General features: G+C 61.2%; 1 protein-coding gene across 3 annotated transcripts; it reads left to right on the top strand.

The window, feature by feature from the left end:
• Positions 1-2,637: 2,637 nt before the first annotated feature.
• Positions 2,638-85,270, top strand: FGFR2 (fibroblast growth factor receptor 2). Of its 3 annotated transcripts, none has more exons than XM_054728652.1 (18): positions 2,638-3,078; positions 7,314-7,573; positions 26,250-26,516; positions 27,847-27,921; positions 39,685-39,854; positions 49,490-49,613; positions 57,676-57,866; positions 59,039-59,186; positions 62,942-63,144; positions 69,590-69,741; positions 73,258-73,379; positions 74,552-74,662; positions 75,346-75,536; positions 76,944-77,066; positions 77,917-77,987; positions 78,795-78,932; positions 80,386-80,491; positions 83,779-85,270. In XM_054728652.1, exons 2-18 carry the CDS (start codon positions 7,411-7,413, stop codon positions 83,941-83,943), a joined length of 2,520 nt encoding a protein of 839 aa, XP_054584627.1. In that variant the 5' UTR covers positions 2,638-3,078; positions 7,314-7,410; the 3' UTR covers positions 83,944-85,270. The 3 variants fall into 3 exon arrangements, with proteins under 3 accessions (XP_054584627.1, XP_054584628.1, XP_054584629.1); XM_054728653.1 differs by having other exon boundaries at positions 62,942-63,138; XM_054728654.1 differs by lacking the exon at positions 59,039-59,186 and adding an exon at positions 60,618-60,762 and having other exon boundaries at positions 62,942-63,138.
• Positions 85,271-138,744: the final 53,474 nt, after the last annotated feature.

The following is a 138,744-nucleotide window of genomic DNA, read 5'->3' on the forward strand; positions in this document are numbered from 1 at the left end:
TCCCAGTGGGGGGTGGAGGGCTCCTGAATGCGGCCTTGTCTGGCGGCCTTTCGCTGGAACCTGGGGCCCGGCTCAGTTCAAACTGTCACCTTCAGTGCTGGCTGCCTTTTCTGCCCTCGGCCCCGAGCCTCGCAGATCGGCGCTATTTACCTATTCACCCGGCGGCGGCGGCTCATTAATAGGCTTATTAGCAACACCATTCACCCGGGGCCATTGACACAAGGGTCCCAGCCGCGGGAGGAGGGAAAAGAAAAAACTGTAAAGAGATTATGTTCTCATTCAGAAGCCGGCCGGTGGGAGTGCTCGGAGGTCCTTGCGGCCGAAACGTGAAGACAGAATTGGTTTTGTGTTGTTGTGTGTTTTTCTCTCTCTTCAAATTCCAGACATGCTTCTCCTCTCCTCAGCGCGGAGGCGCTTTCTGCCGTGGGGCTCGCGCCCTGCGCCGCGGACACCGGGCCGTCCCCGCAGAGAATAAGCCCTGCCCACGGCGCCCGGGCCTTCCAGCGGACGGCCTTGTGTGTCACGTCCAGGGCAAGGCCGCCTGCCATTCAGGGAGGCCGGGCGCAGGGACGGGGCTTCCCGCCGCAGTAATTTATGTGGGAACGTGTTCGCGGCGTTCCCAACGGCTGATGGATGTGCTGTCGCGGGACCGAGCGGGATCTGTCCGGTTGCCCGCTGGCGGGGAGTAGGAAGACGCAAGGCCCGGCCTCCGTCCCCAGCGGGCAGACACGCACAGCTCTCTCTGTGACCTTGAGCCTGAGAACGTGGGAAGTCCGGGCGGCCAGGAGGGAGTGGATGGCGGAGGGGCCGTTCAGGGAAAGGTCTGGGACTGGCTCGGCCCCAAACCCATCGCTCCCCCGAGCAGGCAGGCCCATCGTTTTGCTCGAGAACCAGGCTGTCACCGGCAGCGGTGCTGTCAGATTTCCGAAATAGAATGTCCTGCGTATTTGCGTAAAGCTCGTCAGGGGGTCTGATGCTCCGGGCTTTGCGTCTTTTGCACACGCAGTTGTCTGTGGTGTCTTGTGAAGAAGAGAGAGAGGTTCCGGGCCATGAGGCACCTTGTACGCGTTGTGGACGGTGGGATGTTGGGGACCCGCGTCGCCTGCGTTTCTGAATGCGGGAAAGGCCCGTTTTCCGGTCCGGTTGGGTCTCACTGCCCTCCCCCCCCCCCCTTTAGGCCTCAAAAGCATCCGAAGCACTTCTGGGTCTCATGAGCTTTTTGGAGGAAAAACCGTGAGAGGATTTGTAGCTGCACTTCAGCCTGGAACGTTAGCACGGCCACACGGGCGCCGGTGAGCGAGGAGGGAGAGAAGAGGAAGTAGATGAAGAAATCAATGACTGCGCTGGCCCCAGGCACGGAAAGGCTGATGGTTTGCTCCCCAGTAGGGGGCGTGCAGGAGGCAGCCCATCCATGTGTCAGTACCACATCAATGATTCTCTCCCTCTCCTTTCCTCTCTCTCTCAGAATCAATTAAAACTCTTGGGAAAAAAAAAATTACCCCATAGACACAGGCAGGTGAAAACGATCAATGGGACAATGTAATCAGTTACAGCTTGGCCGTCCGTGGAAGAACCTGATTTTGCAGTTGCAGAATCTAAGACAGAGAGGGAAATCGACTTGCTGAAGGCCCTACAGCTGTGTGTAGCGGAACTGAGTCTTTACTATCTTTTTTTAAAAAAAATATATATATATTTTATTGATTTTTTTTACAGAGAGGAAGGGAGAGGGATAGAGAGTTAGAACACATCGATCAGCTGCCTCCTGCACACCTCCCACTGGGGATGTGCCCGCAACCAAGGTCCATGCCCTTGACCAGAATCGAACCTGGGACCTTTCAGTCTGCAGGCCGACTATCCACTGAGCCACACCGGTTAGGGTGAGTCTTCACTATCTCTTGAATTTCTGTGGTTAATTCAGACACATAGGACTAACCAACACCTGGTGGTTGCAGTTTTTGACCTTTTCTAAGGGAGTCAGACTCAAAGTCAGGCTCTGCCAGGAACCAGCTGTGTGCCCCCCCCCCCCATTCCTTCCCTCTCTCCTCCTCACTTTCCTCATCAGAAACGGGGACCATGATCCACGCGGGGAGGGGGGGGCGGGTCAGAAAGAATAGCTCCTCAGCGCGCCCTCCCCACGCAGGGCCTCTATGAATACTCGCTGCTTCTTCCGTTGCTATTGTTTGGGGACAGGACATGCCACGCCCTGCAAACACGTCCAGGGGGCTTCCCCCTCCCCACGTTTCACGCGCGTTCAATGCCGCCCACAGCGCGTCCCAGCGTTTCGGTCTCTCGGGGGGGGGGGGGGGCGCGCTGTCACTTGTTTCCTGACCTGAACGGAGACCGCGTAAGGCCACCGCCCGGGACGGAGGGGACCGGCCTGGCCCGCGGAGGATGCCGCGGCGTCCCGGGGTCCCCACCGCGGCCCGGCCCCTCGCCTTCCCCGCCGGGCGCCCCGCTCCGGCCGCTCGGAGGCTCGGGAGCCGCGCGGAGTCCGGGCGGCGGGGCGCGCGGCGCTGATTGGCGGAGCGGGCGCCCCGTCCAGGAAACGGCTCGGGTTTCAGGGGGCGTGACCCACGGGGAGGGGCGGCGCGGGCGGCGGCGGCGGGGAGCGGGGAGCGCCGCGCAGAGCCGAGCGGGCGGGCGGCGGCGGCGGCGGGTGCGGAGCGACGAGCGGCGAGCGCGGCGGCCACGAAGCTGGGGCGCCGCGAGGTCTGCGCGCGGCGTAGCTGGCCCGGCGCTGCGACTGCTCCCCGGGCCGGCGGGGCCCGGGCGCGCCGAGGCCGCCGCTCCCCTGCGCGTTCCGAGCCTCCGCGAGTTGCGAGCAAAGTTTGGGGGAGGACGCGCCGAGCCCGAGCCCTTTCTTCCTCCCGCGCCCCGCACCGGAGCGCAGCCCGCGGCGGCATGCCCGCGCCCCCCCGCCGCCTGGGGCGCGCGTAAAGCTCGGAACCTGGGCGCCCGCGCGGACCCCGGGACCACCCGTTCCTCGTTGGCGTTTCCCCGGAGCCCGTCGCCGCCTCCATCCCGACCCACGCCGCGCGCGGGGACCGAACCGATCGCCGCGGAGCGTTGCCATTCAAGGTAATCGCCGCGTCGGGCGCCGCGGGAGCCTCGCCAGCGGGGAGACGGGCGCCGTGGGAGCCCGGGCGGAGCCGGAGGCGCGGGGGGCCGGCGCCGAGGCTGCTCCCCGTGCCTCCCGCTGGCTGCCCAGGGGATGGGGAGCGGGGTGCGTGCGGACCGCTGGGGTCTGGGGAGCGCGGCCGCCACCCCCCCGGCCAGATGCTGGCATCGGTGCCCGCCCCCGCGGGCGCGACCCTCCGACCCCAGAGCCGGCGGGTGAGGCAGGGGGCACAGCCCCGCAGGTCTGCGCTCAGAAGGGCATCTTCGGGGTCCCTCGTTCCAAGGCCCGGGGGACGCTGCCCGGTCCCCTCCAGGCCCCGGCGGGGGGCCCTTCCCCGGGAACCCCCCGGGAAGGAACCGCTGGAGCGGGGCGGGCGACGTCGCCGTAGGGTTGGCGATGCGCGCGGGGGGGGGGGGGGGTGACCCCTCCGGGGACGGGCTGCTCCGGTTCTGCGACTTCGGTGCCGGCGCCCCTCGCCCGCCGCGCGCCCGGGGCCAGGGGGCGACCTGCACCGACGCTTGGGTCGCAGCCGCTGCGCGCGGCGGTGTCGAAGGCGCAGGCGAGTCCCCACTTGCGCGCTCCGTCTTCCCGCGGCCGGGCGGCCCCGCGAGGCGCCGGCACCCACCTCCCAGCGCGGGGTCCGACCCGGGGGCCACGAGGCTCCCGCCCGCTCCCCGCGCCGCCCGCTCCCCGCGCCCCCCTCCCCGCGCCTTCCTCTCGCCCGGATCCCATCCCACCTGCCCTGAGAGGCGGACCTGCCGTCCCCCTCGGGCGCCCAGTCAGTGTTGGGGGAAAGGCTACCAGCATTTAAACCCCATTGTGCCCCGGGTCCCAGATCCCTGCAAATCTCCCTCGGGCCGGACTCATTTTCATCTGAAAAGCCCGTTTAGTGTGAATAGAGCGGCAATCAGGCGCCCCTCTCGCTTTCCCTGGAATGCCAATTAAAATGCAGATTTCTGTGCGTCCCCGCGCGGGAGCCGGGGCGAAACAGGATCTTCCAGGCCAACCGGCAAGAAATGCTGCCTCCAAACCGGGTGTCGGGGCTGCGGGTCCCCGTCCGCTCACAGGCGTCAGGGAGCGGGTGGTGGGCCCGGCCAGCCTGTGTTTTGTGTTTTTTGAGGTTTCGGGGTTTTCTGAGCAATCATCCCGCTGCCCCATCCCATGTGACTCCTTGATAGCGACCTCCCCTACTCAGCGCTGGGCGAGGGGCAGTGCGAGGGAGGCTGGGCCTGGAGACAGACCTGCCCCGGGGGGCCGGGCACCCCTCCCCCAGGGTACCCCTCCCTCTGGGCACCCCTCCCCCAGGGCACGCTCACTTTCCTGATACGAAATCCCAGAAGAACAAAGCGCCCTGGGGCTCAGCGCGAGGGCGGCCGGGTTGGGTTGCGTTGCCTTCTTGGGGTTCAGGGGGGTTGGGGAATGTTCTGGTTCTTGGCGGGACCCGGTAGAGACCCATAGGGACCACCCCCAGCCAGGCGCTCCCCTGGCCCTGGGCCTGCCTTGGGGGGCAGGCTTGTGCCAGGCGGGAGAGGACCAGAGAGCGGGTGGTCCCCAGGAGCCATCCATCACGGTGACACTCCTGCCCCCGAGAAGGGGGTCCCCTTTCAAGGGGAGATAAACACGCGCTTTCACTGCGGCCTCCGGCTCCAGGAGGGTTATGGTCCTGAAGGCAGGAAGCCCGGATTGTGGCTGCCCGTGGCCTGCTGGGCCTGTGTTCCAACACCGGGCGGGACCTAAGGATCCTGCCTCGGAGGTCCCCCGACCCCTGCGCCCCCTCCGTCCCCCCATCCCTGCGTCCCCTCCCGTGAGGAGCGGGGCAGACCTGCCACCTCGCCCTCCGCCTCCGCGGGCTGCGCTCAGATGCGGGGACGAGGGCTGGGTGGGGGCTGCCACAGCGGGGACCTGGAAATAGGGCCAGAAGTTGTGTTTCTGGTTCAGTCTCGGGTGAACGAGTGGCCGGAGACGGAGCCGTGGTCACTGTCCACCTTCCCCCGCTCAGAGCGAGGAAGCCCCTCTGGGCCGGGCAGCAGGTGAGGCCCCGGGAAGCCGCCGGGCTGAAATCTGCCGGATTGGAGGCTCCTGGGGAAGTTGTCGGGCAGAGCATTCCCATGCGTTCTCCTGAGCGGATCAGTGAGGATGTTTGTGTATCTTACCGCCCACATGTGTGTAGACACAGATACGGCATTATCTTGTGAGGCGATTAGCTAACGTTAAGAGGAAAGAAAAGGTTGAGGGAAAATCCTGCAAGCTATCTTGCAAACACATACACACTCACACATGCACACACACTCACACATGTACACTCATACACACTCACGCATACACACTCTCACATGCACACACACTCACACACATGCACACACACTCACACACTCTCACACTCTCACATGCACACACACTCACATGCACACACACACTCACATGCACACACACACACACACACTCACATGCACACACGCACACACACTCACACACATGCACACACTCTCACATGCACACACTCACTCACACACACACACACACATGCACACACACTCTCACATGCACACACACTCACATGCACACACAGACACACACACACTCACACACACGCACACACACTCTCACATGCACACACACACACTCTCACATGCACACACACACACACACACACACTCTCTGGGAGTCACACACTGCAGGTCTGTGTCTGGAGCAGGTCTTTTCCTCCCGGGAGTGGGAGCCCCTCTTCCTTCCTCGCCCGTTTGAACCTCCAGTCGCGGCCACAAGGAGCCGTTTCTCTGCGGAAGCGTTGGGGAGGCCCGGCCGCGTGGAAATCCTGTCAGAATGTGAACCATCGCGTGGGCATGCGGAAAGCATGGGCTTCAGGGATTTTTATATTAAACCTTTAGGCCCTCCCCACCCCCCGTCTTGTAAAACGAGGTTCATTCATAGCGTTCACAGAGCCTGATTGTTGTAACCAGATTCGCTGAAGTCTGTGCATGCGGCTCTGCTGGCGGGTCCTGGGCCCGTGTGCAGTTCTGCGGAGGCGTTACGCTCTGAACACTCCCTTCGCCTCTGGATCAGACGGGTGAACCGAATGGGACGCTGCGTGCCCCCGGCACAAACTCTGCTCGGAATGGCAGCAGCAGTTAGCCTCCTGCACGCCCTGGGCCCCCTCACGACGATGGCGCCCGTTTACTTAGCGTCCTCATCAGTAACCCCCGGGCTGTGCATCCGGGGGCGCAGGCCCGGTTTCACCCGCCGGGAGTGAAGGCATTGCTGGGCCTGGCTGCCGCCGCCCGGAGACGGGGTTCCGGCCGAGTCGCGTTTTAGATCCGCGGCTTTGAGTGCATGGCATTGCGGTTCCTGCTCCGTGAGCGGCCGCTGGGTGACAGGCTGCGGTCCGCTTGTGCGTTTGAAAATGAATCCTGACGAGTGCAAACGGGCGGGAGTTTTTGGGAGTTTCCCCGGATTCTTTCTGTGTCGAGCGCCCCACTCGGCGCCAGCTCCGAAGAAGTAAGTCCCTGCGGCCACCTCCAGGGTCCAGCTTTCTTTTTCCCCCTTAAATATTTTTATTGATTTCAGAGAGGAAGGGAGAGGGAGAGAGAGACAGAAACATCAACGATGGGAGAGAATCCTGGACCGGCTGCCTCCTGCACCCCCTCCCCCGCACTGGGGATGGAGCCCGCAACCAGGGCCTGTGCCCTGACTGGAAATCAAACCGTGACCTCCTGGTTCCTAGGTCAGCGCTCAGCCTGAGCCGCGCCGGCCGGGCAGGATTCAGCTTTCTCACGCCCGCCCGGCCTGGGAGAGCTTAGGGGGCCGGCTATGCCGACCTGCGTGTCCACCGGCTTTCCCAGTTGCCCTTGAAGCCGAGGTCACGTGGCTCCTGCCTCCTTTCCCGGGCGGGGAGGTGATGCTGGACAGGAGAGGGGACACACGGCCTCACAGAGGCGGCGCCCGGGTCTGTGTGTCCTGGGGCCGCCCGCCCCGTGGCTCCGTCCCCTCCAAGTATGCGTTTCCCAAGGCCAGCCCCCCAGGGGCTGTGCACCTGCCTCGGGGAGGCGCCTGGGACCCCGGGGCGTGGAGGGAAGGCGTGTGCAGATGCTGGAAAAACACCGCGGACAGCGGAGAGGCCGACGCGCGTGGGAGCGGAGCCCCCGGGCTCCTGGAGGGGCGCAGGGAGGACGCACTGACCCGCCCCTCTCTCCTCCAGTGGCTGCAGCCCCCGCGGCGGGACCCTCGGCGGCCGTGTCTCCTGAGCCGCAGGCCGAGCGCCCCCGCCAGCCCATGCGCGCAGGGCAGGTGAGCAGATGGGACTGCCGTCCGCGTGGGGATGCGGAAGAGGACGGGGCATCGGCACCGCAGCCCTGGTCCGCTGGGGCCGCCTCGGCTGCCTGCTGGCCGTCACCATGGCGGCCCTGGCGCTGGCCCGGCCCTCCAGTTTAGTCCAGGACACCACGCTGGAGCCGGAAGGTGAGTGTTTTCAGCCCGGGCGCCCGGGCGGTGGGGGGTTTGCCCGGGGAAGTGGCCCTCGGGCCGCGTGGGGTCGTCTGTGGCCAACGCCCTGCTGTGCCTGCGTCTGGGTTCGGAGCTCCTGTGACCTTGGTGTCCAGGGTCACGAGAGGTTAACCAAGAGGCTGGAGAGGAATCTCAGGGCGAGGGAGCGGGTCTCCTCTCCCCGGGTCAGGGGTTAGGAGAGAAGGCGCAGAGGTGCGGGGTTCTGGTTTGGGGGGGGGGAGGGGGTGTTTCTCTGTGCTGGGTGGGGGCGGCTGGCGCTCACCCGCCCCCAGCGCCCGGGGGAGCCGGCCGCGGCCTGCGAGGCCTGCCCCACCCAGAGCTCCCGGCAGCGGCCTGCTCACCGAGGAGACTCGCTCACAACGAGTGGAACCGCCGTTGGTGGACGCTGCCAACATCGGAAACGCTGACGCTTTATTTTCATTGTCTGAGAGCAGAAGCGGCTTCTGAAGCGCAGCCCGCAGAGGCTGGCCATGTTAGGTGTTTTCAAGCCGCCGTCATTCACAGTGCTGACGCCGCCCGTCACGGCGCGTCCCGCTGTAGGTGGATTTGAGAGCAGAGGTACCTGGCGCCCCGCCCCGGGGAGACCCCTCCAGGGCCCGCGATGGCTGCGGCGGCGGCGTCTGCCGAAAGGCCGGTGTGAGCACAGGTGGAGGCGGGGTTGCTCAGCCCGGCAGGTTGGACCCTCTTTGGCGACGGCGGCCACGCCTCTGCTCGGTGCAGCGTGGAAATCTGTCATCGGCCGGGAATATCGGCCGCCGAGCCGTTTTTCGGGTGGAAATCCGAGAACAGAGCGGCAGATCCCAGCTCTCAACGCCGCCCAATGAACCTGCTCGCGGAGAGCCCACCTGCTGCCGGCTCAGTCCGGGGGCCGCGGGCCTGGGTGGCCGGGGTCAGCCCAGGGCTCGGGGAAAGCCCTCTGAGCGCGAGGCTGGACCAGGACAGGACAGGACAGCCGCCAGGACAGGGCGGGGAGGTGGGAGTGCTGAGCGAGGCCCTCCCCGCCCCCCCAGGACCCCTGCATGAGTTGTGAAGAGAGAGGGCAGATCCCTTTCTAACATGGAGGCCACCGGTGACCCCGTGAGAACACGCCCTTTCCTAACGGGGAGGCGAGGAGGCCCCGCAGTGAACACGTGTGGGGCCTGTGGCCTCCAGTCTCGGGGAAGTGAATCTGGTAAGAGTTGGAGTCCCGCCCTGGCTGGTCTGGCTCAGAGGATAGAGCGTCGGCCTGCGGACTGAGGGTCCCAGGTTCAATTCCGGTCAAGGGCACACGCCGGGTTATAGGCTCGATCCCCGGTAGGGGGCCTGCAGGAGGCAGCCGATCAATGTTTCTCTCTCATCATGGATGTTTCTCTCTCTCGCTCTCTCTCTCTCTCCCTTCCTCTGAAATCAATAAAAATATATTAAAAAAAAAAAAAGAGAGTTGGCGTCCCAGTTTGTAGCTACGACACCCATGGGACTGCCTCCTTGTGACACCAGCATGAATGCAATTGGCAATGGCGACGCTTTAAAAAAAAATTGATTTTAGAGCCCGGCCGGGGTGGCTCAGGGGTTGAGCATCAACCTATGAACCAGGAGGTCAGGGTTCGACTCCCAGTCAGGGCACCTGCCTGGGTTACGGGCTCGATCCCCAGTGTGGGGCGTGCAGGAGGCAGCTGATCAGTGATTCTCTCTCGTCACTGATGTTTCTCTCTCCCTCTCCCTTCCCCTCTGAAATCAGTAAAAACAAATAAATAAAAATTGACTTGGGAGAGAGAGAGAGGAAAACACCCATTTGTGGTTCCATTGACTCAGGCACTCACTGCTTGCTTCCTGGATGTGCCCAGACGGGGGGTTGAACCCGGAACCTTGCTGTGTTGGGACGATGCTCTAACCAGACGCGCTGTCCAGCCAGGGCCGCGCGGATGTGTTTTGAAAGGGCTTGAGAGGCTGCTGGCTTCTGAACGCCAGGCCTGCACTTCTTTAATTTTGCTAATAATTAAAATGGATGTTTCCCTAATTGCCGGTGTTCCCCGGAGTGCGCGGCTCAGCGCACACGGAGGCCGCGGAGCTGGGGCTTCCGACCGCGCGCGCCCGGCGGCGGCCCAGGTTAGGGGGAACTGTCCTTTTTCATTTAGACTCTCAGGGCAGCGTTACGGGGAGTTTATTCCAACATAAAATGTAAAATGGCCCTGGAGGGCTCCTTGTATCGCATTTAATTATTGGAGAAAGTTTAGAGTGTGTGTGTGCTCGCCGGGAGGAAGGGGGGGCGGAGAGGGGAGGCGCTGGGCAGGGCCGAGGCCCCTGTGGGTCCTGGTGTAACAGTTTGCATCCAACACCGTGTTGTTGGAAGCCGCCTTCCCCACCTGGAACCTGACGGGGGTTGGGGGAGCAGGGGGGAAGGTCCAAGAATGCCCTAAAACTGGGGTCATGGGTCGCCAGTGTCCTTCTGTGCGTTTTTCGGGGCTCACAGTGTCTGTGAGGTTTGTGTCCAGGGTTACGAGGGGTTAAAAGAAAGGAAAGCTTTAGTGGGAGGTGTAAACCCGGCCAGGAAGCGGAGTTGGAACCCCTGGGTCTCAGGTTCCCTGTCTGTGTCTGAGGGTTCGATCAGATGACCTTGGGGGCCGTTCACGAAGGTCGGAGGAGGTCAGTATCCGCAGAGGCCTTCGGCTGACCTGCTTCGGAAGGTGCTAGAGCCCTGGCCGGTGTGCTCAGCGGTTAGAGCGTCGGCCCGAGCACCACGGGGTTGTGGGTTCGATTCCCGGTCAAGGGCACGTGCTTGGGTTGCAGGTTCAATCCCCAGCCCTGGTTGGTGTGCTTGTAGGAGGCAGCCATTCTCCCTCTCTCTCTCTCTCTCTCCACACCCCCCTTTTCTTTGTCCCTCCTCCCCTCCCTCCCGTCCCCTCTAAAAACATCGATGGGGGAAAAAGGTGGTTGGGGCATAAAGAGCAGTTAGCACAGGGCCTGGCATCTAACCCCCGCCTGCCCCCCCCATCATCGCTCCCAGTGGCCAGCAGGCCCCCCCTCCTGTGGCCAGGGCTGGCTACAGTGTATCGGACCTTGGGGAAGACAGTTGCTGTGGGGCGAGGCCCCCCGAGTCTGCAGGCAGCTGTGTTTGCTTTCCGTGGTGTCTGAGCTCGGCTTGCCCGTTAGCGCAATGATGGCAGCCGATCGGAGCCCGAGACGGGGCCTCCCGTGGCAGGAGTTCTGCTTTGGGGTCGGGGGTTATTCCGAAGGAAATCTGACGATAGATGAGAAGAGGGTTTTTGACAACTGAGAGCCCGGCTGCCTAAGGCAGCTCCCGTTCAGGCCGTGCCATGCCGAGCCCGTGTGTGTGTGTGTGTGTGTGTGTGTCCATCACTGCCCGGCCGGCCGGCCCCCCTTGGTGCTGGGGCTGTGGCTACAGGAACGTCACCCTCGACCTTCTATTGCACAAGGAAGCCCTTATCTCGGAAGGCGTGCGGTTTGACCATTTGGAAGCTCGGTTTCGATAACGCTGTTGGCCTCGGCCAGAGCAAGGGGTGTCCAGGGACGCGTGTGACGAAGTTCCCGGCAGGAGCCCGAGCCCGAACCGGAGAGGGGCCTCTCCTACCCTTCTCGGCTCCCTCCGGCCGCCTCCGTGTCATCGCGGCCTCTGTCGGCGTCTCCTGGACCCTTTCCGACCCGGCCACAGTAGGGCTGGGCCTCCGCCGCTGACGTAAGACGCAGTCGCCCGGCGGGTCGAATGGCTGATATTCCGGATTAAAAATGCATCTTGTCCATCGGTCCTGCGCTGTGGGGACGGCTGGAGGGGATGCACGCAGCCATGGAGGATGGTCCTCCCTGCCAGGGGCTGCTCCGTGGATGAATATTCTAATTATCTGAAGGACAGTCAGGCCTGGTGACCCCGGGGGAGGAGGCAGCTCTTACTTTCAAGTTCCTCCTGCCGTTGCCACCTCCTCCGGGTTAATTAAGTCACTGTTGACATTAATGCCATGGTTGTTTACACCAGCCCAGTGGGAGCTGAAATAAAAGGGCTTTTCCAGCCCCAAACCTTTAATTACTTTCCCACCCTCCACAAAGTGTGATTCTGGAAAGCAGGGACCCAGGAGGAGAGTCGTGTGTGTGTGTGTGTGTGTGTGTGTGTGTGTGTGTGTATTGTGTGTGTTTGTGTGTGTGTGTGTGTGTATTGTATGTGTGTGTGTGTGTGTGTGTGTATGTGTGTGTGTGTGTGTGTGTGTTTAACCAGTGTTTTGGGCAACCGTCTAAGAGTTGATGCTGTTCTGGACCCACGGGAGCTGGTCCCCAGTTCAGCCGCAGAGAGGTGGAGTGAGGGATCCACACCAACACCCGCCCCCGCCCCCGCCCCGCCCCCCCCAGACTCTTCCAGAACGGTTGGCGTCCTTCGACTATCAAAAATGCCGTAACGTCAGCCATACGCATTTAATTGGAAGTTAAAAGAGAAGGGGAAAAGAAAGAACGTATCCGCATACCAGGAGGGACTGATTTAAAATAATCTTCTGTTTTGCATTATCTGCATCTCGGCTCCCCCGTCCGAGTGTTAATATTTAAGAGTTGACTGTAACCTGATCGCTAGCTTGGGAACAAGGACTTATTCTTGGTCAATTAAGCCGAATGCAGGCTGGTGCAGTTAAGTACACAATGTGGCACACATTCTTTATTAGTGTAGAAAGTATTTCACAATTCGCAGACAAAGAGCTGTGTTTAACGTGACTTCTGGAGCAAAACGCTGGCAGGCCCGGCGAAACCGGTATTTGTGCGCGCTCCGTCCCGGCTCCCTCTGACCCAGATCCGGCGGGGTGTGCGTTTTGCCCGCTTATTTTTAACCAGCTCGAGCGCCGAGTCCCTGCCCGCCCCCCTGCCCCCACGAGGCCACCACGGAGGGCGTCCGGGTATTCCCGACCGGCTGAGGGTGAGAATTCGCATCGCCAGAGCGGTCCCATCCGAGGTGTTTCCGGCATTGGGCCTGATGGGCAATGACACGGTTGTGAAATAGCTGAGGTGGTGTTTAAACAGGAGCCGTTTTGTTTAATGTTCACATTCCCCGTAAAACCCATCCAGCGGCCCCCCCCCCCCCGTTGGCAGCCGGTCTGGGTGCCCGCACACCCAGGGTCATGGCCAAAGGGCTGCCCGACTCCCCCTTTCCTCGGAGCGTGGCTTCATGGCACATTTCCGCTCCCGCTGCAGCCTTTGAAGAGAAATGTGGGAACCTGGTTTTGGGGTGCCAGTGTGTTTGTCTAAGTGGAAACACAGCTGGGGTGCTGGGTGGATTCTTAGCAAGGTCACTTGTCTTGGGAGGCAACTCAGAAATTATTATTATTTTATATTGATTGGGGGGGGGGGAGAGAGAGAGAGAGAGAGAGGAAGGGAGAAGCATCAGTGATGAGAGAGAATCATTGATCGGCTGCCTCCTGAGCGCCCCACACTGGGGATCGAGCCCGCAACCTGGGCCTGTGCCCTGACCGGGAGTCGAACCCTGACCTCCTGGTTCCTAGGTCGCCGCTCGACCACGGAGCCACGCCGCCGGCCGGGCCAGAGATTATTTTTTGAAAGGTTTTAGGCCCCTCCCCGTGCCTCGGAGCCGGAGTGTGTGTGGCTGTGCGCGCATGTCCGGTCTGTGCCATGACCGTGTTCTCCTGCAGGGGTGGCCTTAGCCTTAGGGTTAGCATTTTAAAATCCCTTTACCGGGTCCAGGTGAGATGTACCGGTGCCAGCCTTCCTGCCATCGAAGGGCTCCCCGTGGCTCACCAGGCCCCCCGGCCCCCTCCTCCCCTGTGTTGCGCCTTCACGCCGTTCCTTGCCGGGTGGGCTGCACAGCCGCCCGCTGCGTAGAGGGCCGGTCTCTGACCCTCCCACCCAGGGACAGACCGACCCTCCGGACTCCGCCGGGACCTGAACAGGCCGTGCACACCGCCTGTCCGTTCCGGGGAGATGTCGGCTTCTGGCCGCTTCCTCCCGCTTACGCCGGGGCGGCCCTGGCCTCGATGGGTTGGGGGGTCTCGGAGGCCAACGCGCTGGGCGAGCTGCTGGCACGTCTCAGAGTCCGGCATGCCGTGGGGCTGCCTCCTGCTGAGCCACGGAGGCCCCCCTTCCCAGGTGGATCCTTTAGTCCCCGCACCCCTCTCTGACCCATTGCTGCCCCTGCTCAGGGCGCGATAGAAACCCCAAGTCTCAGCCGCTCAGGGGGCGGTGCTAGCAGGGTTCCACGGGCCTCCGTAGCTGTGACGTCCGCGTTCACCCTCCGCACGTCACGGGAAGGAGCCTTCCTCCTGGGCAGACCCCGCCCCCTGCCTGTCGGGAGCCGGCAGCCGCCTGGGGTCTGGGGAGCGCGCACCACCATGGGTTTCACAAGTCGCGTTCTGTCCACCTCGGAAGGCCACCGTGACCACGCCCCATTCCGCACCGTGACCACGCCCCATTCCACACCCTGACCACGCCCCATTCCGCACCGTGGCCACGCCCCATTCCGCACCGTGACCACGCCCCATTCCGCACCGTGACCACGCCCCATTCCGCACCGTGACCACGCCCCATTCCACACCGTGACCACGCCCCATTCAGCACTGTGACCACGCCCCATTCAGCACTGTGACCACGCCCCGTTCCGCACCGTGACCACGCCCCATTCCGCACCGTGGCCACGCCCCATCCCGCACCGTGACCACGCCCCATTCCACACCGTGGCCACGCCCCATTCCGCACCGTGACCACGCCCCATTCAGCACTGTGACCACGCCCCATTCCGCACCGTGGTCACGGAGTCCCGGAGCCAAGCTGGGCCCACGCGCTCCTTTAACCCTCGTCCAGCTGACGGCTGTCAGTCCCAAGTCCGTCTGAGCAGGAGGCAGGAACACGGGGGATCTCAGGTCTTGGTGAGCGTGGGTCACGGGGTCAAAGACAGCGTCAGGGAAAACCCCATGGGCTCGGGAAGGAGAGCGGTGGGTGTACTTACTGGTGAGGTTGATGCAGCATTCGCCTAGGCCAGTGGTCGGCAAACTCGTTCGTCAACAGAGCCGAATATCAACAGGACAACGATTGAAATTTCTTTGGAGAGCCACATTTTTTATTTATTTATTTATTTTAAAAATATATTTTATTGATTTTTTACAGAGAGGAAGGGAGAGGGATAGAGAGTTAGAAACATTGATGAGGGAGAAACATCGATCAGCTGCCTCCTGCACACCCCCTACTGGGGATGTGCCTGCAACCAAGGTACATGCCCCTGACCGGAATCGAACCTGGGACCCTTGAGTCTGCAGGCCGATGCTCTATCCACTGAGCCAAACCGGTTAGGGGAGAGCCAAATTTTTTAAACTTAAACTTCTTCTAATGCCACTTCTTCAAAATAGACTCGCCCAGGCCGTGGTATTTTGTGGAAGAGCCACACTCAAGGGGCCAAAGAGCCGCATGTGGCTCGCGAGCTGCAGTTTGCCGACCACGGGCCTAGAAGGAGAGACCGGAATATATAGGGTGCCCCAGAAAATGCACACTCACACTTGAACAATAATGATAAAGGCAGTGCTTATGAAAATACATTTCAGAATTGAGCTACCAGCTGTTAAAGTGCGCATTAAATGGTACAAATGTTTCAAACTCAGATTTACTCAACTCTTCCAAAGACCAAAATCCCTTCTAAAATTAAATTCCACACCTGAAATTCATTTATTTATTTATTTATTTTAATATATTTTATTGATTTTTTACAGAGAGGAAGGGAGAGGGAGAGAGAAACATCGATGAGAGAGAAGCATCGATCAGCTGCCTCCTGCACACCCCCTCCTGGGGATGTGCCCGCAACCAAGGTCCATGCCCTTGACCGGAATCGAACCCGGGACCCTTCAGTCCACAGGCTGACGCTCTATCCACTGAGCCACACCGGTTAGGTCCACATCTGACATTTAAGAAAACCCACAATAATGGATGCAGTCACTTTGAATGGCAGGCGTGCGGTGTGATTTCCTGGAACGTGAACTGGAGGAAGGAACTTGCCCTTGGAGCCGGGCAAGTGGGGCTCGAGTCTCCGCTACCTGCTGGTGGCCTGACCTTGGGCGAGTTAGATAACCTCTCTGAGCCTCCCTTTCTTCATCGAAAATGGGGCGGACGCTATCTCTCTCTCTTTCTCTCTCTCTCTCTCTCTCTCTCTCTCTCTCAGAATATGAAGATTAAATGCAAATGGGATGTGAAGCCCGCCTGAGGTAGGGCTCAGTAAGTAATAATTTCTGCTTAAATGATAATTCCGCTTAAATGATAGTTTCCGCTCTACCCCACCCCACTTCCTCGGCACAGAAAACAGATGCCGGATTGAAAACCAGCCTTTCGGGCGTTTACCTGCCGTGCCCGCTGGTGAATCCGAATTTGCATGAATTACTCTGGAAGGAGCTCTAGGCCCTGGGTGTGCCCCACCCTCTGTCACCTCCGGCGTTTGCAAGTCTGGACGCGGCGTGCGGTCCAGCGGGGCCAGGGTTGACCCCCGTTGAGGAAAGTCGGTGCAGCCCCACAGGAATAGTGGGGTACACACTTCTTGAGGAGCAGTGCGTGTTGGCAAGGAAAGTTTATTTAAAAAATGTTTTTATTGACTTCAGAGAGGAAGGGAGAGAGAGAGAGAGAAACGTCAATGATGAGAGAGAATCATGGACCGGCTGCCTCCTGCACGCCCCCACACTGGGGATCGAGCCTGCAACCCAGGCCTGTGCCCTGACCGGGAATCAAAATGTGACCTCCTGGTTCCTAGGCTGATGCGCAACCCCTGAGCCACCCTGGCCGGCCCCCAGTCCCATTTTACAGATGAGGTAACTGAGACTCCTGGAGATGAAATGATTCCTTCAGGACCCCACGTCAGGGAGTGTGTGGCCCGGCCTTTGGCTGAAGGTACTGGGGCAACAGACATCCCCCCAGGGACTCCTTTCCCTGCCTGAGCAGGAGGGTCTCTGGGGCCCTCTCCTCTCCGGCATCGGTCCTCTCCCCACGTATCCACCCTGCTCCCCCAAAGCTACTTGAAGAAAAGTCACAGGCAATAGGAACATAGGAACGACCCGATAATCACCGCTTTGCTTTGTGATGCTTCTAGAATGGCCTCCAGCGGCAAGAGGCTGCGAGGTAGGAGGCCAGTCCTCTGTGCCTGGAGGTGGGGGGAGGCTGCTGAGGCCCAGGTGGTGACCCAGGCGTTGGGGACCGGAGGGGGCTGGTCTGGTGACCAGCTTCCTGGTCCCAGTGCTTCTGGGTCCTACTGAGGGTCAGTTTTCTTCCTTTCATCCTCTTTTTTTGTAATCGTTATCCAAGGACACTTTTCCCATATTTTTTTTTTTTTGAGAGAGATAGAGATAGAGGTAGAGATAGAGGTAGAGATAGAGATAGAGATAGAGATAGAGAAAAACACTGATGTGAGAGAAACACATCGATTGGCTGCATCCCGCACCAGCCTGACCGGGTTTGGGGATCGAGCCTGCAACCAAGGTACGAGCCCTTGACCCGAATCAAACCCGGGACCCTTCAGTCCGAGGACGGATGCTCTGACCACGGAGCCACGCGGGCCGGGGCTGAGCCTTAGTTTTCTGGTTGTCCTTTGGACAGCACGCTGCGCTTCCCCTCGGCGCTTCTGATCGGAGGTGGGTCGCGGCCACCTGCCCGGGGACTCGCCGCCGGTCGCCAAGGAGATGAGGAACGTGGGCCTGGCCTTCCTCGCGGCGGGGCCGAGGCCAGAAAACACGAAAAGGGGAAAACATTCCAAGAACGAAAGGGCAGAAGGAGCAGCACCCACGCCTCCTCTGGCGCCGGGAAGGGGGTCCCCAGGGGAGGAGGCCCCGTTTCTAAAGCGAACCCAGTTCCCGGTGGAGGCGTCCCGGGAAGGTCCGCTCTGGGCGCTCCCAGGAGGCTCACCTTCCGGGAGGCGGCCCACCCCGCCCTCAGCGCCCGCCCTGCAAGGTGTGGCAGGGGAGGGTGGCCACGGGCGGGCCGCGTGGGCCGTAGCCTCTCCCTGACCTCCTCCTGCCTGCAGTTTCTTTTCTTTTTTTAAAATACATTTTATTGATTTTTTACAGAGAGGAAGGGAGAGGGATAGAGAGCTAGAAACATCGATGAGAGAGAAACATCGATCAGCTGCCTCCCGCACACCCCCCACCGGGGATGTGCCCGCAACCAAGGTGCACGCCCTTGACCGGAATCGAACCTGGGACCCTTTCAGTCCGCAGGCCGACGCTCTGTCCACTGAGCCACACCGGTCAGGGCTCACCTGCAGTTTCTTTTTAAAAAATTACATTTGTATCGGTTTCAGAGAGGAAGGGAGAGGGAGGGAGAGAGAGGTAGAAACATCAGTGATGAGAGATTCATGGATCGGCTGCCTCCTGCACGCCCCACATGGGATCGAGCCCGAAACCTGGGAAATGAACCCTGACCTCCTGGTTCCTAGGTCGACGCTCAAGCACGGAGCCACACCACTGAGCCACACCGGCTGCGGTTTCTTGCCAGGCCGGGGAGGAGGCCGGAGGTGGCCAGGGAGCCAGTGGCCCTGGGCGGTGACTTAGCTCCCGGCTCGGAGGGAGGCCTCCCATGGAGAGGGGTGCAGTCTTGGTGTCAGAAGGGCCCGACCCCGGGGGGCCCACGCTGGGAGCCCGCACAGCCCTGCCAGGCCTGGATCCGAGGTCCCCACGGGTGGGGCGGGGCTTGCTGGGAGCTGGAAGCTGGGAAGTTTGTTTGTTTCTGAAGCTTTTACCTCTATGCAAATCCGCGGCTGCGGCGGGAGAAAGGTTAACTCTGGTGGCCCCTATCTTAATTTGGAATTTCCTGAATTAATGCGGTTTCGGTCCTGGGCTGAGGATTCCCCTGGGGGCAGTTTTTCTTTTCTCTGCGAATCTCCGGGAGGAGAGCCGTCCCCGTGGCCTCCCGCCCGGGACCGGCCCCTCCGCCCGCCCGATGAGGGAGGGACCCCTCTCCGAGAGGCGAGAGGTCACTCCAGCCGCCGGCTGCAGACCCTCCGGCCACGGCTGCCGGCTCAGCCAGGCCCGAAGGCGCAGGGGCCGAGCTGGGGGCCAAACCCATTCACATGAGCCGCACCATCTGCTTCTCAGCCCCCAGCTGCTGTCCCTGCGTTTGCAAGCGGCTGGGACGCTGCGGGGGGGGGGGGGGCGGGGGGGGGGGGCCACTTCTGTGGGCCCGGAGCAGGGCTGGGACGGGGTCCTGCTGGGAGGGAGAGGCCGAGCCCTTTAAGTAAACTTGCTGAACAATGCGGCCCGGAGTGCGAGCTCCCTCCCTGACCCCCGGCCCCGCCCCCTCTGCCTTTCCCGTGGCTTCATCCCTGGAGCGACTTTGAAAAGCCTCGTTTGTTCCGAAAGTTCTGACTGAGGAGCGAGGGCCTGTCCCAGGGGCGCGGGGGAGAGTCCGACGGGATTGGGATGTGGGTCGGACCTTGAAGGGGTTTACAGGGCAGATGTATCCGCCGAGCCTGACGTCCGAGTGGGGGGCGGGGGGCCGGTCCCGGCAGCTGCCTCCAGGAGCCGCAGGTGATGGGGGTGTGGGAAGGCGAGTGGCCCTGAAACAGGCCTCGGGGATGGGGTCCGACTGCTGGCTTGGGGCTCCCTCTCCGGAGAGCAGGCCGCGCACCCCACTGGCCGTGACCCAGGTCCCGGGCGTGTGAGCCGTGTGAGGCCCCCTCCCCTTTGGGGTTTGGGGCTCAGGGTTACTCCCAGCATGCTGTGGGGCTGTGATAAGTCACCCCGGTCCTGCTGGGATCCTGTTGTCAAGGGAACCCTGTGGGGTGATGGTGAACAGGCGGTGGTGCCCCATCCAGCCGCCGGCCTCGTCCTGCTGGAGCGACGAGCAGGTGTGCGAGGTGTCGGCCGTGACGACGCTCACAGGCTCTCTCTGAAAGATGAAGCAGAGGCCGGAGACCGTGGGAAACCGGGACACGGCTTTATTGGAGGGAAGACCCCCGCCGGCTCCCGTCCAGAGGGAAGAAGAGGGTGAACACACCTTTTGAGGGGAGGGGAGGAGGGGACGGGGCTTAGGGCACTCGGCACCTGCTGATTGGTGGTTCCGTGTAAGGTACATGATGAGGGACCTGGCGACTTAGGAATCGGGGTTTAGGGTATTTGGCAGGTGCTGATTGGTGGTTCAATGTACAGTCCCTATAAGGTGCCCGGTTAGGTGCTCAGGAATGTCCGGCTGCAGGTGGAGTTTACGTCATTCTCCGTCCATCCGTTGGGGGAAGGGAGGGTCTATCACTTCGGTAGCTGACCTTTCGGACGGGACAGGTTTGTCTACGGGAAAGAAAGCCCTGTTCTCCAGTCAGAGGAATGCAGGTTGAGGTTCCCGGGAGGTTGGAAAAAACCGCCTGCCAATCAGGCATTCGTCTAGAAGCCAGGAGGGGGCCAGCCTGCCTGCCCCGCGGGAGGCGGGGACCCCGGCTGAGGCGAGGGGTGCTTTCTCTCAGGGGCGCCCCCCCTGGAGGGTGTCCAGAGGCCCTCCCGGGCAGCCTGTGGTTTGTCCTTGAGGTGACCTTGGCCGGCAGGAGGCCACCCTGCAGCCGGTGCTGTAAACCAGGACTCTGAGGTTCAGGATGTGCAGGGGGCTGCCAGGCGGATACGGCCCATCACAGACGCCTGTCTGGGTCCTGGAGCCGACCTCCCAGGGCGGCGGGGGTGGGGTGGGGGCAGCACCTGGGAAACTGCGTGAATGCAGACCCGGGCCCACCCACCCCTCCCGACGCAGAAACTGCCCCAGCTGTGTTTCCCCAGACTGCCCGGTGGCCGTCCTGCAGAATGAGGCCCAGCGCCGCCCGGCCCCTCAGAGCTCTCCGCGGAGCCGGTGGGTGTGAGGGAGGAAGGCGGTCTGGCGGCGTGGGTTCTGGGTGGGGAGAGGCCGGGCCACGGAGGTGGGAGCAGGCGGCGGTCTGAACGGGCACCGGGGTTTTCAGAGGACGTGGTGTTGGCGCCGGGCTCTGAGGCTGAGGAGGAGCCCGCCAGGCCGGGCGTCGGCACAGGAGGCGCCAGCCGAGGGCGCGGGCCGGTGAGGACAGGGAGCCCGGGCGGGAGCGGGAGGGTGGGCCGGGTCGGGTCCTAGTGCGGGGATGCTCCTGGTTCTGCCCTGTCAGGGTGTGGCGGGTCTGTCCCCTTTTCTTCTTCTTCTTCAATATTTTTACTGATTTCAGAGAGGAAGGGAGAGGGAGAGAGGGATAGAGACATCAGTGACGAGAGAGGATTTTGATCGGCTGCCTCCTGCACGCCCCACACTGGGAATCAAGCCCGCAACCCGGGCATGTACCCTGACCGGGAATCGAACCCGTGACCTCCTGGTTCATAGGTTGATGTCCAACCACTGAGCCACACCGGCCCGTCTGGCTTTCTTTTTTTTAAGCGGAGGTTAGATTTGCTTTTCAGATCACTCGGGTGGTCCATGGTGGACCGTGGGTGGTGGTGAGGGGCGGGCAGAGGGCCGTGGGTGGTGGTGAGGGGCGGGCAGAGGGCATTTGCAGAGCCGGTGGGGTGTGGCTGCCTTGAGGCTGCTTGAGGTGGAATCAGTGGGGGAGGGGCTGTGGGGCGGGTGGGATGCCAGGCAGGGGGGGGGGCGTGGGGAGGGGCTCCAGCAGACGCATGTTGATTCTAAGCTGACGCCAGCCAGAGGCAGCGGAGGGGGAGGGGGAGGGGGAGGGGGAGGCTCGCAGACAGCCAGGGGACGCGTCCCCGCCGGCAGGTAGAAATGGGAGCCTGCAAGCAGAGACTTGAGTGGCCTGGCCGGGAGGAGGGGAGCTGCAGAGGTGGGGGATCGGAATGTCCCGGAAGGAGTTCTGAGCAGCCACAGGGACGCTGCCTGGGCCAGGTGAGGAGGCCCCAGAGGGCAGAGGGCCTCCGTGAGCCAGTCCGCTCCTCGCGGCGTGCACGCTGACCCAGGCAGCCGTTGGTGACTGCTGTACGCGCCCTGACCCGGATCGAACCCGCAACCTCGGCAGGTGGGGCCAGCGCTCCAACCCCCTGGCTCCCGGCAGTGCCCCGACGCCTGTCTGTCCCGTCCCTGCCGGCCACGCTGCTTGGTGGAGACTTCCATGTTCTATGTGTGCGAAGCACGGGTGTCTCCCTCCCACACTAAGAACAGGCGTGTTCTCCGTCAAAGCCGCATGGGCTGCCAGGGTTTTGTTCTTCTGCATGTCTGTTCTTGTCACGGCAACGCTGTGGGCGTCTGAGCGGGAACACAGCTCCGTCGGTGCGTCTGTGGCGCCCTGAGCCAGGGCGCGCCCGGCAGTCACTTCTGACGATTGTGGGGACATCCGTGGCTTTATCTCCTTTTTAAAAAAACATTTTTATTGACGTCAGAGAGGAAGGGAGAGGGAGAGAGAGAGAAACATCAGTGATGAGAGAGCATCATGGATCGACTGCCTCCTGCACGCCCCCTCCTGGGGATCGAACCCGCAACCCGGGAATCGAGCCGTGACCTCCTGGTTCATGGGTCGATTGCTCAATCACCGAGCCCAGCAGCCGGCCCTTCGTCGCTTTCTGTGGGTGACGTTTTGATGCCAACCGGATGGAAGCTGAGCCAGTGGAAAGTGGGGTCCTCTCCGGAAGCCCCGATGCTGTGGAACCCGACAGGCCTCTGTCTGTCCGTCTGTCCAGACCTCCTCCGTTCCCGCCTGTGAAGAATGCATTTGGGGTTCCCTGTACTTGGGGTTCTGTGTTCCATGCCGATGGGCAGGAAATCGGGCGCCGGCGGGTAGAACGCCCTCCCCAGGCAGGGTGTGGCCCTGCAGGCCAGGCGGGCGGGCCAGGTGAGCGGGACAGCCGGGACCGGCTCACACTCACCTGCCCTGGGTCCCTGCCCGTGACATTGCGACGACGTTTCCATCTTCACTCCCCCGTGTTCTGTCCGTGCGGCAGCCCCACGCAGTGACGGTGACTTCCTCGGCCCAGGAGGCGGGAGGTCAGGGCGGGCAGCACCCACGGCCGTCCTTCCGCTCACAGGTCCCGTGGGAGCCTGAGGAGGGCTGTCCCGGAGCCCAGGCCCCTGACAGGACGGGCCTCTGCCTTTAAACACACCCCCGCCCGCCCCCGTGTCTGTCTCCGGATCTCTCTCTTCCCCTCTCCGCAGGGATGTGTTGAGGACTTGAACATCCCGGATTTTCTGAGAAGGAGGGACCTCAGGGGGATGCGTTCTAGGGTGACCCCACTTTATTATTATTATTTTATTTTAACCCTCACCCGAGGATATTTATCCATTGATTTTTAGAGAGTGGAAGAGAGAGAGATACCGATGTGAGAGACATAGCGACGGGTTGCCTCCTGCATGCACCCTGACCAGGGCCTGGGCTGGGGAGGAGCCTGCAACCAAGGTACGTGCCCTTGACCGGCATCGAACCCGGGACCCTTCCGTCTGCAGGCCGACGCTCTGTCCACTGAGCCACATCGGCCGGGGTTCCCGGTTCTCAGCTGCGATGGAGCCTGACGTTGAAAAGACCGGCTCCGTTTGTGGAGGGCGACCCACTGAGGTGTCCCGCTGGCCCAACTGCCGTCTTCGTCCCTCACGGCTCAAGTCTGTCGTCCGCGCCCCACGAAGCGATCGGACCGGGCGGGGCGCGAGCTTCCCATCTGCTCTCTGTTTGCCTTCGGGCGCCATTCAGACACCACACGGCAGACGTGTGTAGGCAAACATCATAAAGGGGGAGCGGCCACGCGGCGTCACCTGGAGCGGCTCCCTGCTCAGCCCTCGTCCGAGGTGACATCGGGGGGTGCTGGAGGTGACATCGAGGGGTGCTGGAGGTGACATGGGGGTGCTGGAGGTGACATCGGGGGGTGGAATCAGTGGGGGAGGGGCTTGGCGGAACGGTGTGATGGAGCCCCTAAGCCACAGATTCTCTGGACCTCAGCAGAGTTCCTCCCACAGCGAGAATCTGTTTCCTGAGAGGTGGACGCATACAGCTCATAGCTGGTGACATCAGCGTGATGTCACACCCAGGCTGAGGTCATGGCCTCTCCCACCTGCTCTGCCTCAGGCTCCTCCTCCCCCCAGTGGGAGCTGTTCAGACCCCCATGAGCCTCCCAGGAAGGGTGCCTGAGGAGTGTTTGGGGGGGGGGGGCAGCTCAGGGCAGGCGGTACACGGTCTACGCAGGGGACGCCCCACTCGTTTTCTGACCAGCTGTCGGGGCGCCTTCTCATCCTGCTGTTTTATCTTATTTATTTTTTTAATATATTTTTATTGATTTTGGAGAGGGAAGGAGAGATGGAAACATCCCTGAGGGGGAGACGCAGGAGGGACGCGTCCCCTTCACTTCCTGCTGGGGCCAGCCTCTTGCGGGGCGGGGGGGGGGCTGTGGAGGACTGTGGGGGGCTGTGGGGGGGCCTTGAAGGACGAGTGGGGTTAGCCCAGGGGAACAAGGCCCAGGAGCTGGAGCCGGCCTATGCGGAGGGAGGTGGCAGGGAGGGACCAGCTTCCAGCGTGGCATGTCGGCAGGCTGTTGGCAGCGGCTGGGGGTCATGTTATGGCTTCGGGTCGGGTGGCTGTGGGTCGGGGTCCGGCTGTGGGTCGGGGTCCGGCTGCGGGTCGGGTGGCTGTGGGTCGGGGTCCGGCTGTGGGTCGGGGTCCGGCTGTGGGTCGGGGTCCGGCTTCGGGTCGGGGTCCGGCTGTGGGTCGGGGTCCAGCTGCGGGTTGGGTGGTTGTGGGTCGGGGTCCGGCTGTGGGTCGGGGTCCGGCTGCGGGTCGGGTGGCTGTGGGTCGGGGTCCGGCTGTGGGTCGGGGTCCGGCTGTGGGTCGGGGTCCGGCGGTGGGTCGGGGTCTGGCTGTGGGTCGGGGTCCGGCTTCGGGTCGGGGTCCGGCTGTGGGTCGGGGTCTGGCTTCGGGTCGGGGTCCGGCTTCGGGTCGGGGTCTGGCTGTGGGTCGGGGTCCGGCTTCGGGTCGGGGTCCGGCTGTGGGTCGGGGTCTGGCTTCGGGTCGGGGTCCGGCTTCGGGTCGGGGTCCGGCTGTGGGTCGGGGTCCGGCTGTGGGTCGGGGTCCGGCGGTGGGTCGGGGTCCGGCTGCGGGTTGGGTGGCTGTGGGTCGGGGTCCGGCTTCGGGTCGGGGTCCGGTGGTGGGTCGGGGTACGGCTGCGGGTCGGGGTCCGGTGGTGGGTCGGGGTACGGCTGTGGGTCGGGGTCCGGCTGCGGGTTGGGTGGTTGTGGGTCGGGGTCCGGCTGTGGGTCGGGGTCCGGCTGTGGGTCGGGGTCCGGCGGTGGGTCGGGGTCCGGCTGTGGGTCGGGGTCCGGCTGTGGGTCGGGGTCCGGCTTCGGGTCGGGGTCCGGCTTCGGGTCGGGGTCTGGCTGTGGGTCGGGGTCCGGCTTCGGGTCGGGGTCCGGCTTCGGGTCGGGGTCCGGCTTCGGGTCGGGGTCCGGCTGTGGGTCGGGGTCCGGCTGTGGGTCGGGGTCCGGCTGTGGGTCGGGGTCCGGCTGTGGGTCGGGGTCCGGCTGTGGGTCGGGGTCTGGCTGTGGGTCGGGGTCCGGCTTCGGTGAAGCACCAGGGAGACGGCCTCTCGCTGTCCGGGGCGTTTTACTTTGAGGTTCTGGCCTTCAGGGCCAGGCTTTTACGTGTGAGGAGGGACGCTCGCCCCGCTCCCCGAGCACAGAGTCCCTCCTCGGTCCCGCCGGTTCCCGGGACCCGCGAGCTCGTGGAAGCCAGGCGGCGGCCTCACGACGGACCCGTTCGTGTCCGGGGTCTGAGGTGTGTGGAGAAGCTGGGCTCCGTGACAACGAGACGTCTAGCACAGTGAACAGGCGTGTGCGGGCGTGTGTGTGTGCGTGTGGACACAGCCATGCAGTCACGTTGAGTGAAAATGTTGGTTAAACACACGTTCTCACGTAAGAAGTGCCACCGGAGTGGAATCTCCAGACTGCATTGCAGGCAGCTGTGGGTGGCATGTCCTTGTCCAGTGTCCTTGTCCAGGGTCCGTCCGCCTGGGTCTGGGGTTCGGGGTCGAGCCTGCGGTGCTGGTCGCTGTGGGGGCAGCTTCTGCAGGTGCTCCCTCGGGTTCCTGCTTCAGACCCTCAGCTCTGCCCGAGGCCCTGTGCTGGCTCCTGGGGGTGCTGGCTCCTGGGGGTCCTGGCTCCTGGGGCTGCTGGCTCCTGGGGGTGCTGGTTCCCTGGGGGTCCTGGCTCCTGGGGGTCCTGGCTCCTGGGGGTGCTGGCTCCCTGGGGGTGCTGGCTCCTGGGGGTCCTGGCTCCTGGGGGTCCTGGCTCCTGGGGGTGCTGGTTCCCTGGGGGTGCTGGTTCCCTGGGGGTGCTGGCTCCTGGGGGTCCTGGCTCCTGGGGCTGCTGGCTCCTGGGGGTCCTGGCTCCTGGGGGTGCTGGTTCCCTGGGGGTGCTGGCTCCTGGGGGTCCTGGCTCCTGGGGCTGCTGGCTCCTGGGGGTCCTGGCTCCCAGGGGTGCTGGCTCCCTGGGGGTGCTGGCTCCCTGGGGGTCCTGGCTCCTGGGGGTGCTGGCTCCTGGGGGTGCTGGCTCCCGGGGGTGCTGGCTCCTGGGGGTGCTGGTTCTCTGGGGGTGCTGGCTCCCTGTGGTGGCGGGGAGAGGCCCGCCCGCTGGGGCCCTTTGCAAACTTGAGACCTGCTCTCTGGGAATGCGGGGCCTCCACTGACCTTGTCGGACGTTCTCTCCTCTTCCTCTCCGCTGTCTCTCCGCCTCCTCTCCGCCTCCTCTCTCCCGCCCTCTGCAGAGCCGCCAACCAAATACCAAATCTCGCAGCCCGACGTGTATGTGGCCGCGCCCGGGGAGTCGCTAGAGTTGCGCTGCCGGCTGAGAGATGCCGCCCGGATCAGTTGGACTAAGGATGGGGTGCAGTTGGGGCCCAACAATAGGACAGTGCTTATCGGGGAGTATCTGCAGATAAAGGGCGCCACGCCCAGGGACTCTGGCCTCTATGCCTGCACGGCTGCGAGGACGGTGGACAGTGAGACTGGCTACTTCGTGGTGAATGTCACAGGTGAGTGGGCCGCGGGCCCCCTGTCTCTTCTTCGCAGCGTTTTCTGGGTGAAATTTAAAAAGCTTATGTATTTCTATTGATTTCAGAGAGGAAGGGAGAGGGAGAGGGAGAGAGAGAAACATCAACGATGAGAGAGAGTCACGGACCGGCTGCCTCCTGCACGGCCCACACTGGGGATCGAGCCGCAACCCGGGCCCGTGCCCCGACGGGGAATGAACCCCGACCTCCGGGTTCCTAGGTCGATGCTCAGCACGGAGCCAGGCGGCCCGGGGCTCTGGGGAACGTTTTACTGGGCAAGTGGCTCCATGGTGGGACCTGCTGGTGGATCCGGGCCCAGCGCTTCAGTGGGGCTGTTTGCCTGCTTTTGAAATTCTTTCTGGGGAGCAGGGAGGCTGGTCATTAAAAATGACGGGGTTCTCACCCTGTCCGGTGGGCTCAGTGGTTAGGGCGTGGGCCTGTGGACTGAAGGGTCCCGGGTTCGATCCTGTGCCCTGGTCAGGGCGCGTGCGGGAGGCGACCCATCGATGTGTCTCTCTCCCATCGATGTTTCTCTCTCTCTGTCTCTCCCCCTCCTTCTCGTCTCTAAAAACCAATGGGAAATTCCCTCAGGTGAGGATTAACAACAACAGAAGGACTGCATCTCACCCGCACCAGTGACGCTTTTCTTGCGAGACGGCACACTTTTACACAAGGAAGCTACCTCCCCCTCCCGCCCCCCCTCTATCCCCTCTCCCCCCTCTCCCCCCCCCCCCCCCATCGTTGGCATTTGGAACAGGATTGAAACTTGGATGCTGACGTTTTCGGATTCATTTTATCCAACTTGGAGCGCCTCTCCTGGATTTTTCTTTCCTGCGGCGAGGGGGCGGGCACTGCCAGGCCTCCTGCTCCGTGGCCGCTGAGTTTAAAGTTTTGTTTACAGAATGTTAGGAAACGGGCGGAGGCCACAGGGGGGCTGCGAGCTTCTAGGGCCGAATGCCTTCCCGGAGGGGGACCCTGAGCGCCCACAGGTCTTGCCGGGAAGCGTCTGTGGGTTGAGTGAATCTGTGGATTTGCTGGGGACTCGGGTACCATCTGAGGCCTAAGAATCCAGGGTCCCAGGCCCAGTCTTCCCCCAGGGGCAGGAGTGCGGCAGCAGGAGACACGGGATCGTGAGCCAGACCGCGTGTCCCCGGGAGAGAAACGTCGAGCCACCGGGACCGTCTTAGCCGGACGCGTCTCGGCGTCCCGGCCGGTCCCGGGGCGGGGTCGGCGTCCCGGCCCCTGAGGACCGCGTGGCGGGCGGCGCCTCTGGCTCGGCACAGACCAACCCGGTGTGTTCTCTCGCGCACAGATGCCATCGCCTCCGGGGACGACGAGGACGACGCGGACGGCTCCGAGGACTTTGTCAGTGAGAACAGCAACAAGAGTAAGTAACGCCGCCCCGGAGGTCCCGTGAGGAGCGCCTGGGGGCGCCGGCTCTCCCCGCTTCCTGCCGCTGCTTCGCGATGCCGCGCCCCCGCCCCCCTCTCCGCTGTGTCCGCTTTCCTGGCTTCCGACGCTGAGAATAAACCTGTGTCTGTGCACCCTCCTCCACTGTCCGCCTCTTCTTTCCGGGCCCCTGAGCCGCTCTCTGCGGGAGCTCGGGTGCCTTCTCTCCGTCTCCTCTGTCCCTGGGGCGTCTCACTGTTCGGAGACGGCGCAGCTCCACGCCGCGGCCGGGGTTCCCTGTCACGGTGGGTGGCGCTCGGCTCGCCCCGCGGGTCTCCACGCTGGGGAACGCGCCTTCTCCCCCTCCCCTGGGGCCTCGTGGCCACGTTGGGTGGTCATACAGGGGAGGGGGGTGTGTGGCATCTTGTGGGTAGAGGCCAAGGACGCTGTGCAAACATCCTGCCAGGTGGAGGGTGGCCCCATCACAAAGGATGGTCTGGGCCCGGCCGGGCGCGGCTCAGGGGCTGAGCATCAAGCCACGAACCAGGTCTCAGTTTGATTCCCGGTCAGGGCACAGGCCCGGGTTGCAGGCTCATCCCCAGTCGGGGGGGGGGGGGGGGTGCAGGAGGCGGCCGATCCATGGTTCTCTCTCATCACTGATGTTCCTCTCTCTCTCCCCCTCTCCCTTCCTCGCTGACATCAATAAAAGAAAGGAAAAGGAAAGGGAATGATCTGAGGCACCTTAATGGCCTTTACGCCGCATGCTGTGCCGCGTGAGGGCGGTGAGCCTTACGCTGCAGAGGGAGAGGGCCCGTGTACCGTTTGGCTATTGAAGGCAGTGGCTCCCGAGCACCGACCCGCGAGAGGCCTGTGCCGGGGGGAGCGTGGCCGCTCGGAGCGTGGCCAGCCTGGGTTCAGACCCAGGGGTCCTCATACTTTTTAAACGGGGGGCCAGTTCACTGTCCCTCAGGCCGTGGGAGGGCCGGACTACAGTTTAAAAAAAAACTATGAACAAATTCCTGTGCACACTGCACAGATCTTATTTTGAAGTAAAAAAAAACAAAACGGCAGAAACACCCGCATGTGGCCCGCGGGCCGTGGTTTGAGGACGCCGGTTCAGATCCTGGGCCACCTCTTCGGAGGCGGGCGTCCGGGGCAGGTCCTTCGATTCTGGGCCTCGGTGCCTTCAGCCGTAACGTGGGGGTGACCACGACCCCCGGTGGGTTTCCCGGAGGGTTGGACGCGTCCGTGTTGGGCGATGCTCAGAAGAGGGCTTGCGCGTGTTCGCTGAGGAAGTTAACATCCAGAGCGAGTTGTGATTCCTGGAGCTCGGCCGGGAGGCTCCGTCCACGCCGGCAGCCGTGCTGTGGATGTATCGGCTGCGTGTCCTCCGAACGATCCCAGTGCGTGGAATGAACCTAAGCCCGGCCTGGATAGCAAAGACGACGAGCGATTCCGACCGGCCCGGGGCTGTTCAGAGGAGGCGAGGAGGGGCTCCTGCCGGGCACCCCAGGGGCGTGGGCTTCTCCCCGCGTCTCAGCAGCGTGGCGGAGAGGGGGATGTTTTGGTTTTGACAGACTTTCCTTCCTGGCACGAGCGAGCCTAGAACTCGTTGGGAATGAGCATCCTCGGGCCCCGCCCAGACCTGCTGGAGAGAAACTCGGGGGGCGGGGGAGGTTCGGGTGCCCTCAGGAGTGAGAACCACTGGCTCAGGTCTCCCCAGACAGGGGCTCGCGGTGGGGGTGCTGCTTATAAAACAGTGGGTGTTGGGTGCGTGAGCGCTTTCCTCCGCGATCCGCACCGGCTGCTGGCGAGGTTTCGTGGTTCATAGTAAAGCCTGCGTCTCCGTGAACGTCGCTCGCTTCTCGTCAGCGCTCCGGCTCCGCAGGGGAGGCGGCCGAAGACGCGGCGGCCGCCGTGAGGTCAGTCCGGGCGGGTTCCGTGCCGGCTGCCGGCTCCGTCGGCGCCCCCCACGACCCGATGGGGCGGGGAGGAGAGCTTTTCCCGTTTCGTTGAGTGGAAATGCTCCGAGCAGGGAGCTGCGAGTCAGCTGTGGGCCCGCTGCCCGTCCGATCCGGGCTCCTCAGCCAGTGCCCGGGGTGGTGGGGGCGGGTGAGCAGGCTGGCCCTGGGGTTCACGGCTCTGAAGCAGTGCCCGCCTGGGGGTGTCATGGCTGCTGGTTGGGGGACACCTGATTCTGCCAGCTGGGTTGTGGTGGCGTTGCCCTGGCGATCAGTACCAGGCCTGCTCGTAGGATCAGTGAGCTAATCCAAGCCCTGGGAAATAGTAACATGTAACAGCAAGGCGGAGGTTACGTAACAAGTAGGCTGGGCGAGCGGAATCTCGTCTCCTGGTTCAGAAGGACTGCCGGCCACAGATCTCTGGGTTTTCTTCTTCTTTTTTTTAAAAAAATATATTTTATTGATTTTTTACACAGAGGAAGGGAGAAGGATAGAAAGTTAGAAACATCGATGAGAGAGAAACATCGATCAGCTGCCTCCTGCACACCCCCTACTGGGGATGTGCCCGCAACCAAGGTACATGCCCTTGACCGGAATCGAACCTGGGACCCTTCAGTCCGCAGGCCGACGCTCTATCCACTGAGCCACACCTGTCAGGGCAGACCTCCGGGTTTTGATCCTGAACGCTAGCCCCGCTGCCCAGTGCCCAGCCCCCGCCCAGTGCCCAGTGCTCAGTGCCCAGCTCCTGCCCAGTGCCCAGCCCCCGCCCAGTGCCCAGTGCCCAGTGCTCAGTGCCCAGCCCCCGCCCAGTGCCCAGCCCCTGCCCAGTGCCCAGTGCCCAGCCCCCGCCCAGTGCCCAGCCCCCGCCCAGTGCCCAGCGCCCGCCCAGTGCCCAGCCCCCGCCCAGTGCCCAGCCCCTGCCCAGTGCCCAGCCCCCGCCCAGTGCCCAGTGCCCAGCCCCCGCCCAGTGCCCAGTGCCCAGCCCCTGCCCAGTGCCCAGTGCCCAGCCCCCGCCCAGTGCCCAGTGCCCAGCCCCCGCCCAGTGCCCAGTGCCCAGCCCCTGCCCAGTGCCCAGTGCCCAGTGCTCAGTGCCCAGCCCCCGCCCAGTGCCCAGCCCCTGCCCAGTGCCCAGCCCCTGCCCAGTGCCCAGCCCCCGCCCAGTGCCCAGTGCCCAGTGCCCAGTGTCTGCAAAGTGCTTAGTGCCCAGCCCCCGCCCAGTGCCCAGCCCCCGTCCAGTGCCCAGTGCCCAGTGCCCAGCCCCCGCCCAGTGCCCAGCCCCTGCCCAGTGCCCAGCCCCCGCCCAGTGCCCAGCCTCCGCCCAGTGCCCAGTGCTCAGTGCCCAGTGCTCAGTGCCCAGCGCCCGCCCAGTGCCCAGTGCTCAGTGCCCAGTGCTCAGTGCCCAGTGCTCAGTGCCCAGCCTCCGCCCAGTGCCCAGTGCTCAGTGCCCAGTGCTCAGTGCCCAGCCCCTGCCCAGTGCCCAGTGCCCAGTGCCCAGTGCCCAGTGCTCAGTGCCCAGCCCCTGCCCAGTGCCCAGTGCCCAGTGCCCAGTGCCCAGTGCTCAGTGCCCAGCCCCCGCCCAGTGTCCAGTGCCCAGTGCTCAGTGCCCAGCCCCTGCCCAGTGCCCAGTGCCCAGTGCCCAGTGCCCAGTGCCCAGTGCCCAGTGCCCAGTGCTCAGTGCCCAGCTCCTGCCCAGTGCCCAGCCCCCGCCCAGTGTCCAGTGCTCAGTGCCCAGTGCTCAGTGCTCAGTGCCCAGCCCCCGCCCAGTGCCCAGTGCTCAGTGCCCAGCCCCCGCCCAGTGCCCAGTGCTCAGTGCCCAGCCTCCGCCCAGTGCCCAGTGCTCAGTGCCCAGTGCTCAGTGCCCAGCCCCCGCCCAGTGCCCAGTGCTCAGTGCCCAGCCCCCACCCAGTGCCCAGTGCCCGCCCAGTGCCCAGCCCCCACCCAGTGCCCAGTCCCCGCCCAGTGCCCAGTGCCCAGTGCCCAGCCCCCACCCAGTGCCCAGTGCCCAGTGCCCAGTGCCCAGTCCCCGCCCAGTGTCCAGTGCCCAGTGCCCAGTGCCCAGTCCCCGCCCAGTGCCCAGTGCCCAGCCCCCGCCCAGTGCCCAGTGCCCAGTGCCCCGTGCCGTTAGAATAGACGGGCCGGGAGTGGCGTGCTCCCTCTGGAGAACGCCGGCCCTCGCTGAATGAATCGCCACGCCTTCGCCTGGCCACCGGGGTTCTTTGTAATTAGCTCTCGAATGACACCAGCTCTGCCCTGAAACGGGGGCCTGCGGCGATTAGGGGCCGGTGTTAGCTGTCCCGGGAGATACCGCTGCCCGGGCCGCCGCTGAGCGATGCTGTGAAACATGAGAGGCGATTTAAAGCGATAGCGGCTCCCGGCCGGCTCGGCGGCCTCTGCCATCTGTTGGTGTGATTAGGCCGCTCTGATTCCCAGGTGCAGCCGGGCGGCCGCGAGGGCGCAGCTGGGGCCTGTGTGGACGGAGCAGCGCCACGCCGGGGCGGTTGGCACGGTGGGGACGGGGATGTTGCCGTTAGAACAACCTCTGCCCCCTCAGATGCCGAACGCCTGACCGGATTAATAGGGAAAGCTGTAGACGCACCGAGTTCTTCGCATTTTCAGCCCCGGGAACCCCTCCGCGTGTCCAGTGTGATTCCTCGGGCACCTCCTGATCCTCGGGAAATGCCCGGGGGGGGGGGGCAGGGGGACGTGTCTGAGAGTTCCTCTCCCGGGAAGTTCGCAGACGGAGCTCCCTGACCCCCTGCTGACAGGGACGGGGTCCCGGCTTTCCCAAGATTTTTCTCTTTCCGGCAGGTGGGTGTCAGGTCTGTGTCCTATGGCCTGAAAATACAGGGTGTCCCCCAAAAGTGTGGACACAGTCTGAATAATTATTAATTCCAGGGGGTTACATCTGAAAAGGAAGGAACATCAATTGAGCTACGAAAAAGTGTACACGTCCACGTGTTTGGGGGGGCACCCGATCGCCTGCAGGTGATTTTTCCCTCTGCCCGTTTGCTCGATGGCTGTTTAATTAATTTAATTAATTTTGATGGTTAACTATAAAAAAGGCAGGTTTACCTGCGTGGTAGGTTCTTCTTAGGTTCTAGAAAGCGTGGTACAGTGGCAAAGCGAACGGTCAGAAATGAAGGAGGAAGGTTGAACGGGGCCCTGACGTGGGGCGTGCCACGCCCAGGCCGCTGTGCCCGCCGTAGGTGTGATGGGCCATATTCAGGTCGCTCTTCACTCTGCCTCGTCCACCGGAACCAGGTCGGAAGCGGGCGCCCCGGGCCGGTTTCCCGGTTCCCCCCCAAGCCCACGGAGCCGCCCGGTTTTTCGGATCGGGCTCCGTTCTTACTTCACGTGTGTCACCGCGTGCCTCAGACCTGCCTGTCCCCGCAGGCCGCCTCTGGAGGGAGGCCGAGTGCCCGCCTGGGCACGGAGGGAACGTGTGTGTGGTCCCAGACTTCGCCCACGTCTCTCGGGGATCTCACGTGACACAGACGTCCCCATCGGGAGGAGGGGCAGGTCCACGGGCCTTCCCCGCCGCACGTGGGCTCTGCGTGGGACCCTCCCCTCGGAGACGGGCAGAGCCCCCAGCGTCCTTCCTCGGGGTGCCCCGAGGCCTTGACCAGCGCCCGCGTGAACACCAGCATCTGTCGCCGTGGAAACCCCAGGCTGCGGAGCCCCTGCGGGCTGATGGGATGGGTCTGACGCCCGACCCGCTTGGCCAGGTTCCTCCGTCACAGGCGGGAAGGGCATCCCCGGGCCGTATTTTAGCAGCTGACTCGCTGGTGACCTCACGTCTCACCGCGCTGGGCGTTTCCCCAGCAGAACAGCCCTGTGATGTCATCCCCGCCCGGCCGCCGGGAAACGCCACAGCTCACGCGCCCGGCCGCCAGGCCCACCTTCTCGGGACAGAAAGGGTCGTTTCTGATGCTGGTTTCCAAAGGGCGTCCAGGCTGAGGGCTTAGAGGTTCCATGTATGTTAGCGTGGGAAGGCGTGGCTTGGTCCTTGTTCTGGGTCTGAACGATAAGTAGACACGTGTGTGCGTCTTCGGGGAGAGGGTTTCATCGCCTCCTGCGTGTAAGCGGTTGTTTCTGAAGAGCTGGAGGCTCTGTTCTTGGGGCCGATGGCGGGGACACAGGTCAGGTGGGGAGCGAGGCGGCTGCTTCGAGATCCCTGCGCGCAGCGGCTCCTCCCGCCGCGTGGAGAGAGAGACCAGGTGGTTCTGTGTGGTTCTGTTTGGTTCCGTGCCTGTCGGGACCTGTGGCCGACGCCCGAGCGAGTGCCAGGGAGCGAGGCCGCGTTGTTTTGGAAGGATCTTGGCGGGGATGGCGGATCCTCTCGTGATGAGTCTGCTGATAACGGTGCGCAGAGCCTTTGCTCCAGTGGGGACTTCCACGTGGTGGACATCATTTCTCGGTAAACGCTGGCTTCTTCCTTACGTTTAAGTTCCTAAGAATCGAAACAAACAAAACAACAAAGCAAAACCGCATTCCACAGCCTCCCTAAACGCTTCGGAATTCTTCTGTGGAACGGAACGCTCGCCGTCCTTCTCCCACGACCAGCGTCCTGCCGCCTCCTCCGCCCCCTCTGGGCAGACAGCCTCGCCAACAACTGCAGGGTTTTCTTTTCCTTTTTTTTTTAAATACGTTTTTATTGATGTCAGAGATGAAGGGAGAAGGAGAGAGACATAGAAACATCCATGGTGAGAGAGAATCATGGACCGGCTGCCTCCTGCACGCCCCCCACTGGGGATGGAGCCCGCAGCCCGGGCCTGTGCCCTGACCGGGAATCGAACCCTGACCTCCTGGTTCGTGGGTTGGCGCTCACCCCTGAGCCACGCCGGCCGGGCGCAGGGGTTCTTTTGGAGGCAGATCCTGGGAGCTCCCACGGGGCAGCTGGTCGACCTCCCCGTGGACTCTGGCATTCACATGTGGGTAACTTGCCTCATGTGTTTTAATGTTTTTCTTATTGACCGTCTCACTGGTCAGCAAGTTCATTGTTTTAATGAGATTTCTCAACTAAATCTCAACTAAAGCACCTCCTCTCCCTGCCCCCCTCCCCCCCATAATCACACCCTCACTCCCATCTCCGTTAGATTATTTCTCTTAGTTCGTGAAAAACTGAGAACAGATGATGGTGGGGCGGGGCCTCCGGGACAGCCCTCCACCCGGGCTCTAAGCGTTCAGGTGCCCCGATTAGTGATATTTTTAAAGGCCTGATTATAGACTTAGACACGGGCCTTAGTGGAGCTTTAGGGAGTCGGGAGACTTAATCTAGGAGCTGAAACAGGCTGTGTTTTTTTTAGTTTTGCATCAATAAACATACAGTTGGCAGTCATCAGTGTCCACAGCTCACGTAAATCGTGAACTTCTGACTTAGTTACCATGGGAGAGTTCAGAGGGCAGCTGGGGGCGGAGAGGGCACTGCTGGGGGAGCTGGAGGCTCGGGCAGCCCCCCCGCCCCGCAGCCTCCAGCCGGGTGACCTTGATCAAATCACTTAACCTGCTGGGCCACATGCTCCCCGAGGTCGCTTTTGGCCGTGGTAACACGACGCCATGTTTTCCTGTGAACTCTGGGCTGGAGTCTCTCTTTGGCTTCGGGGAGACGAGACCATAGACCTTAGCTGTCGGTCTGGGACACGTCGGGGTTGGGCAGGGCAGGCGCAGCAGCCCCTGTCTTCTCGTTACGTTTAAGTCACAGGGTCGGAGTAAGTCCTGATCCTCCCACTTGTGGACAGTTGGTGTCTGCCTGTAATGGAGGTGCCGGGAAGGAAGGGCAGAGCTGGGGGGACCATGTCAAGCACGCACTTCTGCTCCCTCCTTCGAACAGTTGTCCTTCTGGTTCATGTGTTTGTCCATCCACCCACCCATCTATCCCTCATCCATCCATCCCTCATCCATCCATCCCCTCCATCCACCCACCCTCCCACCCACCCATCCACCCATCTATCCCTCATCCATCCATCCCCTCCATCCACCCACCCTCCCACCCACCCATCCATCCATCCCCATCCATCCACCCACCCTCCCACCCACCCATCCATCCATCCTCCTTCCATCCATCCACCTCTCCATCCATCTATCCATCCATTCATCCATTCATCCACCCATCTATCCCTCATCCATCCACCCACCCTCCACCCACCCACCCATCCATCCTCCATCCATCCATCCATCCATCCCCTCCATCCACCCTCCCACCCATCCATCCTCCTTCCATCCATCCATCCATCCATCCATCCATCCATCCATCCATCCACCCATCTATCCCTCATCCATCCATCCCCTCCATCCACCCACCCTCCCACCCACCCACCCATCCTCCTTCCATCCATCCACCTCTCCATCCATCTATCCATCCATCCACCCACCCATCTATCCCTCATCCATCCATCCATCCATCCATCCATCCACCCTCCCTCCCACCCATCCATCCATCCCCTCCATCCACCCACCCTCCCACCCACCCATCCATCCTCCTTCCATCCATCCATCCCCTCCATCCATCCATCCATCCATCCACCCACCCATCTATCCCTCATCCATCCATCCCCTCATCCACCCACCCATCCATCCATCCATCCTCCTTCCATCCATCCACCTCTCCATCCATCCATCCATCCATCCATCCCTCATCCATCCATCCCCTCCATCCATCCACCCTCCTACCCACCCATCCATCCATCCTTCCATCCATCCATCTCTCCATCCATCTATCCATCCATCCATCTCTCAACCCATCTCTCTCCCTCCCTCTCTCCCTCCCTCCATCCATCCATCCCTTCATCTATCTCTCCACCTATCCACCCATCCACCCACCCATCCATCCATCCTTCCATCCGTCCACCTCTCCATCCATTTATCCCTCCCTCCACCTACCTATCTATCCCTCATCCATCCATCCCCTCCATCCACCCACCCACCCATCCGTCCAACCTCCTTCCATCCATCCATCTCTCCATCCACCCACCCATCCAGCCAGCCCTCATCTATCCATCCTTTCTCCCTCTTCCCTTTCTTTCTCCCTCCCTCCCTCCCTCCCTCCGATACTCCACAGGCTAAAGTCAACGCGAGTTGTACCTGCCAGGTGCTCTGCTCTTGCCGGCCGGCAGACGCCGAGAGGAGTGGTTTTCCGTTTGGAAACAGCTGGCGATGGGAACTCGTGTGGGTGACAGAGGTGGCCCAGGGCGGGAGGGCGCCCTTGGCGGTGGGAGCCGGTGGTGAGAAGGCTGCGTTGAGGGAGCCGTGAGGGCAGCTCCTGTGGTTGGTTGGAAGCCTCTGTGTAACCAGCCCCGCGGACGGAGGTCTGCTGGATGGCGTCGGCCCTGCGTTGACTCTGTGGGTGACTGTCGGTGCAGGAGCCACGAGGGGCCGGCGGGCGGCACCTCTGAGGCCTCGCTGCTCCTTTAAGCTCGTGGTTAGTCTTTCCCGACCGAGGGCATCGTTCTCCGGCAGATTCCGTCGGGGATGGAGGGCCTCGGAGCAGGGGCCGCCTGTCGCCTGGGCCAGCGTGTTCACCCGATGTCACAGAACGCCTTCCCGATGCCGTTGGGGTTCAGCGCCCGGCTCCTCCTCTTGGCTCTCACCCAGTCCCACCCGCCCCTCAGGCTCCGCCAGAGAGGGGTGCAGAGTGGGTGCGAGCGTTTCCCCCGAGCGGCGTGATGCGGCGTGGCTGGCAGACTCGTGTGCGCGAGGCCGTGGAGGAAACACCTGTCCCGTGTTCACCTTCTCAGGTGACAGTCATGAGTGTGTCCCCCGGCCTCCCGGGTCGAGGGGCGGGCCGGCCGCCTGTCCCTGTGTCTCACCCCCTGCCCTGTGTTTGGGGGCGCCCTGGCATTTCCACGCGCCCAGGCTGCTGAAATAGTGGACTCAGGACTTCTCCGACCGTGAATTATCTCTCTCACCTCCAGCTTCTCCGGGCCTCCCACAATCCAGCTTATCCCGGGAGGAGCCGCTGCAGGATAAGAGAAGGATTCCTCCCCTTCGGCATCGGGCTTGTTAACAACCTCCTTGAGGCCCGGCCAGTGTGGCTCAGTGGTTGCGCGTCGACCTATGAATTAGGAGGTCACGGTTCGATTCCCAGTCACGGCACAGGCCCGGGTTGCGGGCTCCATCCCCAGTGTGGGGCGTGCAGGAGGCAGCCGATCCGTGATTCTCTCTCATCATGGGTGTTTCCATCTCTCCCTCTCCCTTCCTCTCTGACATCAATAAAAATATATTTTTTAAAACCCTGAGCTGATGTCTTACAGGAAGGCCTTGTCATAAAAGCACATCGAGCCGTGTGACCTCAGCACCCCCCCGGAGGGGGCTGGGCGTCCCGGGCGCACAGGGAACCTCGAAAACGTGGCTCGACAGCCCTTTTTTTTTTTTAAATATGTATTTTATTGACTTTTTACAGAGAGGAAGGGAGAGGGATAGAGAGTTAGAAACATCAATGAGAGAGAAACATCGATCAGCTGCCTCCTGCACATGCCCCACCTGGAGATGTGCCCGCAACCCAGGTACATGCCCTTGACCGGGATCGAACCCGGGACCCCTCAGTCCACAGGCCGACGCTCCATCCACTGAGCCACACCGGTCAGGGCTCGACGGCCCTTTCTGTTGAGTCACGACTTACAGGGATCCGGGAGGGAGAATGTGAGCTCGGGTTCGAGCCCTGTGGTGACGTGTCGAGGTCTGCGCCTCCCGCGGGGAATGAAGCGGCGCCCAGCGCGGCTGCACGGGGCCCCGTCTGTTTTGCACGGGGCCTCCCGCAGGGGCCGCCGTGGTGATTGACGGTCCACCCGGGAGTGGCCACCTGCCAGGACTCCCCCCTTGTCCTGCGGTCGCTCCTCAGGTGCCACCACGAAGGCACCGCTGCCGGGCTCCTGGGGGACGCCCATGGGGGCGCAGCCTCCGCCGCTCAGCCCCGCGGGAGAGGCACCGAGCATTTTCAGGGCATCACAGTCCTGCCCCCTGTGGGGGGGCAGCCCCTACCGGCTCATTCCCTTACGGGGAGAGGAGAGGGCGTTCCGAGGGACCCGCTCGGCTGTGACCGCGCTGCCCGTGGGCCCCTCCGTCCACGTCTAGGAATTCACGTGAGCAGGCTTTGTGGGAGCGGTCCCCGGGGGTGTGACACCGACCCCGGGGGTGTGACCCCGACCCCGAGGGTGTGACCCCTGAGGGTGTGACCCCGGGGGTGTGGACCCCCGAGGCTGCCCCCCCCCCCCCCCAGGGCTGCCTTCGCTTAGATCAGGTCGGAAAGGCTTGGGCGGCCACCAAGCTCATTATTCACTTTGTGCTCCTCGCGGTTCCTGTCTGGTGGCTGCGCCGTTGGCGGTGGCGTGAGGGTGGGCGGGGTTTCCCGGCGGACGCTGTGGCTCTGGGGTAGAGACTGTGTCCCTCATTCGGCAAATTTAAACACTCGCCTCCTCCTCCTCGAGTGTAAAAGCTCCCCCACCCCGAGGACTCGGAGCGGCAGCTTCACAGAACGGGGTCTCCGTCGCCGCCTGGTGAGCTGCCTGCTGACATGGAGGTCGAATTGTGTCTCTCGTCGATGTTTCTCTCTCTCTCCCTCTCCCTCCACTCTCTCTAACGTCAGCGTGAGGGCTAACCAAAACCATAAAAAACAAAAAACCAGCAGGTCATCCCCCGCGACTCAGCTGGGTCGGGGTGAGGAAACGCCTGAGGTCAGTCTGAGGTCACCCTCACCCCGGCTTTGCCGACCTCGGTGGTCCGCGTACGCGCAAATGACCTCGCCCACGAGGAGCGTGGCGAGGGGGTGACCCGCCCGCCCACGCTGCCCCGTTGTCCCCGCACAGGAGCGCCCTACTGGACCAGCACGGAGAAGATGGAGAAGCGGCTGCACGCCGTGCCCGCCGCCAACACGGTCAAGTTCCGCTGCCCCGCGGGGGGGAACCCCACGCCCACGATGCGGTGGCTGAAGAACGGGAAGGAGTTCAGGCAGGAGCATCGCATCGGAGGGTATAAGGTACGCCGCGCTCCACGTCGTCGGGGTTTGCACTTCTTATTTATTTGTTCATTTTGCCGGAAGCTCCCGGGAACCGGCAGGAGCGGGAACAGCCTGGCCGTGATCGTCATTGGCCGTTTCCGTGTCTGCTGCCGAAGCACACGCGTGTGAGCCCGGCCGCGTGCCGTGCTGCAGCGCAGCCCCCTCTGCGCTGAGCCGCACGGGAAGCGGGTTTAAGAGCAGGAGGGTGGGAAGCGGGGTCTGTTTTCTATACGCTTTATGGTCTATAAGACCAAGGCTGCGCCGACCTCAGCCGTAAGTGCAGCCGCTGGGCTCGAGCCGGGCTGCGTGCGCCTGGATGGGGCCCGGCGCGCCGACTGTCCCGCAGGAACAGAGGGCTCTGCCCGTCCTCCGTCCGCGAGGGTTCTGAGCCGCCCCCCCTGGCTGTGCCGTGAGTCTGGCCCCTCGCCCCCCGGGGTGCGGGGGACAGCCATCCCTGGAGGTGCCCGTCGAGCCCGTCAGGCCTCGGTCCGTCCGTTCGGCGAATGACGCCTGAGCGCCGTCCGGGGCGCTGGGTGAAGCTCAGGCCATGCTCGCGGGGACTCCTGGTCAGAGGCGCACGCGGCCCTGCGGCCCTGCAGGGAGGCGTGATGTCGGCTCTTGGGGAGACTCGGGGTAGGGAGGCGGCGGGATTCCGGGCTGAGTTTGGAGGGAGGGTATCTCAGAGTGAGCGATGTAGAATCTCCACGTTATTCCGTACGGAGAAGGAGGACTTTAAAATGTATGGCCCGGCCGGCGTGGCTCAGGGGTTGAACATCAACCTAGGAGCCAGGAGGTCACGGTTCGATTCCCGCTCAGGGGCACAGGCCCGGGTTGCAGGCTCCGTCCCCAGTGGGGGGCGTGCAGGAGGCCGCCGATGGATGTTTCTCTCCCATCTATGTTTCTACCTCGCGCTCCCTCTCCTTAAAGAAAAAAGTCAATACAAACATTCTTTTAGAAAAACAATGATGGTCAACATCCTGGCGGTCAGCGAATTTCCTCCCCTACGCCCCCTTGGATGGACGTGAGTACAGAGGCCAGCGAGCACGTCCCGATCACGGCTGAGGAGGGATGTGCAGATCCGAGCTGGAGGCCGAGGGGGCCGATGAGGGAGGGCTGCTGGCCTGAGGCAGGTGCAGGCAGCTCAGTGTGAATGGAGACGATGAGATCCCGCTGCCCGTGGGCACCTACGTTCTGAAGGCCGGACGGAGCCGGCAGCGGGACACCCAGCCGGGCTCCCTGCAGGCACGGACGACACACATCTTCTTGTCTCATGTCGGAGCCATTTTCGGAGAGAGAGAGAGAAGTGGGATTTGAGTGCTTGGGAACAACAATCTAGAGTATATTTTGCTTTTAAAGAAAAAGGGGCCAAGCTGGGGGGCGTGCCTCCTGGGATTGTTCTAACCCCCGGATGCTCTCTGCAAACACAAACTGATGCAGTCCCCATGGTCAGGCCTGGCCGGCCTGGCTCAGTGGCTGAGCGTCGACCCATGAACCGGGAGGTCACAGTTCAATTCCTGGCCAGGCACATGCTGGGGTGGTGCCCTCTGGGGCGGGGCGAGCTGGCTGGAGGGCCCAGGGGGCGTTTCGTGCCCTGCTGGGCCTTCTCTCGGGAGCAGAGGCTGTGGCCGAGGTGTGAGCGGCCTGGGGGGTTACCCCTTCGAAGGCAGAGGCCGTGGGCCTGGGTTCTGTTAGGGCGTGGCCGCAGTGGAGTGGGACAGTCAGCTCGCGGAGCCCCGGAGGCTGCTGGGACTTGCAGGGGGAAGACAGAGACCTCCCATCTCCGGGGCCACGCGGTCCCCGAGGGTATGAGCCCCACGCACTGTCAGACCCCGCCCCCCGGGCATGTGCCCGCCCGCGGCGAGCCGGGACCTCCTGAGATCGATACAAACGTCAAACGAGAAGGTCGGTGGGGTCGTCGTGAACATGGGCCCCGCCAGCCCGGACACCGACCTTGAGCACAACCGCGACGCGGCAGCGGCATTTTCCACCTGGAACAGCTCCGGTTTCTCTGCGGGAGCCTCCCTCCGTCGGCGGGTATCTCATGGACGCTGAGCAGTTATCACGCTTTAGGGCAGAAGGGCCAGCGGGTGTCCGAGGTAACGAACAGACTGCCTCCGCCCCCCAGCGCCCTCCTGGGCCACGGCGAGGCCTCGAGGGCAAGGGCGTCCTCAGAAACCATCGCTCCTGCCACACACGCGCCGCTGGGAACGGAGACAGGCCACGGGCGCCGCCTCCGGGGAAAAGGCAACGTAAAACACCATTCCCTTTTTTTAAGACTTTTTCATTGGCTTTTTTAGAGCGAGAGGAAGGCAGAGGGACAGAGAGAGAAACATCTACGTGAGAAACATCGCTCGGCTGCTCCCGCACACCCTCCACCCGGGCCTGAGCCCTGACTGGGCATCGGCCGCTGAGCCACCCCCCGGGGCAGGTCTGGAGATTTTCAAAGTTAAATTCGAAAGGCAGTGGGCGCCCTGCGGGCACGCTGCCCCGGCTCCTCTCTGAGCGTCTGCAGGGCACGGCCACCGCGCGCACGCCCACGTCCCGGAGGGCAGGGCTGGCGCGGAGAGGAGGGAAGCGCTGGCGCCTGGAGCACCGGGCTCGCCCAGCCCTGCTCCGGGGCCACCTCCTGCAAAGCAGACGTCTTGGTGTTTGAGGTTAAACAGGTGTGGCTCCCATCTGCAGCCCCAAGTGCCCCGCCCTGGACACGTGTCACCCGTTCACGCACACACGTGCAGGAGGGGTGGCCTGGGGCCCCCCGGGGCGTGGCCCGAGCCGTGAGATTTCATGCGTCCTGACAACACTCCGTCTGTGTTGAGTTGCAGTTCGTGGGGCGCCTCGGTGATGGCCGAGGTGAGGGGGCCGTCCCTGCGCCTCGGCCGATGGGGGAGGGAAGGCGGGCGTGTTGGTTGGCACAGCGGCTTGGCGCGGAGCCCGCGTGCCTCCCGGCTCCTGCCTGTTTACCTGCTGCTTATCGCACACCTGGCTGTTTGGAAATGTCTGGGCTCTTTTTGCCGTGGGGGAGCCACACTTTGACCTTTCACCTTTGTGTTTTGGTGTCATCGTCCTAAGCTAAACCCACATTCCCAGTTGTCCCCCGGAGGTAGCTGGGGGAGGGGGGTGACGGGCACCCCGGAGGATCGAGGTGACGAGGATCCCGAGAAACCTGTCTGAGCCGCCTTTTGTCTCCGTGGCGACGGGTGCGGGGTGCTGGCGGAATCAGGTTTTTGTCTCACCGGGCGAGGGTTCGGGCCACGCGCTCCGGTCGGCTTTGTTCGGCCTGGAAAGCCTGGGACTCGCCAGGCTCTGCAGCCCCGGGCGCTCCGTCTGCTCCTGGCAGGTGAGAAGCAGGGATGGTTCCACGGAGACTGGGCCACGGGCAGGGGTGCAGAGAGGCGCACGTGTTGGCTGCTGCAGGGTCCCTCGTCCCTGTGGCTCTCGAGTTTCTGCCAGGGCGACGGGCCTGCAGGGGAGTCATGCATGCGAGGGAGGCCCGGAGGGCAGGGGAGGATGGGGAGCCGGGGGCAGGGGAGGCCCGAGAAGCTGGTTCACGTCACTTATTTTTGGTGTGTGTGTGTGTGTGTGTGTGTGCGCGCGCGCGCACGTGTGCACGCAAGGTTTCTGTTTAAATTTGAAAAGCAAAGAGGAGAAGAAAGTAAATATTCATTATATAAAGTGTGTGGCTAACAATTTGGTACCTTTTCGTCCTGGTTTTAGCCGTGTGTATACTGCCGGGCGAATGGATCCAGGCCTCTGCGCACCCATGGGGCTGTGCACGCGTGTAACTTTACACACGGGGGTCATGAGTGTTCATGTTTGCATTCAGCCCATTGTTTTTCCATTTACCGATAACTTGATATCTCACCAGGTGGGAACATACGAATGCCTCATTAAAAAAAAAAAAATGTTTTGTATTGATTTCAGGGAAGAGCAGAGAGGAAGGGAGAGAGAGAGAGAGAAACATCCATGATGAGAATGATGGATCGGCTGCCTCCTGCACGCCCCACACTGGGGATGGAGCCCGCAACCCGAGCCTGTGCCCTGACCGGGAATCGAACCGTGACCTCCTGGTTCCTGGGTCGATGCTCAGCCCTGAGCCCCGCCGGCCGGGCACAAAGGCCTCACCTTCAGTGACAGTTTGCCGTGGAGCTGGGACGCGCTGCACGTTCCTTCTCGCAGGACAGCCTGGACCTCGCGCAGGGCCTTCTGGATGGTCCTGGTCTTGCTGCTGCGAAGGTGCTGGAATCCACTCTCGCGCGTGCGCCTGGAGCCTCCCGCTGTGTCCTGTGGCGGCTGGATTTCTGGCGTAGAATGAACTGGGTCGGAAAAAAGGCGTGCTGCCGATGTTGATGGCACCCCCCAATGATCCCCGGGAGGGTTCCCCGCTCGTCCCCGTCCTCGTGTGCGGCTTTTTCCCAGCGAGTACGCCGTGCGCCGGTCTGTCTAATCGTGGCTAATCGGCGGTGAATAACAGCCTCGTTATTGTCCTCATTTGCATGTCCCGGGTGTTGATGAGCTCAGCGGCTTTTCCCGCGCTCCTCGGGTCGGCATCCCCTCCTCCCTGCGCGGAGCTGGGGTGCCTGCCGTTGCCCAAACGGCGGGAAAGCCAGGAAGCGGGGGGTTCAGGCAGACACGTTGCTGAGGAGCCTGCACGTTTGTTGGGACGGTGGCTCACGGAATTGTGGTGTGGAAACAGAATGTTAAAAAAACAACACAGCCCTGGCCGGTGTGGCTCAGTGGATAGAGTGTCGGCCTGCAGACTGAAGGGTCCCGGGTTCGATTCCGGTCCAGGGCACGTACGTCGGGTGCAGGCTCGATCCCTGGCCCTGGTCGGGGCGCGTGCAGGAGGCAGCCAACCGACGTGTCTCTCTCACGTCGATGTTTCTCTCTGTCTCCTGCCTCCCGTGGGCTTTCTCTAAAAGTCAGTGGGAAAAGATCCTTGAGTGAGATTAACAACAACAAAAACCAAAACCCCCAAACCCCACAGAACACTCCCCACGTCCACGTGCCTCCGCTCCCCACCTTCAGGGAGTTACTGTTCGTAGCTTCTCATGAAGCCACGACTGTTGGGGGGGACCCCCTCCAGCATGACCACGCAGCCCCCCTGTGGGTGGCTTCGAGGGCACCCACTTGGGAAGTGCCACGGCGCATAGAGCTGGGTTGGCGTGTGTGACGCGTGGCGGGAGCCGCTGTGTGCGAGGACAGACACCGCCTGCGGGGCAGCGTGTCTGTAGGGCAGAGCCCGGGGTCCGTGTCCAGAAAGCATGATCTATGGCAGTGGTCGGCAAACTCATTAGTCAGCAGAGCCAAATACCAACAGGACAACGATTGAAATTTCTTTTGAGAGCCCAATTTTTTAAACTTAAACTTCTTCTAACGCCACTTCTTCAACATAGACTCGCCCAGGCCGTGGTATTTTGTGGAAGAGCCACACTCAAGGGGCCAAAGAGCCGCATGTGGCTCGCGAGCCGCAGTTTGCCAACCACGGATCTATGTGAACGTATACTTTTATAGTATCTGTGGGCATCTCCAGGAAGTCAGCGTTCAGGCCGGGGCCCGTGAGGAGGGATCTCCAGGGCCCCCGGGAGACGGGGCTGCGCCGGGTCCGGGTCAGCAGTGGCCGTGGCGTGCCGGCCGCAGGGGCCGTGGCTCACGTCCTGGGCAGAGGCAGGCGGTGCCCTCCCGCCCATTGGGGTTCGGCTCCATTTGGAACACGCCCTGTGCCAAGTCTGGGTCCCGGCTCTAGAAAGACACGGCAGGTTGGACGGGGTCCAGGAACGGGCCGTGGCCACGATTAAGGGCTCACGGGCGTGACATCTGAGCAGGGGCTCAGGGCTGCGGGCGGGATTACGGGCTCGGTGACGCCGGGCCTGTGGCTTCACCCCACGTCGCCCTCCCCAGGACTGGCTGCTCAGAGGCCGGGGCGTCCCCTCCCTGGCACCCTGAGAGCTTGTGGGGGAGGGGAGGGTCTCGTCGGGGCCCATTCGCCGGAGCTGAGTCGGGGAGCTTACCGCTGCTTCACGCTCCGGGCTGACGGCTCCAGGTCAGCGGCCAGGGCTGGGATTTAGGCCAAGCTTTATTTATTTATTTATTTTTTAAAATATATTTTTATAGATTTCAGAGAGTGGGGGAGAGGGAGAGGGGGAGAAGCATCCATGATGGGAGAGAATCGTGGACCGGCTGCCTCCTGCACGCCCCACACTGGGGATCGAGCCTGCCACCCAGGCATGTGCCCTGACCGGGAATTGAACCCTGACCTCCTGGTTCCTAGGTCGATGCTCAGCAGCTGAGCCCTGCCGGCCGGGCTGGGTAGAGAGTTTTAATTGCCCAGGAAAGTCAGCGCCCACCTCCTCTCCTTCAGAACAGCCCGCGATGCTTTCTGCAGAAGGTGCTCGGCCTCTCGTGGTTCGGCTGCAAGGCTGTGGCCCAGCCGGGACCGAGAGGGGGTCTCCGCCAGCCCAGAGCGCAGACCCGCTCGGTTGTCGGTCCGAGGCCTCCGGATCCGTTTCGCTGCGTTCATTTCACCTGCGGGGTGAGCATGCTGTCCGTCATCAGCCCCGTGAGGTTGGACCCCGGGCAGCGTCCTCGGTCAGGCAGGGGCTGGGGACCGTGACCGGCTGCTCGGACCCGGTCTGTGTGCGTCGCTGGCAGTTTTGTTGAGAAGCGTCCAGCTTTTGGCGCAGATGAGGGGAAAAGGGGACCCTCGTGCGCTGCTGGTGGGGATCAGACGGGTCAGCCACTCTGGAAGACAGCATGGAGTTTCCTCAAAAAATTAAGCGTGGAACCGCCCTCTGACCCAGCGATCCCACTTCTGGGAATATATCCTAAGCATCTGAATCACCATCAGAAAGAACATGTGCAGCCCTATGCTCATCGCAGCACCGTGTACAAGAGCGGAGAGCTGGACACAGCCCCGTGCCCATCAGCAGACGAGTGGATAAAACGCTGTGGGATGTCTACACCGTGGAACACTAGGCAGCAGTAAAGAAGGACCTCTGACCCTGAGACAGCAGGGAGGGGCCTGAGAGTGTGGTGCTGAGGGAAATAAGCCAGTCAGAGAAGGACAAGTACCCCATGACCTCACTCATGTGTGGGATCTAAAGAGCAACATAAACAGGCGAACAAAATAGATCCAGAGACACAGAAGCATGGAACAGGCTGTCGAACCTCAGAGGGAAGCAGGGAGGGGGGGTTGGGGGGTCGGGGGGAGAGATTAACCAAAGACCTTGTGTGCATCTATGCAAAACCCATGGGGACAGACAGTAGGGCTGTGGGGGCGGGCTAGACAGGGTCAGTAATACTTTCAACAATAAAGATTAAAAAAATAATTTAAAAATTTCTAAAAAATGGTTAAAATAGTAAATTTTGTTATATATATTTACCATAGTTTAAAAAAATAGTAACATACCAAAACTATGCATTGAATTGTACAATTTAAATGGCTGAGTTCTATGGTATGTTAACTTCTATTTCAGTAAAGCTGTTATTAAAAGTGAAAGAAACAGCCCTAGCCAGTTTGGCTCAGTGGATAGAATGTCGGCCTGAAAGGTCCCGGGTTCGATTCTGGTCACGGGCACAGGCCGGGGTTGCGGGCTCCATCCCCGGTGGGGGATGTGCAGGAGGCAGCCGGTCAGTGATTCTCTGTCAGTGATGCTTCTATCCCCCTCCCCCTCCCCCCCCCCCTCCCTTCCCCCTCCCCCTCCCCCTCTGAAATCAATGAAAATCTATTTTTAAAAAAGTGAAAAGAAAAAAAAAAACCGAGTCCAGCCTTCAGCCCATGGTTCTTCCTAAGACTTGGTGGTGAGCGGGATCTTGCTTTTGAACTTGACGTCAGCGTGCGCTGCGTGGCGTGCGCAGCAGTGACGTGCGCAGCGTGGCGTGCGCAGCGTGGCGTGTGCAGCGTGGCGTGAGCAGCAGTGACGTGTGCAGCGTGGCGTGCGCAGCGTGGCGTGCGCAGCGTGGCGTGCGCTGCGTGGCGTGCGCAGCGTGGCGTGAGCAGCAGTGACGTGCGCAGCGTGGCGTGCGCAGCGTGGCGTGAGCAGCAGTGACGTGTGCAGCGTGGCGTGCGCAGAGCAGACCCTGCGTGAGGAGCGTCCTGGGGGGCAGCGCCCTCACAGCCGCACCCCGGCCGGGCCGCCGCTGCCTCTCCAAGCCGGCAGCCGCCCTGACGCGGGAGCGCTGACGCGCCGGCGGCCCCTCCGGCCCAGCCCTGCCTCGCCCGTGGCCCCCGCGGGCCCCGCGCGTGTTGTCCCGCGTCAGTGACGGAGGCAGGACGCAGGCCGGGAGCCGGCGGAGGTCAGCCCGCATTCCTGAAGCGAGAGTCAAAGCGGCCGGCCCTGCGCGTTATCTCTCCGCCGCGTCCGCCGTCCCTGCCCCGAAGGCCGGCAGCGCCGGTGCGGGAGGGAGACGCGCTGGAGCCTTGACCCCGGGGGGTGCGGGTGGGGGTGCGGGTGCCTGGGTCCTCGGAGGAGCGCGAGCCGCTGGGACACGCCAGGCTGCTCACGTGGGAGGCGGGGGGAGCCGCGGGGCCGCCTGTTTGCACGCGGACGGCCGTGGGCGGGGGTGACGCCGTGTTCCCGCGCTGTCACCTCTGACCCCCCGCGGAGGGGAAGCAGCGGGGGCGCACCGCCAGCTCCCCCGGCGCCGGGGCTCCCGGTGTGGGTTCCGAGTCTGTTTCTCAGGAGCAGGAGCGTCTCTGCAGCTCCCGCCGCGGGAGGGCGGAAAGTTCTGGAGGCTTCCAGACCCCTCCGGGCCGCGGGGGACATGGGAGGCGTTGGAACCCGTCGGCTCCGGACACAGCGCCAGCGCCTGTGGGGGGGGCCGAGGGGGAGGGCCCGCTGGTGGTGCACCGTCCGTCCCGGGGCACGGACACTGCAGGCGGCGCTCGGGGCCCCCGGCTCAGGGAACCCCCAAACCTGTGGCAGCAAACTCCACGCTCCTGGGCGTCTGGACACGTCCGTGTGCTCGCCATTCACCACCGCGTCGGTGTTCCCGTTTGTCACCATCCAGAGCGCTTATACGAGGACAGGTTAGAATTCAGGAGGTCCTGTTCCTTCTTCTTTTTTTATTATATATTTTATTGATTTTTTACAGAGAGGAAGGGAGAGGGCTAGAGAGTTAGAAACATCGATGAGAGAGAAACAGATCAGCTGCCTCCTGCACTCCTCCTACTGGGGATGTGCCTGCAACCAATGTACATGCCCTTCACCGGAATCGAACCCGGGACCTTTCAGTCTGCAGGCCAACGCTCCATCCACTGAGCCAAACCGGTTAGGGCAAGAGATGTTGTTTCTTTTTTGAAATATATTTTATTGATTTCAGAGAGGAAGGAAGAGGGAGAGGGAGAGAAACATCCATGATGAGAGAGAATCATGGACCGGCTGCCTCCTGCACGCCCCCCATTGGGGATCCAGCCCACAACCGGCATGTGCCCTGACCGGGAATCGAACCGTGACCTCCTGGTTCATAGGTCCTCGCTCAACCCCTGAGCCCCGCCGGCCAGGCAGCTTCAGGAGACCCCGACCTTCCTCATCGCCCCCAACTATTGAAATCCAGACAGCAGCCCCGGCGCTCTGTGCTGGGGCTGCGGACTGACCGCCTCTGCTCCGACCTTCCAGGTCCGCAACCAGCACTGGAGCCTGATCATGGAGAGCGTGGTCCCTTCCGACAAAGGCAACTACACCTGCGTGGTGGAGAACGAGTGCGGCTCCATCAACCACACCTACCACCTCGACGTCGTGGGTGAGTCTCACTGCCCCCGGGCCCCGGGAGAGCCCGCTGTTCTCGCGCTTTCTGAACACACGCTGTCACCCGGGACGGGCCTCCTGCCGTGGACGGTGCCCTGCTTCCTTCTGAGCCAGGTTGCGTGCGTCTTACGTGTGCCTCTCGGCCGAGCGTCATCCCACACAACACGGACCTGGTTTGAAACCTGCTGACGTGCTGGAAGCTGGGATTGCTCTGAAAAATGTCAGCGTGTGGGGAAGGGGGCGGGGACGCTGCAGGAGAAACGTGTCTTTATTCTATTTTTAAATATATTTTTATTGATTTCAGACGAAGGGAGAGGGAGAGAGAGAGAAACATCCATGAGGAGAGAGAATCACGGATCGGCTGCCTCCTGCACGCCCCACACGGGGGATCGAGCCCACACCCTGGGTCTGTGCCCTGAGCGGGAATGAACCGTGACCTCCTCGTTCCTAGGTCGACGCTCAGCCCCTGAGCCACGCCGGCCGGCTCAGTACCTTCTGGTCACAGTGCTATTTTAATGAAATGTCTTAAGACCACGCGGCCTGTTGTCCTGGGAACTCCCATTTCTGCCCGCCTTGCCGTGAGGGTGGGCTCTGTCGTCAGTGACTGGGAAAGGGTGCTCCTCTGTCGTGAGCACCGATGCGACCTGCCTCGTCGCGGCGGGGGCTGGCTGGGGTTTCCTTTCTCTGTAGAAGCCGGGTTTTCGGTCTCGTCATCCATCCCGACTCACTGTTGCCACCTGCCCATGAGTCCTGCCGTGAGTCCGTCAGGTTGTCCCTCTCGAGCGACGGGCAGGGTGCTGACACCTGCGGAGGCTGCAGCTCAGGGCCCACCTGGACTCCTTCTGTGAAAGGGGTTTTCCCCTTGTGACGCCTCGAACCCGTGCCCACCCGTGTGTCCGTGCACAAGGCATCCTCCGGCGTTCCCGAGGCAGCCGTGCCGAGGGTGGTTTCGCGTGTCCGCATGTTTCTCCTTCCGTAGAATAGGAACCCTCCGAAGAGGGAGACCCCAGGTCTTCGACGTGCCAAAGCGCCGTTAAAAAACTCCCCGGCGCTTGATTAACCCGATGGCATAGATTTGGTTAATTGAAGTTTTGGGTTAACTGAAAAATACACAGAAAGCTGTTTGGTTTTCTATCGAGTGAAAGTAAATTAAATCCGTGAGACACTCTGCCTTCGACAGCATCGTACGGTCTTGATTCCACGTGAGTCTTCAGTGAGGAAAGAAAGAGCATTCGTAACAGTTCACTGTTTTATTTAGGCTCTTGGGGGGCCCATGTTCGGTGGGTGGCCACAGAAGGCTGCGTCCTGGAGTTCTGTTTCCTCACAGAGATGTTGATGGAGCGTTTCTGGTGGGAATCTCTGTGCTCAGATACTTCACGGGACCCTCACGTGCGAGAAGAAAGCGGCTGCATTTATCTGGGCGCGCATGTTCCGCAAACCGGTTGCTCCAAGGGCCTGGGACTTGGATTCCACTCGGGGGGCTCATGTCTCCTGAACGGGACACGAGAGCGTGTCTATTGAAGGAAAGAACGATTTGGGGGCTGAACGTTCTAAATTCCTGATCCTGAGCCTGAGCAGTTATCCGTGATGAGACCCATCGATCGGCTGCCTCCCGCTCTCCCCCCTGTGGGGATTGAGCCCACGACCCAGGCATGTGCCCTTGACTGAGAATGGAACCCAGGACCCTTCAGTCCGCAGGCCGACACTCTATCCACTGAGCCACACTGGCCAGGGCAGGACGCCCTTTTCTCAGTAAAGGACAACTTCCAGAGATCCTCCCAGGACAACAGCTGGTGCCTGCCTTCCAGAGGCACGGCCATCCTGACGAAGGGCCGTGTGTGGGCACGAAGGGCCGTGTGTGGGCAGGCGCTGCCTGATTTAGGGAGGAAGGGTCCGCAGCCGGTCGGGGGCAGCCTGTCGGGGAGGAAGGAACAGGAGGAGTTCGACCCGTCCTGGCATGGCTGCGCCCGCTCCCCATCTCTCTGTGGCAGTCGGTCACCGGCCTCTGACCCAGACGCCCTGAGGGCAGGGCCCCCCTCATTCAGCTCTCACCTCGCTCCAGGCCAGGGTGGGAACGTCCGCCCCGGCCGTGTGAGACCCTCGGGATCATACGGTCTGGCCCTGCCTAGGCTGAGGGGCGAGTCCATTAAATGTGTGACCACACGCAGGCGCGTTCTGAGTGGTGACTGCACGGCCGAGGATGGTGTGAGAAGTACCCACGTGGCCTGGCAGGAGAGAGGCGCCCCACCCGGCTTTAGGCCAAGCACAGGGTCCCCACTCAGAGACTCGGCCATCACAGCGCCATCCACCAGATCACTCTGCCACCGCTCCGCTCTCCCTCCCACGCCAGGCCAGCTGTTCCCGCCGCCCCGCCTGTCCCTTCCCCGAGCAGGGAAACACCTCTGGCAACACCAGCACCCTCCACCCCCCCCCCCGACACGCTCCTCCCCCCCCACACCCACACCCTCCCCTCCCCCTCCACCACCAGCACCCTCCCCTCCCATCCCCCTCCCTCCCCCACCACACCCTCCCCTCCCACACCCACACCCTCCCCTCCCCCAACCACAACCTCCCCCACCCTCCCCCTGCATCGACCTCGCTAAGGAGCCAGGTGACGGGACTCTGGAAGCCACCTTTCCGACTCCCCTGCCCCTTACGTCGAGGCTGCACCCCCTACCCCTCGGCCGTGAAATTAAACCAACACGGAGACCGACCGTGAGCGTGACGGGGTGCGCTGAGGAAGAAGACCCCCTCAGAGTGCTCCGGTGGATGAATCCTTTTTAAAAAAATACTGACTTCAGAGAGGAAGGGAGAGAGAGAGAGAAACATCCATGACGAGAGAGAGTCATGGATCGGCTGCCTCCTGCACACCCCCCACTGGGGATGGAGCCCTGACCAGAACCGAATGGTGACCTCCTGGTTCACAGGTTGGTGCTCAACCCCTGAGCCACGCCGGCGGGCTCTCCTGGTCACCCGCTTGGTCTCTAGGCGTGGAGACAGCGCGGGGAGGCAGGACTGAGGACCCGGCTTCAGCCTGCAGAGCCCACGAGGCCGGGAACCGCTCTGTCGTCATCAGCGCGAGGCTTTCGGCAGGCGGCTGGGCCCCGAGGGCTGTGTGGCTCCCTGGCACCCACGCCTCACGCGGGCCCATTTGGTTCACCCCCCAAAGCCACCGCCGCCCGCTCGTGGGAGAGAAAAGGCCGGGCTGGGCGTCCGAGAAGGAGTTCTTGGAGGTCCTCCCGCGTCCTCCAGACCACACCGCGCCTCCTCTCTTCAGCCCCTCGGGGTTGCTAAGCAACGGCCAGGTTAGAGGTCGGGGCATAAAATGTGGATTGTGGTGTAAGGACAGGTTGGCGGGCTTCTCCACGCTCCGTAGATGAACGGGCGCCCGAGAGCAGAGGCGGGCTGGTGCCGGATCCACGAGGGGCGCTCGGGCGATCGGGGTCCCGGTGGCTCCTGTCGGGAGAGATGGTGCTTCGTGGCCCCTGTGTTTCGGGGAGAAGGCGTTAGGAGACCGATGCCTCGGAAACCAGCCACCCGGGGCCTGGCAAGTCGCGGTGTAACTCAGAGCCTGGTTCTCCGTCCCAGGATGCGTGGCCGCCAGCCGGCCCACACGAGGCTCTCTGCTCGGGGCGGCTTTTATGGCCTCAGTCACGTCTGAGCCAAAGCTCAGATCTTTGTGCGCAAACCTGTTCCGATGTCCCGAGGCGGACGGCGTGTTACAGAGTTCCAGTGGCCAGTTAGCCAGGATTTATTCCCTGTCACCCAGGCATCTCTCTCTCTCTCTCCCCTCCCCCCCCCCCCTGCAGGACTTGAGAGTGAATCAGTCTCGATATTTAGACTCCTAGCAGCTGGGCCTCTTGCTTTAGAAAGTGCTTCACTGGAGCCCTTGACAAGGGGTTGAGGGGCGCGGGGAGAGGAGGTCGTGCGGGGAGAAGGGGTTGTGCAGGGAGAGAGGGGGCGCGGGGAGAGGGGAGAGCCGTTTCCCAGCCCGCAGCCTGTTTACTCTGCTTGTAGTTGGTGGAACCTCATTCCAGCCGTGCAGCCAACTGTCCCGTGGCGGCGGCCGCGCCCTCCGGGCTGCCTTCCCTCCGCCTCCATCTGGAATTCACACGGGGCCTCGGGACCTCTGCTCCCATCCCCCACGGGCCCTGGCCCGCACCTGAACCCGCAGAACCCAGCCTCTCCTGTTTAATGGCCACAGTAGAGATGCAGGTGAGGCGCTGGTCGGCTCATCTGCCTGCCACACGCTCACGTCACGCCCCGTAAGAGGAAGCCCGTTTCCCGTAACATCTGAGAGTCGAACCGCTGGAGCAGGACCCCCCTCGCCCCGCACCTCCCGGTGGAGAGGACGAGAGGTGAGCGAGCTGTGGCTCATCCTCTCCTCCGGAGAAACTCACTGAGCTATCTTTCTTTTTTTGTTTTTGTATTGTTAATCCTCCGAGGATATTTTTTCCATTGATTTTTAGAGAGTGGAAGGGAAAGGGACAGAGAGAGAGAAACACCGATGTGAGAGAGAGACATGGATTGGTTGCCTCCTGCATGCACCCCGACCAGGGCCGGGGAACCTGCAACCGAGGTACATGCCCTTGACCGAAATCGAACCCGGGACCCTTCAGTCTGAGGGCCGCTGCTCTATCCACTGAGCCACACCGGCCAGAGCCACTGACCATTTTTCCTATCGGCTACCCCACAGCATGGCAGACGGAGGGTCCGTTCTCCAGGGCCGTGTGGGGTCCTGGGGGCACCTGAGCTGCTGGAGGGCCTCCGTGCCCCCGTCCCTGCCCTGTGCCCCCAGGGCCCAGCTGTGGGGGCCGCCTGCCCTGCTTGTGTCCGCGGGACCTGCTGCCCGGCCCGCTCCCCCAGCTGCCGGCTGCTCCCGGCTGCTCCCGGCATTCACCCTGATTTTTCAGAAGTTGGAACAGGAGCCCCGTTGCTGTCATCCCCTGGGAGTGATCACTGGTGGAGGGTCTGATGGCAGGAAGGGGGGGGGCGCCGAGGGTGTGGGAGAGGGGGAGGAGGAGGGGAGGGAGAGGGGGAGAAGGGGGGGAAGAGAGGGTAGGGGGAGGGGAAGGAGGGGGGGCGCCCACCCCATGCAGATGCTGGCACCCGGGACCTCATCCAGGACGTTTGGGGCAGAGAGCGCGGTTGCGACGGAAATCAAAGCCTGATGTGGGGAACGCACGGGAGGCCTCCTGGCTGTTTGAAAACATTCCGCGGCGGCGTTCCCTGGGTTTCGTTTTCTGCCGAAGGAAGGCAGCTGTCAGGAGGCTCGGGAGGGGGGAGGTTTCCGTGACGGGTCCCGCTCACATCTCGGCCGAAGTGAGAAAGGGCTGGGGGGTTGTTTGTGGAAGGTGAGGGCAGTGGAAAGGCTGAACTCAGGGCGGCGAGTGCGCGGCGTTGGCATGCTGTCATGTGCGAGAGCAACAGCGTTAAACCGACGCGGGTGTTTTTTAAAGAAACAGTCGGGAGAGCAGTCACTTCGTAGCGGAGCCCGCGGCCCGCAGACCACAAGCCAAGCAAGACCGCGGCCCTGGCACAGGCCCTGCCCGGCTGCCCGGTGAGTCAGCGCCCCGCCGCAGCCTGGCGCGGCCGGGGGTGCCGGGCCCATGAAAGCGCCCATTGTTCCCGGCATCGGGGCCGGGACGCCGAGCACAATGTTTGCTTGTGAAAAGATTTATGAGAAACAAGCGTGTGTAAGGGAGACGAGGTGGCTGAGAGTCCGCTGACCTGGCTTACGGGACGTGTAGGATTTTAGAGTTTCTTTGTGTCTAAGCATCAATATTTGGGGCCACAGTAAACACTGACCTTTGAACACCCAAACACGGGCACAGGCGGAAAGCCGAGCCCCGGAGGGATGGGCCCCACGTGCACGTCTCGGCGGGAGGGAGGGCACCCCCACGTGGGACAGGTACAAGGAGGTTGGCTGATGAGCTCGCTGGTGGTCTCCAGCCCAGTGGCGGGTGCGTGGACGTAGCGCTGGGGCCGGGACTGGCCAAGGTTACCCAGACCTCCACCCCCGCCAGCAGGTCCCCGTGGCATCAGCCGCTGCCAGGCCTGCCCGGGAGGCTCACCACCACCACCGGCCACCACCACCACGACGCCGTTAGCCAAAGCGGGAGGGTGTCTGCAGGTACTGGAGGGGCTCCCAGCTTTGCAACCTGCTGCCCCCAAATTTAGGAGCCTCCTCTTCTGGGTCCTCGGTGCAGCCTGTCTGGGGGATGATATTGGGGCAAATGAGTGGCTTCTTGGGCCCAGCAATCCTGTTTCTCACGTGGAAGCACGGGCAGGTGTCTGACGTGCTGGCAGATCCTGGCACGCGGTGTGCTAAGAGGAACCTCTCGCGTGCTTTCTTTTTTTTAAGGTTTTTATCTGTTTGCTTTTACATAGGTTTTTACTGATTTTTTTTTAGAGAGAGGAAGGGAGAGGGATAGAGAGAGAGAAACATCTGTGAGAGTAAAACATGATCGGCTGCCTCCCGCACGCCCCACACTGGGCATCAATCCCGCAACCCGGGCACGTGCCCTGACGGGGAATCGAACCGGCGACCTCTTGGTTTCTGGGTTGACGCTCAACCACTGAGCCACACTGGCCGGGCTTTTTGAAAAGTTTTTAAAGACGAGCAACAGGCTTCTGCAGGAAAACCAGTTTGCTCTTGTCCAGTAGCCTCCACGCAGTGACGTTTTAATCAGAGCGGCTCAGAGGGAGAGGCTCCGACAGCTCTCGTTCTACGTGCTGCTCCCAGCCCGGGCCGGAGCCGGGGAGACACCGGGCGGGACCTCCTGTTGGAGTGGCGCTAGAGACAGCGGTGCCCCCGCTGCGGGGAGGCAGGGAAGGCTGGTCCCTGCGGGTGGCGAGAGGGCAGCGCCTGTGAACAGTGGGGGACGGGGTCTGTGCTGGCTTCCGAATCGGCTGCCGAGGACGGAGGTCCAGTGGACAAGGCACCCGACAGGGGGTCTGTCACGGCTTCTTGGGGACCCTGGTATTGAGATGCTCGCGCACCTCTGAGTCGGAGAGGGGCCTCCCCAGGCCTGAGACAGGAGGGGTGTCCTCTGTTCACACCCTTTTCCCGAGAGATGTAAGGCGAGGGCGGTGGGAAGCGGTTGCTTGCCCATCCTGCATGTGGCCTCTTTTAAGACAGTCCAGCCCAGCCGGTGTGCTCAGTGGTGAGCGCCAACCTAGGAACCAGGAGGTCAGGGTTCAATACCCGGTCAGGGCACAGGCCCGGGTTACGGGCTCGATCCCCAGTGTGGGGCGTGCAGGAGGCAGCGATCCCTGATTCTCTCTCATGGATGTTTCTCTCTCTCTCCCTCTCCCTTCCTCTCTCTGAAATCAATAAAAAATATATTTTTACAAGAAAATAACTAAAAAGGCAGTGTCAGCCCTGCCCGGACCTGGAGCTGGGGCCCCGTCTGAGGAAACCAGGGATAACACGTGCTGTGCATCAGCCTTTGGCACAAACACACTATTTATCGAGGAAGTGACGGAGGGATAAGAAGGTGCACGCCCTGAGGAAATGCCAGTGTAAAGGGAGAGAGCCGTTTGTGCCTTCCGCCTGTCTGTAACTCGGGGCTTTAGCTCTTGGTTTGTTTTCTTTAAAAACAAGCGCGGAAGGTCTTCCCAGAGCGTCTCGGAAATGGGTGGGGGGGCCCGTGTGTGGGAGCCGTTTCAGTGTCGGGGTGACGGGAGCATGGGTCACCTGCCTGTGAGGTTAAGCTCACGGTCAAGGTGAGCGTCCGACATCGCCCCACGTGGATACAGGACGGTCCCTGTGTCCTGGCCGTTCGCCTTCTCGTCGTCCCGGGAAACACTTTCCCTCGCTCCCTAGGTGGCCACGGACAACCCGCAGCTCTCCGCCAACAAGGTCTCTTCTAAACGAGTCTTCTTCGCACGAGGCCGCGCTCGCCGAGCCCTCTGGAGCCCTTTGTTCAGGGCCGGGCAGCCGTGTCATTTCCAGAGGCTCCGCCAGCAGACTGACCTTTTTGGCTCCAGTTCACAGGCAGCCTCTGGGCAGCACAGCTCACTCCCCCGTCTCCCCCTCCCCCGTCTCCCCACAGAGCGATCCCCGCACCGGCCCATCCTCCAGGCCGGGCTGCCCGCCAACGCCTCCACGGTGGTCGGGGGCGACGTGGAGTTTGTCTGCAAAGTGTACAGCGATGCCCAGCCCCACATCCAGTGGATCAAACACGTGGAGAAGAACGGCAGCAAGTACGGCCCCGACGGGCTGCCCTACCTCAAGGTTCTGAAGGTGAGGCTGCCTGAGTCCCAAGGCACCCCAGCGGGGGTCCCCTGACAGGGCCCGGCCACGGGGCTCTGATTTCCTGTTGAATCTGAGAGATGAGTCTCCTATTTGGCCACTACAGAGTGTGCTGGGGAATTAGTCAAAACCTGAAGGGATTTGGGGGTGAGGGAGGGGGGCACCGCCGAAGTTGGAGTCAGAGAAGTTCAGTCTTTTATCAGCCTGAGATCTTCGGGGAGACGGTTTGGCTCCGCTGCCCGTCTGTAAGGGTGGGGTTCCCGGGATCATCCCCGTGCAGGGCGGCTGCAGCGAGTAAGGGTGCGGAGGGGGGGGGTCGCCAGAAAGCTTTTTAACTCCGGGGGTGAGGCCGATGTCGCTGCCACTTTATAGCAACCCTTTAGATTCTCCTTTTTAAAGAGACCCCTTTACGTGGAAATGCATTCACATGCGGTTTCGACAGTAACCTTTATATTTCATTTTTTAAAAATACATATTTTTATTGATCTCAGAGAGGAAGGGAGTGGGAGAGAGATAGAAACGTCAATGAGGAGAGAAAATCATGGGTTGGCTGTCTCCTGCACTCCCCACACTGGGGATCAAGCCCCCGGGCATGTGCCCTGGACTGGGATCGAACCCAGGACCCTTCAGTCCGCAGGCCGACGCTCCATCCACTGAGCCACACCAGCTGGCAGACAGGGATCCATGGAAGCTGGTTCTGCGCCCATGAAATGTGGGGCCGGGACCCTTGTTCCCTGTGCCTCTTGCCTGCTCCCTGCAGTCCCCGTTGTGACAGCATCAGCCTGTCGCTGCTGTAGATCCTCGTGCTGTTCGGGCCGGGTGGCGTCCTAAGCCTTGCCCACCATTCTCCCCCACACGGAGCTGCATGCATACAAGTCCCTTAAAGGAGCCGCCGCCCCATAAAGCCACCACGGGTTCCCCTGAGAACCGCACCCTCGGGGTGCTCTCTCCAGTTGAGACACGAAGGGTCGGAGAGCTGGGGAAAGGTGACTCACCCAGGAGCCACCCTCTCCTGCAGGCCCCTCTCCCATCGTCCGCCGTGGGCGTATGCTGTCCCCCGAGGCCCGGGCCCTGGGTATCGCGTGCCCGCCCAGAGGCCGTGCCCGGTGTGTGGTGGCGGGACCGCGCGGCGCCGAGTCGATGTTGTTCTCTGTCTGTTCCAGCACTCGGGGATAAATAGTTCCAATGCGGAAGTGCTGGCTCTGTTCAATGTGACGCCGGCGGACGCTGGGGAGTATATATGTAAGGTCTCCAATTACATAGGGCAGGCCAACCAGTCCGCCTGGCTCACGGTCCTGCCCAAGCAGCAAGGTAACGACGTTTCTGGCTTCTCGTCCTTTTTTTTTTTTTTTAAAGAAGGCTGGATGTAGACGCTGAAAAGACGTGGTGCTTTGGGAGACGGCAGGCAGCTTATAGGATCCTCTGTGGCCTCGGGATGTCCGTAACCATCTTTCTTGGGTGATGCGGCTGGTGGGTGCCAGCAGCCATGGAAAAGCGCCCACGGTGCTCTCGGCGCCCGCTCTGGTTCCTTCCAAAGGTCGCACCCCCCCTCCCCCCAGGTTTTAAATCGTTCGTTCCTTCTGGGGCATCTTATCTTGTTTGGGCTGCACAGACCCCATCGTCGCGGCACACGGACGCCATTTAAAACGCATACCTGCGTGCCCATTGATTGCGTGGCCTCACGGATCCACAGAAGTCACCTCCTCCGGCCCCCGGTTTTTAGGGAAATACGGGCACGGTGTTGTTTGTCCATGGGGCATCGTTTCTTTGGTTGTATAACTGATCTTGTGAGATGCTGCCCTTGACCTTGATGTCCTGGACCTTATTGTTTTGACCTTGCTGTCCTGGACCTTGGTGTCCTGGACCTTATTGTCCTGGACCTTATTGTCCTGGACCTTGCTGTCCTTGACCTTGCTGTCCTTGACCTTGATGTCCTGGACCTTGCTGTCCTTGACCTTGGTGTCCTGGACATTATTGTCCTGACCTTGGTGTCCTTGACCTTATTGTCTTGACCTTGATGTCCTGACCTTGGCGTCCTGGACCTTATTGTTCTGACCTTGGTGCCCTGGACCTTGCTGTCCGTGATTGGGGGCAGCCCACGTGGTGACTGCCCTGCGGGAGCTACTGAAGGCAGCAGGTCGCCTCCTCAGCCTGCCCCGACCCACACTCAGATGCTTAGTTAAAAAGGGAGAAAAAAGCCAGTTCTCTCGCTGCCGAGATGGAGCTGTTTCTTCCATTTCGTTTCCACGCTGTGGCGGTCCAAGTGACCGAGCCTGGCGGCCAGGTGACTTCCTGGCTGGTCCCCAGGGGCCGGAAAGACGTGCAAGGCGTCCGCTTGGAGGTGCCTGCGGGGTTCTGCTCTGCACCCCAGTCATCGAGACAGGCCCCCCTTTCCTCGAGGCGGGAGTCTGCAGCCCACAGGACCAAAGCCCCGCGGGGAGCAGGGCGCACACGTGTGGAAACCCCTCCCCTCATCCAAAGCACAGCCGAGCCAAGAGCGCGGCCCCGTGGCTGCTGTTTCCATGGGTCTGCGGGCGCCTCCGGTGGTGGCGCTGGTGTGGTGACGGGCCTGCGTGGTGAGCCGCTCCTGTCGCTGTGTCTCTGGTTGTGGGCTTCGTGGACGGGCCGCAGCCGGATCCTGTGCGGCCGGCCCCCGCCGGGCCCCGCGCGCCGCCTCCGGGTCCAGGCCCCTCCACCTCATTCCTGTGTCGTCTACCTGTTCTCTCGCTCCCTGTCTTCTAGGCCGCCGGTGTTAATACCACGGACAAGGAGATTGAGGTGCTCTATATTCGGAATGTAACTTTTGAGGATGCTGGGGAGTATACGTGCTTGGCGGGTAACTCTATCGGGATCTCCTTTCACTCTGCATGGTTGACAGTCCTGCCAGGTACATACCGCGTGCTCCCGCCTCGACTGGGTGTCCTGGGCCTTGGTCCCCCTCTTCCTGGTTGGGTGCTCTTGAGTCAACACGCTTCTGTCCTCAAACGGCCCCTCTCCTCTTTGCAGAAAGACTTGGAAATGTTCACAGTCCTCCCCCAGGATAAAAGCCGTTGCCTGGGGAAGTTTCATACAGCGAGGTCCCCCACGCACGTGCACGATCACGTGACGTGTCTCCCCGAGCCCCCCCCCAGGGGACCTCACGTTCTTCGTGAGCCACGGAGTCGATGTGGAAATTCGCCCGCCCGTCCCCATGTCTCTTAAGACGTGGGCATTACTTTGTAGCACACAAAGAAATTTTTTTTCTCATTTAAAATTCCATTTTGCTATGTACGTTGACTCCATGTTCCGTTTTTAACGAGACGTAAACAGACGATGGATGTCGCGGCGCCCGGGCGAGGCGCCTGAGTGTGGGTGCACAGAAGCGGTGCGGTGCCCGCCCTGGGGCTCGGTGGCTCCCTGCATGTGGCCCTGGGAGGGGCTGTCCGTCTGCCTTCCCCACGAGCATGCGCTTGCCTCTCACTCGATGTTATTTCTGCCCCGCGGAGAAATCAACATCAGCTGCCTCCACGCTGCCTTCTGACTCTGTAACCAAAGTGTCTGTCGGGTCCTGCTCCTCTCATTTCCGTGGTGACTGCTTTGCTGGCTTACGTTCCACGACATTGTCAACGCCTCCTTGTTTGCATATGGTGCCACCTGCATGTGCATTTCATCTCCGGTAGAAGGACGTGGGTCGCTCCACGCTGAGCTGAGTGGCTGAGCGTTTTGACTGTCTTGCGAGCATTTTTCTGATGAAAACGTGTGAGCTTCAAGTAATGCCGTTGCATTCGTGTTCCCTGGTATGGGGAACCTGCTCTGAATATTTGCTACGAGCAGTGAGCTTGCCTTTCCTCGCCGCCCTGTGCTCCGCGGGCGCCCAGTGGGCCCGCCTTAACCAGCCTGCCCGGCGGTGCCGCGCACTAACTGAGAACGCGGTCCCAGGACAGCTCTGTGCAAATCACTGCTCGTAGGTCAGCCATCGAGGCCCGAGGAGGGAGCACACGCTATAGGGATTGACATAAGATTGTGCTCACCTGCGTAATTATACATGGACGCACACGCAGTACCACTTCTGTTTTTCCTTTAAAAGCTGTAGTGATGTATCAGTATTACCAGATACACAAAAAATGGTAATGGCTGTTATTACTGTTACTATTATTTTTACGTGTTAATCCTCACCCGAGGATGTTTTCCCGTTAAATTTTAGGGAGAGTGGAAGAGAGAGAGAAAGACAGGGAGAAACATCGATGTCACATCGATGTGTTGCCTCCTGCATGCACCCCGACCAGGGCCCAGGCTGGGGAGGAGCCTGCAACCAAGGTCCATGCCCTTAACCGGAATTGAACCCGGGACCCTTTGGTCCACAGGCCGGTGCTCTATCCACTGAGCCAGCTGCCTCAGGCAAAAAATTATATTGGTGATTGATTAAGGACTGTCACAGAGACCATTTGTGGCCCGCACATAAAGCTTCTATGTCAGAAGCAAGTCTGTCTGTGTGTTAAGTGCATTTGCTCATCTAGTAGAACCACGAGCAGGGCTGCGCTAAGGAATTGGACCCCTTTTGGGGCTGGCCAGCCTGCTCAGTGCCTCCCTCCTCCATCTCACAGGGACCTGGGCGCATCTGAGCCCCGTCCCCTCTTCCTCTGGGAGAGCTCGCCCAACTCAGTCGGGCACAGTCCCTTCAAACACAGTGGGCTCGTCCGTCTCTGACGACTCGCTCTGCACGGGGGAGGGGGGGGGGGGGTGCGGGGCGGAGAGCCCACGGAGCACTGCCCCTCCTGTGGGTGCGGGTGCCTGGCCTGTTCTGCCCCAGCGTGCCAGGTCTCAGAGTCTAGTCTGCCCTCCGTGCCGCGGTGGCAGCCGGCCCTCGGCCGCTGGGTTGCAGGGACCACTGAGGCCGTAGGGAGTGGCGCCCGGGCCCTGGTGGCAGAGCGAGGGGTGTGGCAGGCACAGGGCCCGGGCGCTCGGCCATGCTGAGTGCTCCATCGGGAGGCCCGCACCCGGGCATGCCCACTGCCTCCAGCTGTGCCCGGACGCATCCGCCCAGCTCCTAACGGCGGCCTGCTTATCTCCCTCCCGCAACCGCCCAGCGCCCGTGCGGGAGAAGGAGCTGCCCGCGGCCCCCGACTACCTGGAGATCGCCATCTACTGCATCGGCGTGTTCCTCATCGCCTGCATGGTGGTGACGGTCGTCGTGTGCCGCATGAAGGCCTCGGCCAAGAAGCCCGACTTCAGCAGCCCGCCCGCCGTGCACAAGCTCTCCAAGCGCATCCCCCTGCGCAGACAGGTAACAGAAAGTAGATGGAGAGTTTGCAGAACCTACTCCGGCCCAGCCGGCTCCTCGTCCCCCTTCCCCCGGCCCGACACCCCAGCGCCTGGGAGCTCCCCGTGCCAGCGGGTCTGCCTGCGCCGTCCATTCAGCGCCGGGAGCGGGGACGCAGGCCCTGAGCGTCCGATGGGGTCCACGGCGTCGCGCTCCCAGGGCAAGAGAGGGCGAGGCTCACAGAGCCAATCAGCAGGACGAGGGGCATGGGGGCGGGGGGGCGGGGGCAGGGCTGCGAGTTTGATGACACTCGGCGGCCGTCTCTTTGAGGCACAGGCCACTTTGTCCCCTGTGATCGGATGCTCTTGTTTTTTGTGGGGTGGGGGTGGGGTGGGTGGGGACAGGCTTACGCCATCGGTTGGAAAGGGAGGGACTGTTGTTCCCTTCAACTTACTTTATTTTTTAATCCTTCACCCGAGGATATTTTCCCATTGATTCTTAGAGAGAGTGGGAGAGAGGGAAAGACAGAGAAATATCGATGTGAGAGAGACACATCGATGGGCTGCCTCCTGCACGCAGCCCGACCAGGGCCCAGGCCAGGGAGGCGCCTGCAACCGAAGTGTGTGCCCTGGACCAAAATCAAACCCAGGACCCTTGGGTCCACAGGCCGACACTCTATCCACTGAGCCACACCGGCCGGGACTGGACTTATTCTTCTAAATTGAGATCAGAAATCTGGGTCCCCGAGGTGCTGTTGAGCTACTGCTTGGTTTAAACTGGCCCGTGATGTCTTTCCAGACGGAGTTTTGGCTCCGCTGCTCTGATGCTTAAAATAGAACCGTGTGTGTGTGTGTGAGAGAAAGTGTGCGGGTGTGTGTGTGTGTGTGTGTGTGGTTACTGGAGTCGGTCAGGGCTGTGGCCATGGATTTGGGGCTCGAGTGGTTTCTATGCCGAACAGGCACCAGGTTGTCGGTCACCTCGTGCAGGGGTGTCGGGGGCCCGTGTGCTGGCATGAGCCCTGGTGGGCTTAGTGCTGCTCTGGGGAGAGGCGGGAGGTGGGGCCGGGCAGGGCCTCTGCCTTTGGCCTCCGCCCTGCAGAGCCGGGGGGACAGGGAGCCCTCATCTCTGACCCCCGTGTCCGAGAGGCGGATGGGCAGACAGGTGTCCGTGCACAGTGTTTCCGAATCGTTTGGAACTCAGTTCCCATCAAGGCAATTCTTTTTGAGACGAGGGACATGGCCAGCGCCCTGGCTCGGGGTCAGGTGAGCTTTGGCCGAGGCCCCGGGGGCTTGTCGAACGGTAGGCTCCTCCATCGCAGCCCGAGGCCTTGAGTGGAGCCAGGCGTCTGCTGTCCAGGCGAGGCCTCCGGTTCTGAAGTGGTCCGTCCAGCCCGGCGCCTCCCGGGACCGAAGTGCCGTGACATGTTCTGGCCGAGGCCGCGGGGAGGATTAGGGACCAGATGGCCGCAGGAGTCTGGCAGGGGCCTGGCTGTTCTCCTCCCAGCGCTGCGCTCCGGGCTCCGGGCCGAATGGGGCCTTGCCATGGCTCTGAAGCCACGTAGCCAGCAGGCCTTTCTCCGTGGAAGCCGCGGGAGGGTTTGGAGCGTGTGTGGTGCAGGCGAGTGCTCAGACTGAATGAAGCGCGAGGGAGGGTGTCTGCGGGGGCCTCCGAGAAGGCATTGTTCTGTGACACCAAGGCCCTTCTCCGACCACAGCCACGGCAGCACTGGCTGGGAGAGCTCAGCCCTCAGGGGGCCCCTCCCGCACCCCCTCCCAGTCCCTCTGGGCTGTTCCTGCACCATCATCACGAGAGGCTGGGCTTAGGTGGTTGACAGAGTGGGGCTCCCACCTCGCTGCTGCTTTTCTTTACTTTTTTTAAAATTAATATGTTTATTGATTTCAGGAAGGGAGAGGGAGAGATAGAAACATCAACGATGAGAGAGAATCATGGATCGGCTGCCTCCTGCACGCCCCACACTGGGGATGGAGCCTGCAACCCAGGCCTGTGCCCTGAACGGGAATCGGACCCTGACCTCCTGGTTCCTAGGTCGATGCTCAGCCCCTGAGCCACACGGCCGGCCCCTCCTCCTTTTCTCACAGGGGTGCCACTCCCGGAGGACTCCTGTAGTTTGATGCAGCTCCACCATCGTCCCGTAATTATTTCATCACCTTTTTTTTCCTGCAACTGTTGCAATGCTCTTGTGTTTACTCCCTGTGAAGGGGCAGACGCCCTTCACCCCCCGACTGGACCCTGGTCGTTGGTCTTCATTCCTTGCCAGCTGGCCGCTGGCCTTCCTTCGTTCTGTCTCCACCTACACCGGCCCCTTTCCGGGGCTCTAGGGCCTCTCCCCCGCTCTCTCCCTCCCTCCTTCCGCTTTGCATCCTGGTTTTCCGAGTGCTTGGTCTCCCCCCGGGTAGGACGTGGTCTGTCACCTTCACCTTCGGCACTGGCTCTGAGGCGACTGGTGGTGGAGGGTTCGTTTGAAATGCGGTCGCCCGTGCCCACAGGCCGGGGAGTCAGGATAAGAAAGCAGAGGAAAGCAGGCACAGGCCAGTCCCCGGAGAAATAAATGTCTGGGGGCTCATTTGTTTGGGGGAATGTTGCCCGCTCAGCCCCTTGCAGCCGTCCGCGTGGGCTGCACAGTTCTTGGCGAGGAGCACCTGGCCGGTGAGTACAGCCCGCGGGTGGACAGGGGGTGCCTGTCAGGCGTCTGGGACAGAGGTTGTTGGCCTGGAGCCGGAATGAAGGCCCCAGAGAGGCCGGCAGATGTGTCGATGAAAGAGAAAATTCCACAGGGATGCCAGGCATGCCTCACCTGGCGGCAGGTGAGCCTGAAACCGGATGCCTGGGGGCCTGGGGGCCTGGGGATGCCTGCTGATGGCCTGGACTTTTCAGGCTCCTTTGCCCCTTCTCCTCCTCCTCCCCCTCCTCCCACTCCTCCTCCTCCCCCTCCTCCCACTCCTCCTCCTCCCCCTCCTCTTTCCCCTCCTCCTCCTCCCACTCCTCATCCTCCCCCTCCCCTTCCTCCCCCTTCTCCCACTCCTCCTCTTTCCCCTCCCCCTCCTCCTCCCCCCTCCCCTTCCTCCTCCCCCTCCCCTCCTCCCCTTCCTCCTCCCCCTCCCCTCCCCCTCCTCCCCCTCCCCTCCTCCTCCTCTTTCCCCTCCCCCTCCCCCTCCCCTTCCTCCTCCTCCCCCTCCTCCCCCTCCCCTCCTCCTCCTCTTTCCCCTCCCCCTCCCCCTCCTCCCCTTCCTCCTCCTCCTCCCCCTCCTCCCCCTCCCCTTTCTCTTTCTTCTCCTCCTCCCACCTCCCTCCTCCCCCTTCTCCCCCTCCTCCTTCTCCTCCTCCTCCTCCTCCCTCTCCTCCCCCTCCTCCCCCTCCTCCTTCTCCTCCTCCTCCTCCTCCTCTATCCTCCTCTTCTCCCTCCTCCCCACAGGTGGAGCCTGAATTTACCTGCTTGGCCCTGACCCCCACCCCTCCCACACACACACTGACAGCCGTCCCCTCAGCTTATCAATGGCTGTTGTTAGAACAAGAGACATCTTTTCCTTGATCCTGTTGAGTTTCCTGCTTGACATTCACCAACCTGTTCTGGACGTACTGACACACGTCAGGCATGTCGGCCTTCCCCCCCCCCCCCCAAAGCCTTTTCCTCCGATGCCAGGAGGAAGTGCCTGGTGAGCGTTTGTTTCCCAGGAGGCTTTGAGACTCCCGATGGGCCTTCAGGCCGCTCTGTCCACTGAGCCAAGCTGGCCGGGGCTCCCGAGGCTCTGCCTGCCGCGCAGCTGAAACCAGTCCTCGGGTCAGCCCCACGGTCTCGTGCAGGGGCAGGGCCTCTTTCCTGCCGAGGGCCCTGGGGATCTGGACAACGTCATTCACGGCCGGGCCGGCCGTCCAAAGGATCCGCTTAGGCACTGGCTGCTGCTTGTGGTCAGACCTTCAGCCCGCTCCCCAGTGCCTCACGCTGGATGCTCCCCACCCGGCCATGGAAGCTCTGTTTGCAGCGGCATTTGGGTAGCGAGTGGCCATGCAGCTTCGAAGGAAATCTGCCCCCCCCCCCCCCCAATTTGGCTGTGTTCTCTCGGCCTCTGGGAGGCCACACGCTCTGGTTTGCGGACGGAGATTCTCAGCCCGAGTCAGGGTTTGGGAGGCCGGTGTGGCCAGCGTGTTGTGTCCTCGGGAATAAACACACAAACACCCCCCCCCCCCCCCACAGCCCCCGCACCTCTGCTCTGTTCCCTGTGAGGTGCCCGAAGGCTGCTCCTTCTCATCCGGTAGGAGGAGGAGATAATACCATTTCTTGGTGGCCCTTTAAAGAGAAAAGAGAAGAAAAAAAAAACCCGCTTCCTTGCTTAATCTGCCATATGGACTGTGGAAATACCCAGAAAGCGCATTTCGTGAAAAGCTTGATTTACGGTGCATGGTGAAGGGATTCCGGAAGGGGGGCCGGGGAAGTGCAGCTCACCAGGACCGCGTGCGTCTGCAGGGTCCGTGGAGGGAAGGCATGTATTAGCGTGTTAGCCTTGTTGTTTATAAATAACTTAATTGCCACCATCCGTGGCGCATTTTTAAATTAGGTAAACAGGAAACCCCGGCGTTGACGAAGAGTTTCTGACAGGAAGATGGTGCTTTGGGGCCAAGAAGGGAAAAAGGGATGATCTGATGGTGCCAGATCCGTCTCAGGGTTCGGGGCTTTCTCGGGAGATGTAGGCCTGGCGATGACATGTCAACGGTCTAGAAAGTTCTGAAGGAGACGTGTTCTACCCCTCCCTCAACTCCTAATTCTTCTCCTCCAACACGGCTAAGCTTTTTAAAAAAAGTTTTTAAGTCTCTTCGGAGGATGTTTTTTCCATTGGTTTTTAGAGAGTGGAAGGAAGGGAGAGGGGGGAGAGAAACATCGATGTGAGAGAGACACATGGATTGGTTGCCCTGCACGCACCCCGAGCAGGGTCAGGATTGAACCTGCTGCCAAGTGTGCCCTTGACAGGAATTGAACCCAGGACTCTTCAGTCCACAGTCTGGTGCTCTGTCCATGGAGCCATGCGGGCCAGGCCCTCCTGCAATGTCCCTAAAGCTCCTGGGAAGACCAGCCTCCTGTGGGAGGGGCCAGGGCCGCCTATGGGCGGGGCCAGCCTCCTGTGGGCGGGGCCAGGCCCGCCGGTGGCACTTGGTCATCAGTTCGCTCACCTGCCCTGTGCCAGGGGCAGGACCAAAGTGGGCAGGGGAGCCGCTCTGCCGGGTCACGTTGAGCCCCATGTTCCCACTGTCTTGGCCAAAGTCTTGGCCGTGGCTGGCGGTCGGCAGGACCTGCCCAGGCAGCCCCTGATTGGACCAGAGTGTGTGATCCCCAAGGTGGCCTTCCGGGGCCGGGGCCCTGACCTTTCCTGGCGACCAGCACGGGGAGTGCTGTGTTTAAGAAACGAGCGGCTGTCGGCCTCGGGCTGACACGGTGAGGGTCAGGGAGACGCCTCCGTGAAGCCGTGCGCTCCCAGGAAGGCGCAGGGCGGGGCGCTCCCAGGTGATTATGGGTAAAGGTGTGTTTCTCTTTCTCTGGACTCTTTGTCCCACGTGTTCAAGGCTCTAGTTTCTTAAGCCGAAGTTGACAAGAGGCCCTCGATGTTCACTGGACGGATGGCCTGGGCGTTCCCAGGACTGGGGAGGAGCAGGCCCCGCCCCTGGGCCTGGGCCCAAGGTGACCTTGAGTAAAGGCGCTGGGAGCTGCTGGGAAGCCTTTCGGGTTCAGATCCTCCCTCGAGCTAGTTCCTGGAGATACTCGCTTGACATTTCTTCTTCTTTTTTTTTTTTTTTATAATCCTCACCCGAGGATATTTTTCCATTGATTTTTAGAGAGCGGAAGAGAGGGAAAGACAGAGAGAAACATGGATGTGAGAGAAACACATTGATTAATTGCCTCCCGCAGGCGCCCTGACCAGGGCTTGGGCCAGGGAGGAGCGTGCAACTGAGGTACATCTCCTGACCTGAATCGAACCCGGGACCCTTCGGTCTGCAGGCCGATGCTCTATCCACTGAGCTACACTGGCCAGGGCACGGCATGACACATCAAAGACACAAAAAACATCAAAGAGCTGATTGTCCAAAAGCTTTCGTGGCGTCTCTGAAGCACCACGTTGACCTTGACCCCTGATCTGGGCTGGTCTGCGGGGAGAGCGGGTCCTGGGGCCCCGGGGCAGGCGACACTCTCGTCCTCGGTGGCTGTCCTGGAGTTAGGGCAGAAGCAAGACGTGTTCTGAGCAGGCGTGCGTACCAATGTTTGGAACCCTGCCCTGCGGGATCACGTGATTTGGATGAGATTTAGTCCCGTGTAGGCGGGAGGGCAGGGGTGCTGAGTCGGTGGTTTGGGTCTTGAATGAGTGACTGTGTCCAGCCCCCTCGTGCCTTCCTTCCCGAGAGCTGACCGTCCGGCTGGCTCTGTCCGAGGGGTCAGGGTTACACCTGTGTCTCCGGGTTGTGTATCCAGGTGTCGGCCGAGTCCAGCTCCTCCATGAACTCCAACACCCCCCTGGTGCGGATCACCACCCGCCTGTCCTCCACGGCGGACACCCCCATGCTGGCGGGCGTCTCGGAGTACGAGCTCCCCGAGGACCCCAAGTGGGAGTTCCCCAGAGACAAGTGAGTACCCCTGGGGGCATGTCCGTTGGATGGAGACTTGGGAGGAAGTGGGATGTGGGGGGACCTTTGCTTTGTGTGACCCTCACGTGTACGGTCTTGCTGTGGTGACGGCAGCAGCAGTGAGTGAGGTTATATTTCTAAGGAACCACTAAGCCACGGCTGGTCCCTAGACAAGATGCTCCTCGTGAGCTTTTATTGTTATTAATTATTATTAACTCGCTGGACCGTTCAGTCCCAGTCAAATGCGACAGAGGTGGGAGTTTCCCACTTAGGAAAAAGGTCTCTGTTCTGCCCTCCGGTTACCAGATCATGCTGCTCTGTGGTCCATTTCTTTGGAGAAATTGGGTATAGAATATGTCGTTTTAAGAATTGTTACCCAGCCCCGGCCAGTGTGGCTCAATGGACAGAGCATTGGCCGGCGGACTGAAGGGTCCCGGGTTCGATTCCAGCCTGGATCCTGGTTGGGGAGCGTGCAGGGCATCGATATTTCTCTCTGTCTTTCCCTCCCTCTTCTACTCTCTCTGTATCGATGGGAAAATATTCTCGGGTGAGGATGAAAAAGAAGCTTGATCCAGTGTAACTGTTCCTGGTGGTTACTAACGCCCCGTCGGGCGAAAAGCTTCTGCTGTGGCATCCGTTTCCCGTGATTCCCAATGTTCTCCTGGTTGGATGACATAAGGATGCCCTAGGCATGCTCCGGCCGAGGGTGGCCACCCGGCTCTGCTGATGGCGTTGCTGGGAGCTGGTCGCTCCTGCTCTGGCTTCGGGGCCTGTGTCCGCTGGGCTCTGTGGGGCGGGACCTGAGTCTGTGCCCTGCCCGCCAGAGGCTGGGCCACCTTGTGGGAGGTGGGAGGTGCTTGATCCTGACGCTCTGGACCTCGTTCCCATACGAGGAGGTCAGGGGCAGCCCTCAGGGGACGGAGCCTGGTTCTTGGCGTCCATGAGCGCGTCACCCTTCGATTCCCTTTGTGTGGGTGACCTGGGAGCCCTGGACCGAAAGCCTCAGCAAGATGCTGATGCTGGGTCAGTGGGCAAGGTCTCGGGCCCACACGACGCCCACAACCACGCCTGAGGCCGGCAGCTCTCCCGGGCTCCTCGGTGGTAATGAATCCGGCAGCTGGACAGGAGCGGGAGTCGAAGTCGCTGACCCCCGTCTGCGTCATGGCAGCGGGGATGAGCTCGGTGCACCTGCCCGGCCTGCCTGACCCGGTGGTGCCGCCTGGGATTCTGTTGGGTGCTTACTGACTGAGAAGGAATGCGTACCCAGATCTGGGAATCCCACGGACACGAGCTTTTCCAGAGCCAGCAGGGAGCATGGGAGGAGGGGGGCTTGCAGGGCACCCGTCCTGCTGACGCACACAGCTCCGTGCCGGTCTGTTTCCCCAGCAGCCAGGGCAGAGATTCGACTGTGCACCGCGAGCTCGCACCGAATCGTTGACCTGGCGTCACTCCGTCACAGTGTTGTTAGATATATGTATTGCTTCTCTCTCTCTCTCTCTCTCTCTCTCTCTCTCCCTCTCCCCCTTCCTCTCTGAAATCAATGTTACATCACATGTATGTTATATACACTGAGTGGCCAGGTTATTATGATCTCTGAACGCATAATAACCTGGCCACTCAGTGTGTACATATATATTAGAGGCCTGGTGCATGAATTCGTGCATGGGTGGGGTCTGGCCAGCCTGGCCAGGGGGAGGGGACATGGGCGGTTGGCCGGCCTGCCTGCTGGTCAAATTCCTGGTGGAGGGGACAATTTGCATATTAGCCTTTTATTATATAGGATATACACTGAGTGGCCAGATTATTATGCGTTCAGAGATCATCATAATCTGGCCACTCCGTGTATATACATGTATATATGTGTGTATATGTGTATATATTATTGATTTCAGAGAGGAAGGGAGAGAGGGAGGGAAAGAAAGAGAGGGAGAGAGAGAGGGGGGAGAGAGAGAGGTAGAAACATCAATGATGAGAGAGAATCATTGATTGGCTGCCTCCTACACACCCCACACGGGGGATCGAGCCCACAACTCGGGCCTGTGCCCTGACCGGGAATCAAACCGTGACCTCCTGGTTCCTATGTCAACGCTCAAGCACTGAGTCACGCCGGCCGGGCCCATTAGTGTTAATGGAAGTGATGTCCAGTTTACGGGCGTCCTGTAGTGAAAGGACCATTCATTCATTCATTCATTCATCCATCCATCCATCTACCCATCCATTCGTCCATTCGACTTGTTTCCTGAGCATGTGCAGGTGAGGCACCAGAGAGGATGGTGTCTCCTGTAGGACGTGGGGGGGTGTTCCCCTCGAGCCCCGCTCCCTGGTTTGGGGATGCCTGTAGGTTTAGGTGGTCCATGCACACCTTTCTGTACCTTAAAGGGCAGCCGAGGAGCGGGGACCAGATTGTAAGAAACAGCCCGTGGCTTTGCCGCCTGTGACGCTGCCGTCGACAGTGCGGGCCTGCCCGTGCGAGCAGCGAGCCTCCCGCCCGGTGCCCGTGTGGAAAGTCTGAGCGCTAAACCTTTCAAAACAGGATTTAGCCCAAGCGTGGGCGGAGCGTGTTCCCGTGAATGAAGGCATTGAGAGCCGCTGCTGAGACGGGGGCCGGGGCTGCACAAAGGAAGGATTGTCACGCCCGGGGTGGCCGGGCACTGGGACATAAATTAGCCCTTTTTCCAATGCAAATGTTTATTTTCTGCCAAGACATTAAATTTAATTCCAGTTCAGCGTAGAAGTGGAGTGACCTCAGCACAGCATACGCGGCCCTGGGCCTTGGCTGTGCCCGCCGTAAACACCGCTCTCCCAGCTTAGTCCCGCACTTGGCCTGCGTGAGAAACCACATTCATCCGGTGTTTCAGAGGCAGCTTCGTCCTGTGGGCTGCTCGCATGCCCAGGGACAAGATACGGGCGTTCATAGGATGTGTGTAGCACTTCCAGGCTTAGAAATTGTCTCTGGATTTTCTTCACGATTAATTTTGAGTAGTCATACAGATTTCCAGGCTGTTATGTAAAAAATAAAAATAAAAAAAATTCCTCCCTCCCCCCCAATTTTTAGATTTTTTTTCCTTTTAGTGAAAAATTAGAGAGATTCCTTGAAATGCATTTAAGATTCAGGTCGTGTATCTTGGCCCCAGAATGTGAGTGTAACTCCATTGGTATTTGAATAACAGCGACTTTAAAGACATCCCTTCACTGAGACAAAGAAGGAAGCGACGGGCTTGCAGGCGTTCTCGGGGATATTCTGAATTACGGACGAATGTTCAGTAACAAGCCCCCTTTGCCGGCCACCCCGCGGCCAGGGTCCCTTCCGCAAGGAAAACCGACCCGGAGCCCAAATGTGAAACTTAATAGCCGCCCCCGTCATGACATTCTCCGCGGCGTCACTCAGCAAACACTCGGGCGCGTGGCCGGCTCATTAGTTCCATATGATCAGCGCCCGAGCGCTCAGGCCGCTGGAGGCTTTTCCCGCGCCGCGCCTGCCGCCAGGTGCCGGTGCTGATCCCCATCCCCACGCAGGCTGACGCTGGGCAAGCCCCTGGGGGAAGGCTGCTTCGGACAAGTGGTCATGGCGGAGGCCGTGGGCGTCGACAAGGACAAGCCCAAGGAGGCCGTCACCGTGGCCGTGAAGATGCTGAAAGGTGAGTGGGGTGGGGGTGGGGAGGCAGGAGGGGGGATGGGGGGAAAGAAGGGAGGGCGGGGACGCCTTATTGAGAAAGTTCCTTCGGTGGCACATGAACTCTGACCTGGCAGGGGTCAGAGGGCACATAGCTGACCTCGGGGTTGAAGGGTTTTCAGTGTAAAACAGCATCTCGGATAGATGATTTGCCTTGAGCTGTGTGCACTTTAAAAAAAAAAAAAAGCCAGTTTGGCTTAGTTCGCCCTGGCTAGTTGCGAAGTGGAGCGTCGGCCTGTAGACCCAAGGGTCCCAGGTTCGATTCCCAGTCGGGGGCAGGTACCTCTGTTGCAAGTTCCATGTGCGGGAGGCAGCCCATTGATGTGTCTCTCACATCGATGTTTCTCTCTCTCTGCCCCCCCCCCCCTCCACTTCCTAGAAATTAACAGAAAAAGTATCCTCTGGTGAGGATTTAAAAATAGCAATAAAAGAGAAAAGCCGTTTGTCAGAGAGCAGCCGCACAGTTGTGAGCTTGGCTGGAAGAGCGTCGACCTCGGCCTGAGGCCTAAATCCACGCCCGTTCTGACTTCTCACCATGTTGACCCCACATTGGCCGTTGGACACGGGCAGGCAGTTCCCTGGGCCTTTGCCCCCGACCACAAGGGCAGAGGTGGTTGGGAGTCTCCTCTGGCGCCAACACTCAGTTTCATGCTGTTTGAGCCTTGAACCCAGTGCCGGGCAGCTCCCCGCAGCGGCCGAGGGGTACAGGGTGGGGGACGGCCCCATTGGTTCTGACCCACCAAGGCAGTCACAGGTGGGGCCCCAAATGCAATAAATCTAGGGGCTTTTTATCATAGCAACATAAATTTTTTAAAAAAATTTTTTTTTTTTAGAGAATACAGGAGAGACAGAATGAGAGAGAGAGAGAGAGAGCATCAGTGATGAGAGAGCATCATTGATCGGCTGCCTCCTGCACACCCCACACCAGGGATCTAGTCTGCAACCCAGGCCTGTGCCCTGATCGACCTCCTGGTTCATAGGTCGACGCTCAACCACTGAGCCACGCCGGCTGGGCCATAGCAACATAAACGTCTATTAAGTGACGATGTTATAAATACCCGGGGGGCCCTGGGCAGAACCGGGGCTCCCACCCTCAGGGGCGGCGTGGAGCCGGTTTTAATGCCCTGACGTTCGCAGATGACGCCACGGAGAAGGACCTTTCCGACCTGGTGTCCGAGATGGAGATGATGAAGATGATCGGGAAGCACAAGAACATCATCAACCTGCTGGGCGCCTGCACGCAGGACGGTGCGTGGGTGCTCGCACCCCGTTCCCGGGCCATGTCGGCCTCGCTGGGGGGTGGGGGGGTGGGGGGGCTGTGGACTTGCTCCTGGGGCACCTCACGTGCATGTATGAGGCTCTGTTTACAGTCCCCTGAGGGAGATGTCCCCGGCCCTGGACACACAGGCCACCTCGTGGCGGTCCCTGGGGCCGGGGGTAGGGCCTGGGGGGAGGTGGGCGCTGATGACTGAGGACGAGGGGCCTGCAGGGCCTGGCGTGTGGGGCGCCTCCCACAGGGAGCTTGGGATCGGCCATCTCCTTTGGCTTTTGGGACCTGAGTGCTGAGAGAAATTTCTCAGAACCAGGCCCTCTGTTTTGGCTGACACGTTCTGTTAAGGTGGGGATTGAGGAGGCCAGGGTTTTTGTTTTTTAAAATGTTTTCTTTCCCTTGCAAGGATGCTTTTCCATAGATTTCTAGAGAGAGTGGAAGCGGGGAGGAGAGACAGAGAGAAACATGGATGTGAGAGAGACACATCGGTTGGTTGCCTCCTGCACGCGCCCCGACCTGCGACCTCGGTGGATCAAGCCCTTGACCGGCATCGAACCCAGGACCCTTCAGTCCAGGGAGGGCGGACACTCTGTTGCTGATCCACCCGGCCAGGGCGAGGAGGCTGGCCTTCAGCCTGAGGAGCTTGTCTCTCCGCCCGCAGGGCCGCTCTACGTCATCGTCGAATACGCCGCCAAGGGCAACCTCCGGGAGTACCTGCGGGCCCGGCGGCCGCCCGGGATGGAGTACTCCTACGACATCAACCACGTGCCAGAGGAGCAGATGACCTTCAAGGACCTGGTGTCCTGCACCTACCAGCTGGCCCGGGGCATGGAGTACCTGGCGTCCCAGAAGGTGGGTGCCGGCGCGTGCCTGCGGGGCGGGTTCCGCGGAGCAGGAAGCAGGAAGCAGGTGCAGCCCCTGGCCTGTCTCGTGTGGCCGGGGAGTCCTGGGGCGTCCGTCACATTGGGGTCAACAGCCAGCGCAGCCCCTGCTGTGACCTTTGGTGACACATGAGGTGAGCAGAATCGCCTGCCCCTGAGCCCGGGGCCAGGGCCGGGGAGCGGACACGCCGCCTGTAGAGCCGGTGGATGGGGCCTTGTTCGTTTCGGGGTTGGTGAGGGTTTGGACGTGGCTCTCGGTGTCATGTTTACGGTTAGAGCCTGAGAGTGGAGGTCATGGGGCGGGTGCTCAGTCAGAGTCCTGGGTTTCTTCTGGGTGATTTCTCGGACTTACTAGCAAGAGGGCCTCCGCGGGGGGAGCAGGCAGGTCCCCCAGGGAGCCCTGCATTCCAGGAATGCCGCCTGCAGTGGAACTCGAAGCATCCGAGTTATTCTGGGAGCAGCCAGCCAGGTGCCCAGGTGTCCTGGGGCCATTGAGCCTGCACCTGGGTGGGGGGTCGGGAGGGCTGCACAGTGACCTCCCGGCTACAGGTGAGTCTGACCTGCCTGCCGGGAGCCTGGTGCCACCTCGGGGCTCCCCGGCCCCCAAAGCAGAGAGGGCCTCTGGCAGCCCTGGTCAGTCCCTGTGGGGGGTGGGGAGGCTCTGGATTGGCTCTCGCAGAGAAGAAGGTGGAGGTCAGAGGCCGGTGGTCGTGTCCTGGTGCCTCTGCTCCGAGCCCTGATGTGTGGCCGGAGCCCAGCGCATGGAGAGCGGGTCCCACTGACCACACGCCTGCCAAACGCTCCGAGCTGGTGTCGGCGGGGGCTCGCTGTGGAGAGGCCTCCTCACCCCGGACACGCTGTGGCCGGCACAGGCGCGTGGGGCTCCCTGCTCTCCCTGGTCTGAGCTCAGCCCCATCCAGGGCCCATGGAAGCAAGCAAATGCGTGGGGTGGGGGGGCAGAAAGAAATTTCTGATTCATTCTTCCCAGAGTTCACCTTGCTTCTTTTTAACGGGCTGTTTGGTCACGGCCGTTGGGAGGGGCGGGCAGGACAGATTGGATGCTGGAGGCGTGGCCAGGAGGTGAAGGCCCGGGATGCTGGCGCTCTGCCCTTGCTTCTGGATCTGGCAGCAGCGGCAGCAGAGCAGGTGCGCAGAGGAGAGATGGGGGACCCAGGGCGCAGCCTGAGTGAGGGACGCGTGCCGTCAGCTGCAGGGAGAGGAAGCGCGCGCGCGTGCGCGGTCGGCCTGTGCTCGACGGAAGGGCTTTACGTTCACTTTTCACCGGAAGGGAGAGAGTGCTCGGCTTCAGACCTGTGAGAAGTGAGTCCGTGTCTTTTCGGCTCGAAGCCCCTGACAGGAGTGTTTCTCTCCGTTTCAGTGCATTCACCGGGACTTAGCGGCCAGGAATGTCCTGGTCACGGAGAACAACGTGATGAAAATAGCCGACTTCGGGCTGGCCAGAGACATCAACAACATAGACTACTACAAGAAGACCACGAACGTGAGTCCCGGCAGCGACGGGGGCGGGGGCGGGGGCGTGGCACGGAATGTTCCAGAAGAAACGATGGGCGCTCAGAGCGAGAGGCCCGGACGGGGCTCCTTCCTCGGCCCCATGCCTCGTCTTTGCCTTGCTCCTCACACACGTGGCCATAGCGACGTGTTAAAGGGTTCCGGAGCAGTCGGCCGCCGCTGGGGCCTCCTGGGCTCTGGGTCCGGACCTTTCCTCGCGGCCAGCAGGGCTCGGAGCCTCTGGGTCAGCCTCCCTCCAGGAGCTGGTCAGGGAGACGACAGCCCTGAGGGTTCACGCAAACGACATTTCCACGTTTCTGAATCTGCATCCTCTTGTTGCGTGTGGTCCCTGTTGCGTGTAGTTCCCGTTGTGTGTAGTTCCCGTTGTGTATAGTCCCCGTTGTGTGTAGTTCCCGTTGCGTGTAGTTCCCGTTGCGTGTAGTCCCCGTTGCGTGTAGTCCCTGTTGCGTGTAGTCCCCGTTGCATGTAGTCCCTGTTGTGTGTAGTTCCCGTTGTGTGTAGTTCCCGTTGCGTGTAGTCCCCGTTGCGTGTAGTTCCCGTTGCGTGTAGTCCCCGTTGCGTGTAGTTCCCGTTGCGTGTAGTCCCCGTTGCGTGTAGTCCCCGTTGCGTGTAGTCCCCGTTGCGTGTAGTTCCCGTTGCGTGTAGTCCCCGTTGCATGTAGTCCTTCTTGCGTGTAGTCCCGTTGGATCTTATTTCTGCTCTACCACGCGGACCGTGGAAATCATTGGTGCCAGCTTGTAAAACGGCACAGCCCGGCCGAGCCTGCTGCTCCCGTAAACGGGTTCCAACCTGTGGTGTTTTCCTTCCTCCCACACGTGCAGGGGCGACTTCCCGTCAAGTGGATGGCTCCGGAGGCCCTTTTCGATCGCGTGTACACCCATCAGAGTGACGTGTAAGTGACTCCCTTCCCCGGCTGCTCCCTGCGTTCAGTTGCAAACCTGGTGTACGCGCTGCGCCTTCCTACATGCATGGAAGCTGCCGGAGCTGGCTGCACACAGGAGGCCAGTAACCAATGGCTATTGCTAATCGATCGGCCTGCTTCCGAGTGCCACCCCCTCCTCCTGTCAGAGCGGAAACTGCCCCCCCCCCGCTTCCCAACTTGATTCATGATGTGCAGCTCAGAGCCGCTGTCTCGCTGGCCAAGCTGCCGGCTGGTCTCGGCTCCCTCGCCGAAGGTGTGAATTGTGCCCGGGGAGACGGTCCGGTCCTGCTGTGTGCACCGCCCCACGCAGCCCCCTTTGTGGCCGAGGCGGGATCGTCTGTGTCCTGCGGTGCTCCGCGGCCGCCTGGCCTCTGAGCCTCGGGAGGCAGCTCGCTGGCCGCGTGTTGCCTGCGTGTTGCCCGCTGCCCACCTTGCAGGCCGCAGCCCCGGTCGGTCAGGTGCTGCAGAGGGGTGGGCGGGCTCAGGAGGTGAGGTCTTCGTGTTGCAAACACTGCACTGAAGACGAATAAGGCTGAGAGCGACCAGGACAGGAAAATCCCAGCAATCCCACGCCTCCACCCAGAGAGAAGTGATCTTGGCCGTCACCCGTCCGTCATCTGCGGGGATTCATCCTTGTTCCTGGAGCTGCTCGGGGGCCGGAGGGCACGGGGGCTGCAGGAGGCACAGGCATTGGTCTGGACGGAACAAATTGCCTGGCGCTTATGCCGGCGGCCTGGGCCCAGCGGTGAGTGACCTCTGCTCTCTCCTTGCCCGCAGCTGGTCCTTTGGGGTGCTGATGTGGGAGATCTTCACCCTCGGGGGCTCGCCCTACCCGGGGATCCCCGTCGAGGAGCTGTTTAAGCTGCTGAAGGAAGGGCACCGGATGGACAAGCCAGCGAACTGCACCAACGAACTGTAAGGGGGCGTCTGTCCGGGCTCCCCCGTCCCGGTCCCACCCCCCCCCCCCCCGTCCCGGGTTCCCCCCAAGAGAGAGACAGATTCTACCCGACCATAGGCCTGTCTGAGAGAGAGCAGCGTTCTGGGGTGCAGGCAGCCAGCTTTCGATCGGGGGACGTCGGGCTGCCCGGCCAGGGCTCCGCTTTCCGAGTGACGTGGGCCGTGTGCACAAGCTAGAAAGCCACGAGGCTGCCCGGCCCCACACGGCACGTGGAGGCCCCTGGAGGCCGGTGCTCCCGCAGCCCCTTTGTGGCCATGCAAACTGCTGCTGTCGTTTGGCATCGACCGCATCTCCTCGGAGCCAGTGAACTAGCTCGTGTCTGGTCCCTGCGGTCCAACCCGCACTTGAGTGCAGAGACGTGAACGTTGGCCAGTGCCTTCCTTAGCGTTTCGGGTCTGACTGTGGGACCACGAGCCGGTTTTCAGAAGATCCTGCCCCACGCGGCTGTGGGAGTAGTTGTGTTTGTGACGTGTCCTGCCCAGTAAAATCAGCGCCCGCCCGCCCTCCCCGGGGGTAACAGAGAGGGGTGGACCAGAGCCCGTGGGCTGTGGGCTTGGGCTGTGGGGTGGCGTTTCGGGGATCCCATGTCTGACCCCGGGGGTGCCTGCTGGTGGGCGGCGGAGTCGGGTGAATGCCGTGTTTGATGGCACGTTAGATACAGGCATGTGGTGCTCCTGTCACTCCCGCGGCCTCTGAGGCAGAAGGCCCATCGAGACCCAAATCAAGACCAGGCCTGGGCACCTGGCCGGCCGGGAGGACCCGGAGCTCAGTGGGCAGCGGTGATGGTTCGTTCTGAAGGAACTGACCTGAAAGTTGTGGTTTTCAAACTTTTTCATTTTTTAAAAACTGAGGAGCCTTTGTGCAGTAGAAGCATTAAAGGATCCAAACTGTCAGGCGTGGGGAGTGGAGATCCGTGACCCAGGGACACACAGAGGTCTGTGCTCGGCCGGGGACCTTCCTCGGGCATTTCGTTATTACTGATGTCAGAGGAAGGGAGGGAGAGGGAGAGAGAGAGACATCTGTGATGAGAGAGTCATGGACTGGCTGCCTCCTGCACGCCCACACTGGGGATGGAGCCCACAGCCCGGGCCTGTGCCCTGCGCGGAACCGAACCGTGACCTCCTGGCTCATAGGTTGATGCTCAGGCGCAGAGCCACGGCGGCCGGGCGTAGGTGGAGATGTTTCTGCAAATCATAGCACCTTTTAGAAGAACCTGGGCTGGCTGTTTCGGGAAAGCGAGCAGCCGCTGCTCATCTCGTTGCCGGAAAGTTGTGATGCGTTTTTGTGATTCAGGGCCCCTCCCCCCTATCGTCTGTGAAACTGCCCGTGCCGTCTGCCCATGCCGTGTGCCATGTGCCCGTGCCTTGTGCCCGGCGCCCACGGGCTCACTCCGCGGCACCCTCTCCGCAGGTACATGATGATGAGGGACTGCTGGCACGCGGTGCCCTCGCAGCGGCCGACCTTCAAGCAGCTGGTGGAGGACCTGGACCGGGTGCTCACGCTCACCACCAACGAGGTAAGGCGCGTCCTCGCAGCCGGCTCCTGGCCTGGCGCTCCGCGTCATAAACATGCCTGCCCTGTTGGAGCCCGCGGTGCCGTCCGTCATCAGGCCACGGGGTCAGGCCAGGGGTCAGCAGGTTGACCTGTGCGCTTCCGGTCCCGTTTTCCTCAGAGCTGCGTGGTGAGCGTCTGACTCACGCAACCAGAACCTGCGAGCCCTGCGCGAGCCGCCTCCACCATGGCGTTCCGGTGCTGGGCCCAGGGCGTGTGTGCATGCGCACACGTGTGTATGTATGTGTGCTTGCACATACGTGTGTGTGTGTGTGTGTGTGTGTGTGTGTAGGCGTGCGGGGAGGCAGGGAGAAACGTCCAGCTGTGGCGTTTGTTGGGTTTGGTGGGAGGGAGCTGGTGGATTCTGGTAACCGGGGTGCGAGCTGCTGATGCTCAGGTCCTGACGGCGTGATGCATGGAGGCCCTGCCCCTCCTGCTTCCAGACAACACGGGAGCCCGTCAGTCCCTCCCGGAACCCGCCTGGAATGGCGTGTGGCTCGCGGTCTTCATCCGTGTGCACGTAGATGTCCACACAGCGTCTTACAACGAGTGGCTAATAGGATGTTTAAGGGAAATTGGCACCTTTTGCTAAAATATTTATTTTCTAGAAAATATGTAGAATCGGTGCCAACGGTCCCTCAGTGTCCGAACTGAGAAAGGAAACAATACACTTACGTTGTTGAATGATACGTCTCCTAGCTCAGTGATTAAAAAACAAGCCAGCACCTTACGGGGGAGAGGCTGCGCTAAGCGAACGCGGCTGCCGCCGGAGCGGAGAGGAGAGGCCTCGTCCGGGGAAGGACCGCTTTCTTCTCTGCCAAACGCTTGTATCCAGTGTTCGTGCCTTAACTGGACATGGGACCCGGGGTACCCGCCTCCCCGTCAGGCCGAACGCCGCCGGCTTCATTTGGAAGCTGGGAAACCGCGGAGGCTCCAGTTCAGCCAGCGAGCGGTTGGCCCGGCTCAGGGCTGTGCGTTCTGCTTACCTTTCACGTGGGCCGTGTGGGCGGCGGCCACCCCAGGCCCCGAGAGCAGCCGCAGAATGCCACATCGTCCAGCAGCTACAAAACCCACGTCTCTTCCCGTCTGAAAATCACTGCCAGATGCTCTGGGAAAACGGCTCCATTTAGGGCGAAATTTCATTTTATCGTCGTCAGCAAAGCGCGGGCTTGATGTGGCGGCGAGCTCGTTTCCAGCGGCGTGGTTCCCGGAGCCTGCTGGGGCGGCCGCAGCCCGTCGGAGGGGACTCGCTCTTGCCAGCCCTGCGGTGGATGAGGGGGGTGGGTTTTGTCTTTTCAATGTTCAGCCGCCAGCATTCTGTGGGCTCCTTTCTGACAGCCCGACTGAGGCCGCTCGTGCTGTGTCTGCACTTCTCGCCGCCTCTCGCCATAGGACGGGGGTGGGGGGCGGGGGGCGAGGGCCCTGGCTCCGGGTGGGGGAGCAGACATCCCGATGCGCTGCCTCGAGGAGGCGGGGAGGCCCAGGGGCTCCCCATTCAGGAGTCTCGCCCTGGTTTCGGGACGGGGAGGGGGCGAGCCTTTTCGGAAGGGCCAGGCAGTAAGGATGCCACGTAAGGCCACGTGGTCTCTGTTGCCACAGCTCCGCTCTGCCTGGGACCCAGGAAGCGGCCACAGATGCTGCGTCAACCAACACGCGTGTCCGTGTTCGGGGGAAACTGGACGGACCCTCACATTTAAGTTTGATTAGAATATGTCATTTATGCCATTTATGCCATTTTAAATGCCATGAGACATTTTTTTAAAATTCTTTTTGGTTAATCCTCACCCGAGGATATTTTCCCATTGATTTTTAGAGAGAGTGGAAGGGAGGGGCAGAGACAGAGAGAGACATCGATGTGAGAGAAACACAGCCATTGGTTGCCTCCTGCACGCACCCTGCCAGGGCCCGCGCTGGGGAGGAGCCTGCAACCAGAGTGCGTGCCCTTGACCAGAATCGAACCCGGGACCCTTCAGCCCGCAGCTCACGCTCTCTCCACTGAGCCAAATGGGCCAGGACGCCATGAGCTATTCTTCATCTTTTTATTTTACTTTTTCCCTAACCATTTAAAAAATGGCAAAACGGCTGTCAGGCCCCGAGCCATCGCGCACCGAGGTGGGTCCCGCCCGCCCTCGGCCGCAGGGGGCGACCTCCTGGGCCAGCGGAGCTCCGCGGGCGGGAGAGCCTTTTGAACTCGGAAACCCGAACCTATTTTCCCTCACCTGTCCTCTACGTCCGTTGTGGATGTAATGTCCACCGTCCGTCTGAGGCCCGGGGGACCCTGTGTGCGTTTCGAAGGCAGAGAGCGTCTGAGTGAATGAATGGCGTCTGTGAGGTTGCGCCCGAGTGAAGACACGCTCCCCGTTAATTATCCTAGAAACGACGGGAGTAAAACGAAGTTCGTAAAGTGAATATGCACAGCCTAGACTACGTAGAGGGACCCACATCTATACCTGGTCGTTGTGCTCGGCTCAAATTCTTTATCTCAGAGAGGAAGGGAGAGGGAGAGAGAGAAACATCCACGATGAGAGAGCATCATGGATCTGCTGGCTTCTGCACACCCCGCACTGGGAATCCAGCCCACAACCCGGGCCTGTGCCCTGACCAGGAATTGAACCCTGACCTCATGGTTCATAGGTCAACACTCAACCACGCTGGCCGGGCTGGGTTAGAATTTGAGCCCCGTGAGCCCGAGAGGGGACAGAGAGAGAGAGCTAATGGCTGTCCCGGTGCCCAGAGGGGACAGAGGGAGAGGGAGCTCACGGCTGTCCCGGAGCCCAGAGGAATGGGGCTGTGGCCCAGGAGGTCGCTGTTCACCAGGGGGCGGCTGGTGGCTGTGTCTCTGACCCTTCGGGGGTGCCCTGTGCCATCCCAGCTCCCAAGCCAACGTCCCGAGAGCCTGCGTTTGGAATAAAAGCCTCTTCCCTTCTCGCAGGAGCCCCGGGGCCTCGGCACCCTCGAGCAGCACTCACCGGCTCCCCGACCCGAGAGGAGAGGAAACAGCTCTCTTGTCCCGGCTGGTGTTGCTCAGTGGACAAAGCATCGGCCTGCGGACTAAAAGGTCCCGGGTTCGATTCCTGGTCACAGCACAGGCCTGGGCTGCAGGCTCGATCCCCAGTGGGGGGGCGTGCAGGAGGCAGCTGATCCACGGTTCTCTCATCATGGATGTTTCTCTCCCTCACCCTCCCTCTCTGACATCAATAAAAATATATTTAAAAAACCAACAACAATAAAAGGCCTCTCTCCTTCTCTCAGGAGTACCTGGACCTCAGCCAGCCCCTCGAGCAGTACTCGCCCAGTTACCCCGACACGAGGAGCTCTTGTTCGTCGGGGGACGACTCCGTCTTCTCCCCGGACCCCATGCCCTTCGAGCCGTGCCTCCCGCCGTTCCCGCACGTCAACGGCAGCGTTAACACATGAGCGGGCGTGTCCCGTCCCCGCACCCGGCAGGGCGGGCGGCGCGGGAGCCTGGCTAACGGAGCAGGGCCTGCCTCCGGAGCCGCGTCCCGACTGTACATATGGACCCGAGGGTGAGTCCTTGGGGAGTCCTCCGCAGGCTGTCAAGGCGACCGTCGGAACCTGCCGTCTCCGCCAGGGGAAGAGGGACGTTTCCGGGGCAACGGCCGGCCGCCGTGGGACCGCACGCCCGCCCCCCGCCGGGCCGGCTGTGGGCCAGCCGGACTCGGGCACACGCGTGACCTCGTGAATGTTGTAGGAAGGGGAGCAGGTGGGAGGCAGCGCACGGACAGGGCACAGAGGGCACAGGTGCTGGGTGTGTGTACATAGACTCAAATTATGTATAAATATATATTATATATTTACGAGGAACTATTTTTTGTATTGATTTTAAATGGATGTCGCAGTGCACCTAGGAAATTGGCCTCTTTTTTTTAAATAGCTATTTGCTAAATGCTGTTCTTACCCAGAGTTTCCTAATCTCCACCGAGCAGCGGTGGGAGGTACTTTTGCTTTCAGGGAAAATGGTATAAAACATTAATTTATTAATGGATTGGTAATATACAAAACAATTAATCATTTATAGTTCTTTTGTTTTTAATTTAAGTGGCATTTCCATGCGGGCGAGTGAACCGACTGCGCGGACGACGCTGGTTCCCGGGTGGTCGGGTCCCTTGATGACAGAGCTGACGGACGGGGGAGGCGAGGTTCGGGGTTTGAGCTCTGCCGTCAGGACTGTTCCAACCGCCCGCAGGAGCCGGGGCTCGGGGGAGGGGGGTGGTTGATGGGCGGCTTGGTCACGGGCCCGTGGCCGCTCCCTCACCCGCCAGGCGGTGGGACCAGCTTCTCAAACAGCGGCCCCGCCCCGCCCCGCGCGGCCGTCAGATCGGCCTGTGTTCTCGGGGATTTGGGTAGCGGCTTCCAGGTTCGTGGGCGGGAGAGCAGGGCACGGAGATGCCGGTGCTTCTGCTGATGGTTTGGGGTCCCTCCCGTCTCGTTAAGGGGTGGCTCCCGGCGGGCCTCGCCGGCGGGTCCGGCCCGGTGCCAGCGGCAGAGGAAGGGTATTTCCACGCCGAGGGTCCGTGGGAAAGGATTGTGTTTTGCTCCCGAAACACCCCCTCACGCTGCGGTCGCCACGCACCACGAATGCAGAATACACTGATTGTACGTGCTAGGACATTGGAGAAAGTATTTAATAAAACCTGTTAATTTTTATACTGACAATAAAAATGTTTCTACAGATATTAATGTTAACAAGACAAAATAAATGTCACGCAGCTTATTTTTTTAACACTCGTGTCTCGCCCGGTGGTTTCAGGGCTCGGAGGGGTGTCTGGGTGCTGGTCGCTGGGGCTGCAGGAGGTGGCGTGGGGGTTCGGGTTTGTTACCAACAGGGACCTGCGGGGGCGGGGGTGGCCAGGTCTGGTGCCCAGGACACGGGGCCCCAGGGGAGCCGGGGGAGGTGGGGCCTCACAGGCTGCAGGCATCGTCTTACCTGCCTGGGCTCCCCTGCTCCCCAAGGACCAGGTCGGGGGTGAGGGGCAGAGCTTTGCAGGGGGGAGGGGTGTGGAGCAGAGTATCCATCCTGCAGAAGGTCGGGTCCCACAGGAAGTGGACACCTGGGGGAGCAGTGAGACCCTCAGGCTACGGAGCGGCCCAGCCTCCAGTGCTGGGATGAGGCTGGTCTGCTCGCTGCACCGTGGGAGGGGCCTGGGGCGGGAGCTGGAGGTCCCGGGCCCCGGCCTGGGAAACGGTCGAGTAAACCAGGCGGCGGCCGTGTGCAGCGCCAGGAGAAAGACGACCGAGATCGCGGCCGAGTCGGAGTGTTCGTGCTGATGGGGACCTGGGTGCCTCTGTCCGCTGGCGTCTGTCTGGGCCTTCATCTCGACCGTGAAACCGGTCCCCTCAGCCTCGGCCGACCTGAGGGGCCCGAGGGAGCAGCTCGGCCGCAGGCGTTCCCTCTGGTGTTAACTTCACGGACGGGGCATCTGTGATGATGTTTTCAGCGTACCCACGAGGCTGTGCACCCACCCCACCACCTAATTCAGGGAACTTTCGCCCCAAAAGAGCCCGGTACCAGTTAGCGAGCACCCCAGCCCCGCCCCCCCAGCCCAGGCCGCACCAGCCGCCCCCGCCTGTGGCTTTGCCCCCGCCTCCGTTCCACGTAGCCGGAGTCGCGTGGGGGTCTGGCCTCTGTCGCGTGGCCTCCTGGTAAGACCCGTCCCCGGTGCCGCCTCTCGCGGTGCTCCAGGCCTCTGTTGCCGATGCGTATTCCATGGCGTGGGTCACGCACGTTCTGTTGACTCACCGGCTGACGGACATGTGGGCTGTGTCCACCTTTTGTCTATTAGGGATAGAGCTGCTGTGAACATTCGTGTACAAGTCGTTTTAAAAAATCTACTTTTATTGATTTTAGGGAGAGAGAGAAACAGTGATGAGAGAGAATCATGGATCGGCTGCCTCCTGCACGCCCCGACACTGGGGATCGAGCCCACAACCCGGGCCTGTGCCCTGACAGAATTGAACTCTGACCTCCTGGTTCCTAGGTCGACGCTCACCACTGAGCCACGCCGGCGGGGGGCTGTGCACCGCGTGTGCCGGGACCAGGGATTGTGCTAAATGGTTGCGACAGAGACCGCCTGGCCCACGACGGCTGAGAATGTCACACTCGATTGCCGGCGACCCCGGCTGAGGTAGCAGGATCAGGCCCAGGCAGGTGGTGTGGGGGTGGGGCCAGGCGCAGACACAGGTCCTGAAGGGGGGGGGGGGGAGGGGGAGGACGCTGTCGGCACTGAAGACGGTGCCCTGGCCCGTGGGGTGTTGATCCTTTGGGGATGCTCTCGGTGATGTGTCTGAACAGGCCCTCCTGGCGCCGCGTCTCCCCCGACGGGACGCCGTGTAGCGACATGCCCGGCGCTTCCAGACCAGATTGCCACAGAGATCCGCAAACCACAAACACCGGCTCAACAAACACCGGCTCTCCCGCGGGAGGGGCGAGAGGTGGGGTCGGAGCTGACGATGCTGGTTTGGCAGGAAGGAAACCTGACCTCCCAGCACCGCGCCCTGTCACCCTCCTGCGCCTGGCGGCAGGCACACTGGGGTCAGGGCAGGTGGGGGCACCTCGTGCTGGGGGGCTGGCAGGCACACAGGTCGGCAGGTTTCACTTCCCGTTGCTCCCGTGTCTTGCACGCCTGGAGGTGCCTATGGAACCAGGGGGGCGGTCCCGGGACAGGTCACGTGGGAGCCGCCATCTCACCTGAACACAGGGCTCAGCGCGACGGAGTTAAGTCATAACTGCAGCCAACCTGGCCGGGTGGCTCAGTGGATAGAGCGTTGGCCTGCGGACTGAAGGGTTCGATTCAGGTCAAGGGCACGTATCTTGGTTGCAGGCTCCTCACTGGCCTGGGCCCTGGTTGGGTAACAACCTCGGAAACATCCTCGGAGGAGTAACCACAACACAGTAACTGCAGGGGAATCGTCGCGAGAGGTCGGCTGCAGGGACAGGGCCACGTGCCCCGTAAGTCAGCACGCAGGTCCCCGCCCCCACCCCGCGCACAGACCCGGAGAAAATCTGCGTGTGCAGTCACCGCGCAGGGGATGGAGCCCCAGTCACGCGCTGGGATCTGGTTTCCGCGTCTCCCTGTCGTCCAGACGAGGCTTCAGGCCCATCGAGCACGAAGCCCTCATTTTTCTGACCTGAAAGCAGGTGAGTTCAGTCAAGTGCAGGAGACGGGAGAGGCCCACCCTGGGAGCCCGCCCTGGCCGCTCCGGTCCGGCCCAGCCGCTGGAGGTGTGGGTGTGTGGGCGGGTGGGGGCGGGGAGGGTGAGGAGCAGGCGGACGCAGTGGTGACCTCGGAAAGGGGCGCGTTGTTGGCGGCCTGCTCTACACGGCACCTGTGGGCCCGGCGGAGCGAGTGTGCACAGCCCGTCGTGGGCCAGGCCGTTGCCGCTTCCAGAACAATAAGGACGTGTAGACGTCTCCTGGCCGCCTGACCCCCAGGGCCTCCTGTTACCTAAGCTCTCCCGCGAGCAGGTGCCGCTTAGAAAGAGTCCGACCTGCGCCAGGTCTGCAGGGTGCACGCCAGCCGCTGGGGGCGGGGCGTCGAGGCTCTGACGTGGGCCCGGCGGGGGCGTGGGAACCGGGGAACGGACACCCAGCCGCGTTTGCGGCGTTTGCGTAGCGAGCGCACTGCTGTCGTGTAAACCAGCGGTCTTGCTGTCGTGTGGCTGCATCTGAGGGGCTGAGGTTGGACCCGGAGCGTCCGCACCCCCACGCTGCCCTCCCTGGCCCCACGGCCCCGGGGCCCACGGAGCCTGGGCAGTTCCGTTGCTGAGCCCCGGGCACCAGATCCTCACCCCTCCCGCACGCCCCCCACTGCGGATGGAGCCCCCCACTGCGGATGGAGCCCGCCACCCGGTGACCTCCTGGTTCCAGGGTCAACGCTCGGTCACTGAGCCCCTCAAGTGAGGCCCAGGAGGCTCTGGCGTGGCCGGGCGGCCAGCCCCACGGACTCCAGGAGCCAGACGTTCAACCAGCTGGGGCGCCCCCCCCCCCCCCCCTGTGTCCGGGCAGGTCACTTGGCCCTTGCCTGCACCTGCCCCCCTCCCCCCCCCAGGCCAGCGGCGCCAGGGCCTCTGGGGAAGCCCGGGGGGAGGAGGGGAACCGGGCACAGGTGTGCGGGGTCCCGAGCGCCCGCCTGGGCCACGAAGCAGCGGCCTCTGCGCAGACCCAGGGCCTCGGCCGAGCCGCCGGCACCGGGGGCCACGTCCTGGCCCGGCCTGTGCGCCCCGTGGGCGGGGGGGGGGGGCCCCGCAGGCGTCAGCAGCATCGCCAGCCTCTTCTTCCCGCCTCGGCTCCCAACGAACTCGCCCGCAGGGGAAGGGGGAGACGTCCCCAGGTGAGGCGTCCGGCTGGTTCTGAGAGTGGGGTGTGGGGGGGCCGGCTGGTTCTGAGAGTGGGGTGTGGGGGGGCCGGCTGGTTCTGAGAGTGGGGTGTGGGGGGCGGTTGGTTCTGAGTGGGGTGTGGGGGGGCCGGCTGGTTCTGAGAGTGGGGTGTGGGGGGCGGTTGGTTCTGAGAGTGGGGTGTGGGGGGCGGTTGGTTCTGAGTGGGGTGTGGGGGGGCCGGTTGGTTCTGAGAGTGGGGTGTGGGGGGTTTGGTTCTGAGAGTGGGGTGTGGGGGGCCGGTTGGTTCTGAGTGGGGTGTGGGGGGCGGTTGGTTCTGAGTGGGGTGTGGGGGGTTGGTTCTGAGTGGGGTGTGGGGGGGCGGTTGGTTCTGAGTGGGGTGTGGGGGCCAGTTGGTTCTGAGAGTGGGGTGTGGGGGGCGGTTGGTTCTGAGTGGGGTGTGGGGGCCAGTTGGTTCTGAGAGTGGGGTGTGGGGGGGTTGGTTCTGAGAGTGGGGTGTCGGGGGCGGTTGGTTCTGAGTGGGGTGTGGGGGGCGGTTGGTTCTGAGTGGGGTGTGGGGGGCGGTTGGTTCTGAGTGGGGTGTAGGGGCGGTTGGTTCTGAGTGGGGTGTGGGGGGCGGTTGGTTCTGAGTGGGGTGTAGGGGCGGTTGGTTCTGAGTGGGGTGTGGGGGGTGGTTGGTTCTGAGTGGGGTGTGGGGGGCGGTTGGTTCTGAGTTGGGTGTAGGGGCGGTTGGTTCTGAGTGGGGTGTGGGGGGCGGTTGGTTCTGAGTGGGGTGTGGGGGGCGGTTGGTTCTGAGTGGGGTGTAGGGGCGGTTGGTTCTGAGTGGGGTGTGGGGGGTTGGTTCTGAGTGGGGTGTGGGGGGCGGTTGGTTCTGAGAGTGGGGTGTGGGGCCGCGTGGCTGACAAGGTCTTTCAGAAGCTGCCGTGGGGTCGGGTGGGAGAGCGGACGCCGGGCCTGAGGCGGAGGCGGCGGGAACCCTGGGGGTGGGGGGAGGGGTGGCGGGAGGAGACCTGGTAACGACCCGGGGCCTCATGGCCTGGAAGGGGGGCCTTTCCTGGGGGGGGAGGGACCAGCCTCCGTTTCCCAGGCGTCTCTTGCCTCCTCCTCGCCGTGTGACCTGAGGAGACGCGTCGCCGTCCGAGCCTCCATTGCCTCCTGTTCAGACGCAGGCCCGGGGCCCGCGAGGGGGCGGGGAGTGAGGACCGGGCGTCTGGGCACCTGTGCGGCCACGCGGGGCGCCGGGGAGGAGACTCTCGCCACGCCGCCGCCTCCACGCGCCTGCGCTGATGGTCCCTTCCCCCGGGTCAGGGAGGTCCCCTGGGAAGCCACCTGGCACCTGGGAGCCGCACCTGCCTGGGTCCCGCATCCGCCCTCAGCGCCGGCCTTGCTTTCCGGGAAACGCCTCTCCTGCTTGTGGCTCCTGTCCCGACACGGACCTTCGGCTTGGGGCACGCGCCCCGGGCCTCACTCGTCTCCTTCCCTCCTCCTTCCTTCCTTTGTTTGTGTGTTAGTTGTTTGTTTCAGAGAGAGCAGGAGAGAGAGACAACGTGTTGTCTGCTTATCCGCACTCACTGGCTGTTCCCGTTTGTGCTCTGACCGGGTCGAGCCCGCACGCGCGGCGCATCGGGGTGATGCTCCAACCAGCGGAGCTGCCCGGCCAGGCCTCTCCCCTCTTCTGAGAAGGGCATCGAGGCCGAGGGGGGGAGGGCCCAGGGCAGTGCCAGGCGGAGGCCGGGACCCGAGTCCAGCCCTTGAGCGAGCCCTCTCCCTCCCCGCCCGCTGAGTCCTGCCTCCGTGAGGAGGAGGCTGCAGCACGGTCCTCGGCGGTGTGGGGCGCTGCGCTTGGCCGAGTTGTGTTTAAAAGGTGGGAACTGGTTCTGGACAGGAAGTGACGGGATCTGACATAAGCACGCAGACCTCAAGCTTCTCTTAGGAATTCAGTGCCGGGACATTGGTGCCACACGGCCTCAGCCCCACTTCGTTCCCTTCGACAAGCACCTGAGCTCCCCTGGCCGGCCCTCCCCTGGCCCACCCTCCCCTCGCCCGCCCTCACCTGGCCCCCCTCCCCTGGCCCACCCGCCCCTCGCCCGCCCTCACCTGGCCCGCCCTCACCTGGCCCCCCTCCCCTCGCCCGCCCTCCCCTCGCCAGCCCTCCCCTGGCCCGCCCTCACCTGGCCCATCCTCCCCTGGCCCATCCTCCCCTCGCCCGCCCTCCCCTCGCCCGCCCTCCCCTGGCCCCCCTCCCCTGGCCCGTCCTCCCCTCGCCCGCCCTCACCTGGCCCGCCCTCACCTGGCCCATCCTCCCCTGGCCCGCCCTCCCCTGGCCCGCCCTCACCTGGCCGGCCCTCCCCTGGCCCGCCCTCCCCTGGCCCGCCCTCCCCTCACCCGCCCTCCCCTGGCCCATCCTCCCCTGGCCCGCCCTCCCCTGGCCCCCCTCACCTGGCCGATCCTCCCCTGGCCGGCCCTCCCCTGGCCCCCCTCACCTCGCCCGCCCTCACCTGGCCCGCCCTCACCTGGCCCGCCCTCACCCGGCTTCGCTCCTTGATGCGCCCGCCTGGGCCCAGTGGTGCCCCAGCCTGTGCCTGAGCAGAACCTCCAAACCGGATGGTTCACTCCCCACTCGTGGGGCCGCAGGCGCTTCCTGTCTTCCTGCCTCTCGCGCTCCCGTCACCCCGGCCTCAGGTGGACGTGACCCCGTTCCATGAGGGGCCGTTTCCCAGCGTCCGTCTCACCCCACAGACTCCCCCGGAGAGACGCGGCCTGCTCGCTGGTGACCCGGGTGCAGGGGCGTCTGTTTCCTTAAAGGGTGGAGCTCCTGCGGCGTGGACGCCGGGCGGGCAGCGTGGCCACGAGGAGCCGGCCGTCTCCCGGGTGGACCTGGGCCTGGTGCCGGGGCTCCCTGCAGCCGGTCACCTTGACGTGCACACGAGTGTGTGGCCTGCGGCGCGGCCGGGCCGGGGTCCGGGATTTTGCCGCCTGGCGTTTTCCCGCCTTTCATTCACGGCCAACGTGGCACTTCCTCCTCGCGATGAGGAGAGGGCTGCACACGGGCGGTCCTCCCGGCGGCGGCTCCGCAGGCCTTCTCCAGCGTGACACTTTCTGGGAATAACACGGACGCGCACGCGGTTCAATGAGGAGGCTGCTCGCCATCCGACCCTCGCCCGGCCTCTGCGGCGACGATTCGGCGTGTTATCCTGACTGTTGTCATTGTCCGGCTCGATGCGCTCACCCTAGAAAACATTGAAAGTTCACTCTGTATCACTTATCGACGTTCTTTTCTTCAAGATCTAGTTGATTTAAAAATATATTTTTATTGATCTCAGAGAGGAAGGGAGAAGGAGAGAGAGACAGAAACATCCATGATGAGAGAGAGTCACGGATCGGCTGCCTCCTGCACGCCCCCCACTGGGGATGGAGCCCACAACCCGGGCCTGTGCCCCGACCGGGAATCGAACCTGGGACCCTTCAGTCCGCAGGCTAATGCTCTATCCACTGAGCCACACCGTCAGGGCTCTGGTTGATATTTTAGGTGCGACGAGGTGGCCTGCAGAAAAGGCAGCTCTAACTCACTGACACCGGGGCGTCCACCCGCTCCATCCACACCTTCGACCGCAGAGATGGCCTCGACGCCTCCCTCCCCCGCCTCCAGGATCCCGTTAGCCGCTTCCCGTCCACTGTCCTGGTGGAAATACCCCGACTCACCGACCGGCCTGGCTCAGGGGCTGAGCGTTGACCTGTGAACCAGGAGGTCAGGGTTCCATTCCCGGTCGGGACACAGGCCTGGGTTGTGGGCTCGATCCCCAGTGTGGGGCGTGCAGGAGGCAGCCAGTCCATGATTCTCTCTCCTCATGGATGTTTCTATTCCTCTCCTTTTCTCTCTGAAATCAATCAAAATACATTAAAGAAAAAAAAAAAAAGCAAACAAACCAAAAGGAAGCCATGTGACCCGCCGGCAGCCACACGGGGAGAGAGGAGCCAGAGCGCGGCGTTGCTGCCACCCACGCCGACGGGCGTCTGTTTCCACTAAATGGTTAAGGCCTCCAGCTGGGAAATCACTCTCACCTGGGCAGGCAGGTGCTCCCTCACTGGTCCTCCTCTGGGGATGGAGGGGATGGAGGGGAGGAGGGATGAGGGGAGGGGAGGAGGGGATGAAGGGATGGAGGGGATGGAGGGGGGGGAGGGGAGGAAGGGATGGAGGGGATGGAGGGGAGGAGGGGATGGAGGGATGAAGGGATGGAGGGGATGAAGGGATGGAGGGGAGGAGGGGATGGAGGGATGGAGGGGAGGAGGGGATGGAGGGATGAGGGGATGGAGGGATGGGGGGATGGAGGGGAGGAGGTGATGGAGGGATGGAGGGGATGAAGGGATGGAGGGGAGGAGGGGAGGAGGGGATGGAGGGATGAAGGGATGGAGGGGATGAAGGGATGGAGGGGAGGAGGGGAGGAGGGGATGGAGGGATGAGGGGATGGGGGGATGGAGGGATGGAGGGAAGGAGGGGATGGAGGGGAGGAGGGGATGGAGGGATGAAGGGATGGAGGGGATGGAGGGGAGGAGGGGATGGAGGGATGGAGGGGATGGAGGGGATGGAGGGATGGAGGGGATGGAGGGATGAGGGGATGGAGGGATGGGGGGATGGAGGGATGAGGGGATGGAGGGATGGGGGGATGGAGGGATGGAGGGGAGGGAGGGGATGGAGGGGAGGAGGGGATGGAGGGATGGAGGGGATGGAGGGATGAGGGGATGGAGGGGATGGAGGGGATGGAGGGGAGGAGGGGATGGAGGGATGGAGGGGATGGAGGGATGAGGGGATGGAGGGATGGGGGATGGAGGGATGAGGGGATGGAGGGGAGGAGGGGATGGAGGGATGGAGGGATGGGGGGATGGAGGGATGGGGGGATGGAGGGGAGGAGGGGATGGAGGGGATGGAGGGATGGAGGGATGAGGGGATGGAGGGATGGGGGGATGGAGGGATGGAGGGGATGGAGGGGAGGAGGGGATGGAGGGAGGAGGGGATGGAGGGGTGGAGGGGAGGAGGGGATAGAGGGATGGAGGGATGAAGGGATGAGGGGATGGAGGGATGAGGGGATGAGGGGATGGAGGGATGGGGGGATGGAGGGGAGGAGGGGATGGAGGGGATGGAGGGGATGGAGGGATGGGGGGATGGAGGGGATGGCGGGATGGAGGGATGAAGGGATGAGGGGATGGAGGGATGAGGGGATGAGGGGATGGAGGGATGGGGGGATGGAGGGATGGAGGGGAGGAGGGGATGGAGGGATGGAGGGATGAAGGGATGAGGGGATGGAGGGATGAAGGGATGGAGGGTTGGAGGGATGGGGGGATGGAGGGATGGAGGGATGGGGGGATGGAGGGATGGAGGGGAGGAGGGGATGGAGGGGATGGAGGGGAGGAGGGGATGGAGGGATGGAGGGATGGAGGGGAGGTGCGTGTGCTCTGAGTCTGTGGGGCTGGAGCCTGCCTCTCCCTCACGTGTCCACGTCCCACGTCACAGACGCAGTGTCGGCCGCGCTCGCACTCGGGGCCTCGGGTCGGCCAGGACCACGCTCCGAGAAGACAGGTCCACCGAGGCCCGAGGCCCGGGCAGTGGGGAGAATGGCGCTTGCCCTCACGTCTGGGGTCAAGCTGTTGGTTTCCCGACGGCTCCTTCCATCTGACCTGGGCTCCCCGTGTTGGCTGCACCCCAAGTCCCTGCTCCGTGTACGTGGGGGCAGGTGGGGGCGCTGGTTGCTGGCCAGAGCCCTGGCTCCGGTCTGCAGGCCGGGCATACCTCCGTCTCTCCGAGGCTCCCCAAAGCCATATTAGGCGCCCCCTCCGCAGGGTGGAATCTCTGACTCATCCCCCCCCCCCCGCCGCCCCCTCAACACACGCCTGCCCGTTTGGCTAAGATTAGATTTCACTCGGATCTGTGGGTTCTGAGGTTGACGTGCTGTTTTGGTTTGGCAAACGGCTCCTTGTTTCAAGTCAGAAAAAGGAGCCCTTTTCCGAAAGGGGCCCAGAAGGCGTTCCTTGCGGCTCAGTGTTCTGTGTGACCGAAACCTCGGTGATTTCAGGCGCGAGAGTTCCGTCCGGCCTGGATCGAGTGAGGAGAGGGAGGGGAGGTCCTCGTTGGAGACAGGGAAACAGCCACTGACCCCCCCCCCAACCCCCGCTCACGCAGGCTCCCAGGCCCACAAAGGCTCCTGTTTTCGGGACGAGGAAAGAGGTCCAGAGAGGCGGTCAGCCACGGCGACAGCTGGGGGGTGCATCAGGACCGGAGCTCCGTCTCCCGTCTCCCCAAGGCTTTGCCCAGGGCCGGCGGGGGTGGGGGTGCAGGGGATGCCTTGGCACAGACACCCTGCACACAGTGGGGACAAAGCATGAACCAGTGGACCCGGCGTTTCCAGGCTAACTCTCACGACCTGCGCAGAAATGGTGTATCCACTCGGGGCCACAAAACCATGGGAAGTGGGAGCTACGCTTCGTGGAGGTAGAATGAGGCCGGTGTGGGGCAGCCGTGGCGGGACTTCGGTTCCAGCCCAGCTCTCCCACCGGGCCAGCTGCTGAACTCCCCTAAGCCTCGGTTTGCCGATCTGTGAAATGGGTAGAATTCTGATGCCTGTCTGCCTCAGAGGATCTGAGAAGCCAATAGAAGAGTCTCTGGGTGAGCCTCAGAAGACTGAGCAGGTACCAGCCCTTACGATTCCGTGGCCCCTGGATATGGTCCATTTGAAAAATAGGCCTGCCCTAGCCGGTTTGGCTCAGTGGTTAGAGCGCTGGCCCGCACACCAAAGGGTATGGGCTCAATTCCAATTAAGGACGCGTGCCTGGGTTGTAGGCTCGGCCCTGGCCTCGGTTAGGGCACATGTGGGAGGCAACCAATCAATGTGTCTCTCGCACTCTCTCCCCCCTCCTCCCTTCCACTCTCTAAAAAGCAATAGAAAGCTCTAGCTGGTGTGGCTCAGTGGATAGAGCGTCGGCCTGCATTCCAAAGGGTCCCGGGTTCCATCCCAGTCAAGGGCGCGTACTTGGTTGCAGGCTCCTCCCCGGCCCAGGCGCTGGTCAGGGCGCGTGCAGGAGGCAACCGATGTGTCTCTCTCACATCGATGTTTCTCTCTGTTTTTCCCTCTCTCTTCCACTCTCTCTAAAAGTCACTGGAAAAATATCCTCGGGTGAAGGATTAACCAAAAATAAATAAATAAATAAGTAAAAATAAAACAAAATGAAACCAACGGCAAACACCCGTGCGTGCAGCGCACAGGAGGGAAGGCCCCCGTGGGGGAGGCCGGCGACCACTGCTGTCCCGCCCACAGCGGGACCCGTGTGTGAGTGGGAACCAGGTTAAATCCCTCCTCCTCCTGCCGCGGCCTCAGCCCACGCCGGGGACACGCGGGTGCTCTCTCGTACGTCAGCTCGTTAATCTTCACAACCAGCTCCTAAAGCGAACACATCATCACCGTTTCACGATAACGGAGCGCCGCTCTGTGTGTGTGTGTCGGGGGCGGGGGGGGGGGGGGCAGTCAGTAACTCACCCGATGGCTGGATTGGGTTCCCATCCAGGTCTGACTCCAGTCTGGGCCGTAAATCAGCAACCCTCCAACTCTCTGGGCTCAGGACTCCTGTACGTCCTTAAAAAGGACTGAGGTCCCAGAAAGCGATTGTTCATGTGGGTTGTATCTACCAATACCCATCGCATCAGAAATGAAAACGGGGGAAAACGTAAAAGGACTCATGTCACATAAAATGAAAAAGCCATCGCGCGTGACACGTGGGCCTTTCTAAAGAAAACCTGTTTCCCAAACAGAAAGAGGGGAAAGTGCGAGGCTTCAGTTTGCAAAGTGCTTCATGGCGTGCCCCGCGTCACGGGCCTCGCGGACCTGCCGACGGGGTGCGTCCACGTTTGATACCACAGACCACGTGGGCGCTGGAGACCTCCGCTGAATACGGTTAAGACAACGCAGTGAAAAAGGCAAAACACTGTTTAGTGTTGTTACGAGAATCCTTTCGAACCCGCCAGACCCTGCAAAGGTCTCAGGGACCCCAGGGGTGCCTGGGCCGTACTTTGAGAACCACTGCTATCTAGAATAATAAAAGCATAAGATGCTCATGAGACCTTCCGGACGACGCTGGGGCTGCAAGGGCTCAGGCGGCCGCCCCCATCAGCGGCCGGGGAGCGTGAGGGCTGGACCGCGGGCGGCGTGGAGGCTGCCGTGGTCCACGCCACGGGCGCCGGGCGTGACTGTGCCCTGCCCCCGCTCAGCTGCCCGGCGATCCGATGGCCTGAAGGAATCGCCACCACTTATTTTCAAGGGGAAAAAAGAAGAAATATGTCATTTCTCCAGTGAAGTGGGGATCCAAATGCGGGCCTGTGGTGGGGGGGGGGGGGGCGTCCACGGGTGAAGCTTAGGGCAGTGAAACAGGCCATGAGTCTAGGGTGGTGGACACGTCATTACGCATTTGCGAAGACCCATAGAACGTGCATCGCCAAGAGTGAATTACACGTGAACGGTGACGTTAGTTAATGATAATGTATCCGGCCCGGCCGGCCGGCTCAGTGTTGACCTAGGAACCTGGAGGTCAGGGTTCGATTCCCAGTCAGGCACAGGCCCGGGTTGCGGGCTCGAGCCCCAGCAGGGGGCGTGCAGGAGGCAGCCGGTCCATGATTCTCTCTCATCATGGATGTTTCTCTCTCTCTCTCCCTCTTTGTTCTTCCCTGAATCAATACAAAATATATATTTAACAAATAATAATGTACCCGGCCCTGGTCAGTGTGGCTCAGCAGAGTGAATGCCAGCCCGCGGTCTGAAGGGTTGTGGGTTCGATTCCCAGCCAAGGGCACATTCCTCCATTGCAGGTTCATCCCTGGCCCCTGTTGGGGCGAGTGTAAAAGGCAACCAATGGACGTTTCTCCCTCTCCCTCTCCCCCTGCTCTCCCTCCCTCCCCCTCCATCTAAAACAAATCCGTGGAAAAAATACCCTGGGGTGAGGATTAAAATAACAACAATGGATCCGTATCAGGGCGTCAGTTGTAACTAGTGAACCGACCTGATGCGGTGTCGATAGGAGGGGAAATGATGGAGGGAAGGGGGAGAGGTTATGTGGAAGTCTGTACTTTCCCCTCATTTTTCTGTAACCCGAAAACTCTCTCCAAACAGAACAAAACATCCCTGACCGCCCACCTGGGCCTCCGCCAGGGCTGGGATGTCCCCTGGAAACGCCTGAAGCACTGCCTGGGGAACTGTACCTGCCCAGCCCCAGGCCCCGCCCTCAGCCCCAGGCCCCGCCCCCGGCCCCAGGCCCCGCCTTCAACCCCAGGCCCCGCCCCCAGCCCCAGGCCCCGCCCTCAGCCCCAGGCCCCGCCTTCAACCCCAGGCCCCGCCCCCGGCCCCCGGCCCCGCCCACAGCCCCAGGCCCCGCCCCCAGTCCTAGGCCCTGCCTTTAACCCCAGGCCCCGCCCCCAGCCCCAGGCCCTGCCTTTAACCCCAGGCCCCGCCCCCAGCCCCAGGCCCCGCCCTCAGCCCCAGGCCCCGCCTTCAACCCCAGGCCCCGCCCCCAGCCCACAGCCCCGCCCCCAGTCCCAGGCCCTGCCTTTAACCCCAGGCCCCGCCCTCAGCCCCAGGCCACGCCCTCAGCCCCACAGCCCCGCCCTCAGCCCACGGCCTCTCTCTCAGCCCCAGGTCCCGCCCCGAGGCGTTCTCTTGGGATCCTCCTCCCATTGTCTGCACCTCCCCGGCTGGGAGTCTGCGGTGGCACCAGGGGATTTGAGGGTGTAATCTGACTGAGACTAGTCATTAGGGGGCTGTTGGGAAGGCTCCTGGTTGTTTAATTACTTGAGAACCACCCGCCCATCCTCACGGGGTGAGGGGCCTCTGTTAGCTCTCCTGGCACAAGGAAGCACGAATTCTGTCTGGGCCCGGGAAGTCCTGGGGGGCCATCTCTCTCCAGGCCGAGGGGACTTCCTGGACGGGAGGGAGGCGCTGGCGCCTGTGGGAGGGGCGCCAGGGGTGCGCACTGTTAGTCCCTCACAGGCTCAGGCGGGCAAGCTTAGGTTTGCAATGACCCCCCCCCCCCATCTTCTTTTATTTGTTATTTATTTATTTATTCTCAGATATCTCCTTTTTATTGATTTCAGAGAGGAAGGGAGAGGGGGAGAGAGATAGAAACATCAACGATGAAAGAGAATCATGGATCACCTGCCTCCTGCACACCCCACACTAGGGGTCAAGCCCGCAACCTGGGCCTGTGCCCTGACTGGGAATCGACCCGAACCGTGACCTCCTGGTTCCTAGGTCGATGCTCAACCACTGAGCCCCGCTGGCCGGGCCTTTCTTTCCCTTCCTCCCTTCCTCCCTCCCTCCCTCCCTCTCTCTAGCCTCACCCGAGGATGTTTTCCCATTGATTCTTAGAGAGAGTGGAAGAGAGAGGGAAAGACAGAGAGAAACATGATGTGAGAGAGACACATCGATTGGCTGCCTCCTGCACGTGCCCTGACCAGGGCTGGGCAGGGAGGAGCCTGCAACCGAGGTCCGTGCCCTTGACCGGCATGGAACCCGGGACCCTTCGGTCTGCAGGCTGATGCTCAACCCCTGAGCCACGCCAGCCGGGCCCCCATCTTCTCTTAAACAGCCAGGCCGGGAGGACAGAACTGTGGTTGCCGTCCTTGGATCCTGGGGACCTGGGGAGCCCAGGGTGGGCAAGGGGCGAGGAGAGGCGCCCGGGGAGGCGCCGGCCGAGGCCTTTGGCACCAGGTCCCCGCCCTGTTGTACGCAAGCCTTCCCTCCATGGCGGCTGGGATCTGCAGAGCAGTCACCTGCCTTCTTCGCACACCGAGTGCTGCGCATGAGCAACGACTCTCGGCGTGGCCTCCTCCCTGTCTCCCTGGCCTCCTCCCTGTCTCCCCCGGCCTCCTCCCTGTCTCCCTGGCCTCCTCCATGTCTCCCCGGGCCTCCTCCATGTCCCCGGGCCTCCTCCATGTCTCCCCCGGCCTCCTCCATGTCCCCCGGCCTCCTCCATGTCCCCCGGCCTCCTCCATGTCCCCCGGCCTCCTCCATGTCCCCGGGCCTCCTCCATGTCTCCCCGGGCCTCCTCCATGTCTTCCATGTCTCCCCGGCCTCCTCCCCGGCCCCGGGGCTGCGGCCCCAGGAAATGCACTGACTCCGGAGGGCTCTGCACAGCCCAGTGGGCACTCGGCTCCCAGATAAGCGGCTGGGAGACAGGGCGCCCTTGTTCTGAGGCTGAAAGCGGAGGCCCCGTGCTGGGGGGAGGGGGGTCTCAGGGAGGGGGGGCTTCCCTGCGACTCCGCCTTTGGGGGGCGCGGGGCTGAGTGTGGGGACAGCGCCGGCCCTGACCTCCGGAGGAATGCACGGGCCTCTTTGTGGCTGCTCTCTTTGCTCAGACTTAATTGGTAATAGTATAACTTTCCACTTAATCATTGACCTAAATGAGTTGTAGGCTATCTCCGCAGGAGCCTGGCGGCCTGGAAGGCCCGGCGGTGGCCCGGGGGAGGGGGGAGGGAGGGATCAGAGGAGAATGTTCTGGCTGGCAAGCGACACCACTTGGGCTCCGAGATAAGCTGGAGACGTTTCTGGGGCTTTGCTTTCTGATCATAAACCAGAGGCTCCCGCTGCCGATAAGACCGGGAGCATCTGGGAGCCGCGGGGGGAGAGGGAGGGGAGAGGGGAGGGCTCCGCCCGCTGAAACCAGATTAGGAGTCATTAGGGTGGGAGTCTCCAGGTGCACAATGGACCTCAGTGCCTCGGATTCCTGGCGGGGGCTCGTTAACCATTAAAGGAGCAGAAAAGCCTCTGACAAGACCTGACTTTGCTTCTGCTCGGAGCTCGGCGTCTGGCTCTAAGCCCCGGAGCTCTCCCTGGCTCCGGGGGGGATCTCCGCTGATCCCCGTCCCTGTCTGGGCCGCCTGGCGGGTGACTTCACCGGGATGTTAGCTGAGCTCGCTCATCTTCTACCTGGCGCAGGCGTGTCTTTTAAAAAAAAAATCTAATATACTTTTTAATTGATTTCAGAGAGGAAGGGAGAGGGAGAGAGAGAAACATCCATGATGAGAGAGAATCCTGGGTCAGCTGCCTCCTGCTCGTCCCCGACTGGGGATGGAGCCCGCAACCCTGGCGTGTGCCCTGACCGGGAATCGAACCCAGAACCGACACTGTACCCACGGTACCAACCCGGCCAGGGCTACCGGGTTCGTTCGGAACAAGCGGTAGGATGTGCACCTAGAGCAGAAAGGCCGGCCACACGGGAATTCTGTGTTTGCCTTTCTCAGGCCCATCCCACGGCTCTGCCCACACACCGTGGCGTGTCACCGTCCCACCAGCCGTGTGCAGGTTCCCGGCCGTGTCTTCTCCGTGTTGCACTGGCTGGCGCCGCCCCGGGGCGGGCGGGCCGCTGTGGCGCTGATGTGCTTTTCCCTGTGTCTCTCCGGGACGTGCCCGTTCAGCTTCTTGCCGCGTTTAATCGGTTTGCGGGTCTTTACGTGTCTGCACACGGCACCCTCGTCAGGCACGGGGTTTGCACGTGTTTCCTCCCCTTCCCCCAGGGGTGTCGTCTCACTTTCCTGATGATGTTCTTAGAGATGCAGAAGTTTTCGATGTTGTTGACGTCCATTTTTTTTCTCTTTTGTTGCGTGTGGTTTTGGTGCTCGCTCTAAGAACCTCTTGCCAAACCCAAGGAAATAAAAATGGGCTCCTGTGTTTTCTTTTAAGAGATTAATTGTGGCCCGGCCGGCGTGGCTCAGGGCTTGAGCATCGACCTAGGAACCAGGAGGTCAGGGTTCCATTCCCGGTCAGGGCACACGCCCGGGTTGCAGGCTCGATGCCCAGTGTGTGTGTGTGTGTGTGTGTGTGTGTGTGTGTGTGTGTCGGGGGGTACAGGAGGCAGCTGATCCATGATTCTCTCTCATCACTGATGTTTCTGTCTCCCTTCCTCTCTGAAATCAATAGAAACGTATTTTTTAAAAAAGAGATTAATTGCTGTGGCTCTTGCATTTAGTTCTTGGACCTGTCGGTTTAATTCTGGCCGAGAGTGTGAGGTAATAACCCAGCCTCATTCTGTCGCATCCTCACGAGTGTCTGCATAGGGTTCTGTTCCGTAGTTTATTTAGCCCGTTTTTCAGTCCGATATTTGGTTCCTTCCAGTCCTTTACTAAAACCAATAACACAGCAAATACCCTCGATGCGACCACTTCCTGTCGGGTTGTCATCTGTAGGCAGATCCCTAAAGGTGGGATTTCGGGACGAAGATCGACTGGCTCGCTGCTCTCCCCGGAGGCCCATGGCCCGCACAGCTGCAGCCCTGCCCGGGGCCGTGTTTCCCCGAGGCCTTGCTGATCCCCTAGCCCCGTGGTCGGCAAACTCATTCGTCAACAGAGCCAAACATCAACAGCACAACGATTGAAATTTCTTCTGAGAGCCAAATTTCTTAAACTTAAACTTCTTCTAACGCCACTTCTTCAAAATAGACTCGCCCAGGCCGTGGTATTTTGTGGAAGAGCCACACTCAAGGGGCCAAAGAGCCGCATGTGGCTCGCGAGCCGCAGTTTGCCGACCACGGCCCTAGCCCTTTGCCGACCGCGTGGGCAGCTTTCACCGGAATGTTCTTACTGTGAGCGCAGGGGTGCACATGTGAGGAGCCTCGTGTAATTCCTTTGCTGTGAACTTTTCAAAGCCGCTGCCTATAGTTTCTGGTGGCTCGTTGATCTGGTCTCGTGTTGTTGGGGATGTTTCCATAAATCAAGTGCGGGCGGCGTGCGTAACGTGCTTGTCACTGCCCGTCGGCGTCTCTCAGGACGCACTGTTCTTCTCCGGAAAAAGTGCTCCCCGGTTCTTTGAAGACCTCAGGGGTCAGGTTCCCATGCCAACACTGCAGTCTTCTTTGTCCTCGTGCTTTTATTATCCCCCTACGCCCCCTAATCTTGGGTCAGCTGCCGTCTGCTTGGTGATACGGTGTGAGGTAGGGACTCCCTTTCCCTCTAGATACGCAGGAGGTGGGTTTGAGGTCATAAACCCTCCGTTTCCCTCAGGCACACCAGGCAGCAAACCTCAGTCCTGAGCTGAGAGACCCGGCGGGGAAGGGCCGCCCGCCCCGGGCCCGGCGGGCGGCCCAGCCTTGGCGCCAGGCGTGTGAGGAAGTGCAGAGCCGCGAGCGGTGAGGAGCGAGACGCTGGGTGAGAGGGGCTGCGCCCCGCTGCAGTGCCTGACCTCCCGACGGCCATTCTTCTTGTCTGCATCCTGGGATCCTAACAGGACCTCCCTGACAGAACGGGGACGAGAAGTAACACAGCCCGGCCGGTGTGGCCCAGTGGGTGGAGCGCCCGACCTCGGACCGAGGGGTCCAGGGTTTCATTCCCATCAAGCGCACGTACCGCGGACGCAGGCCGGCTCCCGGGCCCTGGCAGGGTGCGTGTGGGAGGCAGCCGGTCGATGTGTTCCTCTCTGTCTCTTCCCCTCCCTTTCACTCGCTGGAAAACAATGGAAAACAGTCCTTGGGTGAGGGGTTAACAAAAACAAACAAACAAATAAAAATAAACCACCGGGCATTGAAAAATAAAAATAAAAAAGAAGTACGCACAGCCCGTATGGACGCTGCACAGTGCGAGCAAATAGCACACACCTCACCTCACCGCCACCGCCACCGCCACCGCCATCGCCTGGACACCTGTGATGGCTCCCACCCCAGGTCTGCCCTTTTCTTCTTTATTTTTAAAAAAATATATTTATGTTGATGTCAGAGAGGAAGGGAGAGAGAGAGATAGAAGCATCAACGAAGAGAGAGAATCATGGACCGGCTGCCTCCTGCGTGCCCCACACCGGGGGTCGATCCGCACCCGGGGCCCTTCAGTCCACAGGACGACACTCTACCCACTGAGCCACACCAGCTGGGCACATCTCCCTTTCGGACCATCGCTCCTTCCAGGGAGCAAGTCGTGGTTCCCGTGCCCGGCTTGACCACCTGGCGGGTCTCTGGGCCTCTTGCGGCCTGTCTGTGGGTCGATGTTTTTAATGCGATGAAATGAAATAAAAACACATATTGAGTCGTTACCCTGGAGGGAGACGAGAGCCCAGGAGGGGTTGGCGTGACCTGGGGGGTGAACGGAGGTGAGTGAGGACGTCAACAAGTGACCCCAAGTCCATGATTTCCTGGGGACCAGAGCGCAGGGCCCCGACCCGTGGGCGAGCTCCCGCCCCCCCACCCCCTCAGCAGCTGGGGGGCAGGAGGCGGGCGGGGCCTTTCCTTGGAGAAGGTGGATGGTAAACCCGCCTTCCTGTTCAGAGAGGTGGCACCGTTTTCCAGGGGGTCCCTGCCACGGGGTCACCTGGCATTGCACTGGCACCCCCTCGTCCGAGGGGTACCCGGCGGGTGACCCCAGGCTCCTGAGCCCCAGCTGTGTGGCTTCCTGTGGACGTGTGAAGCCTGAGGGTTTGGTCATTGTTTTCTGTTTTGTCACCTTTGATGCCTTCTCTCCCAGCCTCAGGGAGGGAGGCCGGTCAGGCAACAAAAGAAGCAAATTCTTGCCTTTTGAGTTGAAAAGGGCAAACAGATGAAGCGATAGGGCCCTGGGATCGGGAGAGGCACAGGGAGGAGGAGGCATTGGGGTGGGGGTGGGGGCTACCGGCAGGTGGGGCGCCCCCCTCCCCGGGGCTGGGCTCTGGGTAGCAGGGCTGGGGGAGGCCCCGGGGCGGGGCTGGGGAGACTCAATTTGTGTGGAGCTTGAGGCCTCGGCAGGTGTGGACCTTCCTCAGAAAACAGAACCCGAAGGGATGGATTCAAAACGCGGCGATGAAATTGCTGGACTTGGCGGTGGTGATGGCAGAACCGACAAATAGACTGAAACCCCTGAAACGCACTAAAGCCGCGGTTCCGTGGGAGGGGAATTGGTCTCTGTTCTAAGAACACGGTGAACACCGCTGGGCACAGGGTTCTCGGAGGAGCCTCGGACCCTCCCCGCTGCCTCCCGCCCGGAGGAGGGAATTCACGGGACCCGCTTCCCGAGGGTGAGGCACCGAGAGCAAAGCTGGCCCTCCGACGATGAACTGGGCCTCCACCTGCCTTCTGCCTGGTTCCCGCCTCCCCCAGAGGATGGAGCGGGGACGGCCCCTACCCACACCTAATGAGCTGGGGGGGGGGGTTGGCTGGAGGGCACCCCCCTCTACCCCCGCGCCGTTTTGGACGGAGAGAACGGAGAGAACGTCTGCCGTCTGGGCAGACGAGGCGCGCTGGAGGCCAAGGATGTGCCGCTGTCTTATTTATAACCGAGCCCTGTTTATCTTGAACCAGACCTGCTCTCCGCAGGGCTCTGCGCCTCCCGGGCAGGAGGCGGGCCCAGGACACGGGGCAGGGAACGGGGAAAGCTCGCGTTTGAAAAAGGACCACAAAATAAATCAGCGTGTTCTGACGTGATGCCCAGTGAGCGGTTTTCAATCCTGAGCTTTGCCAGCAGCCTGTTAAGCAAGCGTGCGTGTGCGCACACACACACGTACATGCATGTGTGCACACACATACACATGCACACATGTACATGCATGTGTGCACACACACACACACACACACCCTCTCCCATAACTCTTTCTGAAAGGCTCATTCAGCAGGCCTGCCCTTGGGTTCCCACCCCCCTCTCCCCCCGCCTTCTCTTTTCTTCTTTCCCTTTTTCCCTTCGTTTAAACCGCCCTCTGGGGAGAGGGCAAGTGTGCACACAGCCGTCCTTTGTGTTGGTAAAACAGAGCCCTATCAGTGGGGCAGGAACGCTAACACTTGTAGTTATGCAAGCGGAGATAACAGGAATCAGATCTCAGGGAAAACCAGCGCCAGAAACCTCAGCCGCGGGGGGAGGGGGGAAGGTGCTGGGGTGTTTGTTTGGTCCGAGTACTGGCACCCTTTTGCTGCCGAGTCCTGGTTCGGAGCAGCTGCAGAAGCTGCCCTGACCGAGACCCACGTCCCTCCCCTCGCTCAGCTCCCCGGGCTGCGTTTTCCCGCCCAGAGGGAGAGACGCAGGGCTTCCCGGTAACCTGACCTCCGTGCCGCAGAGCGCAGGCCCGGGCGCTCACCAGGCAGGGCCGGGCGGGAGGACAGCACCAGTGGCATTTGGAGTTTGTGAAAGAACACGTGTTCTGGACCCGCCCTCGTTCTTTGCAGATCTGACTTCCCTCGGGGTTCTGTCGTACTGTCACCACACGGCACGCGAGTGTTCCGGCTCGCACGGGGGCAGGCCGGACGCGGCAACTGCCGAGGCACGCCAGGCCCCAGCGGGACCAGGCGCCGGGGTGAGGGTTGGTATCGAGACCGAGATCGGCTAGTGCAGTGGTCGGCAGAGCCAAATACCAACGGGACAACGATTGAAATTTCTTTTGAGAGCCAGATTTTTTAAACGTAAACTATATGGGTAGGTCCATTGTTATTAACTTAACGAGGGTCCTCCTGAGCCGGCCTTTGCGAAAAACTCAAGGGGCCAAAGAGCCGCACGTGGCTCGCGAGCCGCGGTTTGCCGACCACTGGGCGAGTGTGCTGGGTGTGCGGAGGTCACGAGGTAACGCCTGAGTAGGTGTCGGGTCTGAGTTTCTCTGCTGGTTGGCTTCTCTGCTCTGGTTTTGGGGGTGCAGGGGGTTCGTGTTGGGGAAGGCCGCGGCCGTAGGTTCATCAGATGCAGCAAACAGTGCCTCAGGAAGACCGAGTGCCCGTCCCGGACGGCTGTCCAGACACAGTTCCTGCCCGGCGGGCGTGGTCACCGTTCGGTATCCGGTCAGGGCACAGGCCCGGTTTGCAGACTTGATCCCCAGTGGGGGGTGTGCAGGAGGCAGCCGATCCATGTTTTTCTCTCATCGATGCTTCCATCTAACTCTCTCCCTTCCTCCCGCTCTAAAAATTCAATGAAAGCCTTTTTTTTTTTTTTTTAAGACACATATCCTGATTCTTATCTGACTTGGGCTGAAACTTGGATCCATACGTAATACACATCTTTTCAACAAAATGGAGACTGAACTATTCCGTTCTGTTCTAATGCCTTGCCTCTTAGGTTGAAAATGGAATGCACGGTTTTCTACCTTTCCTTGGGCCCCGGAAGGACTGTCCCGTTAATTCCCTTTTTCTACTAAAAAAAAGAAATAAACTGCAGAGAGGTGAGACTGTGCCTCCATTGGGTTAGACACGGAGCTGTGAAGAGCAGCTTCCTAAATCATGAATTGTTTGGGCTGGGGGAGGGGGATTGTATATATGGCAATACATTGTTTTATTTCTTTAAAAAAACATTTCTCACAATAACAAATCCTATATAATAAAAGCCTAATATGCTAATGATATGCTAAGGCCGCTCAACCGCCGGCTATGATGTGCACTGACCACCAGGGGGCAGACGCTCCAACTGGTAGGTTAGCTTGCTCTTGGGGCCCGGCCATCGGGACTGAGCGAGATGGGCCAGACACGCCCTGGAGCCCTCCTGCGTCCCTCTCCGGCCCTGATCATGCACCGGTGGGGTCTCTTAGCCTGGCCTGCGCCCTCTCGCAATCCGGGACCCCTCGGGGGATGTGGGAGAGCCGGTTTCGGCCCGATCCTGCAGGCCAGGCCGAGGGGCCCCACTGGTGCACGAATTCGTGCACCGGGCCTCTAGCATGTTATAAAAAAAAGATACATTTTCTCCTCTGTCTGAAGCCATAAGAGTTTGAATTAAAAATTACACCTCCACCGCGGTGCAGATGTTGGCATTTGAAAGCCAAATGTGATTGGCCTGTGGGTTGCTAAGCAACCTGTGCCACCCAGTCAGCACGGGGTTCACATGGAAACGGGTCCAGAGGCCGGTTCCAGGCTGGGTCCGGGCAGGACCAGGATGCGCTCGCGCCCGGGCTTGGCGGGCAGCTCGGCCTCCGGCTTCGGCGGCCTGGACGCGCCCTGCCATCTCCCTGCGTCAGTTCTCGTCGTCTGTCTCCGCGGAACCCCCTTTGTTTTTCAGAAACAAGGAAGGAGCTGGCCCTTCCGCTCACCGCCTTTTGGCGTCGATGGCGCCCTCTGAGGCCTTTTAGACCAGGCGGCCGTTCTGAGGACGTTCTGTCGATGCAGACGGACGGACGGAGGCAGACAGCCCCGCGGACCCCGCCGGGAGCGGGAGCCCCGAGTTCACAGCGGGTGTCAGGCCGGTTCAGCGCCTCCGTGGGCAGCCGAGCGAGGCGCGTGGAATCCACCCCGCGCTGCCAGCAGCCGTGTGCGGTCGGCATTCTTGCTCCGGTTGCTGTCGGAACGTTAGGAAAAACGGCCAAACCTCAGCTGGAGAAAAAAGTCCTGGTGGAATAGTACAGGTTTGTTAAAAAAAAAATAAAATAAATTAAAAAAATAGCTACAAACCGCCCGGCCAGCGTGGCTCGGGGGCTGAGCGTTGCGCTGACCTACGAACCAGGAGGTCACGGTTCGGTTCCCGACGGGGGCACCGGCTCCATCGCCCGTGTGGGCGTGCAGGAGGCAGCCGATCCCTGATTCTCTCTCATCACGGATGTTCCTCTCTCCCTCCCCCTTCCTCTCCGAGATCAAGAAAAATATAGTTTCTAAAAAATCTGCTGACAACACAAAATGGGAAGAAAAGAACCAGGAGAGACGGGGGCACGCCGAGAAGCGTGTCTGCCGCCGTGGGGTTTGGTGAGAGTCGGGCGGGCAGGGCGCTGGCTCCCGGACACGCCGCCCTCCTCTCTGCGCCCAGGAAGCGGCGGCCCGGCTCCTGGTTCCGTGCCTTTTCCGCCCGTCGGGGCGGCCGACCCCGAGCTCCAGCCCCGCAGGCAGCGCGAACGAGTTGCCGAGAGCCGGCCGTCTGTGTGTCCCGCGTTCTCACAGAGAATTGGCGGGGATGGTTGGCCTCAGCGGGGACTCTGCAGGCCGGTCCCGTGTCGTTCCGGTGAAACGGGCAGTTCTCCAGTTCGGGACAAACACACGTTGGCATCGCTGGGTCTCGGGGCGCAGGCAGCGTTCTGCGTGTCCGCCCTCGGGGACGAGTGACGGCAACGGGCCCTCCAGCTGCGCCGGCCGGTGGCCCCCAGCTCCCCGCGCCCTGGGAGGGAGGGCGGACAAAGGCCTCTTCAGATGGGGGTGTGTGTGGGTGTGTGTGTGTGTGGGTGGGGGGGGGGCCGAGGCCTGGCCCCGAGTCTGACATGGAATCACACCTTCAACCCTGAGGGGCGTATGGGTCCCCGTCGCTCTCCTCACCGTCCCAGCCCCATAGTTTCCAGGGAGGAAGCGAGGCCGGACGGCACCTGCCCGGAGCGCGTGGCAGAGCGGGAGCCCTGTTCTCGCCCCGATGCTCCGGCTGCTCAGGAACGGGGGCTCACCTGCTGAGGGGGCACCGGGCGCTCGGCAGCGGCTCCTCCCGCTGCGTGCCGCTCTGTCCTCGGGCCGGGTGGGCCCTGGGTTTGGGGTGAGACTGGCCTCTGTGGCCCCGGCCAGGGCCGGCCTCACGCTGGGCTCCTTCCACGCCTCTCCCTCCAGCCTCTCCCTCCATCCCCTCCCTCCATCCTCTCCCTCCATCCTCTCCCTCCATCCTCTCCCTCCATCCCCTCCCTCCATCCCCTCCCTCCATCCCCTCCCTCCATCCTCTCCCTCCAGCCTCTCCCTCCATCCCCTCCCTCCATCCCCTCCCTCCATCCCCTCCCTCCATCCCCTCCCTCCATCCCCTCCCTCCATCCCCTCCCTCCATCCCCTCCCTCCATCCCCTCCCTCCATCCCTCCCTCCATCCCCTCCCTCCATCCCCTTCCTCCATCCCCTCCCTCCATCCTCTCCCTCCATCCCCTCCCTCCATCCCCTCCCTCCAACCTCTCCCTCCTCCGGCTCCCGCTCTATCTCCAGTTTCTCAGGCTCCACCTTATCTCTCCCAGACAGCGCTCCTCTCGGGGGCGGGCGGCACATCTCTGACTTGGTAGGAAAGACCCTCCCCCTCCCCCGTGCTGAGCACTGACCTCCACGGAGTTTCTCTAAGTTCATCTCAGGAAACACACAGGCCCCGAGGCTTTCACCCGCCCAGGAGGCCGGACCCTCGTCTCCTTCCTGCCTCCTCGCCCTGAGCCCGCCCTCTGGGTGCTGCTCGCGTGGAGCGGAGCGGCCTGGGCTAGGCCTCCTCCCTGCGTGTCGCTCGCCTTTCCGCGGCCGAGAACAGAACCTCCTCGCGCGGCGTAACCCAGGAGGCGTCTGTTCTGTTCCTCAGCGTTGAGGGGCTCGCAGGCTGGCCGGGAAGGCGAGGGAACGGGATCGAGGCTGACCGTTCGAGGCCAGGCCAGACCCCAGAGTGCCGGGCGATGCCAAGGCAACAGGGCTCTTGTTTTAACAATTAAATATTATTTTACTGACGTCAGAGCGGGAGGGAGCGGGAGAGAGAGACATCCGTGATGAGAGAGTCATGGATCGGCTGCCTCCTGCTCGCCCCCCACTGGGGATCGAGCTGCAACCTGGGCCTGTGCCCTGACGGGGAATTGAACCGTGACCTCCTGGATCATAGGTCAATAATCAACCACTGAGCCACGCTGGCTGGTCTAAAAAAACTTTAAAAAAGTTTAAGTAAAACAGATAACATAGAAGAGTGCGCCCGGAACACACACCGTCCACAGAGTGAGCACGGGGCTGTGGTCAGTTCACAGGTGAAGGAGTCGGGCGGGGGGGGGGGCGCGCCAGCACGATCCCCTCCTGCTCTCTGCCCCCCTCCTCCCCAGAGGCCACCACCGTGGTCTTTGGAGTCTGCCGCCCCTCTCAGCTCGAACGTGCAGCGACTCTCGGCCTGACCACCAGACAGAGGACGCCCCAGCCTGGCCAGAGCTGTTCACGAGAACTCCGCGCTCAGTCCTTGTACACAGTTCACCACAACGCGCATCTCTCCCTCCCTCCATCTCTCTCTCAACCAAAGACGACCAACTACGCCTCTGAACTGCCCCCCCCCCCCCCCCCCCCGTGCACTGGGCGCTGTGGCTCTGGGCTGCCTGTGGGTAGGAAGTTCCTGCTTCCATCCAAAGCTCAGGCCCAGCACAAAGCGGTGTTTTCTGCTGGAGCAGAGCTGGCGGGCGGGTACAGCACGGGGCCGAGCCGCTCGCAGGACTGCCAGCTGGGACTTGGCTGCGTGCTCATGCCCGTAAAAGGCTGCTGCAAGCACAGAAATGGGGCAGGCGTCGTATTAAACACACACGCATGCACACACACACACATGCACACGCACACGCTCACACACATGCACACGCTTACACACATGCACACCATCCAGAAAGCATGGCCACCAGCATGCTACCGCACGATGCACCCATTCAAAGGTATTTGCAGAAGGAAATGGGTTGGAAAGTCTGAATGGAACGAGGGAAAAGGGCTGGATGCTGTTCAGAGACCAGCGAGTCCGGAGGTTTTGCTGAGAAGCCGCTTCCCGGCGAGGCGGGTGGATGGCTGTGGCCGCGGCTGGTCAGCGGTTTCCAGTCCTTCAGCGCTGACGCAGTTGGCACTTCCGACGGTTCCAGGGGGCGGGCGTCCTTCTCTCTCTCCATCTGTCCGTCAGCTCAGCTCCTGTGGGATCAGCCTGCCCACGTGCTCCCTGCCTCAGCGCCCAAGCATATCACTGCATGCTCACTCACCTGTACACACCTGCCTGTGTGCACATACACACCTCACACACCTGTACAGCCTGCCCGTGTGCACACACACCTCACACACCTGTTCACGCCTGTCCATGTGCACACACACCTGTACACACCTGCCAGTGTGCACATACACCTCACACACCTGTACACACCTGCCTGTGTGCACACACACACATGTACACACCTGCCTGTGTGCACATACACACCTCACACACCTGTACACGCCTGTCCGTGTGCGCACACACCTGTACACGCCTGCCCATGTGCACACACACACACACCTCACACACCTGTACATGCCTGCCCGTGTGCACACACACACCTCACACACCTGTACACGCCTGCCCGTGTGCACACACACACCTCACACACCTGTCCATGCCTGTCCATGTGCACACACACATACCTCACACACCTGTTCACACTTGCCCGTGTACACACACACCTCACACACCTGTGCACACTTGCCCGTGTGCACACACGTACCTCACACACGTACACGCCTGCCCGTGTGCACACACGTACCTCACACACGTACACGCCTGCCCGTGTGCACACACGTACCTCACACACGTACACGCCTGCCCGTGTGCACACACGTACCTCACACACGTACACGCCTGCCCGTGTGCACACACGTACCTCACACACGTACACGCCTGCCCGTGTGCACACACGTACCTCACACACGTACACGCCTGCCCGTGTGCACACACGTACCTCACACACGTACACGCCTGCCCGTGTGCACACACGTACCTCACACACGTACACGCCTGCCCATGTGCACACACACACACACCTCACACACCTTTACACACTTGCCCGTGTGCACACACGTACCTCACACACGTACACGCCTGCCTGTGTGCACACACGTACCCCAGCTGCCCTCACCGTCGCTGCAGCCCGGTGATCACCACTCCTGCCCTCCAGCAGGGAGTGAGGTCCAGGCTGGTCTGACCCCCAACCTGCTGGGGAGACGTTGAAGAAGACCGTCCTCGGGGTTCCCTTCGGACCCAGCCCGGAGCCGAGGGCCCGTGTGGAGCCAGCCCGGCCGCGCTCCCTCACTCCCCGCGGGGACGTAGCTCAGTCTCCCCACGGGCTCCCCCCCCCGCCCCCGCGGGTCTCCGTGGAGGTGCGGAGGCGATTGCTGAGGTGGCGTGATGTGAGGGGCGGCCCGGCGGCCCCCAGGCCTAGCCCTGTTCCTCTCCTCGTCCACGGCCTGGCCAGGGACCAGGGACCAGGGAGCAGGGAGCACGCTCAGCTCCACTCCCGTGGCCGTGCAGGTGTTGGTCCTCAGGAGTTTCTTGTCGAGAGGCCAGCGTTAGCCTGGCCGGCGGGGCTCAGTGGTGAGCGCCGACCTCTGAACCAGGAGGTCAGGGTTCGATTCCCGGTCAGGGCACAGGCCCGGGTTCGGAAGGCGCCCGCGGTGTTCAGGCCACTGATGGGCACCTCGGCTTTGAGTGTCGGGTTTCAGGAACACCCCCTCCTCTTGTCCTGGAAAGGGGGGGGGGGCAAGCGTGGGTCCCGGGACCCTCTGTGGAGCAGCCCTGCATTAAAAAATGTTTTCATTGATTTCAGAGAGGAAGGGAGAGGGAGAGAGAGATAGAAACATCAGCGATGAGAGAGAATCATGGATCGGCTGCCTCCTGCACTGGGGATGGAGCCCACAACCCGAGCAGGTGCCCTGACCGGGAATCGAACCCGGGACCCTTTAGTTCACAGGCTGGCGCTGTGTCCACTGAGCCAAACCGGCTAGGGCCGTGGTCGGCAAACCGCGGCTCGCGAGCCACATGCGGCTCTTTGGCCCCTTGAGTGTGGCTCTTCCACAAAACACCACGGCCTGGGCGAGTCTGTTTTGAAGAAGTGGCATTAGAAGAAGTTTAAGTTTAAAAAGTGTGGCTCTCCAAAGAAATTTCAGTCGTTGTCCTGTTGATATTGGGCTCTGTTGGCGAATGAGTTTGCCGACCACGGGGCTAGGGCTGACCTGCATTTTGGGGTGTCTGAGGTAGATGTTGCCTGGATAAGGGTCTGTGTACATAATGAAAACATAAACGATCAACAGTTCAGAATATAAACATACCCCCCACCTCGCAAAATAACGCACAAAACTAAAAAAAAGAACCCCGATGACAAGGAAAGTCTGCGTGTAACGGCTTATTCCTGCGTTTCCCCCTCGGAGCGGTCCCATGCCTCGTGGGCGCACACGTCCTCTCAGTCTTAGGGCTGGAAAGCTCGGGAGAGCATCAGGCAGCGTATTCTGTGTGTTTACCGCTAAGCACTGAAAAGTAAACCAGACCAGCTTTCCTCTCCTCGAGATGCTCGTCGCTTTAACGAGGATGCGGAGACTCGAGGACTTGAACGCGAGCCAAGAGGTGGGGGTTGGGGGTGGGAGGGGGAGGGGAGGAGGACCCAGGAAGTGGGGGGTGGGGGTGAGGGGTGGGGGAGGGGGAGGGGGGGGGGGCCCTGGGCAGTTTGTGACCAGGGGCCCGGCACCCGCGGGCGGGCTGTGCTCTCAGAGGGCGTGTGGGCAGGTGGGTCGGAGGGAGGCCATGAGAAGCGTGATCCCGTTTCCGGACGGAGGTCCCCGCAGTCCGAGCGGGTGGCGATGCTGGGCAGGGAAGGCGGAGACGAATGGCGTTGGTTCTGAGGCGCGATCGGCGCGGCCTGCGCCCTCACTGTTTGCTAAGCGTTTCCCGTGCATCGTCTCGTGTGAACCCCGTGACCCTGTGGGGTGGGTCGTTCCATCCCGTCCATTTCACGGGGAAGGAGCGGCCGCGGAGGGCGAGGGGACGGGCCTGGCTGAGCCCCGCCGCCTCCTTCCTCTCCCTGTCTCTGTGCTGGCGGCTTCGTGCTCGTTACCTAAGAATTCCCCCGTCTGAGGTCTCCGTGGGATTCAAAACGCTGCCGTGCAGCCCGGCCTGGTGGCTCAGGGGCTGAGCGTTGACCTGGGAACCAGGAGGTCACGGTTTGATTCCCACTCAGGACACAGGCCCGGGTTACAGGCTGTGAGTGGGGCGTGCAGGAGGCAGCCGAGCCATGATTCTCTCTCCTCATTGATGTTTCTCTCTCTCCCTTCCTCTCTGAAATCAATAATAAATAAATAAAATGCTACAGGCTGGACTGTGAAGGTGTGGATGGATGGTTGTAACTGTGCTCTAGGGTCCGCCATGCTCTAGGCACCCCGAGGGACGGGCTATTTGAAACGTTGTTGCGAAGGGCGCTCTCCCAGGCGGTTCTGCAGGCTTCACCCGCGTTGCCTCCAGACACACCCAGGGCTGCTGCTGTCATGGGGCGGATGAGGGGATGGCCTTCACGTGCAAACACCGGCCCTCTGAGCGGTGACCGGCTGCATTCTGAACCTGCCGCGTCCAGCCCGTGCTTTGGAGGGTTCTGGCTGCCTGTGCCCATGCGTGAACACTGTGACATCGACCTTGAGTGACACTGACTGAGTGACATTGAATGACAGTGACCTTGAGTGACCTTGACACTAGCCTTGAGTGATCTTGACACCGACCTTAACCTTGGGTGACCTTGAATGACCTTAACCTTGGGTGACATTAAGTGGCCTTGGGTGACATCGGGCGACCTTGACATTGAGTGATCTCGGGTGACCTTGACCTTGGGTGACCTTGAGTGACCATGAACTTGGTGACATCAGGTGACCTTGGCCTCGGGTGACATCAGGTGACATTGACATTGGGTGACATCAGATGACCTTGTGTGATACAGGGTGACCTTGACCTTGGGTGACATCAAGTGACCTTGGGTGACACCAGGTGACCTTGACATGGGTGACTCTGGGTGACCTTTGACCTTGGGTGACCGTGAGTAACCGTGATCTTAAGTGACAGAGACCTTGAGCAACACCGACCTTGAAAGCAACATCGAATGACATTGACTTTGGATGACCTTGAGTGACCATGACCTTGAGTGACATTGACCTTGAGTCCTTGAGTGACATCTACCTTGAGTGACATTGACCTTAAGTGACATTGACGGTTCATGCACGTGGGACTGCTGCCCCTTTGAGAAGGGGAGGACACCTGAGACGTCCTCCTGTTTAGAGCAGGCGTGTGGCCACCTTGTGCTGTTTGTAACCGACGCCTGGGGCCGCGTTGAGCCTGGAACTGGTCTTCACTGTGGCTGGAGGGATGGCGTAGGGAGGAGCCCACCTTCCCACCCGCATCCATTGCTGGCGGCTCCGGATCGTTACCCGAGAGCCTGATCGTCGGGAATGGCCAAGCTGACGTGCGTCCGCTGGCCGCTTCACCCGAGGGAGACGTCCCTCACACCTTCCTGTTACAGACAAGGAAACCGAGGCACAGAGGCCAGGCTGGGAAACGCTGACTCCAGCACCCAGCAGGCCACCCCCCCTTGTCCCGCCAAAACAGAACGCGGCCGTCACGCCTGTCTCGTCCGAGAAACTCTGGCACGCAGGGAGCGGGCTGACACACGCGGGGTTTGCTCTGTGACACGGGGCTGTCGGAAGTCTGTATTCTTAGAATTCCTTGCCACGGGCGCGGATGACCGAGTGCGCAGGCCGGGCCCAGCCCCGGCTTTGGCTCACCTCCTCCGGCTCCAGGGAATCCAAATATAGTTCTGAGCGTGGGTGCCTGTGCCTCTGGCTTGTTCTGATCGTATTTTAAGGGCTGGGATGATGGCTGAGCTCGGCGTGGGTGAAGCCGGGAGCCCCCGCCGGGTGTGCCAGTCCCGTGTGCAGACGGTGGGCTCCTGCGCTCTCGTGGCCGAGGCCTCCCCAGAGCCGTCTCCTCCGTCCGACCCCGAGAAGCGTGGGCCACGCCCGCGTGGATACCCGTCCTCTGCTGGCGCGTGTGCCAGGGGGCCAGGCGCCCAGTCCCACGCTGAAGGGGCGTTGGTGTGTGATTTGGGGATTTTCCGTCCTCATAAGAGGCAGAAGCATCCCGGGAGGACCCCTGCTCCCGCCCCTCTCCTCCTGGCACGGGCGGGACGCTCACTGGAGGGCGTGGTGTTCGGAGCTTCAGCAGCATCCTGTGACCGTGAGGGGGCGGGGCAAGCGCTGGGGTCCGGTGGTATTGTTTTTTAAAAAATATATATTTTTATTGATTTCAGAGAGGAAGGGAGAGGGAGAGAGAGAGAAACAGCCATGATGAGAGAGAATCACGGATCGGATGCCTCCTGCACGCCCCACGCTGGGGATGGAGCCTGCAACCTGGGCCTGTGCCCTGACGGGGAATCACACCGTGACCGCCTGGTTCAACCAGAGCTACGCCGGCTGGGCCAGAGCTGCCACTTAAACAGACGTTGGAAAACACGCGATTCCCCGGTTGCCTGTGGCAGGAGCTGGGCCTGAGCGGAAGCAGCCCCGGGGCCTGCCCCCCATTCTCCCGAATGCTGACCGGGGGGCTCCCCGATTCCGCGCTGGGACAAGGGGACGGAGAAGCAGGGTCTTCCCACCGCGGCTTTCTTTCCTCCGTCAAATGTCAGGAGCTTTGGAATCCTTAGAGGCAACCTCGGGGCCCGGAGGGATGTCATTTGTGGGCGAAGCGTTTGCTATTCCGTGGACGAGGGAGCGGACTTCCAAATACGGGGACCTGCTCGCGCCGCCGCCGCCTTAAACGCTCTTCAAAGAGAGTGAGGGCGGGGGGGGCGGGGGGGGTGTGTGTGTCCCGTCTCCCTCTGTACGTTCCGCCCTCTTAAGATCTTCACATGCCTGTGTCGGGTGCAAGTAGCCTTCTCCTCTCATCTGGAAACAGAATTGTGAGACACCGACGCTGGGAAAACGTGGGCCATTTTCTCCTCTCCGTAAGCAGAAACAGCACGTGATGGTTTGCACATGTGTCGCTCCCTTTCATGTGTCCCTTCCCATTACCCGCCCTGTCTCCCGCGCCTTTGTGGCCGCAAAGGTGAGGTTTCCGGATAAACACCGCGTCCTGCAGCCACGTCTCGGCTCCGCCTCGGCGTATTCCACCCGTCCGTCCTGCTGCCTGGCACCGTTTCTTTTCTTTTTTCTTTTTTCTTTTTATTTTTTATTGGTTTCAGAGAGAGAGAGAGAGAGAGAGAGAGAGAGAGAGAGAGGGAGAGAGAGGGAGAGGAGAGAGAGAGAGAGAGAGAGAGAGAGAGAGAGAGGGAGGGAGAGAGAGAGACATCCATGATGAGAGAGAATCATGGGTTGGCCGCCTCCTGCGCGCCCCACACGGGGGATGGAGCCCACAACCCGGGCCTGTGCCCTGACTGGGAATCAAACCGTGACCTCCTGACTCCACCGCGTGGCTGTGGGCGGAGCTGGGGTTCCGAGCCCCACGGAGAAGGTTAGGGACCGCCTGGGTCCCCCGGGAAGGACAGGCTGCTCACACAAGGCCTCAGACACTGCCCTGTGGGGTCACCGGCCGGGGGTCCCGGGCCAGATGCCGGGAGCCGGGAGCCAGGCGAGCCCAGTGCCAGCCCCTCTGGAGCCCGTGGCCTCACAGAGCGACGTGTCAGCAAGTCATGACAACACTCCTGTTGGCCGCCCGGCCGGCGGGGCTCGGTGGTTGAGTCGACCTATGAACCAGGAGGTCAGGGTTCAATTCCCGGTCAGGGCACAGGCCCGGGCTACAGGCTCCATCCCCACGATCCTCTCTCGTCTCTGATGTTTCTCTCTCCCTCTCGCTTCCTCTCTGAAATGAATGAAAACGTGTTTTTAAAAAGTCCTGCTGTTTTTTTTTTTTTAAATATATATTTTATTGATTTTTTTACAGAGAGGAAGGGAGAGGGATAGAGAGTTAGAAACATTGATGAGAGAGAAACATCGATCAGCTGCCTCCTGCACACCCACCACTGGGGATGTGCCCGCAACCAAGGTACATGCCCTTGACCGGAATCGAACCTGGGACCTTTCAGTTCGCAGGCTGACGCTCTATCCACTGAGCCAAACCGGTTTCGGCAAAAGTCCTGCTGTTTATCAGGTGGTGGGCCAGGACTGTGCCCAGAGCAACGCTCTCGTCGCTGGCGGCTTCCACGTGGCCAGGGAGCCGGGCCTCCAGGCACCTCCGCCTGCCCCTCGGCGGTCCCCCTGCCTCCCGGCTGGGCTGGCGGCTGTGCCCAGGTTAACCTCACCGGCTGGGCTGGCGGCTACGCACAGGTTAATCTCGCCGAGGCTCTCGGATCGGCGCCTGCCCTGCCCACGGCTTTGGCCTCTGTCGCGGTTGGACGTGGCTCAGCTGGCTCAGGGTTCGCTCATTCTTTCCCCGGGTGACGGGCTTCTACGCCCCTTTTCAAAGACAAAACACACTGTTTGCTCAGCCTCCCGGGAAGAAGTGGGCCAGGGGTGGCGTGGGAAGCAGCGTGGTGTGGCTCTCCGGGCAGGCTCCCTGCGGGTTCCGGATTCCTCCCCTCACCTGGGTTCCTGCCCTCGTTGCAGTGAAAAATCAGCCCCACGCCGCTCAGCTCTGCCCTCCCCGTCCAGCCCTTTCTGCTCTTCCTCCCCCCCGCGCCCCCTTAGAAAACGCGGCCGACGCCCACGGCGATTTCTGTGGGTTTCAGGGACCCCCCTGGCGGCAGCGGGGGGGGGGGGGGGGCGCTTCGTGGCTGAAGGGTCGGGCCGTGTGGGGAGGTCAGGTCTGCCTGGCAAAGCTCCGGAGAAACGGCCTCTTGGGCAAACGTCCGAAGTCAGGGTTCTGCGAGGCAGGAAGCCCCGAGGATCCGCGGGTGGAAGGTGCTCATCAGAACCGACCGACCGGTCCTGGGGGTTCTGGTTCCGTCCGTCCAGGGGAGGCGGTGAGGGGGTGTCTCGGACCTTCACAGGGAGGCACCAGGGTTAGGGTTAGGGTTAGGGTTAGGGTTAGGGCTAGGGTTAGGGTTAGGGCTAGGGTTAGGGTTAGGGTTAGGGTTAGGGTTAGGGTTAGGGCTAGGGTTAGGGTTAGGGTTAGGGTTAGGGTTAGGGATAGGGTTAGGGTTAGGGTTAGGGTTAGGGCTAGGGTTAGGGTTAGGGTTAGGGCTAGGGTTAGGGTTAGGGTTAGGGTTAGGGTTAGGGCTAGGGTTAGGGTTAGGGTTAGGGTTAGGGCTAGGGCTAGGGTTAGGGTTAGGGCTAGGGCTAGGGCTAGGGCTAGGGTTAGGGTTAGGGTTAGGGTTAGGGCTAGGGTTAGGGCTAGGGCTAGGGCTAGGGTTAGGGTTAGGGTTAGGGTTAGGGCTAGGGCTAGGGCTAGGGCTAGGGTTAGGTCTAGGGCTAGGGTTAGGGTTAGGGTTAGGGTTAGGGCTAGGGCTAGGGTTAGGGTTAGGGTTAGGGTTAGGGCTAGGGCTAGGGTTAGGGTTAGGGTTAGGGTTAGGGCTAGGGTTAGGGCTAGGGCTAGGGCTAGGGCTAGGGTTAGGGTTAGGGTTAGGGTTAGGGCTAGGGTTAGGGCTAGGGCTAGGGCTAGGGTTAGGGTTAGGGTTAGGGTTAGGGTTAGGGCTAGGGCTAGGGCTAGGGCTAGGGCTAGGGCTAGGGCTAGGGTTAGGGTTAGGGTTAGGGTTAGGGTTAGGGCTAGGGTTAGGGTTAGGGCTAAGGTTAGGGTTAGGGTTAGGGCTAGGGCTAGGGCTAGGGCTAGGGTTAGGGTTAGGGTTAGGGTAATGAATAGGGTTAGGTTTAGTGTTAGGTTTAGGGTTAGGGCTAGGGCTAGGGTTAGGGTTTCGGTTAGGGGTATGAATAGAGTTAGGGTTAGGGATAGGTTTAGGGTTAGCGTTATGGTTATGGTTAGGGTTAGGGTTAGGGTTAGGTGTAAAATTAGGTTAAGTTTTAGTGTTAGTGTTAGGGTTAGGGTTAGGTTTAGGTGTAGAATTAAGTTAAGTTTTAGGGTTCATGTCAGGCACATCCTGGGTTTTATGGCAGCCGCTCTTGGTGGTTCTGAAGTCAGACCTCTAAGGAGTGTCCGTTGTCTGTAAATAGACCTTCCTTGGATTAGGGTTAGGGTTAGGGTTAGGGTTAGGGTTAGGGTTAGGGTTAGGGCTAGGGCTCGGGCTAGGCCTAGGTCTAGGGTTAGGGCTAGGGCTAGGGTTAGGGTTTGGGTTAGGGGTCTGAATAGGGTTAGGGTTAGGGTTAGGATTAGGGTTAGGGTTGGGGCTAGGGCTAGGGTTAGGGTTTGGGTAAGGGGTATGAATAGGGTTAGGTTTAGGGTTAGCGTTATGGTTATGGTTATGGTTAGGGTTATGGTTAGGGTTAGGGTTAGGTGTAAATTTAGGTTAAGTTTTAGGGTTAGGGTTAGCGTTAGGGTTAGGTGTAAAATTAGGTTAAGTTTTAGGGTCAGGGTTAGGGTTAGGGTTAGGGTTAGGGTTAGGGTTAGGGTTAGGTGTAGAATTAGGTTACGGTTTAGGGTTAGGGTTAGAGTTAGGGTTTGGGTTAGGGGTATGAATAGGGTTAGGTTTAGGGATAGGGTTAGGGTTAGGGTTAGGGTTAGGTGTAGAATTAAGTTTAAGTTTAGGGTTCATGTCAGGCACATCCTGGGTTTTATGGCAGCCACTCTTGGTGGGTCTTAGGTCAGACTTGTAAGGAGTGTCTGTTTTCTCTAACGAGACCTTCCTTGGGGACCCGCGCTAAATAAAGAGCCTTTTTCTGAGGTGACCTGACCCCTATCTCCTCCTTGGCCTCTTTGGTGCCTCCATCCACCCCTTCGCTCATCAGCTCGTGGACCGTAGGTTGTTCCTGGGCCCATGGACGACCGTCTGTCTCAGGCCTCCCTGGCGCCTGCTGGCTGGTGTCACAGGCACAGTGAATGGGTCCCTGCTTTCGGCCTCTTACTCTGGCCATCACCCCGGGATTAGGACAGGGACCCCTTATGGTTCCACATTCCCCTGCCTCTGCTCCCTCCCCTGGCGGAGGCTGGGCTGTGTCCCCCGGGTCCAGGGAGGACACCCCTCAGCACCCCTCAGAGACCCAGCTCAGACGTAGCCCTAGGGGGCCTCTGGCCCGTGTGGGGAGCTGATGGAGCATCAGGGGAGGAGATGGGCTGGTGGGGTGCTCTGGGCTGCAGAGAGTACACACCTAGTCCGCCAGGAATCCAGGAGCCAGAATCAGTTGGTGTGTGTTTTTTTGTCTTTTTTTTTAAATTGTCATGGAACTGACCTACACTATCCTGTTTGTTTCCGGCGTACACCCTTGGGGTGCAGCATTTATGTACATTACAGCGTGATCCCCAGGGTACGCCTAGTTACCGTCTGTCACCATAAGAAGTTATTCCAATGTTATTATTGATTATATTCCCTGTGCTGTGCCTGACACCCCCCTGGCTTCTCTAGATTTGTTTTAAATGGACTTTGTACGTCTGAATCCCCTATTCCCTTGCCCCCAGCTCTCCCCGCTCCGGGAACCGCCAGTCTGTTTCCCGTATCTCTGCGTCTGTGCTGTTGGCCTGTTTTCTCAGTGACATAGCTCAGTGAAGACGCGGCGCTTGTCTTTCTCAGGCAGCTTCCTTCACTCAGCGTCATACCCTCCGGTGCGTCCGTTCTGTCTCGGATGGAGAGGTCTCCCTCATTTTTACGGCTGGGCAACATTTCATTGTCTATATGACCACAGGCTCTTTTTAAAAAAAATGTTTTTATTGACGTCAGAGAGGAAGGGAGAGGGAGAGAGAGAGAGACACGTCCATGGTGAGAGAGAATCATGGATCGGCTGCCTCCTGCACGCCCCTCACTGGGGATGGAGCCTGCAGCCCGGGCATGTGCCCTGACTGGAATAGAACCCGGGACCCTTCAGTCCGCAGGCCGACGCTCTATCCACGGAGCCACACTGGTAGGGCTCGGTGGCCTGTTTGAGCCAGGAGCATGCTGAGGGTCGCTCTGTCCCTGTTGGGGGCCCTGCAGGCTGGGAGGCAGGTCCATGCGGGACAGCCGGAGAGGAGATTGGGACAAGGTCCCAGCCCCTGCCCGCCGGGCGGCGGTTGTCGCTCTTTGTCTTTCTCCTCCCCGAGCCGGTCCTGTGCCGTCCAGGCCTGGGTCCCAGGAGCCCCTCAGTGAAAGGGCACGATCTGTAAGATGACCCCGACGCTCCTAGCGTCTCCCCACCTTCGCCCGGGGGACGAGGCAGCCACGGAACAGGGCCTCTTTGTTTCGCTCGGGCTTATCTGCGGGCGCTTTCCAATCTTGGGCAACACGCCCACTCCTCCTGCTTTTCTGGGGGCGGTGGGCCTGCGCCCCGGAGCCTGTTGGGGGTGGGCTGTGTTTGAGGGGTAGGGACGCCCATGGAGGCCAGCTGCTCCCCGAGAGGGACAGGGGAGGGTATTGGGGTGTCTCTGGGCTCCAGGCCACGTGCAGTCAGGGATGCTTTTATTGAAATAAAAACACCACATTAAAAATATGTTTTTATTGACGTCAGAGAGGAGGGAAGAGGGAGCGAGAGATAGAAGCACCAATGATGAGAGAATCATGGGTCGGCTGCCTCCTCACGCCCCCGCTGGGGACCGAGCCCACAGCCCGGGCAGGCGCCCCGAGCGGCATCGAGCCGGCAACCACGATGCCCAGCCCCTGGGCCCCGGCGGCCAGGGTCCTCTCCCACCGGTTTTAAGGTTTTCTCTCTGCCACTGATTTTAAGCCATTTGACCAGGATGTGACCCGGTGTAGTTGTTTTCTGCTTGGGGTTTTATGGCCTTCTAACTTTCATTAAGCTGGGAAAGCCGTCCCAGAGCGTGTGATGTGCTGCTGACTTTGATTCCTTTTTTTTTTTTTTTTTACAGTGCGTTTTATTCGGGTATTTCTGTTGCTACGTTTTCAGTTTATTAATTTTTTTTCTTCTGCAGTGTTTAACCTGTCATCAGTCTCGCCCAGTGTAGACACTTGATTCGGGGACTTTAAAAAATAGCTCCCTGTCTCTAGCGAACTCGACTTCCCACGTTTGCGAGGCTGTAACCGCGGGTTTAATGTCCTTCTCTGCGAGTGCTAACGCCCGTGTCAGCTCCGGGTCAGCTCCGTGGGCTGATTACTCCCCTCCTGAGGGGCCCGCTCTGTCGGCCTCTGCGTGCGCCTGGCGACCTTCGACTGGGCGCCAGCGGCTGAGCCTCTGCCTGTGAGGTGTGAGGATCCGTGTTCCTGTGAGCATCCCCCCGCTTTGTCCTGGGCTGCAGTTCAGGGGGTCGGAGGCTGCGGTTACGATCCGAGAGGCTGCCCGGAGCAGGGCTTGTTCTGGGCCCGCTGAGGGGACCGCCCGAGGACGCCCCGTGCTTACGGGTTTTCCCAAGGTGGCGGATGAGAGCTAGCACCCCACCTGGCCCTGTGTGAGGGCCATTTTTCTTTTTTTAATATGTTTTTATTGATTTCAGAGAGGAAGGGAGAGAGAGAGAGAGTTAGAAACATCAGTGATGAGAGAGAATCATGGATCGGCTGCCTCCTGGCACGCCCCACACTGGGGATGGAGCCCACAACCCGGGCCTGTGCCCTGACCGGGAATCGAACCCTGACCTCCTGGTCCCTAGGTTGATGCCCAACCCCTGAGCCACACGGCCGGGCTGAGGGCCGGGTCTTTGCTGGTCCTGCGAGCGTTTCTTTCCCTGACCTGGTGGTGTCCTTCCCCGCGGGAACTGGTCAGCGCCCTGCGGGGTCTGTGAGGGGCTCTCGCAGACCTCGGGGCATGTTCTCGGCGCCGTTCACGCCCCTCTGTCCTATAGACCGTGTCTGCCGGGTCTCCCCACACTGTCAGCTCCGTATCTGCAGCTCAGAGGGGCCGGGAAGCGCTGCCTCAGTTTCCCCTCCTGGTGTCCCCGCCTGCAGACGCGCTCCAGGCGATTGCAGGGCGAGCCCGCGAGCTTCCTGCGTCTGGGGGGCGGCGGTCCTTCAGGGCCTGATGCCCAGGGTCGCGACCTCTGTGTTCCGTGTGCTTTGTCTGGGTTTGTGGCTGCTGCAGATGAGATGCTAAATCCAGTCGCTGTCATTCCATCGCGACTGGAAAATCTGTAGGTTTTTTTTTTTTTTTTAAATGTACACGATCTGATCCTAGACCTGGGGATTCTGACTCACTAGTAGGTCTGAGGTGAGCGGTGAGCGCTCAAGTTTCTGAGTTTAAAAAACAAAAATCAAGCTTGGCCGGTGTGGCTCAGTGGTTGAGTGTCAACCTCTGACCCAGGAGGTCACGGTTGGATTCCAGGTCAGGGCACAGGCCCGGGTTGTGGGCTCCATTCGCAGTGTGTGGCGTGCAGGAGGCAGCCGGTCCGTGATCCTCTCTCATCATGGATGTCTCTCTCTCTCTCTCTCTAAAAATCAATAAAGAGAGAGGGAACATGGAGCACTTTGGCTATCGTGTGCCAACATGCAGTTAACAAAAGTGGGGAGACCTCGAGGGAGACGGGAGCATGCCCCAGCCCAGGGCAGCACGTCTGGCTCTCCGCGCCTCCCCGGGGGTCCAGCCCCAGCAAAGCGCCGGACCAGCGCCTCTCTGAACCCCTGTGCACAGCAAAGCGAGCGCCTAGGACGGCTACTAGCCACCAGGCACAGGGGGGATTTTAGCTTTAAAAGTGCAGGTCGCTGCAGGTTCTGGGTTAACGGTACCTCTTTGTTGTACACTAGCAGCCCTGCCCACGAATCCCTGCGCCAGTAGCTCGCTGCCCGCTGCCCGCCCTCCTGTAGGTCCCCTCCGCCTGCTGGTAGCTGCTGCCCGCCCTCCTGCTGATCCATGATCCGGTCCTTACGCGGTCAGTCCTTATGCTTCACGGCGGACGACCATTTGCATGTTGCATGTTTATTTATAGGATTGCTTTCCAATCAAGAGATCAAGTGCCGTTACCAAGGGGGTTGGGGTCCTCCCCCTCTAAGGGCAGGGCTGGCTCTCCTGGCCCCCAGCCCCTGGAGAAGCTACGGGGGGCCCACCAGGAGGTCCCCTCATTAGCATACACCCAGGTTTGGTTGAAAGGGCCGTGGCGGGAATAACAGGTGAGAAACTCAGGCCCGGGGACGCTCAGTCCTGGGAGGCAGGGAGGACTCGGAGATTTGTTTTGTTTTTAAGTCAGTCCAGGTCTGGGTTATGACCCGATCTGAGAATACACGTTCCACCGCGCAGCACACAGATCTTGTAACATGGAGACCCACACCGGCAGCCTGTGTGACCACATCAATGTCACCCCGATACACCGGATTGAAAAGGGAAAAGGAAACTCATCTGGGCACTTGAAAGGCACCGCTCGCTCGTTTAGGCCCTTCTCACCCTCCAATCGTCCTCCGCTTCCGCCTCCATCACATCAGGGACCAGGCAGAGGCGGAGTCGGGGACTGAGGGCGTGGTCAGGGACTGGGGGCGGAGTTAGGGGCTGAGGGCGTGGTCAGGGACTGGGGGCGTGGTCAGGGATTGGGGCGGAGTTAGGGACTGAGGGCGTGGTCAGGGACTGGGGGCGTGGTCAGGGACTGGGGGCGTGGTCAGGGACTGGGGCAGAGTTAGGGACTGAGGGCGTGGTCAGGGACTGAGGGCAGAGTTAGGGACTGGGGCGGAGTTAGGGACTGAGGGCGTGGTCAGGGACTGGGGGCGTGGTCAGGGATTGAGGGCGTGGTCAGGGACTGGGGGCGGAGTTAGGGACTGGGGCGGAGTTAGGGACTGAGGGCGTGGTCAGGGATGGAGGGCGTGGTCAGGAACTGGAGGCGGAGTTAGGGACTGAGGGAGGAGTTAGGGACTGAGGGCGTGGTCAGGGATGGAGGGCGTGGTCAGGGATGGAGGGCGTGGTCAGGAACTGGAGGCGGAGTTAGGAACTGAGGGCGTGGTCAGAGACTGGGGGCGTGGTCAGGGATAGAGGGCGTGGTCAGGGACTGGGGGCGTGGTCAGGGACATAGTCCCTGCAGACATTCAGCACTTACTTGCCTGGACTGACCAGCTTCCAGGCAGTTTTATGTGTGTGTTTTGTTTTTAAACCGATGCCTGCACCTCCCCCAAGTCCGGAGGCGTCTCTGGGCGTGGGGCCTGGGCATCCATTGGGAACACCGGCCTTAGTGGGTCTGGGTCTGGGCAGGGGGCCTGCATTTCTACGAGGCTCCCCGGTGAGGCCCATGATGCCGGTCCACGGACCCCACTGTGAGCAGCGAGGCGGGACCCCCCTGGGAAGCAGGTCCGAGGTGCAGCTGCTGGACTGCTGGCGGGGATGAGCTGCGGGACTTCCCGGGAGCCAGGCTCTCCGACCCCCGTGTTTTGTTTGCTAAATTCCAGGCCCGGGGAGGCCTTGTCCGGGAGCCTGGGGCTGTGGCTCAGGCCCTTGAAACCCAGCGCCAGGCCCAGGAGTAGCTGGGCTGTGTCACCCCCGCTGCGGGGCCTGTTCAGGGGCAGTGGCCCCACTGTGCACCTGCACCGTGCAGGGGAAAGGGAGCTCTCCTGCACACTAGGCACCTGCTTAGGCCTCGGCGGCCCCCCCTCCCCGCCCCCAGCAGCCCAAACAGAGAAAAATCCGGCCGCCCTGTGGCTGGTGAGGTCGAGGCCGCCCCTTCAAACACGGAGCCGCTCGGCTGGTTGGTGGGATGCGTGGCTAATGGGCCTGAGAGACATCTTGATTTATGGCTGCGGCCTTGATATCGATCTTCCCCAATTCTCTGTTTTCTCCTTTGAAACGGTGGGGGAAGCTCATTTCCTTTTGCCATTAACGTGAGCTGTTTCATCCTCCCCGGGATGGCGGCTTTTCTTTTAGGCCCGAGGCTGGGGACGAGCGAGGACACGCAGGGTGAGCGGCCGGGGGCCGGGAGAGAGGAACCTGGTTTGAAAACAAGTTGAAAACTTCCAAGGAGGCCCCGGCCCCCGGCTTCCTCGGGATGTTGGTTAAGAAGTTGTACTTCCCGCCTGGCCTGGTAGCTCAGTGGTTAGAGCGTCGTCCTGACACCCAAGGTTGCGGGTTCGATCCCCGGTCAAGGCACATGCAAGAGTCAGCCAGGGAGTGCATCAGTAAGTGGGACAAGAGATCACTGTCTCTCTCTCTCTCTCTCTCTCCTCCCCCCCCAAAAAAAGTCAATAAAAAAAAGGAAGTTGTAATTCTTTTTAAAAAAAATATATTTTATTGATTTTTTTACAGAGAGGAAGGGAGAGGGACAGAGAGTTAGAAACATCGATGAGAGAGAAACATCGATCAGCTGCCTCCTGCACACCCCCCACTGGGGATGTGCCCGCAGCCAAGGTACATGCCCTTGACCGGAATCAAACCTGGGACCTTTCAGTCCACAGGCCGACTGCTCTATCCACTGAGCCACACCAGCCTGGGCCATGTCACTCATTTTTTGTATTAACATTGTCAGTGCTATTGCTCCGTGCCTGCAGACCGCCATCTACCTCTCGGCCTTGATGTATGTTGTTCTTATGTCTGTTTCTGTGTGTTTCTAACCCCTGCTGTGCCCATGAGCGGTGGTTAAAACATGCAAATGCCTTTACATTTTACCTGAATGGCGCTGATGCACGTAAACCCAGTCCGTTCATTTTCCTCGCTCAATGGAACTCTGTTGTGTGACGGAGATTTAGTTCATTTACCCAACACTCCCCGAGGGACGGTCTGGTGGATCCGCAGTGAGGGCTGTGACGGACCCCGGGGCGTGTGAGAGGCCGTCCGTCCATGGCGGAGGGGATGTACCAGGACGCACATCTCCACGCGACAGGTGCTGGCACGTTGCTCCCCACGCGAGCTTTGCCTTTGGCCCGGGAGCGTGTGCGGTGGCCTCCACACCACCCTCGGGGATGTGATGGGGGAGATGCATCGCGGGGACGTGCATTTCGAAAAACCCAAACGGACACACGACAGATCTGGCCTTCCTGACGTTCAAAACAGCACCCCCGCTCCGTGTCAGACGTGAGGCGGGTTTGGGTTTTCCCCATTTTGACACCGCGGCTTCGATGGTGCGGGACCGTGACCCGCCATCCGCGTCTCCAACGGCGAGGACTTGTGAATATGTTTCCATTTAGCATGCTAACTAGGCCTTCGCACATTCTTCCAGCCTTTGACTTCAAAGAGAGAAGCCTCCATATTAAGACAACGAGTCTGGGCTCTGCAAAGAGCTTAACCCCTTCACAGCCAAACTGGGGGGAAGGGGGCCATGACTCCCGGGAGAGACAGCCGGGTTCTCTCGCTCCTTTTAAGGGCTTCCCGACGTGGCTGTGGCGGGAAGACGAATCAACGCAAAACGACGAAGCAATAGCCTCAGAGCAAGGCATTGGCACGGGGGCGAGGACACGCTCTCTGCGGGCGATGGCAGGAAGCCGGGAGGGGAGGGTCCCGCGGAGGAGCGCGGCGTGGAAGGTCTGGGAGGAGATGGAGAGCCGCCGACGGGAGCTCGCGAGCCGGTTATCACCATGGCCTCCGTGACGAATGGGTCTCGGGATGCCGGGCGCTCCCGAACCCCGTGTTCCTGACGGAAGGAGGAGAGCGTCGCTGGCGTTGACACTTTTCAGAGTGGCTTTTGCCTTCTTGTTTTTAAATCCTCATCCGAGGACATTCTTCCATTGACTTCCTTCGGGGAGCGTGGGAGAGAGAGGGGAAGGCAGAAGCCTCCGTGGGAGAGGAACACATCGACGGGTCGCCTCCTGCACGCGCTCCGATCAGGACCTGGGCCGGGGGGGAGCCTGCCACTGAGGAACGTGCCCTTGACCGGATCGAACCCGGGACCCTTTGGTCCCCAGGCCGACGCTCTGTCCACTGAGCCACACCGGCCAGGGCGGCGTTCACCTTCTTTTACTGAGCGGAAGGGACGGGCCTGGCGGCGGCCGGAATGCTTTACTCCTTTAACCCGGGGACAGGCTTCCTGCCTGCGACTCACCCCCAGGGCCTCCCGGGCCGTCCCCGGAACCAAGCGTCGCCTGCCAGTCACAGCGGCAGCGGTTCTGACAACCCGCGTGGAGCTCAAATGTCACTCAGCGTCGGCCAGAGGAACACGGCCAGGGGGCGGAGAGCCGCGGCCGTGCCACGCTGGCTGCCGCTCCGGGACGTGGGGCCCTGGGGGGGGGGGGGGCTGTGCTTGGGGACGGGCGGGGTGGGAATGTGGCACCAAGATGTGCCGAGTCTCTTCCGGACGGAGAACAACTGTTCTCCCCGGCGAGCTGGCGTCTCGGGGTGATCCGTGAGGAGTCTCACAGCCTGGGTTACGATAGAGAATTTTTGGAGGAAATCTTTCCATGCCCCCGTCTCCCCGCTTACAGCAGGGTTACTGAAGGTCACCTCAGGGTTACTGAAGGTCGCCTCTGTGGATGTTTGGGGCCCGATGAGTTTTTACTGTGGGGCCTGCCTGTACGTGGTAGGATGTTTAGGGGCGTTTCTGGTCTCTACCTACGAGGTGCCAGTTCTATGTGTGTGTGTGTGTGTGTGTGTGTGTGTGTGTGTGTGTATGTGTGTGTGTGTATGTGTGTCTGTGTATGTGTGTGTGTATGTGTATGTATGTGTGTATGTGTATGTGTGTGTGTCTCTGTGTGTGTGTGTTGGTTTTTAGAGTGAGGAAGGGAGAGGAGAGAGAGAGAAATATCAAGGATGAGAGGAAATCATTGATCAGTTGCCTCCTGCACGCCCCCCACTGGGGATGGAGCCTGCAACCCAGGCAGGTGCCCCGACCGGGAATCGAACTGTGACCTCCTGGTTCATAGGTCGATGCTCAGCCCCTGAGCCACACCAGCCGGCCGGCTCTCCCTTTGCTCCTACTGGACTGTGAGCTTCTGAGACGAGAAGCGACTTTATCTTATTTCTGTCTCCAGGTTGGCACTCGGTACACTTTAGTTCAGTGGAATTATGACGAAAAGTTGGCTAAGGAGGTAGACCAGATGGCCGCTCTCACGCCCGGTTGAGACTCGGGGAGGATGGGGCAGTGAGGAGGCTGAGCGGGGCGGACCCGCCTGCATGGCGGTGGGGCGGTGATGTTTCTCACAATCCAGGCAGACCTGTCTCCCTAACCATCTCCCACCGGCCTCTGTGGTCTTGCCAGCAGCTCCCTAACAGATCCTTGTGCAATTGAAGGTCAGAGGTCACTCACGGGGCCTCACTCATAGACTCCGCTGCTGAGAGATCGGCGTGGGGGCGGCTCCCGGTTCCTTCGAGCTCACCCCTCCCTCTGGCCCTTTTCTGCAGGTAATTTGCTCAGTGAGCTTGGAGCTTGTGGCCCCCAAACCGACGGGGTCATTGTCGTCGGCTTTGAACTCCTCCCGGTTCCAGGTTCCAGTGCCGGGCGGGAGCGGGCCTCGGCCTCGGTCAGGAGCCGGAGCGAGCGGGGCGGGCAGCCTCGCGTGAATAAGAGCAGCGACGCCGAGAGCCCGGTGCCGGGCGGTGAGAGGCTCTATTTTATTTTGTTTTCACACATTAGGTTCTGCTCATGGCAGACAAGTCCCAGGGAGAAGGCTCTGAAAAGGGGCTTTGTGCCGGCCTGGCCGGCCTCGGCCGCGGTGTCATTTCAGGAATGTCGCCAGATGTACTGACTTACGAGCAGCGGCTCCGGTGCCATCTGGCCGGGAGGCCGCGCGGGCGGAGACGCTGAGCGGAGCGAAGTGTGTTCGCCGCCGCCCCCTCGCTGTTTGTTTAAAGGAGGGAAGTGTGTGCCGTCCGTGGGGGCGGGGGCGGGGCGGGCGGGGGGGGGTGCCCTTTGAGCATAAAATGTAAGGTTTCTCGGGAGCCCCAGGCGCCCACGTCAGCGTGTTGACACAGCGAGCTGAGGGGCCCCTCGCCTCCTCGTGTGTGTGTTCTGTTCCCTGCGAACCTCCAGGCCCCGCTGCTCCGTGTGGAACGTTAACCCCGCAGGTCCCGGCGCCGCGCTGCCCGCCTTCAGGGGTTTTGTTGTCGTCCGTCCTCACCTGAGTGTATTTTCTGATTTTTAGAGAGAGTGGCGGGGGGGGGGGGGGGGGGAGACAGAGCGTGTGTGAGAGGGACACGTCGATGGGTTGCCTCCCGCTGCGCCCCTACCAGGGATCGAGCCAAAACCCGAGGTGCGTGCCCTTGACCAGAATTGAAATCGGGATCCTTCAAAAAAAATTTTTTAAAAAAAAATTTATTGATTTTTTTACAGAGAGGAAGGGAGAGGGACAGAGAGTTAGAAACATCGATGAGAGAGAAACATCGATCAGCTGCCTCCTGCACACCCCCCACCGGGGATGTGCCCGCAACCAAGGTACAGGCCCTTGACCGGAATCGAACCCAGGACCCCCCAGTCCGCAGGCCGACGCTCTATCCACTGAGCCGAACCAGCTAGGTCCCTTCAAAATTTTTTAGAAAATATTTGTTTTTATTTTTATTGCTTCCCAAGAGGAAGGGAGAGGGAGAGGGAGACAGAAACATCAGTGATGAGAAGGAATCCATCGGCTGCCTCCTGCAGGCCCCCCACCCCACAGGGGATGGACCCGCCACCCGGGCCTGTGCCTTTGACCGGAACCAAGCCCGAGGCCCCTCGGTTCTCAGGCCGACGCCCTGTCCACCGAGCCGGACTGGCCAGGGGCGACGTCTTTTTAACGCCTCCTGGAATGTCCCCGGCTAAGGAGCCCCGTGGCCTGTCACCCCCGGCAGGGATTTCCCCGGCTTGCAGGACGCGCTCAGCCGTCACCCGGCGCACCCCACGTTCCTGCATGAAGGGGGCTCCCCGGGAAAATCAGGTCCAATCGCTTTCCTTCCCGGGCCGGCGGCCCCTCCCCCGCCCGCAGAGCTGGGCTTCGGTCTCCGAGCGTGACTCCCCGCACCCGCTCCCTCGGGCGACGGGCTGTGTACGGGCCTCGGCGTCCGACTGCGTGGACATCTTTCTGGGGTCAGCGGGACAGCGCCGTGCAGCCTCAGCGCCGCCTGCGGGGTCTGCGGTCCCGGCGAGGGGCGGGCGGCGCTCTGCGGGGAAAGGATCAAGGATCCCCCGATGCCAACCGCACGGCCCTGAGCCAGGTGTGGGCCCCGCGGGACGGCACAGACCACGCGTGTGTGGGCCCCCGGAGGCATTTTCATCACCCACCCTCACCGTGTGTGAAGAAGTTTCCAGAACCCATTCTGCCCCCTATCCCCCCCCCCCCCATCCTGCTGGGGCTGGCTCACAGCCTTCAGAACCCCCTGCTCTGCCCTCTTCTCCGGCCGCTGTCCATGATTTCAGTGTCGACCCCGTTAGCACAGGCCGTGTCTATGAAGTACCTCCTGTGTGCCAGGCACTGGGGACGCAGGGGGGACGCCTTCATGAACTCCTTTCCTCCTGCGTTGTTTCCCTCCACGTCCCTCCTGCCGGCCCGTGGGTCTTACTCTGCCGGCTCAGAGGGGCCCCTGCCTGGGGGCTGAGGAAAATAGAGACGGCCGTCCGAGCGCGGCGTGGTTTGTGTTGGCGTCCACTCAGGGGGAAGACGGCCCAGGGGAGGAGAAGGCAGGGCGTGCTCGCGCAGTGGGGTTTGGAGCTGCCAGTTGAATCCTTAGACACAGCAACGATTGTGCCCATTTTAAAGGTGAGCAAACCAAGTCTCAGGAAGGGGATTGCTGCGGGTCACCTCACGGCTACAGGCAGAGCTAAGATCGGGATCCAGGCCAGATGCCCCCCCAGCGGCTCCCGCCTTTGACCGAAATCCCAGACGTGAGTGTGTGAACGAGGGGGAGGGAGGAGGCGGGGCCAGGGGCCAGGACAGAGCACCCGGCAGGCAGGTGCGGGAAGGCGTCCTGACCCACAGTTTACCTCACATCTCATATCTACCATCGCCGGTGCTTTCTGTTTTTAAAATGTATTTTTTATTGATTTCAGAGAGGAAGGGGGAGGGAGACAGAGAAACAGAAATCAGTGATGAGAGAGAATCATGGATCGGCTGCCTCGTGCACCCCCCCGCCCCCCCCCCACTGGGGATGGAGCCCACACCCGGGGCCTGGGCCCTGACCGCGAATCGAACCGTGACCTCCTGGTTCACGGGTCATCGCTCAACCACTGAGCCACGCCGGCCGGGCTTTGGAGAATTATTTTTAACAGCTTCAAGCTCCAGTTTGCTCCTTTGTAAAAGGTGATAATAACCCGACCAGCCCCCGGGGCGATGGAGGGTTAAATCCGACTCCGTGTGGGTACGGCCCGGTCTGCGCTGTGTGGGGCATGAGCCCCACGCTCTGACACTCGCTGATTGTCACCCCCACCCCCCCCACCCCCCCAGAATGGAAGCCGCGTAGAAGCAGATGTTCTGCGAATGGAGAATTCGTGTGAGCTGGGCCCGCCGGAGGCCAAGGGGCGGTGGCAGCTTAGACCCCGGTCAGCTCAGGTCCTCGCTGCTGGGGGGAGGGCGGGGAGGACCCGGCAGGTCACACGGCTCCGAGGCACTAAACTCGAGGGCATCACATGACCTTTATCTAAATCTCTGGGTTTGCAAACGGCGCTGGGATTGCACAAGCGGGCTCTCCGGCTTCCTGCTCCCGGCGGCGGGCGGGCGGGCGGGCGGGCGGGCAGGGCCGTGAGAAGGCTCCTGTGGGCTCTGGCAGGGCTGGGCCGGAACCGGGAAGCAGCGGCGGGAGCTCAAGGAGAACGGAGAGTGGAGGGCCCGTGCTGAACCCCAGCATCTCACGTCTCGGGCCAAGACTCCGGGGCTGGGGCTCCTGTCCTGGGGGTGACGCAGCCCTCCCCGTGCACACGCTGAGCCTGCCCTTCCACACGGGGGCTATTTGAGCTGTTCCCCCGCCCCCCGTCCTCTCTCTCTCTCGCTCTCTCTCTCTCGTAAAACCCTGAGCACCAGGTATAATCCCGTTTCCCAGGCCTCGGAGGACTGGCCATGCGTGCCGTCACGCAGACCTGCGTGGAATGCAGTGGCGGCGCTGGTCTTAGGGAGCGACGGACTCGTGTTTTATTTTTATCTTTTCAAATCTTTATTGTTGAAAGTATCACATGTGTCCCCTTCCCCCCATTGACCCCTCCCCACCCACCCCCGCCCCAGGCCTTCCCCGCCCCCTTGTCTGTGTCCATGGGTGATGCTGTATGAACACAGTTCCCTGATTGACCCCCCGCCCGCCCGCCCTCGGAGGCTGGGCGTCTGTTGGGGCTTCTGTGTCTCTGGACCCACTTGTCCGTGTGTCACGCTCGCCCTCCTCAGCACTCCGAGACCGAGGGCGGGTCCCGCACGGGCTGGGGCAGGCCCTGCCCGTGAAGCCGAGTGGATTGTGGCCCGGGGAGCGGCTAGTTCTTTTTTTTAAAAAATATATATTTTATTGATTTTTTACAGAGAGGAAGGGAGAGGGATAGAGAGTTAGAAACATCGATGAGAGAGAAACATCGATCAGCTGCCTCCTGCACACCCCCCACTGGGGATGTGCCCACAATCAAGGTACATGCCCTTGACCGGAATCGAACCTGGGACCCTTCAGTCCGCAGGCCGACGCTCTATCCACTGAGCCACACCGGTCAGGGCAAGCTGCTAGTTCTTCTTTTTTATTTTTTTTTATTGTTTAAAGTATTACATGTAGTAGTACATATATGTCTTTTTTCCCCCATTGACCTTCCCCCAGCCTCCCATACCCCTGTCGCATGCCCTCATCCCACCACCACCCCAGGGTCTTGTGTCCACTGGTTGTGCTTATATACTGCGTACGGGTCCTTCGGTTGATCTCTTACCCCCTCCCCCAACCCTCCCCGGCCTTCCCGCTGTCATTTGACAGTCTGTTCGGTGCTTTACTGCCTCTGTATCTATCTTTTTGTTCATCAGGTTATAATGTTCTTTATTTCCCATAAATGAGTGAGATCATGTGGTATTTTTCTTTCATTGCCTGGCTTATTTCACATAACATAATGCTCTCCAGGTCCATCCATGCTGCTGCAAATGGTAAGAATTCCTTCTTTTGAGCTGCTAGTTTTTGGTCGTGAAATCTGCTGGGAGGAACGAACTCTCTTTCCTTTCCGTGGAGCAAAGGACGGCTTTGTCCCTTGACTCCCGCCTGGAACATCCCAGCATCATTCCTGACGCCGTGGCGTTGCCCGATACGCAGAAACGCCCCCGTCCACCTCTCCCGATGGATTTGTGGAAAGAGGCCCGGGTGGGCATCTACACGCGTCGTGTTGTGGCATGTGGGTCGGACCTAGGTGAAGTGCATTCTGGGAGCGGAAGGCGTGCTCTCGCTGATGGAATTGGATCCGTGATGTGATGACGGCGACAAAGTGGCATCTGAATTGGGCTTTACTTCTGGCGGACAGAACGTTGGGGAGCTTTTCTGATAAAGTTTAAAAGGAGTCATCCTTTCAGAGAGGAAGGGAGAGGGAGAGAGAAACATCCGTGATGAGAGAGAATCATGGATCGGCTGCCTCCTGCACGCCCCACACTGGGCATGGAGCCCGCACCCCGGGCATGTGCCCTGACCGGGAATCGAACCCTGACCTCCTGGTTCATAGGTTGATGCTCAACCACTGAGCCCCGCCAGCTGGGCAGCTATATCTCTCTCTATCTAATAGGTGATAGCTAGGTTGTCTATGTATTTCTTTTTCTATCATTCACCACCCACCCAGCCACCCACCCACCCAGCCACCCAGCCACCCATCTACCTTCCGGCACACCTGCCTATCTGTCTGTCTTTGGGACGTTACCTTCCTCTCAGGCATTTTCCCGTTCTAGACGCACTTCCCTCCTTGTAGCCACTGCATCTGTTTCCTTGGGGGCGTCCGCTCACAGATTGCTTGTTAACATCAGACGGGTGGGCCGAAGCCGTGGGACACGCGGGTGAATTTATGGGATTGGTGGATTTCTGAACGCAGTATGGCGGCTGGTTCCGATGAGAAGAAAGCGGCTGATTCCCCGCCGTTTCTCAGGCTGGGAAAATGCCCCCCGCCCAGCTTGGCTCCTCCGCCGGGTCCGATCACACGCAGCCTCCCCGTCCCAGGTTAGGTGCCGACGCGTGGGCGTGGTGGGAGAAGGGATGGGATCTATGCTTCCGTGCGTATTCTGTGGACGTGGGAAGCTCCTCGTCTAAACTATTGGTATGTGGGTGCTCTAGAGAGAGGGGATCACTGTGTTCCCACTAGAACTGGGACCTTAGACACAGACCGCATTGTTCCTGAACATGGCCCTCTGGCCCTCGCCGGCTTGGCTCAGTGGATAGAGCGTCGGCCTGGGGACTAAAGCGTCCCGGGTTCGATTCCGGTCAAGGGCACGTGCCCAGGTTGCAGGCTCGATCCCCAGTAGGGGATATGCAGGAGGCAGCCCATCCATGATTCTCTCCCATCATGGATGTTTCTCTCTCTCGCTCCCTCTCCCTTCCTCTCTGACATCAATTTAAAAAAAAAGAAGAGAAAAAAAGAAGTGACCCTCCGGCTGCATCCTGCTCCAGACTCTCATCACGTCCTGGGCTCCAATGGAATCCAGAGAGAGCGGCCGCCGTCAGTGAGCCGGGGCCCTCAGTCCGCGCTCCGGTCACCGCCGTACCTGCCCGCCCCGGGTATGCGACAGCACCGTTTTCGTAAATGTGATACAGGAAAGCAATTTTTCAGTTATTTCCTGAGACCGAAGAGCATTTCATAATCTCCCAGTTCAAGATGATTTTGGAGTGGCTTTCGCAATGTGTGCGTGTGTGCGTGTGCGCGTGTGCGTGTGTGTGTGTGTGTGTGTGTGTGTGTGCGCGCCCGCAGGTATGTAGGAATGCTTTCTGTAAACGGATTTTATTTTAACTCTTTATTGTTGAAAGTATTAAATCCACTTTTATTGATTTCAGAGAGGAAGGGAGAAGGAGAGAGAGAGAGAGAGAGAGAGAGAGAGAAAGATGAGAGAGAATCATGGATTGGCTGCCTCCTGCCCGCCCCCTACTGGGGATCGAGCCCGCAACCCGGGCCTGTGCCCTGACCGGGAATCGAACCCTGACCTCCAGGTTCACAGGTCGACGCTCAGCCACGGAGCCACGCGGCCGGGCTGTAAACTGATCTTTATTCTGAAGGTGCCCCTGTGGTCGGGGTGGAACGGGCTAGTCCACGGGAAAGGCTGGTCCCGTAGCCGCCACAGCACGGGCAGGCGGCCCCGACGGAGCGGCCCACGCCCTCAGGGTGACGCCAACAGACACGCTTATTCCATCCCGACACGCAGGCCTCGGGCCTCGAGACCCCCCTCCTGCACCCGCCGTGTAATTGCTGCCACATTGAACTCGGCGCACGTGGGGCCACTTCCCTGCAATGGCGGTTACCCCGGGAGGAGCCCCGAGACACAGAGACCCGGTGTCTGCGCGGCGCGCACGTCTGTCCCCGAAACCCGAGCCCCGGCCTCTCCATGCCGCCCTCTCGGGCCAGGCTGCCCGGGGCCTTGGACCGGCTCTGCAAAGACTGCTGCGGAGCCATCCGTTCTTCTTCTTTTTCCCTGAGGCGAGGAGCAGATCGGAGAGCAGGAGGCCGCTGGTGGGTCCCACTCTTGTCAGGAGTCTGGCGTGATTCAGGGGGGCCACGAGGCCCGCTTTCAGGCAGGGCCCGCGCGTCGGACCACGCTGGAAGCTCTCCCCACACAAAGGGTCCGGCGTGTCGATGGGCACCCATTGTGGCGGCGGGTGACAATCACCGAACGGAGAGCCGCGCCTCGGTTTGACCTGCTGACACCGAGGACAGTATGTGTGTGTGTGTGTGTGTGTGTGTGTGTGTGTGTGGGGGGGGGGGGATATTGACCCGTCAGCAGCAGATGTGACGGAATTATTGACCCGGGAGCTGGTGGGTCACCGTGGCTAGAAACACCGTCGTCCGTGAAAAACACAACCTTCAAAACCAGCCTCCGGCTTTCTCAGAGCTCAGCCCGGCCCGGCCGGCGTGGCTCAGGGGTTGAGCGTTGACCTCGGAACCAGGAGGTCAGGGTTCGATTCCCCGTAAGGGCACATGCCCAGGTTGCGGGCTCCATCCCCAGCGTGGGGTATGCAGGAGGCAGCTGATCAATGATTCTCTCTCATCCTTGTTATTACTATTTTTCTGTCCCTCTCCCTTCTCTGAAATAATAATAATAAAAAAAATAACGGCTCAGCCTGGCCATCTTGGATTCACAGGTACAATCGGGCCATTGATGGGCCACTCCCCTGGCACGCGGTGCCTCCCCGGTGCCAGGGGAGTGGCCAGCTCCACACGGAGTTTCCAACACGCCATAAAGTCCAGGAAGTAAACAGACACCAGGGAGGGCACTTGTGCGCCAACGTCCACATGTGTGGGACACCCCAGCTGTGCGCTCACCATTTCTTCTGGAAACGTAGGGAGCGTGTTAATTATGACCGAGCCCTTCTGCACGTCAGCCTTTCCCAGTCGACACGCAGGAGTCCTTGATGCCCAGGGACTGGGCCAAGTGCGCCCTCTTCTTCTTAAAATTCTCTTAAAATATATTCTTACTAGAGGCCCAGTGCACGGATTTGTGCACCGGGTGGGGTCCCCCGGCCTGGCCTGCAGGGATCGGGCCGAAAGCGGCTCTCCGACATCCCCCCAGGGGCCCCGGATTGCGAGAGGGCGGCTCTCG

This window comes from Eptesicus fuscus, chromosome 17 (genome assembly GCF_027574615.1).
Source record: "Eptesicus fuscus isolate TK198812 chromosome 17, DD_ASM_mEF_20220401, whole genome shotgun sequence".
NCBI classification, from domain to species: Eukaryota; Metazoa; Chordata; class Mammalia; order Chiroptera; family Vespertilionidae; genus Eptesicus; species Eptesicus fuscus.

Coding starts and splice junctions, on each gene's coding strand:
- FGFR2 (XM_054728652.1), top strand. CDS start 7,411: ATGGGACTGCCGTCCGCGTGGGGATGCGGAAGAGGACGGGGCATCGGC. Junction 57,867..59,038: donor CCTACCTCAAGGTTCTGAAG/GTGAGGCTGCCT, acceptor TGTCTGTTCCAG/CACTCGGGGATAAATAGTTC. Junction 73,380..74,551: donor GGCCGTGAAGATGCTGAAAG/GTGAGTGGGGTG, acceptor TGACGTTCGCAG/ATGACGCCACGGAGAAGGAC.